Here is a 144,179-nt window from a genome sequence, read left to right as displayed (position 1 = left end):
CCTATTTTCAGACAGGAAACAACATGCAGTGCCAACTCGAAGGTCTACTCTTATTCAGGGGAGGAATTCCACTGCTGCAGCTATGACACCACAGCTGATCTCTTAACACTTCTACTATCACAGCTCATGAACTCTAACACCAGAGAGCTACTTTATGATGCATGGACAATGAGCAGCACCAGGCAGCTGAAAACTACTTTCTTAAAGTGTGGAAGCATCAGTGTTAAAGTCTAACACATTAAGTAAATTCAGGAGTCCATCACAACTGCCATGGTATTAAATGGAGAGTGTGAAGTGAAGCTGGCAGAGTCTAAATTACTTAGGACATTTTTTAGGTCAAAGCCATGATTTTAACATTCACCCTGAAATCAGTTAGCACCCAGCACAGATTGCAGAGGAGAGGAATAAGGCAGTCTACATGTGAAACACTTAATAAGCAAGCAACTGCTCTCTGCATTTACTGAAATTTTTGAATGGTTTTGAAGATTTATCCCCCATCAATCATATTTCAATAACCAATCTTTCTATAATTTCTGTGCACTTTAATAGCTCATACAGAATAGGTCTATGTTAGCCTTACTGTGTATCATCTGAAGAAGCAAGCTTGAATATGCAATTTAGAAAGAGCCCTTGACCTAAACCTCTGAGCCAAACACCTCTGAAATCTGAAACTGACTTTGGATCCAAAGTTTGCAAACAGAAGCTCCCTCTGAAATGGAACAAATGGAAAAGTCAAATTTAAGTATTCCTGAAACTTGAGAGGCTTGAAATGAATTTTGTAATTGGAGCACACAGAAACTGGTAGAATAACTCAACAGAAAATTATAGAAGCAATCAGCAAGGTATTTTCCTCTAGGAATAATGTTTATAATGAGGAATCAAAATACTCTTACATAGGCAAAGAAATAGAAAATAAACATTCTCCAGTTTGGGGTCAATCCCAGTAATATGGTACTACATTTAGCTAGCAGTTTCCCTCTACAAAAGCATTCTACCTACTCTATCTGTCCTTCCTCTCCCATAAATGCAACCAATGAATTGCACTTTTCCTGATCACCTGTGTAAAGTGAAAAAGAAAGCTCAGGTGAGGTTAAGCCCTTATTTACCAGGAACCAGGTAGTAACTATATACCATCTCACTGCCCATCATTAATGGTATCCTACAGCTTACTCTGAAATACCCTTTTTTAACTTTATACAAAATAGAGTTTTTGCACTTTTTAAGTGTGCATATGTATAAGTAGGTGGCTGGAATTTTTGCTAGGTAGGTTTCTGTGGCTTGTCACAGAAGAAGAGGAAAAGGGATATTTATTTTAGAAAATAAGCACAGTTCAAGTCTCTAAACCATTGTCTATTTTTCTCTCTTCAAAACATTTTAAAGCTTTCCTCTGGAACTCAACTTATAAGCACACAGGTGATGTACCAATTAGTAGGAACTGCTCCCAAATTCCTAGGCTCATAGAGAGAACTCACAGAAACTGCCCAATTCCACAATTAGTGCAGAAAGAACTGAAGCCAGTCAGAGCATTTCTGACAAGGTCAGATTTTTACTGCCACTGTAAGAGCAGAACCCCAATGGCAATACACTTTCTTTGTGGGAACCAATTAAAAATAAAAATGCATAAGTGTTTGCAATGCATTCACACATTCCTTTACTTTCCATTTCATTTAACCAAAGCAAATTTTTTTGTTTCTAATTTTCTGCTGTCCTCTCCGCCCCTCCCCTTGTATTGCTTCTAAACTTCATAATTAGAGCCATTAGTGCCAGCTGACCAGCTGCTGTGACTCTGAAGGTCATTAGGAGGTCCCATTTATAGAAGCAGTCTGGTGGAAAAAACACCACTCAGCTGATGTAAGTTCTACTTAGTGGCCAGGTAGTTTCACATTTTCCACCCTGCCCCCAGTCCCAGGTATGCTACTTTCTAAGTTAACAACCTGGCTGTAGAAGCATACTAGGGAGATGGGAATGCCCCACATTGCTCTGCAGTCACTCCCTGATAAGTGGCACAAGAATAATGGGTTATTGTGGTGACTGAGACACTTGAAGGAAGGACCAAAAAGTTAAAAGGGGGTCACTCTCTTTTACCTTAAATGTGTGGTGAAATTCACTCCTATGTAAATAGCCAGCACAGAGCCAATGCACCACTCCAAGTGCTGCTTCCACTTCATTCTGAGGGCTTCAGGAAGACATTCTGGGGCCTAGGCTTTGTAACTGGCCTTCCACACTGAGGTATATTTCACCCACAAATGAAAAAGTAGTAAGAAAATTCTTACTGCCTGAACTATTGATGAAAGAGAGATGAAGTAGGAGGAGCTGATTAATAATAAATCATTGCTATAATTTTTATCCAAACAGTACATATATTTACATTAATCTTGTGTGCCTGACATCCTCTTTTTTACTGCTTATAGAAGGAAATGACTTCAACTTTTTATCTTGAATAAAACATTGGCAGTTAAGACTCCAAACCTGCAGTGACCTCCAAGTAGATGCAGGAGTCTATCTGTTTGGTGCTCATGCAATATCAGGGTCCACATGGGTTTTTCTTTATTACCAGCTGTGGTGGGTACTACACCCTGTAATACAATGGTTTTGAATCAGGCTCTATAATTCAGTGTAAATGAATGGTGCTTGGTTTGTTTTACTGATAACATATGTGAACATTTTCCAAGACCAAGAAAATAGATTAGCTTCTATACTAGATATGGATCTGAGCCACAACTTTTGTATTCAGATATAGATTTTCATGTCCACTCATTCCACCCTCTTTCCCCATCCAAGAGATTGTATTTAGATCCCAGGTTTTGGCCAGCACAATATGCAGATATAAACAGATCTGGAGTCTGAACTCCCTTGTGTCCATTGTCTGGTTATGTTCGGAGCCCATGTTTTAGCCTGGTCTCAGTCTTTGAATATATTATATAATAAATTAGCAGAACTCAAGCATCTGTAGATTTAAACTGGTGTAATGGAAATCAGAACTCAATTCCCAAAGTTGCAAAATGTACTGAATAAACAGGAAAATAGCAGGCAAAAAATGGCCCTTAAATTCTTTTCTGTTGGTTTTTAATATATAGGCTTTGTCAAATGATATTAATCAGCAATTCAATTCAGAAATTGATGTTCGTTTAATAATTTTCTTGAAAATGCTGGCAAGTTAGTTCTCAGGTGAATATCAATTGATAGATCTCCTACACACCTGTGATCTTTGCTGAGAAAAATATCCAAGGGCTTTTCTTTCATCAACATTTGGGGGCATCTATAGTTCAAGTCATCTTGGAACAACAACAATCTGTTATAGTCTCCTTATCTTCTTTCTCAAGTGATGCTGCCTGAACTTTTGGATGAATTATTTCCTTTCCTGAGAATATTCAACTAAGTCTTTAGTTACACACATTCTCTGGATGTTGCAACCAATTGCTTTCATTGATATAATCCATAAAACACATCTGTTCACCTTTTATTGTGGTATTCAGTTTAGTTCCTAAACTTTTATGTTCAATGGTTGGTCTTGGTATAGTGCTATAGTATATAATAAAATATTTAAACCAAGTGTTAGAACCTTCAGCCAGTGTAAATTGAAGACAGTAGAGATATGCTGATTTATACCAACTAATCTGGCCTGAGATATATGAGAACCACTCACATTTGAAGGGGCAAAGAGAAGAAGGAAAATGCCATGCCTGATTTTGATACAAGAACTAAGAATATTTATAACTACTATAGCTAGATGAGTAGATGGTTGGTTAGACAAACCTTGGGTGTTTCTGGATTGTGCTTTTTTTTTCAGCAACCACTTTCCCATATGATGTTATTCTGAGTCAGGAAACTCAGCCAGAAGTGAATTAAAAAGGATGCCTTACACTATTGTTCCTTCTCTGCAGCAGCAGTTACTTGTGGATGAAAGCATTAATGAGCTAAATTTCATCCGGGTGACAGAATAAACCCAACTCATTTCTGGGCCCAAAAATCAAAGGGCCGAGTTGTTAAAATATCCCCTTGCATCAAGAGCTTGTGTAATTAATTGCTTCCATGCAGCAAATGAAAATTTCCTTTTCCTATAGCATCTTTTGCTGTACTCAGCTGCAGAAAATTGCTGCTCATCCAGCTGCAAATATCTGACAAGCAGCCAAGATAGCACCTCCAGGGCTGAAGGTTTTAAAGTAAAGTATAGCTGTGTGCATCAATGTGTGCATGTGAAAATTCACAATGTGCTGACAATTGAGATCTCCTGGTAGCATTACGTAACCCAGTGACAGACAAGGCCCAAAATAAAAGGCACCTGTCTGGGGGATGGCACAAATCTGTTTGAGGCAAGAGAGAAAATATCCCTGGATACAAACCAAGCAGAGTCCAGCAGATAATACCCAATTCAAATGAAAGCAGTAACAGATGAAAGTGTCACTAATTCTCATTGACTCAAGAGGGTTTCATGAACCACAGAGTCAAATGCAACAGGTATATTTTAAATAAAGAAGCAGATAAAAGGTAAAGGGACATTCAAACTGTATTTGAATTCAAACTTTGAGGAATCCAGCATCTATTGAATTTCAGTGAGATTTGTGTGACTAGCACCCTTAGGCTCCTTTGAAATTCATGAATCATGAATTCAGATATCCATAAGAAGTGCCATCATATCCCCAGGGAAGGCGTTCCAGATGAACTGCACCAGTAAATACTGAGACAAATCCTGCTCTCAATGTACACCCTAGAGCACCATTTCCAGCGTATGTTTCAGAACACAAATGACATCAAAAGTGAAGTAATCCAGATATTCCTTCTTCAGAAGCAGTCTAATTCTAGGGCACAGACATTTTGCTTACAGTTTACCAAAATATCCTTTTACCTTTTTCTTTAGCGGCATACACATTCAAAATATAAGTACATCTTTAATTACCTGTTCAGGTAAGGTTGACATCCCAGAATCCTTGGGGCTGATAACTAAGTGTAGAATAAACTATCACTCCTTTTCAAGTGCTATGTGCTAACCAAAATATTAGAAACCAGAGAAAAAACACAAACACTAATATACTTCAGGGCCCCTTTCCAGGCCCCGTCCTCCTTTGAGCTTAAAAGCACTACTGTACGCATCTTTGAGATGATGACAGATTCATTGGGAAGACACTTTTTCTGTCATGTGTTCTGACTGGCTTGTACCTTCATTTATGCTGAACAGTTTGTCTCTCTCACTTGCAATGACAATGCCTGGAATCCATCCACAGGCTGCCAAATTGGTTCTTTCCTCGTTGTCTCTGCAGCTCTGCCCTGTAAAATCATTTTAAACTCTTTCTTAGGCCTCTAGCATGTTTCCCTCCTGTTGCACCTGACAGATCAGCTAGCTGTAACTGGTGGACTCTTACCTGGCATAGAAGCTGACCCCGTTGAGAAGGTAACCTTGGGGACACAGTAGTTCTTTCTTGTGTGCTTCTGATATTCAAAGATTGATGTTTCTTGAACAGCTTTCTTCAGCATTTACCCCCTGGAGAGAACCCTGATCTCCATAAATAAGATGTTGTGCTGCACTTGTTGCTATGTTCAAGTAGTCATAGCCTTGAGTGCTCTGCACATTGATTCTTATTCCCTCTTTCTGTTCCTGCTCAGCAAAGTTTCTTTGTTCCATGGAAGCCTGAGATAAAAGACCCATCAAAAACAAGTTTTTTTCAGATGTATTCTCCTCCTTCCTTCTGGTTTCTCTATTTTTGCTCTGCATTCATAACCTCTGTATCTTATTCCCTTTTTCCTCCTTTTATTTACGTTGGAGGTGTGTCTACAGTAACCCATGCTTGACAACTTGTCGCTCTTCACAGAAAGGTGGACTGTGTTTCCTGTGCTGCTCTTACTAGCCTTAAGTCTCATCACCACCCAACTAAGCTTTATTTATATCAGTTCCCCTCTATATTGTGCAGTAGGAGAGGCATCAGAGCCTCGATTTTAATCCTGGTTTATTCCAATAGGGCCCCTCAGAGTCAGGGACTCAAGGTGTTAGCCAATTCAAGGGATTGTCCTTGAATTTTACCAACTCTGCTTAATATACGCAGCTTTTTCCCAAGCATTTGTATACTCTCAATCTCCTCTCTCTGAGCAGCAGTAAAAAATGATATGTCTGCAACATCGCTGGATGAGGACTCAGAAGGAGTAGCTAGGGCTTATTTCAAGCATTATTAGAATGATAGCTGAGCCTTTGATGTTCAAGAAGATCCCTAGTGTCATTCATGGTGGGAGGACAAACAAAATTGTGAAAGAATCCTGGTAATTCAAGAATCCACATAATTCCTGTAAGAGGAAGTAAAACCCTCTTATTTCTTGTAGATGAACTACCGATCAAGGGTGAAATCCTGGCCCTATTGAAGTCAATGGGAGTTTATTAATCATGATTATTTTGCAGGATGTCCATAATTCCATTATCATCCCTACTTTTCAGCTGGTGTAAACTTACTGGAATATTATCCTTGAGGACAGATTTTCCATGTTTGGAGTCCACCCATAGGTGAATTTCATATGAAATTCATTAAAAAATAATTTTTTCCACTCATTTTGAGATATGGAAGTATCTATATCACATATACATACTGTTACTGGTAAAATAACGAGTGGCCAAATGCCTCTAGAATAAAATGGCACCATTCAGTTGACTTCAGAAGGGCTGCATCAATTTACAACTGTGCAGATCTTAACTGTGAGATTTTTTTGGTATTTTATTTTTCCTACCAATAACACAACTACAAAGAAATAAAGTTGAAACCTGACATGTGACCTGAGTTAGATTGTGCTGGTGAGTGCAGAGATACCGTTTAGACATACAACTATAAGTAATTGGAGAACCGCTTTTGAACATGCTCAGTTGGCAACTGCAAAGATTTTAAGCAAAAATAAATGATGCCCCACCCTCTAAGTAATATCATTAGTAACAGCATAGCTGTATGTTTTTACCAGGGCAGTGGGCTCCTCAGGACTTAAGGCTTATGTTCTCTGGCGACTGCTGGAGCAGTCTGTGTGAGCAAGAATGGAAACATCTCCCCTGAAAATCTCACAGCAAAATCCCCAAAAGGGTAATAAGGTACCTCAGCCTTGACAACACAAAGGCAAAGAATATACTGCTTTCCTTACTCAAACTCCAAATCAGTGCACTGTGGAGATTCATAATCTACAAGATGTAAAAGGGCATAAGGAAGATGAATTTTATTTTGTCTTAAATATGTCAGTAGCAAAGGCAAAGGAATTGAAGGAGTATTTGCATTCAGAGAATTCCTGAAAGGTCTCTAACATTCTAAAACAAGAAAGAGGGAGAATACTGTCAAAAAGCTAAGTGCAGTCCACGCATAATATCTTTTACATTTTGTACTATGCACACAGATATGGCTATTCAGCTGGAAGTATGAAAAACAATTGAAAAATGTTAGAGGATGCTGCAAATGGTTAATAAATTGGTTAACAGTGTGGGGTAGCTAAGGAAGCCATCAGTTTTCCATGTTATCCATTTAGAATTTCAGACATGCTAAGCAGAAGAGGTCACATTAATGAATCAGATCCTCTACTGGTGTCAACCAGCCCCATACTATTGGCTTGGGATAGCATACTTCATGCTAAAGGACTGAATGACTTGATAGGTGTTTTCAACTCTAAAATGCATTAGTTTGAATCCACTTTGACTTTTGGGTGAGGCACAGATGTTAGCATTCTGAAAAATCTTGGTTTTTCTTCATTATTTTTCACTTTCTGATGCCTTTATGCACCTCCCTTATTTCTCATCCCCCTCTTCCTAGTCAAGCTTCCTGTGTTCTTTCCATTCTCCCTCCCAGCCATCTCCCTTTTCTATAGTCCATCACACACACACACACAGGAAGAGAGTACTTGGCAAGTTCTCCAGCACAACATTTCTCAATGGCTTGCCCCATGTTTACTTAGCTCTCTTAAGTACTATTCTTTCCTTCAACTTTCACACCCTACCTGCCTTACTGAGCCAAGTATGTTACAGGTTCAGAGAGGAAGAAAATTACACCCACACAAGGTGAACAAATTTGATCCATTTTGTCAGCAGGTGGTCCCCTGAGATTCTCAATAACTGACCACCACAACTCCAGATGCCCCAAACCATCACCATACTTCATTATATCCCTTCAGCAGGCCACTACCTGAAATCTCATTCATCTACTATTTACAGTCAATCGCTAACATCTCCCACTTGCTTCTAAGAAAGGCCACAACATTAGCCTCACTACCTTCCAATTCCTTACTCCATCCCCACCATCACTGACCTCCTGTCTGCTTATAAAGTCCCAGCAGTTAGTGGACTACGTCCACCCAAATTATCTCCTCAGCTGTATCTCTGCTCAGTGAATTGGCACCCTCTGCTAACAGCCTGTCTTTCAATCAGATCCCAATTAGTGTATATTGGTGGGGAGTTGAGTGATAAGGTGCTGAGTCAACTCCTGACACAGCATATCTTGTTATACAGGCTCACTCCCTCAAGCTATAGCCCCGCTACACACAAACTGGAGGTAGGGAACAGCTACTCTCCCTGGCATGTTCTGTAGCCTAAGCTCTAAATGATAAGATATAGAACAGCCTTATTTGCCCTCTACATACTGTGATATCCACCAAAGTGGGGCAGGGGAATGGCTAAAGTCAGTTGGGTCATTGAGGCCATTCTGCTGTTTTTTTGAAGGGGAAGGGGCTGACTTATGTGGAAAAAGCGGTTCTCAGGATTTGGGCAGAGATCCCTGGAGTCTCCATTTATCCACTTCACTCTCTTTTCCTCCAGATCTGTGTGGGCTGGTGTCCATATGTTCCTGCCGCTTGCCACCAGTCCTATCTGGCCCAGGGGAGTGAACAGCAACAGAAGGGCTCTCTAGCTTTAGAAGTGACTACCTCTTATGCTGATCTTATTCAGAAGGGGAAGGTAGGACTTTCAAACAAGACAAGGGAACAGAGAAGAATAGCTGGGGATTCTTTCATATATTCAGCTAGGGGATGGATTTACTGTGTTATTCAAGAACTACTACAGTGTCTCTGATTGTACAGAGAGGTGAAAAGAGGATTGAGCCTGCATCTTATGGGAAAATACCAAAACACTGCTAAATCCAGTACATTTAAATAAGCCTTGAGCATCCTGTAGTAATGAAGGGAATTGGTTTACAAAGGTATTCCTCTTTCAGGGAACAACATGATTTACTGATGGTTGTAATGCTGCACACTTATCTCAGAGAACAAGTTGCCTAAAGTTTGAGAATTTGTTAGCAAAGTCTACACTGCCATACCAAAAAGGCAAGCAAAAATAGGACTAAGTATGTGGTTGTTTGCATAGCCATCGTATTACCTGTCAAATGCTTCTTGTTGGGTGTCTAAAGAGGGAGAAGTGGAGAAGACACAGAGAATAAAAGAAAGAAAGCCTTTATCAGCAGATTTCCAGCCAGTCAGTATTTGTGGCTTTGAACAGCTGCACCTAAGCTATCAGTGCAACCTTTCTATTTCAATTTTCCATGCTCTCTCGTGTGCATTTTGTATCTTGATGAACTCTCATCTCCCCAGCCCAGCCATATACAAGCTGGAACAGAGTGTTCTCAAAACCTTGTCAAGCTCAAACAAAATGAAAAGTGATGATATCATGAAACAGTCAGCAGTAACAGGCACTGCAGCTCTCCAGCCCCATTCTCACAGGCTCTGCAGGCATTTCCTCATCAACCAAATTCAAATTAAAGAAGTTCCTGTCAACCCTGCTACTGCTGTCCCAGCCAGCTCCACGGAGATAGTGTTTATTGTAAAACCTCTCTTAAGAATAGCTGGTCAGATTCTCAGGGGATCCTGACTAGACAAATCTGAGAAAGCTACTAATAATATTTAATAAAACCAGTAGCATCCTAGCCCTTCTTCCTCCAGTGAACAAACACTCGAGAAAAAACTAAGATAAAGTGCACAGTAAAAGAACTTAATGCTCTCAGTATATGTTCCACATAACAGTGACAGTTTCAACAATAGAAATGGTTCAGTGGCCTACTTGTGCATCCCCCGCATACGCCCAACACCCTAAACTCTTATCCATCTTTAACTGATGGAGACAGTGTTTTCAGTGAAGGAATATGTAGTTAAGAAGACTTGTTCTGTTACAAATTATTGACCCAACAGATAAGACAAATTCTGCTTCCAATTAGAACTGTGCAATTAACAGACTTTTAATCTGAATGAAAAACAGGGTTTTTAGGGAAATTTTCAGTGAATTGAAAAAAATAAAAATAAAAAAAGAGTTTCAGAACGAATGAAAAGTTTCATTTCAATGTTTTCTAAATAACGCATTTGTATTTTGGCCATTTTTAAACCATTTTGATGTTTTAAAAATAAAATTAAACTATATTTTGAAATGAAAAGTCGCTTGTAACTGACTGCCATGCGTTGGATGCTGTTTTGTATTATAGCTACAGAATAGCTGCCACAGTACATCATCTGCAAAGTTCTTAGGGATTGTGTGGAACCAGAGGGACCACATAAATGGAACGTGTTGCTCTTTATTTAGTGTGATGCTGTTGCAACTTCATACAAATTTCACAATTAATTCTTCTTGTAACTATTTGTGGTGGTGGGTTTTTTGAAATATGTTTATGGTAAAAACAATTTAATATGGGCTGATCCTTAGAAGCTCTGGGCAAGCTGCAGTTCCCACTGATCTGCAGCTCAAAGGGACTCATTCCATGGTATGAACCCAAGGAAATCAAAGCCAAAAACAAGGTTTGAATTAACTGCTCACACATACACCACCGCCAGTGCCTTTTTACCATAAATATGCAAGGTTTGCACAACTCTAGCTATATCATCCAAAATATTAGGAGTGTCTAATAAAAATGTTGGCCCAAACCTACCTGTGGATAAATAAATCTTCCCATAAATCCAGTCTATTTTCCTAAGCTTTAAGTTTAGTATTTATACTTATGCTGCCAGTTAGTTAATATTTAAACAGATGTTTTAAATTAAATGTTTTACCAGAGTGCCACCTGGTGGGTGACCAGAAATTATTTCTGACACACAATTCCAAAGTGGGTCGACTACTGAGAATTAAAGGAGATCTCAGAGAAAATAGTAGCACAATTTCTAGGGATCTTTGTGCCTGGAGAGAGAAGAAAGTTTGGAGAGGTTTTGATGCCTTTACCTTTATTGCTAAGCCAGTTTGCAGTCCAACAGTTGGGAAAAGCAAATATATTATGCAAATAGTACAGTGCAACATAATTAAAAAGAATAGCTTAAATACTGTGGAATGGGCATAGGAAAGAAAACAGAAAGGGAGAATACATCTAAGGATCAGGAAAAATTCTTCCAGTGTGATTAAAGAAACTGTCCATCAGTATAGATGCAATGGGATTTAAGTTGTATGGAGCAGGGACAGTTCCTTTGTCCTGTGTTTGTACAGCACCTGACACAATGGGGTCCTGACCCATAACTGGGGCTCCTAGTTGCTGCCACAATACAATAGTAAATGATAATAATAATTGATTAAGACCTGTTTTTATATTTCAGCTTTAAGACATCTGGATCAGATGTTCAGCTGGTTATCCCTTCAGTTCCATTGACTTCCAAGGACAGTCTCTGCTCTCAAAGTCATTCCTACACTCTGTAGAACATTCCCTATTCTTTTTCCTTCTCTCCAGAACTGTCATATCATGAAATTACTATAAAGCTGTTGTTCTTACATATCACAAAAGTGTAATTAAATAACTGAATTTCTCAACATCCCAGCAACATCTCCAGGCTTCTCTCTGCTCATATTTTCCTCGGAGTTGAGCAAAAATCTGCTTGTGCACATATTCAATAAAGGAAACTCCTTGTACCTGATCCAGCCCACATGATGTTTGCTAGCCTCTCATCCTCTCTTTGGAAAATCGTCCATTACAAAGAATTACTCATCAGGTCCTTCTGTGCACCATTGGGTCTCGCAATTAAAAATTCCCTTCATACAGGATTTTTCTATTTGCTACTATTCCTTTCTGTGGCAGCCTCACTGTGGGAAGTTGGTCTAGTGGTTAAGACACTAGCCAATATTCAGGATTTGGGGGGGGGAGGTTTAATTTCCAGCTTTGCCACAGATTTCTCATGTGACTTTACCCAAGTAATTTGGCTTCTCTGTGCCTCAGTTCACTGGAGAGTGGAGATAATAGTTCCCTACCTCATAGGGGCAAGTTTAAATCCACTAATGATTAGGAGATGTTCATATGCTCTGGTGATATTGCCTGTATAAAGTACCTAAGCAGAGGATTTAGAAGCTCATTTTTCACCTCCCCTAGAGGGTCTTTTGAATGAAATCACAAAGTCTTGTACCTGTGTTAAAGTGAAGTGACTTCCTCTTCATTTTTTGGCTTGATATCAATTCTGTTTCATTTCAGTTGAGTTCTTCTGATGTCTGCTCCAGGACTCATCTTCTATTCATAAATATATTTCAAAAACCAACCTAATCATTCAGATACCTCGGAGCGTATCAAAACGCCTGCATAATGTTTTCCTTAATGCCTTTCTCTCAGCAAATAAAATAAGGACCAAATTCTGGTCTTGGATATACATGCTGGGACCCCGTTTATATCAATGGGAGCCACTCATACTGAAAGAAGGAATATATAAACAATGTAGTAAATAGTTGTGGGCCCAATCCTGCAAATCTTTATTTATATGAGGGTTCCTTATTCATGAGAGTAATCCCACAGAGATAGCTTCTGCTCTCAGCATCTGCAGTGTAAATCCAGAGTAACTGCATTGAATCCAATGAAGGCACGCTGGAGTTATACTTCTGTAGCCAAGAGAAGAATCTGGCCCTTTGTAACTACTCATTTGAATTATGGTAAACAGAACCGGAACCTTAGGGCATGTCTATACTGTGGCTAGGAGGTGTGATTCCCAGTCTGGATAGACAGACTAACTCTATCTTGAGCTGAGCTAGTTCACTAAACAGCAGAGGGGCTGTTGTGGCATGGGCGGTGGCTCAGGTTAGCTGACCCAAGTTCATGCCTACCCTACCCCTGGGTCCAAGATCAGCTGGCTAGCCCAAGCCACTGCCTGTGCTGCTATTTTTAGCACACTAGCTCAAGCGGAGTTAACGCAAGTGTCTATCTAGGCTGGGAACAGACGTCCCAGCTGCAGTGTAAACATAAGCACTTTATGGATAATAAAGGTGTCTTCTCTGGATGAAAGGCCGAGACGAATTCCATTTTTGTTACCCCAAAGTAAATCCACTGACATCACTGGAGTGACACCATTATTGAAGTCAGAATCTGACCCGCTGTATTTATGTTCATAAATAGCGTTTTATTAAAAAAAAAAAAAAAAAAAAAAACTTTTTGTGGCGTCTGTTTATATTACCACAACAGCAGCCTTAAAGTCAGCATTTTCCACTTCTTAGTATTTTATTCTTCTTGTCATCAAGATGTCCAGTGAAGCTTACTGTGCCTCTTTCTAGTAGCAAATGCTCTGTAATGAATATATTGTGGTCAGTTAGTGGGGCCTTCGTATATGGTTTACTGTAAGTATGTGACATTGGACACAAAAAGTAGTAAGTGATCATTATAATAAAACACTCCAACTGTGTAAACTATTGCCTCTTTAGAACACATTAAACTCTTCATTCTTGTTTAAGAAAGTAAAATGGCTATTCAAGTGGACTAAATATTTCTCATCCTTCAGAGACATAAATCAACCTCTAAATGACAGGGGTTAAGAAGTAGCTTTAGTGTGGTCAAGTTATTCCACAAGGCTGATTCTGTACCATTCAAGTCAATGGGAGTTTTTCCATTGATTTAAAAGGGAATAGGATCAACCTGTAGTGGCCTACAGCAGGCTTCTTGTATCTGCTGTTGACCACAGCTGGAGATAGGATACGGGACTAAATCAGGGAGCATCATGGAAAAAAGCACAGAAGTGGGACCAGGGAATGGAAACCAATGGTGCATCCAGACAGATGCATTGGAATTGTAGTTTAAATTTATCATAATTTGTGCATATCCTTTACTATTCCTTATTATCATTATCTAGTGTTTGGTGAGACTTGACAACATGCTTAGTGTTGTGCCTATCATGACCTGGACAGGTTACAGTCTAATCAAGTTAGCAATGGGTGATAAATAAAGCACAGTAGGACCAGATTATAATCTCAGTAAAACCAGCATGAAACTGGAGAAAATCATTGAAGTCAATGGAAGTGGAACATCTGTTTCTCCCATGTAAAGGAGTACAGAGTCTGGCTTATTGAGGATTGAATTGTTTTATTTTCCTTTTTGAACAGAACTGTCTGTGTGGTGGATTATGACTGATTGGCTGCCCAGCAGGAGAGGAGAGAGATTTAAAGGTGGAAGGTCAAAGTTCACTAATTAAAAACTTATTTCAGAGCCACTCTTGAGATAAACCTTAGATCATTGGTGGAACTTCAGTGAAACCATTAGCTGAGCAACAGGACAGAGCTAAATCTGAGCGCTCCTCCTCAGCATTTGAAATTTCCTTTTGGACTTTGGTGCATTTGATTTCTCAGTTTTAAAGTTGCATTAACTTGTTTTTTGCATGAAATGTGTGTATGCGCACACATTGACACACCAATGCATGTGTCTGTGTTATGGATACAAATTCACTCACGAAATACATAATTGTGTCAGGTGTAAGGGTTCCCAGAGTAAAGGTCTGATTCTACAGGGTGCTAAGTGCTTACTGCCCCCGTGGGAGATGGGGAACCTCAGCACTTCTGAATCACTGCTCAAGGATTGGGAAGTAATGTTCCTATTCACACCCTGTTTGTTTTTCAGTCATAATGAAGAGGTGTCTTTTCTCAGAATTAATTTAATACAGCGCTTTGCTAAAAGGATGAGAGGAGCCAGATTCAGATATTTCAAACACACCCCTGGATAACATAGCTATATTAATCTGACTGACTCTAAGCATTTCTACTACACTCATCACCGTAATGTCTGAGCGCCCCATTGTATCTTTGTCATTGTATTTTTCACCATATTGCTGTGACATTATCATTTTTGGAAAGCCTTACCCCTCAGACCCACACCAGATTGCCGTATGAAATATCTTCCTTTGCAATCTTGCATTACTTTTGTGAATGAGGACAATCCAAGTTGCAGCTGTTGGGTGCAGGATCCGGCTCTGTTCTAATATAACTCACGTACTGTGTCAGGAACTGATTCTGAATCACTGAGAATTTTGCCATTCACATCAATGGGAGCATGGTCAAGCCCTTGTACTCAGTGCTCTCATGACAGCTGGCCAAGTTAAGCCCTGGTGAAGAGGTCTGAGGCTGCTCCTGTCAGAGTCAATGGGATACCTCGTAATTATGTCAATGCGACAAGATCAAGCTGCAATTACTTAATAATTATTCATTATTATTTGTATTTCAGTAGTGTCTAGCTGCCCCAGCCATGGACCAGGACTCCATTGTGTTAGGCCCTGGACAAATACAGAACAAAAAGATGGTCCCTGCTGAAAATAACTTAAGGCCAGATCCACAAAGATATTTAAATTCAATACAAAGTGTTACTGAATGATGATGCCAGATGAGCCAAACCAGATATTGCAAACTCACCCATGGACAACATAGCAGTAATCTGTCCATCTCTAAGAATTTCTACTGTGCTCAACACCATAGCATCTGAACACCCCATTGTAATTAGGCACGTAAATATCTTTGAGGATTTAGGCCTTACAAACCAACTAATTGGGTTTAGCTCCACTGAAATCAATGGTGGTACACCAGAACTCAAATTTGATCCCCCTTTGGTTTGTAATACCAGGCATTATCACTTGTAATACCTTTGCTTATCTGCCTAACCACTGCTTGTATCTATAACAACTTTTCAAAGGTAAGCCAGAAGAGTTCACAGTTCAAAGCAAAATGCCTAAACGGGGATGAGAGAGATTTTGCAGTCACTGCTTTTTTTTTTGTCATTTTCTGTACAGCGTGTTATGTTATCATTTCCGTTGCTGTTCTGGGAAGCTAATTTTGTTTGCAGAGTGTTTAATTGGCTGATGTTGTTTATGGCATGCAAAATAACATCTCAAGAAAGCAAAAAGAGGAAAGAAAAGAAAGACAAAAGAAAATGACACAAAGAAGCAAACAGCCCTTATAATTAATTTGCAGTTAAAGACCCAAGAAACAACAAAGCCTAAAATGGGCTGGTGCCAAGCAGCAGGCTTTTGCTTTTGTGTGTGATATATAAAAAGTCTAATGTAAATCTGTTTGCATTTCAAAGATCTTTAGTAAAACTGTTTCAATACTAGAATCCTTGCAGAGTTTGTTTGTTTTGGAAAAATGTTTCAAGCTCTAAATTTGCTGAGCAACTAGGAAATGTTCTTTACAAGTGGTGGCTTTAACATTTACAGATGCTTAGAAATCCCACCCCAGAGCTCCAGATCTGAACACATCAATAATTATCATGGCTAGCATCTTTCTCTAAAATGAACTGAACCAACACTTGCAATTGGTGAAAGTTTGGGTTTGCACCTAACTCCAGAACTGATCTTTTGTAGCTCAAGGCTGTTTCTGCCATCCTATATTTAACATTTCCTGGTGTTTTTCAGCTCCTTGGTCTGACATTACCTAGCCTTGTTCACCACTCTCACAGGTTACATGTGGGCAGTGTATTTATACTGGCTTTTTGTATCTTCACACCAATGTATATGTTCTGCATCACTGCAGAACTAAGCTGAGTCTGCAGTTTGAACAAGACTTTATGGGCCCCATGGGTCATTTTTCCAAGGAGAGAACAAAGATTTCAGCTGCACTTATAGCTCTTGCTCACAAGCCAACTTTCTAACAAATCAGCCCCCTGGTATTTCACTCCAATTCCCTCATCCCCAAAATACCATAACCATTCTCTCATAATGGAATTTTTTTTTCTGACAACCTCTCCTTTCTAATTCCAGATAGATTATAACTACCCTCAGCACAGAGCCCCAGAAATGTCATGGTATGACAGAGTTCAATCGGATAATTCTATAACTAGAGCTGGTTGGGAATTTTTCTGTGAAATGTTTTTGCCATCAGAAAAGGCTGATTAATGGAAACTGGAACTTTTTGTGGAAATGTATTAGTTCTGATGAACTTTTCACTGGGAAGGTCTTTCAGGTCCAGTTTCTGAAGAAAGAGGAATTCACTCCAAAATAGCCAAGAGCGCAGAGGTTGGTGCACTTATGTGGGAGAGCCTGCTTCAAGTCCCTGCTCTGGCTGATTTAGAGAAGGGACTTGAGCTTGGGTCTCCCACTCCCAAATGAATGTCAGAAAACCAGGCTGTCTCTCTGTCTCCATGAATAATTATTTAGAAAAAAATTGAACCGTTCTAACAGGAAAAATTGACTCTATAGTCCTGATTCAGAGCGGGGACTCCTATGCCTCCCACATCCCAGCTGAATAGCCTAATCAGTGGGCTATTCGGGGGGGGGGGGGGAGGAGAGGGGAGGGTGTCTCATGTTTTTTTCATGAATAATTTTGTTTTTGTTCTGATGCCAGCTAAAAAATATTGAATCCTCAAAATGTTTCATGAAATGGAATTCTTATTTTCCAGGCAGCCCTAATTATAACCTAATACTATGGGGAAAGAATGGACTTGTGGCAAAGACACTGGAAGCCTTATATTCTATTCCTGTTTCTGCCACAGAAATTGTGATTAAGTAAGTCACTTAATAATTCTGTGCCTCACTTTCCCTATTTGTAAAAAGATGTTGCCAATAGCTACCTCATGTGAGAAGCCAAACATGCTGATGTTAATAAATCAGTTTAATATCATTGGAGAAAGGGCAATATAGAAGAGCAAAATATTATTTCATTAATAGTACAATACATGGTTGAGAAGGCAGTTTTATATTAGGAACAAGTTGTTTAGGTGTTTCTCATTTTCCCTATCATAAAACTAACCTGGGGTTGACATATCTTCTGCTTCATTAAGTCCAAAGGTGAATATTTTTAGGATGTGTGATAAAATTATCTGAAGCAACAGAATTGTGGAAAAAATGTAGGGTATCTTCTTGTGTTCTATAATACAAACATAGCCTCTTTTTTGCTTTTATCCTTGAAAGAGGCCATGGATTTCATCATTAAGAGCATGAGTCATTGACCTATCAAGACACTTCATTTATTGTGTTGACTCTTTAGGAGCAAACCTGGGTTATAGCTAATTATAGTACAGATAGGTTGTGTAAAATGTTGCAAAATTACTGTATTAGCCTCTATAATTAATATTATGTATACATATGTTTGCTGTTGTTAACCCTACTCTCACAGAAGTCAGAGTATTGTTACTCCATTATGTGTGTGAAAGATCAGGGTCTAAGTTTATAGCAATGCACAGAAGTATGATGTTCCAACATATATATCTGGAATACTGAATACTAAAACAACATGTCAGCAGGTTAACAATTGCACTTTGCCCATAATTTTCTTCCCATGATTTCCCTTGTGTATTAAGTTTATAAGGGAGGAAATGGCTTGACTCATGGTGAGTGTCCTATCCAATATCATTCTATGTCACCAGGGCAGGAAAAGTCCTGCTCCCATTCCAGCCAGAAAATGTATTCAGCATGGGTTCTTGGGTGCCCCCAGGAATTAGAGTACTCCTATTAGGAGCAACGTACCACAGCTGAACATTCTTGTTTATCTTTAAAAAACCAAAAATTTAAACTGAGTGCACAAAAAAAATACCAGTAATATAAATGATCTTTTGCATGTCACATAAACACAAGTCATTGTATTCAAGTCACGGTTTCCATAGCCACATTGCTCATACTTATATATATTGTGGGTGTGTGCATGGATGTATAGCATTAAAGGTAAAACTGTAGCATAATGCAAAGTATAAAAGAAAACAAGAGTTCAAGTTAGGTGAAAACAAGAACGTTGAACTTCCCATCATTTGTAGATTGGTAAAATCTCAAATATAGCTCTGTATTCAAGTAATTGCTTATATTTAATAAAAATTTCTAAGCAACCGTAGGGTATTTCTATACTGACGGCGGCAAAGTCGCCGCCGCCAAATCGATCTTTCTGGATCGATTGAGCTGTCAGTGTAGACCTGCTCAATCGATCAGGAAGTCAACTGAGTAAAACCACCCCCTCAAGTTGCGCACCGCAGTGAAGACAGCGTGCAGAAGGGAAGCAGAGCAGTTGACGTGAGTTACGCAAGCTACTCTGCGTAGTTTGCATAACTTCCGTCGACTGCCGCCGAATCTCCAGGTAAGTGTAGACTAGGGCATAGAGTGACTTCTGGAACTCAGGCCATTTCTTAATTCTGATGAACAAGACAAAAATCAGAACAGAAATAGCAGTTTCCATGTTTGCAGCCTGAATATTACAGCAGAGAACATTTCTCACTCTGTCTTATTTTCAAGGGACAGAGATTGTTCTCTAAAGAGAGGACTAGAAATATGCAAGGAGAGGTTTCAGTATTCAGCCAAATGTTGTACAGATTTTCCATCTCCTGAGCCACAACCTTCAACCCTTACTCAGTCAAAATTCCCACTATTTCTCCACTAGGAGTTTTTATTTGAAAAGGACCAAAGGATTTGGCTCATAGAATTATATTTTATGGAGTTTAAAACATGTTTTGAGGAAAAAGCTCTTTGAAGAATGGATTATTATGAGAAAGATATTATTGTTTCATAGGGTTTACCCAAGAAGTAATCTCCTTAGTGCTTGGGACAATCTCATGCTACTTTCAGGATTTAAGTGATTTAAGCAACTAATGAACATCTGATCGTTTTTTGGGTCTCCTGCATTGCCACACATAACTCTGTGATCTTTTCAAAGCTCCTATGGAGTGTTTCCAAAGCTTTCAGTGATGTAGCCACTTTAGATAACTTTATAAGGTTCCCTGTTCACTCTAATACTGAAGTGCCCCTCTAGAAGATTTTTAGCCTTTATAAAGTCTCTGCATATTCTCTGATGCTTTTTGAAACTTACAACAGTATAAACTCCCCCTAAGTTCTCTCTTTTCCAGAAGACTAAGTTCAGTTTGACATCAGTAGAATGAAACAGCTGTGTAAATCTTCAACCTATATATCAGTGCCTGATTATTCTCTTTTACCCTGTGCTTTCTATTTGATAATTTTTGGGCATGCACCCAAAATGTTTACATCAACAGCATCAGGTGTCTGATGATTGCCACTGCATCAACCTGAGTTGGTTGACCATGGCTCAATGCCATTGGGGGATGTGGTGTTACTGTATCACCGTAGCAACCTGAGACAAATTTGAGCGTAAACAAATGTAAAACTAGGTTAGTGGAAGGTGACTTACGTTGGCCTAACTTTCTAGTGCAGACCAGGCCTGAATCAATCATTTGATCAATTTTATTAAGCCAACTTTAGCAGCACAGAGGATTGGACTCTTGTAGAACAGCCCAGTTGCGCACATCTTTGCCCCCAGCATTGAACGACACTCCTGAGGCAGAGCTGAACCCTATATCCTTAATTTAAGTGTCTCTCACACCAAGCATTACAGTATTTCCAGTTATCCAATTAATAACATCTGAGGCAGAGATGTGGTTCACAAGCAGAAGGGACTGTGGTAACTCTATACCACTGTTGCTCTGCCTGGATTCTGCCTGTCCTGAGGCCAATACAGAGCCACTGCTCCAGTTGTCAGGAGCCTACTCTGGTTAAATGGCTGCTCTGTAACCGAGAATCGCTTGTAGCACAGAGCACCAAGGGCATGCCCCCTCCCACGCTCAGACTTGTCCTAGGACGTGCAAGGCAGCCAGCATAGTGCTACTTAGGTCAGCCCTGTGGCTCCTGCACTGGGAGAATTCCTGCAATCCCTTGCAGCTGCTCAATAAACCTCATCAGAACAGCATACAGAGTGAAATTCTGGCCTCCTATGTCAATAGATGTTTTGCCATGGACTTCAATGGGATCAGGATTTCAATTAAGGAGCCTGGAGTGGAATTGGCCTCTTTATATATCCTTTCACTTTTAGATGTGCACACACAGAGAGAGAAATCTAACACAAATAACCATTCCTTTGTTTTTAGAATCCTTAAAGGAAAATCAAACATTTGTTCTCAAGACAGCCATTCAAAATATAATCTAACCTCTTCCTTTGCCCAGTGAAGAGATTATTGATTCAGATTTTGAGTTGAAAAAAAAAATCACAGAAGCAGAACCCACTCATTAATTGACCATTTATTTAATACAGAAAAGTCAACATTTCTGATGGAATAGTTTAAAAAGTCTATGAAGAAAAGTTGCATATAACACCAGAAATAGTTGATTAAAGGTACTCAAAAATAAGATTCTTCATTTGAGACAACATGCAACCTAGAGTTTTACTGGAGGAACAGAAACAACAAGAGGAGAAAAATTAGCAAATGCATTAGCAAGAACTATTTGTTTTATAAAGAACTTGAAAAATTAATGAGGACCTAACTTATGGATAGATATTCATTTGATATAAATAGGAATGGATTCCTTGGCTTTAATGGAGCCATGCCAGTTTAGACTAGCTGAGGATCCAGCTCATACATTTTACAATCCAGAGCACATTATAGTTCATGTGGAAAATGGGTCCAGGAAATATCATTCAAATCATTCATAAAGGTAGGTTGGAATTTAATGCTTAAGTCCAATGAATGGTGTTAGTAACTGTGGAGAGTAATCATCATTCAAATCTTTATAATCTTGCTTTGGCAGGTAAATAACATTACCATTGTATTTGCAGTATTCTCATCTGAAATACCTAGGAATACCACCTATATTCTACTGTTTTATCACTGAACACAATTCCCATCAAAATTGCTCTGGAGCAAGCTCTTTAGTCCAAAAAATGCTTTGACCAGGGTACATAACTATCAATTCATCAAGAAACATTCAGACCTTGATAAATAAATTAGGCTTTTAAATTGTCTTTTTCAAAACGGCACTACATTAAAATGAACTAGGGAATTTTAGGGCACACCAGCAGGAACTGCATGGGCCAGTTAGTGCACAACATGTTGGTGTGCTTTAGAAATCCCTCCAGTGTGCATTGCCGCACTATGTAGAAAAGATCTATGGCATAATCCCTGGAATTGCAACCTTTGGAACGGGTACTTATTGGAGTTACGTTCTGGTGCCCACCCAGCTGGACACCCCTTAAAATACTTCTTCATGTTATCACATTTTATCACACAGAGATTCAAATCTGAAATTGTCTATAGCTAATTTCTGATCCAAGGGAACAACTTTATTAGACAAGTTTAACCTAGTATAGGATCCACTGCACAGAAAAGCCCCAAAGGTGCCTCAGTTTAATCAGAGCTTTAAAAAGTTCCTGAAAACTCTGCTCCTACCATGTTTTATTGCTTAGAAGGAAAATAAGTCATCTACCATTGGCTGAGTTTATAATTAAATCAGGTAATGACTTTTCATTATTACTCAATGGTTGTGAATGGTGTCTCTGTAGAACATTACATTCCTGGAAGGAGTGAAAGAACTAATGCATCCATATATACTTCCTGCTCTCTGTCAATAACTGGAAATAAATCAAATCTCATATTCAAATTCATTTCTCACTAGAGCTGGGCAAAATTTTTCAGACAACACTTTTTTCTTTGAAAAATGCAAGAGTCCTTATCCTGTATTTATGTCCCATGGAACAGTGTTTCTCTACCCTGAGTCATGACCCCCAAAGAGTGGCCACAAAAAGGCCACATCAGGGGCATTGTAAATTGTAAAATGTAAATTGTAAATTTTATTACAATTTAAAACAAAGAAAAACTCACTCCTCTACTTCCACCCTTACCCTTCAATGTCAAGTATTCTCCCTCAACTTCCCAAAACACAAGATGTGTTATATGTGCTTTTCATTGTTAGCATTGATAGATGTTTTTATTCTTACTTCTATAGTAATTGTGATTGTGGGGGGCTTGCTTTTTTTACATAAGGGGTCACCAGCCTGGAGTAGCTGAGAAACACTGTTTTAAGGTAAATGACCAGTGTTGCACTACCACACTGTGGAGGGATTGCCAGCACTCGATTACTCAGGCTTTTTATAATTTTCCAGAAGGATCCTGCAAACAACTCAGAAGATCAGCATTTTCAGACATTTTTTCAGAGCAACAACCCTCAGACAGTATCTCTAGTCTCCAAAGGAATTCCACAATCCAGGGGGCCAAAACCCTGCCAAGGAAGCATATTTAATTAAAATTAATGAAATATGACAGATTGGAATGACCTCATTTGTAAAGATATTCCTTACTCAAATTAGAAAGGAAGCATTTGGGATATTATTAATAAGGGCCGGTCATTACAGCTGCAGGGAAATGAAATGCAAGCATAATTGGTGCAATTTGTTAAGAAGTGACAATTTAATTATTGGCAGCCTTACCCAGCCTGGACAGAGGCAAACTAAGGAAAGTTGCATGCAGTTTAATATCAGATTGCACAAATATTTCCTTGTGCCAAATGGGTCATGCTCCTCATCTGAGTAGAAGTGAAAACTTGAGACTTCTGGATCTGATTCAGTATTGTTTGGAATTGATTTATCCCAAGGGTAAGTCTTGATTCCTCCCATAGAGAAATCTATGGAATTAGATACAACCAGTTGGCTAAAAACCAAAGTAAGATTAAATTTCTAAAACAAAAATTATTGTGGACCATATATTCCACTCTGCACTGGGGCACAGAAGGGAGAAAGTGAGTAACAAGGAGAGGAAATACTTCAGAAGCAGTGGAAACTTCATTGGATGCGCCTTCCTTCATGGGAGACCATGGATCCCTTCATGATAAGTCTGTGACTGAGAGGCTAGGAAGCTGAGAGCATGTTGCAGATGGTTTATAGGACCAGGGAATAACCAATATAAATATTTCCAACAACTGCCCACTTCCTAACTTCTATTCCTAGTAAGCAATGAGCAGCATCATGTGAATTTTGCCAATATTCTGAAGACATCTCTCTTATCAAGATGAACCAAAGGGCTGGAACTTGCTTTATTAATAGATCAAGAAGGTTTGGAGATCATAGCCCTCTTTCCCTTTATTATGATACTGAATATTGCACAGAACACTTAGCATGACTCCACAAAGTGGGTCTTACAGCTTCCTAGATTCTCTTTCTGCATGTTTTATTGCATGGAGATAAGAACTGGGAATATTTTATGACTACAACTGGGAGCATACATCAAAATTTCCTGCAAGTGTTTGATGGACTACAAATGCAATTCACTTCCCCTGAGTTTCAAAAACAGCCTTATTGCTATCACTTCCTGACATGACATTTTTAGAGATGTCTAGGTTGATTTTCAGGATGGCAACAGAAGGAAAAGAAGTGTGGCAGATTGCAAAAGCAAAAGCAACGTCAGATTAAAATAAATTTGTAGAGCCCTGCAAATCTGCAGATATCTGCTTTATATCCACAGTTATCTGCACCCATGGATACAGATATCCCTGGACCATGTTTACGGATCACAGATGGATGCAGATCCAAATTTTATATCTAAAGCCCTGCAAATCTGAGGTTATCCACTTTATATATGCAGATATCTGCATCCGCAGATATTCACGGACTATGTTTGTGGCTCACAAATCAGATGCGGATACGAATTTTGTATCCGTGCAAGGCTCTACAAATTTGGAAAATTAACATTAACAGAAGGCAAACTCTAACGCTATACTTTTCACAGATTCTTTAAGGCCAGAAGGGACCACTATGATCATCTAGTCTGACCTCCTGCATAACAAAGAATTTAATCCAGTAACTCGTGCATCAAACCTATATCTTATGGCTGTGCTGAAAAATATTTGAGACAGACATCCAATTTTGATTTAAAGACATCAAGTGATGAACAATCAAACACATCTTTGAATAAATTGTTCCAAGGGTTGGTTATTACAGCCTGTAGAAAATATTCAGTTGAAACTGTTTTTAAACAGAAAAATGGTTATAGATTAAGCATGTTTTGCAAAAACATGTCTGCTTTCTGCTGACAATTTCAGTTTTTTTCATCAAGAAACTGAATGTGTGAAAAAAATAGAACATTTCTGGGTCTGGACCAAAACTGAAATTTTGTTTCTGAAGTATCACAGTAGTGCCTCATGGGAGCTGAGTTTTGAAAGCCTCAAGCTCCCATTCTCCTCTATGGACTGGACTCCTCAGTTGGACTTCAATGCTGATGACGCACTGCTTTCGTGTGACTGCCATGATGCACTGCCCCCCTCACCAAGAAGGAAGGCTGTGGTGCATCATGGGAGATATAGTCTGATAAGGAAGTACAGCTTGTATAGAAGACTGGGGAAATGAGGCACTACAACATCCCATAAAGCACTATAGCTACATTTCAGAATCTTTTATTTTTTTCATTTTCAGACAAAATATTTCAGATTTTGATTTTGTGCAGCAAGCTCAACATTTTTTGTGAAAAAAAAAAATCCCCATCACCCTAACTAAAGAATTGTGCCTTATCTCTAATCTGAATGTATACAGCTTCAGCCTTCATCCACTGGATCGTGTTATGCCTTTGTCTGCTAACTTAAAGAGCTAGCTACTATCACAGGTTTTCTCACCATGTAGGTGCTTATAGATCTATTTATAGATTGCACTGGGAGATCTATGATTATCTATCATTACAACTAAGTCCTTTTCAGAGTCTCTGCTTTCCAGGATACAGTTCCCATCCTGTCATTATGACCGACATGCTTAGTTCCCAGATGTATGATGCTGCATTACAACACATTCTGTTCAGATGAGCCCATTCCACACACACAGGCCTGATAGAGCTACCCATCTGGCTAGACACGGCGCAGGTTGTTGTGGCTGAAGCCCACCTCCCTGGGCCCCAAGTGTCCTTTACATCTCTTGAGCCTGAGCAAAGGCCAGGCACTGCTCCTAGCTTGGGGTCTCTAGGCCTACGCTCAGGGTGCAGATCCTCTGACTCACACCCCCTCCTGAGAGTCAAGACCCCACTGTCCAACTGCCTAGCCCCTGGGATTAGCATTGACCTTTCAGACATCCCCATAGCTTAAACACACTCTACCTCATAATTCCAATCATGTGGGCACTCTGGGTTTACAATTTAACTCTTCATGGGCACTTCAGAGTACAATTCATTTAGAAAACACCCTCCCCCCCCCCCGAAATGGAATGCTCCTCACTCTAGCTGACCCTTTCCTTGGCCAGCAGTGATATCCATCTGTTCTCAGGTAGGTAGGGTTCCCCCTTTCCTCATCGGGGTCTCACAGCAGCTCCCCTCAGCTTGACATGGTGAAAATAGCTAAAGATCAAGACTAGAACAGCTCCTGACCTTTTATAACTTCCTATCTCATGTGGCCAGCTGATCAACCTCAACAGGTAAGCAAGGACTCTATCAGGTGACTTCATTCCCAAACTAACTTCTTCCATGATAAATCAATATTCTTGTTTAGGAGCCAAACTTATATCTGGGATGTTTCTATACCCTCTATAGTTAGCCTTGTGCCACTCCCCCTTGGAATTCCAGTCCAACAAGGAGGCAAAAGGATAACAGAGAAGGCAAACAAATCCATCATTCAAAGTAGAGTCACAGTCAGACACAAACACACATAAAAATCCCCCAATATCAAATAGAATTCATAAACCGTACATGAACAGATTCCCTAGATCTCCACAGTCCAGTTCACCAAATGATCCAGACTGAATTCTATAACTGACCTTTCCTCATCATTACGTACCACTCCACCAATTTTTGTGTCACTGGCAAACTTTGCCAGCAACTATTTTAAATTTTCTTCCAAATCATTGATAAAAATATTGAATAGCTTTGGTTCAAGAACAGATCCCTGTTGAACTCTTCTAGAAACAGCCCTATGATGAGATTGTTCTTCAGTTTTAATCTATTTAATATGTGCTGCATTGATTTTGTATACTGCTAAATTTTTAATCAGAATTTCATCTGGTACTGAGTGAAATGCCTTACAGAAATCTATTATGTCAGCACAGTTGCCTTTATCAAACTTCAGTCTCATCAAATAGCAATATGAAGTTTGTTTGACAAGACTTATTTTCAGCAACGATTCTGACTGGTATAATTTACGTGATCACAATCCATATCAGACTTTTCATGACTTTGCCTTGGACTGATGTAAGCTAACTGGTCTATATTTACCCAAGTCATCCTGTTAAGGCTTTTAAAATGTTTGTACAACATTAGCTTTTTTCCAAGTCCTCTGAACTTCCCTAGTATCCCAAGAGTTATTAAAAACCAACATCAGTGGATCTAAAAGATCATTGGCCAATTCTTTTAAAACTCCTGGGTGCAAGTTATCTGGTCCTACAGATTTTAAAATGTTTAATTTTAGCACTTATAGTTTAATAGCCTCCCTAGCTACTGCTGGAGTAGAAATTATGTTATTATCACTGTAAACTGTGAATAAATCACCCAACTTTTTTTCAGACCTCTTTCTTTCAGCGTGGGTATTTGTTTTCTGGACAATACTCAAACATGCTCTCACTCTGTCAAAATATCAAACACGAGTCATAGGGCAAATTCCTAGCCCCACTGAAAACATTGGTATTTTTGCCATTGACTTCAAGTGAGCCAGAATTTCATCTGTAGCATTTATGAGAATTACACCGTGAACCGAACTATATAACTCCTTCCTTCATTGTCCAGCTCATAGAATTGCTTTAGGGCTGCATCCACAGGTAGTATTACAATCGCAAGTTTATTCAAACAGCAGAAGGTACAAAGAGCAGCTGTGTCCAAGAGGGTAGAGAGTAATGAGGCATAAACTAAATCAGAATTACTTTTCTGACATCAGATATAAAACTACTGAAAACCCAAAGCAGCATTTAGAAGTGATGTTAGAGAAGTGGCACATGTTGCGTGAATGGCATCTCTGGGAGGAAAAGTGAATCAGTTACAATGAGGTTAAAATGAGTCTGATGGTCACCTCTCAGTAGACAAAAGTGCATTTCTCAGCTGAGTCGCATAATGCTGTGCTGCAGCTCTGTCAGTTTTTGTTCCAGATAGTAGTACAGACACTAGCTAACATGAAAATTAATGGAGCTAATGTGAGCTTGAGTGAGTGAGTGGCATGTCCAGAAGTTATGGTCAGAATACTATTTTTATGGCAGAGTGGAGAAGTTCATTATAAAACCTTAACTGCCTTTGTAGAAAGAGAACTTGGAATTGAATTTCTACTACTCTTCTAATCATCTGAAGCACTGCTACATATTTCAATCTCCTTCCCTCACACTTATATACAGATATAAAGCAATAAAGCATTGGCCAGTGGATATGACCATTTTACTGTCGGTTTGGTGATCTTTTTGTGGTGGGGACTCAGATATATGTATATATATATATGATTGAGGAGGAAGGGAGAAAGAGGAAGTGCTTATGGTATCAGTATTTCCAAAAATAAGAAAATAATATTGTAATGCAAAGTAGGTACCTAATACCTTAGAGATTCTAAGGCCAGAAAGGATCATTGTGATCATCTAGTCTAACCTCCAGTATAACAGTGGTCATAGGACTTCCCTGAATTAATTCCTGTGTGAACTAGACGATATTGTTTTCAGAAAGTCCAGTCTAGATTTTAAAATTTCCAGTGATGGTGAATCCACCACAGCCCTTCGTAAGTTGTGTGTACGAAACAGATATAAAGATATGCACTCAGGATCAGAACACGTTATTAGAGTTGGATATATTATTGATGTCAAAGCTCTTGATGGGATTTGGGAAGTTACATATCACAATCTCTGGGGTGTTGTAGTGCATATTATGAATGAATAGACAAATCAAATCAAACACGATACAATTACAAAATTATTTCATCAAAACCTACTGACCTTGATCACAATCTCTAAGCAAACATATTCCTTTGATGGAGAATTATATTATTTAAAGGGAAACAATGTACACTCTTTAAACCATGGATATGTAAGTGGAAATAAATTTTACTTATCAACATAGCTCCATCAAGGAATGGAAACAGTAACAAAAGATTTCCCTCTGGTTAATTCCAGTGCTTTCTGCCTACAAATATAACCTTGTATCCTTCCTTGGACATCAGAGGCTAAGTACTCTTTGGTGTATTTTTAGTAGAGCAGAGATTACACATTATAAAGGCAAAATACTCACTCCAGGTCTGCAAGGTCTCATCACTGTTAATGTAAGGCTATTCTGCACTGGATGCCAATAAATATCAGTTGGAGTTATATGTAGCCAGTGAATGTCAGAATGGAGACAGACTGTGTGAATTTAAGAGAACTTTGCCTAAGGTGAGTTGGGCCATTTTATGTTTCCTTGCATTTCCCACATGACTCTCTAGGTGGCAGATGCTGCCTTACTTGACACAGGTTTTGTTATGTCTATGATATTTTCTTAGGAGCTTTATGTGCATTTACACTCTGAAGCTGAATAGATACATAGGGCCAGATTTTGCCATCTTCCTCAAGATAAAGAGTACATTATGAACCAAGAAGTTCCATTTACTTCAGTGGGACTAACCTCACAACCCAAAAAAGGATTGAAAAATCAGGCTCATATGCAGTGTCTGAGAACTTGGGCTTTCTAAAGCATTCTTTGTGCAAATTTATATTATTTCTGATCATTAACCTTCCTATTCTGTCTCAGCAATGCATGTGGATTCAGATCTCTAAATTCAGCTATCAGTGGGAGTCCTGCTAAGGAATTATTTCATATCTCTGCAAACAGGGCCTCAGCATAATTTTTTCAGGCCCAGTACAAACTTGTAACACAGGCCCCCTCCCACACACATACCTATGGGGGTTGCAGACTGGGCCGGGCCCACCCAGGGCCTCTGGACCCCGGTAAAGTGTACCCTTTTCCCCCCCATGTGAGGGCCCTGTCTGCAAAATGTACTCCTAGATGCCTATCATTGTCAAATTCATCAAAGCGGGAGGTGGTTTTCATCTTTAAACTGTATGAAAAATAACGGTTAAATAAGTAAAATGAGGAAGAGATCTAGTGATGATTACCAAGGGTCCTGTTCTGTCATCTATATATATGCTTCACAAGTAGCTCCTCTGATTTCAGGGTATGTCTATACTAACGGCGGCAAAGTCGCCGCCATCAGATCGACCTATCTGGATCAATTGAACGATCAGTGAAGACCCGCTCAATCGATCCAGAATTCAACGCTGGTAAACCACCCCCTCAAGTGGTGTAGTGCTGCGTCGGCACAGTGCAGTGAAGACATAGCGCAAAAGGGAAGCCCAGCAGTCTACGGGAGTTACACAAGCTACTCTGCATAGCTTGCGTAACTCCTGTTGACTGCCGCCGAATTGCCAGGTAAGCATAGACCAGGGCTCAGTATTAGTAATTAAGCAGTAAGATAGTACACAGTATGAGTGAGCTTGTCAAATCTGGTCCCAAGTTTCTCAGATTTATAGAAAACTTCATAAATACTGACTTGTTATAGTTTATCTAAAACAACAGAAATCTGTAAACTAGTTCTTTAGTGGACACATGACCATATCACAAAAAGCATTACCACAATTTGCACTAATTCTTGTTGGCAGTCTCAGCAAAAAGGACAAGGGATGAATGAGCCATGTAGGTGTAGTGGATTCTTTCAAACTTAGAGGCGGTCCCTTCAGATCAGAGTGGATGTATATAGATCATGAAGTTTGGAGCTGTCTACAGAGCTGCTGCTGCCCATACTAATTCCAGCTGTCTATCTAAAATTCACTTTGGAAAATAGAGCAGATGCCTAGCTGATGTAAATCAGCAGAACTCCACCAAAGTCAATGGAGCGATGTCGATTTACACAAACTGAAGATTGGGCCCTATAACCAGAAAGAGATTAACAGGCTAGTGACCCCATGCTTATGATTTAGAAAGCATTTTCATTCTAAGCAAACAGAAATATGCACATTTTTGCATGCGTAATAACGTACACTTAACTATGATCCCACGGCTGTTTCTGTAACTGTAAGGATTTGTTGCAATGTCTTTGGCCAAAAATTCCTAGTTTCACCAGCTGCCTCCCTCACAAGATGTGACTGCCCTTCCATGGAGTACTATGTAAAGGAATTGTTTAGTCTTCGGGGCCTTCCAGACGAAATGTGTTGTATAACTATAACATATTATTGATTATTATTATTAATAGAAGTCCATGAGATTCCATATACATGTGAGACAGTCTAAATAGATGCACCCAATTAGTAGCAGTAGTAACAAAATTATACGAGCTCTGCTCCATGAGCTCATAGTTTCTCTAATTCATAATATGTTGGGCTCATTGTTAGTTATATATCACAATAACTAGGTCTGTACAAAAGATCTTCAGGTTCAATTTAAAAAGAGATTAGGACACCAATCCCAGCAGGCTGGTTTACATGACCAGGAAACCAACCAACCCTTGTAGGTCAGATTCAGAGTCAGATCCTCCCCTGGTGCAGATCAACATGACTCTGTTGATTTCAATGGAGCTACACCAGTTTACATTGACTGAGGATTTGATCCTGAATTCAGAACTTCCTGAGGTTGCAGCACTTTCTGCCAGCCCTTTCCCACTCTATGCTGCCAACAAGCCACTCTATCCCCTCCAGGAAGTTGAAGCTCCCCTGAAGATATCTGGGAGAAGGGGGATGTCTGGGACATATTGGAGAAAGGGAGATTGGAGAATTGGAATACTGTGGGCAGCATGAGAAGCCTGCTGAGGTGAGTGGGCGGGGGGGGGGGGGGAACCAACGAGAGTCCTGTAGCACTTTAAAGACTAACAAATTTAATTTCTGAAGACATAAGCTTTCGTGGGCTGCAACCCACTTCGTCAGATGCATGAAATAGAAATTAGATAGGAGGTATATATGTACATCCAAGGGTAAGAACCAACAATGGGGAGGGTAGGTGTAAACAAAGTCCATTCAGTTAAAGTAGATGAGGCCTATTCACAACTGTTGATTAGAAGGTGAGAATGTGTGAACAGTGACAATTACTTCTTGTAATGAGATAACCATTCCAAGTCCCTATTCAGACCCAGTTTGATTGTGTCAAGTTTGCATATGAGTTCCAGCTCTGCAGTTTCTCGCTGAAGTCTGTTTTTGAAGTTTTTTTGTAGAAGTATGGCAACTTTCAAGTCAGCTACAGAGTGTCCTGGGAGATTGAAGTTCTCTTTCTGTTTATTGTTTCTGGCTTCCCAGGTGTGCAAACAAGCACAGCCGACGATCAACAAATGTTTGCAAACAGCATCTGAGATTGGTGAATGAGCAAATCTCAAGCCCATGGTCAAATTCACATGAGTTTGAGGTTCAGTGTGAATATTTTACACAGTTTCAGTTACAACTTATCCTGTCACTTTCTATCAGGATCACAGCACAAGGTATGATTCAGGGGTAACTTCTCTTACCCACCTTCACCTATCAAACATGTGAACAAAAAATATTTAAGATGTAGCTTCACATTACGGACTGTCTTCATATGTATTTCTCAGAATTTATTTAGCAGTAACCCTACCAAAATAAAACTATCCAAGATGTGACTTCTTTGTTTTGTGTCCTATTGTAATATTTGTCCTTGAAATGTCAAAGAGGTAAAGTACCTCAACCAACTGGATGTGAAAATGTGTAGAACATCACTAGGCTGATGATCAGTGCAGACTATGCAGTTGTAATCAATAGGAACTCACAGGTACATTGCCTGACGTGAGCAGCACAACTCTCCCACTTTCAGATTTCAAAACAGACTGGAGGAGCTCCAGTTAGATAACAGAAAACATCTGTAGCCTGAGAATCCCTTATTAGGCCACTGTGTGGTTTCTTGTCTGCGACAGTGCTAGCACTCTGAAGATTTATAGTAAAAAACATGGTCAGTGCATATTTGCTTCCACAGCAAGCACAACTCCTGTGTATTCTGTGAAACAGTAAAACAATTCCACTAATGGCAAAGGGATGTGCCAGTGATAAAATACAACAAAATGACCCTGTAGAAGATCTCCTGTAGGGGGCAGCACTGGTGGCTCTCCCTCTCCGTCAATTTCAGAGGCAGGCCACACCTTTTGGTGCCTACGCCCTTCAGGGAGTCCGAATTAAAGGGCCACCTCCGGCCCTCAGTAGGGCAAGCCTTGGTTCAGGCCGTTCCTTTGGGGGAATAGCCATGGGGCGTGCCAGCAGTCTATGATCTGGCCCTCAGCCAGGGACGGGCCGACAGTGGGAAACAGTCCTTAGCAGGGCGAGGAAGCAGTCTATAGCCTAGCCTCCCTGGAGGGCAGGCCAGCAAACAGTCTTGAGCCCCGGGCAGGACGAGGAAGCAGTCTCTTGCCTAGCCCTTCGGGAGGGCAGGCAGGCAAACACACACAGGCTCGAGCCCTTAGCAGGGTGAGCAATAGTCTATGGCTCAGCCCTTAGGCAGGGCAGGGCAGGCAGTAAGAGAGAGGTTCTGGCGCTAGCCGGCATCCACCCCAGGTCGGGGTGAAGGAAGGGGGGAGGGGGACACAGGCCCACCCATCTCCACTGCGTCCCAGCCCAGGGCCCTGTCAGGGACGGGGTGTCCCGTCACTGGGTCAGCGGGGCTCCAGCCTAAAGGCGCTGACTCACAGCAAGTGTCAGCCCAACCGAACTGTAGTCAGCTTCCCTGAGCTTCTTCCTCCCACCCTCTCCCTAGAGTACCAGGGGCTAGTCGTCTCCCTCTGGGTCGCTGGGGCAGAAGGCGTACGGAAGTCCCACAAGTCCCTGACCGTCAATCAGCAGCAGGTCCAGAAATTGTGCGGGGTCCTCTATGGAGGACAGTTCCTCTAAGTCCTCAGGTACCCAGGCAGTAGGCAGCTCCGGCAGGTCCTCCAGGTCCCAGGCAGTAGGCAGTTTGAGCAGGCCATCCTCCGGGTCGTATGGTTCAGGCAGCTCCTCCGGATCCACAGGGCCCCATGCCGTGGGTAGATCTGGCAGCATCTTCTCTGGGTGGACGTTGGGCGCAGCCCTAGGCTCGAGCACCAAGAGAGAGGCATCCTTCTCCCCCGGCCGCTGGCCCCTGACTGAGCGAGCAGGCCTGGGTTTTAAAGTCCTAGCCCCACCTACCTGCTTCCAGTCAGGTGTTGTCTTTCCGGGTTCCAACCCCCAGGAGGGGTTTGGCTCTCCCTCTGTGTTAATCTCAGAGGGAGGCCACACCCCCTGGATACAGACCTCCAAATACCTATTCTTTACAGGCAACTCAGCCATATTTCACATCACGGGTTTGAAACTTTAATCTATTAAATCCTCCACCAAATGCACTAGAAATGTCAGGTGTATTAGTGGAATTACTCTGAAACACAGTTGAAAGCCTTATAAAATATATTTACCACGGTTGTTGTAATGCACATCGCCATGGGATGGAGGGTTTTAAAATAATAGTTTGTGAATCTCATCTCAGATTGCAGAGAGTATTATGGAGAGAGGGTCAGAACAAGTCAGTTAATAAAGAAGAAAATATTGGACTAGTTTCTTATTCTTTTTTAGTGTTCCAGATGTCACTGAAGAAAATACATTTTGTTACTTTTCTTGATGTAGAGAAGAGAATATTGTCTAGTGGTTCGAGCCAGTGACTGAGAAGCTGGACTCCTGGGTTCTACCTTCTTTTTATATTGAATTGATGTGTGAACTTGGGCAAGTCATTTAAACTCTATACACACATCTGAAAAATTGTTTATTAATACCTACCTATCAGAAGCACTGTACAGCTTAAGAAAGACTAGCAGTGCACTTTGAGATCCTCAAATGACATATAATGTATAACTGCAAAGTACTGTAATTATTACTCAATAAATTTTAAAAGGAATTAAGATAAACTAGAGATGGTCCAACCCAAAACCTTGGATCTCAACACCGCAACTTTGGGGCATGTGAACCTAGATCTGATCCAGACTTTGTATCTAGGCCCTATCTTTATTCAGGGCCAAAAAATAAATCCTCTCATCAGAATACCCTTTAATTTCAGTGTCTACTTCTGAGTCTAAACCTTTCGACTCTTTATCTCTTCAATAGATGCTTAGCTTAACTTTTAGCTTAGCTTTTAGTTTAGCTCAGCTTAGATAGATATACCTAAATAGGACCAGCTTGGTACAGAGCCCACTCCTGCAAATACATCCACATGTGTCTAAGCTTACTCCTAGTGGTCCATTGGGTCCCAAAAGAAAAGTAACTTTCCTGAACAAGAGTTTTCAGGACCAGGTTAGATGGTTTAGCTGAGAATGTTTAGCTGAGAATTTTTGCCAGAAAGCACAAAATCCAAAATAAAATTACTATTTGCTCCTATTTTTCTAAAAGCCTTTTCATCCTCAGATACTAAAAGATAAGCCACAAATGAAAATGAATGAAACAAATATATAAGCTCCTTGTATTCTTTTTTCTAAAACCTTCTCAGGTGGAACCTCCTCAATTTGCGCAGCTCTAACATAGACGCACACGCCACGGTTCATAAAGCTGCTGCTTCAGTCTTGTTGTGCTAGTTGTCAGCAAACAACAGCATTAATATTCCAATGATTTATCTGTTGGCAGAATTAGACTCTCAGTGGATCACTGAATACATCTGGACCAGCCTAATGAGCACATTCTTCACCAGCAGAGAGATTGTGGAGGGCTTGCAAATATTTTAGACGTGATTCACAGAGCCAAAAGGTCTTGTTTACTGATATACTATTTATACCTAGCTCAATTAAACCTCTTTGGAAAAAGAAGGGAAAAAAAAACGCTCAAGGATGCCAACACTGGCACGGCACTTGGAAGTGAATATATCCTCATTAAAAAGGTTAGAAAAACACCATTAATAATTTTGCTAGTTTCTGTCAGGGATATTTATGTCACAGTCTTTGTCTGACTGCATAAAGTGTCATTTATTATATGCTTCTGAGAGTAGGAAAAAAAATCAATGGTTTGAGTTTGACCATTTCCCTTGTACCAACCAATTTTAAAAGGCCCGTCCTTTCAGCTGTCAGCAGTCTGGAGATATGGTTTTTGTTTTGTTGGTTTTTTGTTTTGGTTCTCCCCCAGATTTCTCTGATAAATTAGTAATATTCTGAACTGAGTGGATAATCATTAGATTTCTCTGACCAGTTCAAGGTTAGTCTAAGGAGTTGTGAGGAGCAAGTCAAAAAGGACTAGATTATGGTTGGTCCCTACAAAGAACTTCAAGATGCAGGGTAGCACAAAGGCCCAGAGCCACAAAGGTATTTCATCAATGGAGGTTAGGAACCTAAACATCTTTGTGGATCTGGGCCAATGAGCCGACACAGTTGCACTCTATAGGCACAGCTGAGCCCAAGATTTAGAGATTCAGTCTGGAGACCCATCCAAAAATTAGAAGACATACCTGGAGTATCTCATGGAACCGAAAAATTACACTGAAATTCTCAAGTATATCAAGTTTTGTGATATTTTCTGCTTCATAGAAACATAGAAATAAGAGATGGAAAAAGATCATCCAGCCCATCTCCCTGCCAATGCTGAACTGATTCTGATGCTGAACTGCAGCATATGCATCTCTCAGCTGCTATTTTTGCACTTTTGTTTTCCATCCCTATCAATACCAGGAAATGCAGGGAAAAGCAAACCAATATTTTTAGCTTCATAACAGAACATTTTTGGCAATGATTTGGGTTGAGTTATTTTGTTCAAGCTCAGTTCATTGAGTAACACATCACTAAGATTTTTATATGTTACACTTTTGATGAAAAAAAATTAATTCATTCTGACAAGGAATGACATCAAACCAATATACTGTCTCATACATACATCTCTGTAAGTTCCAAGATCTGGATCTGTAACCCTTATGCTGTGTTGCACATACTAATGCAAAGAATCTCATTGAAGTCAATAGGTCTACTCCCTTAAGTGCTGGAAGTGTTATTCAACATGAGTAGGCACTGTAGAATTGGGCCCAAAGTAATTAAGGTCTCTGGTTTTCTGCATATATTGGGAAATGGTTAAAACTCATTCCCTATCTAATACCTTGTGGATATTGTTTTGTCTTGACCAGATTATTTTTTGTAATGCGTCCCAATTCCTTACTACTAGTTGTCAGCTTCACATTGTTTTGTATCTGTGTCCTACTACTGAGTGGTATTTACTATTACCTTGCTGCTAATCTTAACTGATTCCTAATAGAGAAGAGCTTGATAATCCTAAATGTTCAATAGTTCTCAATGCAAAGCCTAGAGTACAGAGGTGGAGACACAAGACAAGAGTTATACAAATTGGGAAATGTACCAAGAACAGATGAAAAGAAGACATACAATTACTACCAGAAAACTATTGATTCTTTTGGTGCCAGATCAATACCTACAAATCCAAACTTCAAAAATAACCAAAAAGGTAAAATCCACAAAGATAGTGACATCTTCCGATAATCACAGGTATGGGAATGTCTTTCTCTTAAAAGAGAAAGCCAAAAGAACTCCATACCAATATCAGTGCCATTATGACCTCATATAAACTTAGATTCAGCCAGCTTTGTAAATCTGTGCAACTAATCAATGGTCAGAGGATTTTAAGGGTAAACAGCAACTGTAATTTACAAAGACAAACTCCAATAGAAAATATCTGAATAGAGCCGTGAATAACGTAGACATCAACATATAGCAGATTATGATAGAGAATATAGGGCAGAGCCCTAGCCTTTCCTCTGGATAGTCCCCTTCATAGTAGGATAGGTTTCAAGTAACAACTGACAAGGAAGATGATTCTTTTAGATGGTGCTGAACTCTATCCTTCTATGACTTTATAATATCTCCTAGAAGAGGCACAACTGCCACTTTGTATAGGTCACTTTTACAAAGAGTAAATCTAATGAAACACTAATAATGATGTACTCCATGTACTTAGCATATTTAGCCTCTTTCCTGTGGAAGAAACCTAAATCATTTTACTGACTATTATATGTACTGCTTCTCTGAAATGCAGCCAGCAGAGAGTGAAGTGCAGCAGCCAACTGCTTCACAACATGGGAGTGGGACATTTTGGCCAAAGGTAAACCCCAAACTATTATAAAAGCGCCATAGGATCTAGCATGCCTAGTTTTCAAGGTGGTCCTTAAATTTGCACATCCGTGCAAATAGGTTCTTACTTTTGTGTACCAAAGTTTCATACACAGAAACTCCCATCCGTATGTATCAAATGTTTGTTTACAGAAAGCATTCTTAGATGTCTGTGTATACAATATATGGATCTATGTACTTGATTTGCACATGCAAATACTGTTGGTGTGCACAAACCTGAGTTTTAGGTTGTTTCAAATATGTATAATTATAGGGTCAAAGTTTAGGTTTTGATGTCCATGCAGAGGAATTTGGAATTTGGTTTTAAGGTGTTATCTGAATGAACTCCACATGGTAATACACGGAACTCAGTTTACCTACCTCACAAAATGAAGGACTGAATTTTCCCTCCTGGAATCTGAATCCATGTTTCCAAGAAATCTGGTTGTTTTAAACCTGACGCTTACAATTTACAAACTAAGTCGTCCTGTCCAGCAAGAAAGAAAATCACTAATAAGACAAGCTTTAGTGTTCATACTGTGGTAAGAAATGGAAGAATTAATCTTAAAATTTAGGTATGAATTAATGGGGGAAGTATTATAGCATTTGTGTAATATTTAAAATGATGTACATGTTAAATAATTAAGGTTTTGTAGTGTGAATACAATATTAATACATTTCCAAGCATTAGAACTTTTAAAAAATGTATTTATTCAAATGGAAAGCAAACTAATATGGATGTAGAAAACAGGATGAGACAAAGCAAATTATGAATGCCTTTTACTTTATCAGCATTACAGAGTAGTATTCATTTTAAAAATAGCTTTTAAAAACATGCATAGCATACCATAATAGAGATGGCTGTATTTCAATACCTCATCCTTATGACTCTCTCCACAGCAATGAGTTATGCAGACACACAGAGATCTGTTCAGCAGATACGGTATGTTCTATGTCACAGTTGAGGGAAAGAAGCATTTTTGTCTCTTGATTCAGGATTAAGTTGTGTAGCTACTGCAGAACATGAGTAGTTACTGACTTTATCTGCATGTACATCAAAGTCTAGGAAGCTGTCACTTGGATTATATCACTCCAGGAAGTACCATCTCTGAAAAATGTCCAATGTTTATTATAGCCAAAGAGAGTTGGAAGGACCAGACCTTTAATACAGGTTTTCAGTGAAGAAGAACAACAGGGTTAATAGAACATGCAGTGAATTTAACCTCTTATTTTAACCCGAGTACTACTTGGCCTGAGTGTCCTTAGAATTGTGTATTATGTCTCTCTAAGTGATGAAAGGGGTAGTTACCATAGCAAGCACTGTTTTTATTGACTGCTTAGAGCAAATATTCACATAAAACTGCAGATCAGGCCAGAACAAAAGTTAGAAAAATCCCTGGGCAGCTCTAACATACACACCAACTTTTTTCCCCTAGTCTGTATAGTTTTCTAGTTCTCATAAAATACCAATTACAAGCATGACAGTTCTCAATGACCTGTTACAATATTCTACAAGGGTGTTGGGAATGACTGCACCTTTCCATGAGCTACCAAGATCAGGACCAAATCCTGAGATCCTCATGGATCTTGCTTTGTCTTTAACCCTCACTAAAATCTATAAGGACTTTGAATAGGAGTTAGCACCTCAGAATCTAGCCCAATGAAAATAAATGACCTCTCTTTTTTAATACCAGAAAGAAGCATGATCCAATGGATAGAGTACTAGACTAGGTATCAAGAGACTTACGTTTTTTTATTCCCGGATCTGCCGCTGACCATCTATGTGGCTATGGGCATGTCACATCACTTTTTTGTCTTAGTTTGCCCTCTGTAAGGTACTTTAAGATCTAGAGATGAAAAAGCACTATATGAGATCTAGGTGTTATTCTTACTAATTCTTTAAATAGTCTAACAACAGAGCTATGGGAAACTCTGGTTTCCAGGTGCTCAGGCAAATTTTTATTTCAACTGTATATCGGATAAATTTGCACCTCCAGACCTAACATTTCAAAGCTAGTCGGGTTTGGATAGGAGGTTTGAGAGTACTTAGTTAAGTTTGAGGTGGTGTAAACCTCACAAATTGTTTCTGGCTTTCACAGACATAACAAAATTAATTCAGATTTGTAAAATTATTATTCTTGTTATTTAAAATGATTTTTGTTTTAATAAGAGTGAGTCAATAATATGAAGATTTAGAATATTGCTTACTATATGGGTAGTATGATGAAGAATCTTAGAGGTTGTTGTGTCAGAGCAAACCATGCTTTTAAGTATCATTTCTCCCATGGCCTCATACCTAAATCTTTATCTAATGACTCATTACATTTTATTTATTTATTCATATAGTTATGTTAATACAAAGTATCACATCTTCTCTTTTCCCACTACAGACTTCCATATTTGAGCATGCTATAGACTGCCAATAGCCAATTCCATTTTTAGATCTGGCTATATCTTACAGAGCACATATTTTTTGGTTTGAAATGTTGCCCTCTTCCTCATCACATTTTATTTCATTTACCAACCCAAGAATTTCCTGAAGATTAGATATCACTTTCTGGATTTATTTTGCTCATTGGAAGTCTGATCCAAACCCAGTGAGGTCAATGAAAACAACTAGAATGAGCTTGAAGGCAGCATAATTTTTTTATACAATTCCTAGAGTGATAATTATACCATCCATTAGCCTTAAATGCCCAGAAGAATCTGCTCCTAAAATTAAGAATGCTTCAGAATCTTTCTTTCGAACAATGAGCACCTGAATGCAATCGCTTCTCTATATGATGGCATCCCATACGTCACAATGCTTGAGACTGCATCATACGTTTTAATTATACTCCACAGTACAATAAACTGATGTCCCTTTACTTCAGTACATGTCAGTGAATGGTTTACGCTGCTTTAGAGCTGCATGTACTACATATCTGGTAAAGTGAATATTAAACACTAGATACATATCTTTTCCCAATACTTTGTGTATAATTTTGTTTCACCAGTTGTTACAGTGGTTTTGATATCTAATTCACTAAGTGGACAATCAACAAGATTCTTGTAGACTGTAACTGTATGCAGCATATATTTGGTAATAAGTAAAAGGTAATTCCTTTGCCCAGATTTGATTCCCACATGCACTATGTATGACATTCTCTAAGGTACAATCTGGACGGTTGAACATCTGCGTCCTCTCAGTTCTCCAATCTGGGGTGCCTTTTACATTGCTTCAATGGGAGAGCAACTACTCCTGGCCTTACTCACACACAGTCTCTAGCATGTAAATTACTCTCAGCTGAGATATATGAGTGCATTTAGCCAGCCACTCTTGAATTATATTGCAGAATGACACCATGATCTTCCCAGTCCCCGACGTGTGGTCGGAAATGTGCGTCTTTACTGCTCAGCTCTATCCTTCTGGACAACACAAGCTCAGAGAAAGTCTGTCATTTCATTAATAGAAAATGATATGCACAAACCCTGTTATTTCAAATGGAGGTTTCCAAACACTTAAATCCAAAGAAACACTGGTTTAGATAAAACAATAAAACAGATTTATTAACTACAGAGAGAGAGATTTTAAGTGATTACAAGTAATAAGGTATAAAAGTCAGAATTGGTTACAAAGAAATAAAAGGTAAAATGCAAACTAATACATAACTTGACAAGCTACGTGAATTTGAAACGAAAAGGTTTTTCTCACCACATGTTCACAGCAGTCCGACTAGATTCCTTCAACCAGGACCATCCCCTCCCCCTCCCCCCAGTTGAACGTTGATGCTGTGAGTAGAGATGAGGGGAGAGAATTGATTAGTGGCATCTATTCCTCATTTTCCTCCTCTTTGAGAATCATCTCCAGCTGGGGTTCAGGCAACAGCCAGTCTGTTTACATGGGAACCCCCGGCCTTCCATTGGCAAAATGTAAATTTCACACTCCTTCTTCCTGCCAAAGAATGGCCAATTAACCAGGTGATGGTCCATTTGATTTTGTTGACACTTGGGTGAGGCATCAGTTTGCCTTTTGTCTCTGAAGAACTGGTCTGTGCCTGCTTTTCTAAACTTGTTTCAGTAAAGTCATAAAGTAGAATTTTATAACTTTACATACAATGTTGCCACATATATTTTACCAGTACAATAATGTTCAGCAGTTTTCAAATAACGTTCTGAGTTTTCAAATGATACCTCACAAAGCATACTTTGTACACAAGTCTTGTAAAAAGGATGTACATGAGGGTACAGACTGTCACTCTGCACTTGAGAACTATAAATCTGGTTTTGTTTGTGGCTCATATCAACCTCTGCTTTCTGAATTCAGGTTGTATGCAAATCACATCAGGATGAAAAGTACACAAAGAAACATGCATAAAGACCTCTTTATTAGTGGATTTACTTTCCCTCTTTCCCACATATTTCCAGTTCTTCCTATCAGAGACAGAAGGTGGGTGAGGTAATATCTTTTATTTATTGAGGTAATATCTCTTTTGGTGAGAGAGACAGGCTTTGAAGTTTACACAAAGATCTTCAGGTCTGGGAATGTCAATCAAGCACCCAATTTAGTCTTCTCCAGATTAGAAGACTAACAGGTAGACACAACTATTTCCTCAGGATCTTGATGTCTGTAACCAATGTTATCATTCTCTCACTTTCAGGTTATGTTGTGATATAACTGGTATTGTCCACTCTAGGCAGTGCTCGGACCACAGCACCACTCACCAATCCACTGGTTCCACTGAACAAGGGGGCTAGTAGAGCTCTAGCTCACCAAAATCTCTGTCCACAAAGCTCCTAAGTGGGGGAGACTCTGGCCCTCTCAATTGACTCAGACACACTACGTAAGCCAGAAGGCGTCAAAGGAAGTTGTATGAGTAACTAGGTGAGTAAATAGGAAGCCTGGCTGGTCTTCACTTTGGACCCTGTGTACTTGGCTGACTCCTGAACCCTGCCTCCCAGACTGTTCCTGGTTCCTACCTCCTAGTCTGTTCCTGTCCTCCTGTCACAGGGCACCTCCACTGCTACCCACTGTACTTCACTGCCTGGATGGCTCATGAGGGTTTCATGGGCACAAATACACACCAAAGTGGGTGTTTAATTTTTTCTTACAAATTATCATAGTGTAATACAAGCTTATTGCAAGGGGAGGCTTTCCTACAGCCTTCACTCCTCAGCCAAGGCTCATCCTCTGAGCACTCCTTCTGAGATCCCCTTACTTCCTGTTCCTTCCACTTATATCTTGCCAGCTGCATTGTTACCACCAGTGATTACCACCCAGGTGCTCATAAACCCCAACAGAAAATGTTTAATTGCTCATACCTGAGCCTGCAGCCTTCTTCATGCTGCAGCAACATCAATGACCAAGGTGCTATTATTAGTGCCCTGTAATATCGTATTATCCCAGATCCTCCTCTGCTCCCAGATCCTGCTTTCCTGCCTCTCTCCAGGTCCTGCTCCTCCACCCTACCCCTGACTCCAGCTCAATCCTTGGCTTGGCTTCTGACTCTGTCTCCAGCTCTGACCCCTGACTCTGATTTCTGACTCTGACCACTAGGCCTGACCACCCTCACCCTGATCCTCAGATATGTTTGATAATATGACATGGTTGCCATTGATAGCAGAGGATTAGACTTGATCATTCAGGAGGTCCCTCCTAGTCCTATGATCTTATGTTCTTGCTGTAGCCATGTAGATGAGGAGTTCTGCAGGAAGAGGAGCAAAAAATATTTATAAAATCATTTTAAGGTTATTAAAATATATGAATGACTAATACTGGCCCTCTGCCAATTAGACCACAGGTATCAACACACTACATGGCTACTGAGAAATAATTATACAAATAATACAGCATGAGACACTCAGGATGAAGAGAATCACATAGCTGCTAAATAAATGTGCTATTGACGATTAACACTTTCACAGGATCCCTGCATTTAGACTAACTGAGACCATTCCATTTCAGTATAATTTAAAGCATGTGCCAATTCCGCCTTCATTCAAGATTCTTGCCTCTCCTGAGAACAGATTTGAGACAAGGGAGAGAATAATGGAGAAAATCAGATCCTGGTGTTCAGTATTGCAGTAGACTGATAGCTAGATTAAGAACATTAAGGCTTTTGTTAGGAAGTGTCATTTTCAAATATGCCTACCTCTCATTCTGACACTCTGTTGACAGGGCTGTGATCTAATAATCCATCCATACTATGAGCTTCTCCACGCAGAACTGAGCCGGGAGAGGGGCTTATATTCAAGTGACAGGGATAAAGAGTTACAACACTCTAAATCAAGTTAGCAGACCACCTCTGAGTGGGAGCCTCGGTTAGATGAATGAGCTGGAAACAAGTAACAACAAGGTAATAAAAAAGATGAATGTGAAACTAATGGATGAATAGAGATAAATATGCAGAATGTCCATGTAACACCAGAGAAGTTTGTATGGCAGATTTCTGGCAAAGAGTTTGGTACAGGTGACCCATATCTACTAAATCACTAACAAAACTCTAACCTATGTCAAAGGAACATGAAGAATCCACTTTGAAATGACAAAAGCAAGGAAACTCAGCATTACAGATAAAAATGCAGGATGAAACACAGTCCTTAGTGCACTTTTTAATTAAGACCCAGATTTTAAAAGATATATAGATACCTAAAGATGCAAATAGAGCTTTTGAAAATCCCACTAGGAACCTGTATGCATTTTTAGGTGCCTAAATAACTTTACAGATCTAGTGCTAAATAAGTAGGGGAGCGAGAGGGCAAGCTATTATGTTATGAATTAAAGATGTCCATCTGAGTTTTTTTCTCCTTGCTCCTGTATGTTGAAGGTGGATTCTAAATGTTAATTGACTTTTTTGGCCACTTTGTAACAACAACAAAAGCGATTTGTAATTTTATAAAAGCTGGCCAAAAAAACAGGAAAAATCATGAAAAAATTTGAAGTTTTCATAGGAAAATGCCAAAATTTTCAAATAAGTGTATCTATAAATTAACCCTTCCAGTCCCTTAAAATGAGTCAATAGTAAGAATTTTAACTTATCAGTTAACTGTAGGCCTGGGAAAATCTCAGCCTTGAATATAGACACCCTTTTAAATCAGGGTCCTAATCTGATTCCCATGTCAGCAAATAAAAGGAAACTGTTACATTTATAATCTTTTCTGCCACTGGACAGAAATGAGTCTTCTAGTAAGCAGCTGCCTTTCATTTTTAAGTGGTCCATATTTTAAACTTTCAAGATTACTTTATGAGCTAATACTAAACTCTAAGGATACAAATATTTGTTTTAAAATTCATAATTGTTTTCTTGATCTTGAGTGCAAGCCGCTAAGATAGACGGTGTTAGTAAGACCCTGAAGTGTTTGCCTACTGAAATATTACAACACATAAGCAATATTTTTCTCATGTCCATGCAGAGATAAGACAGCTGAAGGTAACACAGAATTTGCTTATACTTCTAACAATGGTACATTTCTTTTTTTAGAAGTTGATCAATATTTATTTCTACAGTAAATGACAATTTAAATAAATGCTGGTGCTTACTCAGTGCATCATTAATTTAAAAAAAAAGCAGGACTATTAACTAACAATAGACCTGAAGAAATGAAGAAATGGGGCAATATGACAACCATTTTAAAGAAAATATTGGAGTCAATTGAAATGTCAATTGAAATTAAACTTCTTTGTCATCAAGAAGGGAAGAATTCCAAACAACATGTATGATTACAATAAAAGAGGGGCCTGAAGTTATTTGCTTTGAGTGGCAACACCAAAATCACTGGGGAAACATTTACATGTTCATTAAAATTAGAATTCTCTCCATAAATAAAAGATAGTGAGATGCATTTCATATTGTGCTTGTATCAGTGGGGGAGTTGTTAAGCTCCTGCCTTTATTTTTTTAATTGTGTGTCCACAGAGTATTTCAAAGCAGGCCTTTTTCTGAGTTCCTCTGTTTTTTCAATTAAGGATGCAGTCTGTGAGTAGAAATTTTGAGGTCAAATACATATTCCTCCAAGATTTTTCACTGGTCTTCAGCTTTGATTTTGGGAAAGTTAAAAAAGAACTATTGATTTCTAAACAGCACATCTTTGAAAAACACGAAGTTAACCAAATGAACACACCTGACATTAGAGGTAGCTGTCAGTTAAGGTTATCCCTAGTATTCTTATAATTTTGTTTTAGTTTTGTAAATTACGATGCTCTGCAAAAGTGTTATTATCTCTGTATCCATGCATTTCTAACATGCACATTTCACATGGTATTTCAGTACCATTTATATAATCTGCAAAAAACTAGATTCTCTATCCCTCTCTCATGTTATCCTGCTTTGTAAGAGGGTCCATTCTAGGAGTTGAATGCCAGGAGTTATGGTGGCAGATTATTCTGCCGGTACCCATTCTCTGCTGAAGGAACACATGAGTAGAGAGATGAGTCTTACACTGCATTAAGAAGGTGACAAGTCAAGACTTGGACTCATCCTGATTTCACGGGGTGGGGAATTTCACAGCAGAACACTGAACACCTTGCTTCTGCCTACTAAGAATTTCTCTTGGGGCTAATCAGACACAGCATATGAGTCAATCATAAGTGTTGCAGAGAGGCAGTCTGTGAGGTATTAGCCTGTTGAAGACTGTAGGATTAGAACCATGACCATGAAGCAGATCCAGAACTGAAGTAGCTAGTGCAGAGAACAGAGCACCAGGATGATGGTTTCTTGGTGATTTCTCTTACCCAGAAGGTGTACTGCTTTGTGCTTTGTACTGCTTTGTACTGCTTTGTGTTGAGCCAACTGAAGCTCAATCTCTGTCCCAGGTAAGAGTGCACTGCAGTAATCTAGTCTGAAGGTCTCGTGAGCAGCATGTGTGGATCCATGTTCAAAGAAAGAGGGCACAATCTGCTGAATGGCTAAAATGGAAAAAAGGGTAATTTTCTTCACAGCTGCTAGGTGGGTCTTTTGAATCCAAAAATAAGTGTTACAAGATCTGGCCATCTAGATAAATAATACATGATTTTGAGGGAAAAAGCCTTGTTCATATGAGTAATGCTTCAGTGAGGCTACTGGTTTGTGTAAGGATCTGGAGGAAAGAGCCCCATATACAAATTAGGAAACTCAGCAACACAATAGCTATGTCCATAACCACATGAATTACTGTTTTATTTTTTAATCCAGATTTCCAGATCTATTTTTGTCCGCAAACTCTATGACTCATTAGATTGTGGCCATTGGAAAAAAAAAGTCAAAATATGCGGCCACAAAATCTCTCTCAGAGAAGCGGCTGCAGTATTTTTCTCTTCTTGTTGCAGTAATATCTCTCTTCACAGATAAATACAGGGAATATTGACAAGTACTGTGGTTTGGTTTTGTTTAACTAGTAATCAATATGAGAGGAGCTGCCTGGTTCATTTGTTTTTCTTGTTTCACATTCTGTTCTTCAAGCCATTTTTCAGGATCATTTTCATCTGATTACTTTGCTCTGATTTGGAGTCTGTGAGATTATAACATTCTCTAAAGTATTTCAGCCAATATCAGAACTTCTTTATATTCTCAATATCATGTTCAGGGAGTAAAGGAGAAAAACTAAGTAAAAACAGCTCTGAAGAGGTATTTTCTACTCCAACGAGTCCTTTGTATTCATACAAAGGAATAAAATTGTCCAAAAATGTAGCAATACGAAATTCTCTTGCTGAAGACACAAGCGTAGTGTGAAGTAAGCCCTTTTGGTGTCATCTAAACAGTGTCATCTAAACAGTGTCTGCTTGATTTGCAGCTCATAACTTTATTTTCATTGGGACAAAGGACTGTACAAGTTATACAGTCAGATCCATATAATTAAAAATGTAACAGAAATTTCACCAGCATGTTATCATGGCACATTTGTAACTTGAGCAATTACATGTGTAGCCTCCATGAATATGTGTAGCCATTGTACATGAAATGCTCTATTATCTCTGGGCGAAATTCTCCCTCATATATTCCAAAGATGCAAAAAAGGGAAAGATTTGTGGAGCAATGCTACACTGCAGTCAAACGTGCACCCATGTTCTGGGATGACAGTTGTACGTGGATGATCAGGCTACCTCTCTAAGCCAGTGGATCAATTCAGTGGCCAGTATATCAAAACACATTCCTAACAGTTTCAAGATTTCAATCCCTTTCTTCAGGGTTACATTTTGTTTCTTCAAATAAAACAGTTCAACATAATTTCACATATCAACCCAGTCCTTTCCCCTGACTCAGGATCTTCTGCAGACCTGACTCCTGCCTGGTCTCACTCCCCAGGCTCTCTGCCTGGATTTCAAGTAGAGTCTTTCTGTTCACCTCTGCTGATGCCTTCCTCCAGCAGACTGGCTTCCAGCCTTCCAAGCCTGCTTGCTGTAGGACCTGCCTGAGGACCTCTTTGTTGCCTTCTTCTCTCCAGCCCGCTCCCTGAACTCCGGCTTCCCTTTACATTGCAGCAAGCCTGACTCTCAGTTACAGTTACAAAACCTCGGGACTTATTCCCTTCACGTGAGAAAATTGGCTGAGCCTAATACAGGGTGCAGCTGAGCCCCGCTCTCTTCCCCACTTCTCTTTCTCTCATCCGATCTACTTGATTTGGGTATGTCTGCACGGCAAAAAAAAAGGTGTTTTATATCGAGATTGCTAACTCAAGATAGTTATCTCAAAGTAAGAGCCAAGTGAAGACAAGGCACTGTGGTTTTTACCAGAATGTAGCTAGTCAAAGTTAACCCCAGGAGAAGGTGTATGGAGTTGAGGGAAGGCACAGTGAAAACATTGCCTTAATTCTTCAGGCGAGAATGCTACATTCAATTCAAAATTCAAAAAAATTGCTACATTCTCTCTCACACCATTTCTGTTTTCCTTTTCACCAGGGTCTGCTAGTTCCATTGCTGCAAGCAGTGGGAATATAAATCATGAAGAAACCCATGAAAGTCACCCTGCGTTACACCCTGCAATACTTGTACAAGAAAGTGACGATCAGGCCCAGGCCATGTGATAGTGAGGAACCTCACGACCCTGGATAATGCTGGGAACTGGCACATGAAGTCACACCTCAAGTCCTCTACAGCAAGGGGGAAGCAGGGAGGGAGCTGTGCCTCCCTGTGCTGCTCCTGGGGTGACACAGCTACATGCCTCCCCATGTGCAAACCATGTGGCAAATTGACAGTCTAGCCCTGACACATTAAAAATGCCCCACCATTTCCTGATCCTGTGGTGGAAGCTCAGTGCATATGGATATGAAAAGTGCCTTAATAAACTAATTTCCATTTCCCAGACTGCCTTTTCTTTTCTGCGTCTGTGTACGTGTGTGGTGGGAAAGGGAAATAATGTCATCCCAATGTCACTCCAAATGCTTCTTCTGGAGGCCAAAATGCCTACTCTTCATCACTTGAGCTTGATAAACAATATCCTTATGCCATTCTCGTCCCAAAATGCCTCTTTGAGGTCAAGGGGGCTTTGGAAGTAATTCCCCCAGTGGGAGTTTTAGGTGTGTCCAGATTTTCTCCCAGACCTTTTCTATTCCAGATTAATTTAAAAATATTCAGATTTATCTAGTGAAAAGTTTAGAAACAGCTACCACAGCATGTCAGGTGGCATGAGCAGGGGCTTCAGGGGCACTGCCACTCCAGATCTGACCTATATGTGTATATAAACTTATATGGAGACCGCTCAGTCCTCAGCAGTTATTTTTCTTGCTGTTGAAAGGTCTGTTTTGATTTCAGAACACAACAAGGTAACTGGATCCTGCTTTTTGCTATTTTGACTGGTCTTCCCATTTTGTCAGTGTTTTTCAGCAGCTTTTGAATCCTGGCACCAATTAGGAAGTGGGAAACAGGAGGGGGAAAGGGTGGAGTGAGGAAGTTAAAAACGCAAGTGTATGCAATCCACTTGGACTTTCATCTGGACAAAGGGGCTTTGTGTTTAAATCTCTCTGCAAAAGAAAGAGCAGAAATAAACTCTTGCTGGGAAGATTCTGCAGTTTCATGTCAAAATGAAGGGCTAATACATGTTTATTCTACTATATTGCACCGGTGTTTTTTCTTTCATCAAAACAATTACAAGGGAATCATGTCTTTAGACCCTTGCCCTATCTAATATAAACTGACCCAGCACACTTCTGCCTTATTCAAGACCTATGAAATCCTGCTCTCCAGCACTTCTCAGTGCTAAAGCTTGTGGCACTGACAGTTCCAAAAAAAAAAAAAAAAAAAGGCTTTATTTCAAGGATGCCTATTCACTGCCAAATATTTTAATGACTCGCTCTTGCACTGTGGTTCTAACAAATCATATATCACCCCACAATCCTTTCAGAGCTCAAAGCCAGCCTCCAGCCCCCTAAACACACCCCATTGGCTTGGAAGATAATAGTCTGGTTTAAATCAACATCTTGGTTATTGCAAAGGGGTGTTGGTGGGCAGTGTGAGATTGGCAGAGGGCAGATCAGGTTTTCTTTTGAGATTTAAAGGACTAAAAATATCCCCGATTCTCTTGTTTAAACATCCACACTCCCTTTTGCTGTGAATGAGTTGGTTTTCCAAGATCATTGCTTTCCCCTCTTCTTCCTTTAAAGGAAAAGGCTAAAGGGGGAGATGTGATTCAGATTCCAGTTTCCCTGCATATGATGTGTGGGAGTGGGACAGATGTGCAGCAAACTCTCAACAGCTGGGCCTGGATGCTTCCTACTCCTCCCCCATCTCAGCAGGGGTTAAAGTGAGAGAAAGAACCTGAGGATCAAGTCTCATTCCGGCATTGGATAGAAAAGTTGGAACCCCACCTCGGATTGGCTGGCAGTATTTTAGAGGGAGTTGTAGCCTCCAATTAAAGGGGCACGGTTCAGGCAGGCTGTGGACAAGGGTTGAACTGCAGTATTGATAGCCACTAGCTCTCTAGCAATTTACAAACATAAGTCACTCATCGGCTGCTGCCTGTAGCAGTCTGCTATAGTGCACTGAGAGAGCTGACACCTTGAAATACAGAAGGGAGAGGAAAAAGACAAGGCTTGTAATGGATCTGAGCCCAGGAATTCAAAAGGTGAGTTGCAACTTTATTTGCGCCTTCTGCTTTGTGCATTCCCCTCCCCTCCACCTTCAGCTCCAACCTCACCACTTACCTGGCATGTTCAGAAGTGGCTAATACGTTTTTGTTTTGTTTTGTTTTTTCCTTCTGTGGCTGTAACTAAGTAAAGCCTCTAAATATATCAATGAAGTTACAGTGTGTGTTCAGGGAGAAGGTGGAGTCACCTTGTCCTTTCCTGTGCTTATTCAAGTGGAGCTGTTTACGTCCCCTTTTGGGTGAGGACACTGTATTGTTTTCCAAGGTGCACAGTTAATCTTCTGGCATCTGTAGGATTTGCTTTCATCAATCTTGTGATTCCGACATCCGTGTACTTCAGAGAGAACAATGAAAAAGGAAGCTATTTTAACAAACTGGTAAACTATTTTAGTAGGTCTTTAATAACAAAATCCCCATTTCCTTTCACCTTTTGTAGCTTCTTTGCCCCACTCTTTAGCCACTAACAAAACGCTCATTGAAAGTACTAGCACCAGTTCAGGGACGAGGTAGCTAACTACTCTCTGCAGGGTCTGAACACTTCACTCCCACAGTGTTGGCCTGCTGCCCACTTGTGTGTGTGCGCACGTGTTTTTTTAAAAAAAAATGCAGGTCAATAAATAAAACTGAGAGTAGTTGTTACTCCCCTAACTTGAAGGCCGATCACTTACCTGCACACAGTATATGGAAAAAAAGCCAGGTTTTGGAAGGAATTTAGTTCCCCGGACAGTGTAGTCATTTATCTAGTAAGGAGATGGAGGAAAAGCCCCACTGACTGCAGTTGAATGGCTCCTTCCAAATCTCTTTTGAAATAGTTATCTAGCAGTGGAAGGTTTGCCTGACAAAACTTGGTTCCTAAATGTATGGTGGGAAAGCAGGGAATGATATGGTCTGAAAGCTGGGATTCTTTATGAACTATTTCACCTCAGGCTGTTTTACAATGCACGCGGAGTTTAATTTAGAACTCACTCTCCTCAGTAGTGGGGAAATCAGCTTAAAATTAGGTTTGGTTTTATTCCTTTCCTTGGTAGAGTTGGATTTTTTTTTCCCTCTCATTGCCACTTCCCTAATTGTCAGTACACTGTACCTGCCTGCCAAGATCTCTTCATTTTTCTCAAAGGCCCCCGTTACATATTTTGAAAAATGTTATCCTCTGGAAGTGGGAGGAGAGACATTTTATACACCTGGGAACTGCAGATATTGGAAGGATTTCAATGCTACATTTTTGCACAATAATATGTGTGTGAGTGTCATATTTGCTCAAAGTCCAGTGTACAGGGTTGTATGTAGTACACTACCCCAAAAGAAGCCTGTGACGGCACGGTGGCTTAGAGTGGCTGGTATGCATACAGGGCTTGATCCTTCAGGCACTGAGCACACGCTTAACTTTAAGCATGCGAGTAGTCTCCGTATCTTCAACTACTCGTGCTTAATTGTAAGTAGGTGTTCTTGGATGCTGTGCTGGTTCAGGGAAAGTGTGATCAGCATTTTTTGGGATCACATCTTAATGATATGTGTTAATGATGGTTTCCACTAACCTTCTGTAATTTATAGAAGTAAATTCTGAGTGTGGGGGTACAAAACTACTTCTGTCCCTTTCTGGATCTGATCCAAAGCACACTGAAGTTGTCTGGGGTGGGGAGAATCCATTGACTTCTATGGGCTGTGGATCAGGGTCAAAAACCGCAGATACAGAGGGAAGGGACATTACAAAAAAAGTGTCTTGTTATGTATGTAATAGAAAACATTGCACTAGGTATATAGAGAGAAAATCCACAGGGAATTTTAAGACAAGAGTTGAGTTATATAAAGCTTTTTGATAGGAAAATGTGTACATCAGGAAAATGTCAGTTGGCTAAAAACCATTACTAGTCCTGATCTAAACTGATAGGTATCAGAACTCTGATCTCCAGCTGCTGCATTTAGATCACCCTAGAGATACCCTTGTGGGTGGGTGGGCCCAGTTTTTGTTTGTGGGGGTTGTTGTTGTCTGAAACTGGGGAATTTCCAGAGCCTTTTTATCTGTGAAAGGTTCTTCCTTACTCACGAAGTGCAGTACCAGGTCACTTCCATTCTCATCTTTGAGTCAGAACAACTGAACGCCATCCCAGGGGGGGGGCGCCTAACTTCAAAATGAATTGAAGAGCTGTTAGTCTCCAGAGAAGATACATGGGATATGTTGCCAGAGAACTGGTGTTTTATAGCCTTATTTTATATCCCTGCGTGGCAGCATAACGAGGGAAGGAAAGTGAGATCAAGCACATCTCTAGGTTTCTGCATTGTCAATATAATGCATTTTGGGTTTCTTTCAGAATAACAGCTTTCTACCTCACTTGTTAATGGCAACAGTCCTGGTAGCATGGTGCCCCCAGGAGCTGGATGAGGGCAGCACCTGCAGGCTGGTGCTGGATCTCAGGGCCTCTGTGCAGAGGGTTGTGGCCACCCTGGGGTCTGCCGTGTTTGGAGATGGGTCTTGGGACCTTTTCTTTGGGGGGAAGGGGAGGAGAATGGGTGGCAACTCATACTATCCCCAGCAAAAACCTCCCAGGAGAGATTCCTCGCCAGATTCCTGCCCAGAAATCCATTTCCTGGCTTTTAATGAAGGAAGGAAGGGAGGATCTATCTCTGTAACTGACACATGGCTACCTCTATCTGGAGCAGCACTAAGCAGCATCACCATTAAGACCAATGGCACAATCCCAAAGAGGCACAATCTCTCACTGGGCTCTCTCAAAAAAGGGACTGTACCGCTTGTCTCCCGCCTACCACCGCCACCGTCCCTTCCCCCTGAGACTGGAACCAGAGCCTTGCTTTCTCATTGCCCTACTTGCTCTCTCTGGTGCAATGTAACCCAAGGGTGGACACCACTGTGCTCTCCTGAGCTATGGACCATGACTGTGAGAGACCCTTGCACTAAGCTCCTGAGGAAAGGAAGCTCTTTTGACTTGCCCTCCATGAACCCATGGAAAGGATGGTCCCAGTCTAGCCCTGAACATCTAACTGATCTGTGCTGTCTCTTCTCCTTCCCATCATCTTCCTCTACCCCTCCAACGCTGCTGTCTGTTCTCTATCTGATCATCAACTCATCCACGAATACATCCTCTGATGTCCTATCCCGATGCCCAGAAGTGAGGCTCTCCTAGGGAAGATCAGAAGAGGACGATCACTCTCTCCTTGGCTGCGTCTACACTACAAGAGGTGTGATTCCCAGCTTGTGTAGACACACTCGCTCTAGCTCTCCTCTGAGCAAGCATGCAGCCAATAGTAGTGCAGCTGTGGTAGCACAGGCAGTGGCAGCAGTGTCCCATGGTAGCAGTCCTGAGTATAGACCCATGGGGCCTGGCGCATTTGTACTCAGGATGACTAGCACAAAAAAGGTTGGGGTGTTTGTTTTTGTTTTTGGGGGGTTTTCTTAAAACCTTTCATTGGGCAGAAAAAAAATCTGTTTTCCAACCAGCTCTAGCTACTCTGAACTCATGCTGCAAGTCATGCTATGGATAGCATGTGCAGGAGAGCAAGAGGACTGCTTGTGTGTGTTTACTGCCCAGTGTGAGCACATACTATGAGCGACAATTGTGCTCCGAGGTAGCAATCTCTCCACTAGGCTGTTCTCTCCCAGACATTCTTCCTCTGAGATTTGTGAAGGAGAAGGGACAATGATGCTGCACAGCTGTGGATCACAGAGGGGATACTTTAAAAAAAAAAAAAAAAAAGCACTGTGAATGCCGAAACCTGTCAAAGCCTTTCCAAAAGATTAAGTTTTACACAGAGCTCTCATTGCTGAACAAAGACTATCATTAGTAACTTTAAACTTCATGTAAATGTGACAAGAATTGCTCAAGCATCTTGCCTACATTGCAGGGATGTGGTATTATCTTGACATGTATCTGCGCAGTTACTTTTGAATGGTCAATATGGTGCTAAAACCCCATGCATCGACTGAAGGAGATAGATCATTGGGCATCTGCTGTAATTGTTCTGACAAGCTGTTGGTCTCCTATCATCTGAATCGGAACCAAGCACAACAGTAAAAGGAAAAAAAGTCCCACCTAATTGGCACTTAAAAAGGGAAATGCAGTTACATAATAAAACCAAGAAAAATATCTCGCCTCAAACTGTCTGAATAATATATGTCCAAAGACATGAGAGCGTCTTTGCAGTAGACAGCTGTTTAATTTCCTGAATTGTGAGAAGGGCATTTTTTCTGGGCACCGGGTGAACTATTGTCAACTTTTAATTTGGCTTGGCAGTGTCACACGATCAATTTGAGCATGTCTGTGAATGTGAGTCTGGAATTCATTAGGAATTGTTCCAGGGCCCTGAAAATCAAATTTTCAATCACTGTTGGGTTTAATTATTGCTGATGTCTTGCCCAGTGTATTATGGAACTCCTCTGAGGAAATTAAAACAAGGTGAGGGAAAAGCATTCTGCTTGGAGAATCGGTTGTGTAGATTAAATTTGAAAGATATTGAACTCAAAACAAAGATCTAGGTTGACGTTTTGCAGTTTATTGGAAACATTTGAACAAGAACAGAGAGACAAGTGGCACAAGGATTCATGGACTGCTCCCCCTACAATCAAACAATAATTTGATTAGGAAAAGAAAATAAAGCTGTGTTCAAAGCCAAGCCAAACAATTTTGTTTCAGGTGATGCAAATGTTGGTTGATGTAGGTTTTTTCTTTTCCTTTTAATTCTTTTTAGCAGAGGATGTAGATACCTAAATAAAATCTGTGCTGCCCAAAGTAGGCAAGCTATAGAAATGCAGGAGCATAAATATTTGCCATAGTGGATCTGATCATTGGTCTGTCAGGTCTGGAATTTTGAGTGAACAAACTAATGCTTCAGAAAGTGGCAAAAAAAACTCCATAATAAATCAGCAGCAGCTCTGCAGTCGTCAGCATATGCCTTGGAGCCAGGAATTTGATTTATATCTGACTATGTCTAATGAGATAGAAGTGAACGAAAGCTTTGCGTGATTCAGTACTGCAGAATTTGGCCCACTGTTATAAGCCATGAAATTATCCAGTATCTTTTTAAAACCTGCAGTTTTAACGCAGTATTGAGAACTTTAAATTGCTGTATCACTTAAAATAGTCCAGAAGATTTTAATCTAAATCCTCTCTGCCCTAAGACTCTCTGGTTATAGAGCCATGTGTGACACTTAGCTGCAGACTGTCTAATTAGCCATTTGTAACCCTGTGTATGAGGAGTTAGGGGGAGAGAGGTTACTGCTTAAAGCAGGATGAGCAGATGAACATTGCCTGAACCACTACTTGGCCAAAAACAGCAGTTTTCCAGCTGTTTGGGCATGAAATGATATGCTGTGACTCTGCCTTGGGGTATCCTGGACTGTGGGTCTCCCTATTATCCCCCTGCCTCAGAAGAGACTTGCTTGTGCTTAACTGGTTGTCTGCTCCCTGACACCATCAGTCTCTTTAGGGCTATGCCAGCACTTACTCTGCTTAACAGGTTAACAATAGGTGCACGCCAATCTCTGAGCTCCTCTGAAAGTGTCCCCTTATAGTATCCAGTCCCTGTCATGGGACCCACCCAGTAATTACCAGGCTTGCTGTTCCCAAGGGTGCTGTATACATACAGCTTGATGGGCACAACTCAGGCTTACGTCCGTTATAACATCACCACATGAAGATACATTTATAATGAAACAATCACAAGCTTATGACCAAAGACTGAGATTGAGTAAGGATAAGGTAAAGAAATGGTTACATAAAAAGTATAACTCGCCTCTTAAAGTTAAATTTAACTTTAACAGACTCAAATCCTGGTCTAAAGTAGTTTCTCAGCTAAAGCAATCTCCCAGCATCACCAATCCCCAATGACTGGCTGGGATCCACATGGATGCAAAAAGCTCTGTTCCTTTTGCTCTCTCTTTATTGGACTCTATAACTAGACACCAGCTCTCTTCTTCCTGTTAACTTCCTATCCCTTTGACTCATGTAAATCGGACTTTCTGGTTTTTTTGGCTTACAATGCTTAATCTACATATGACCCTAGACAGACTGGTGAATATGCATTTCTTTGTCTATCAAAACCACTTTTTCACCCGTGCTGGGTGGTAATGCCTTGATCCTAACTGTAAGGCCATATATTCAGTGCTGTATATAGACATAACTTGTGAAATATATGTATGGAAGATAGTTAAAAACAATATTAACAAAGAGCAAGATCCTGGCTTGTATTTAAGATCTCCTATGGCATTCATTCTTTATAGCTAAATACTCTGACAGCAATGTGTTGGATGTAGTGATTTTTGTCAGGCCTGCCAGATGATACTGTTACAGAACAGTGAATCCGTTGCCATTTGTCACTGAGAAGTTCTTAGAGTGACATCTGCATAGTTACTAGGATTGCACATGTAAGCTATAGTGACTGTAGTGCTTTCATATGCAAATAACTAATGAAATGCTTTTGTGTCCAATTTGTGTGGACAATATCAGTAACTGTACAACCAATTGAATGTCAATGCTGTCAGAAAATCTGACCAAAATATTTTATATACTTAACCTGCAAGGGAAAAAAGTACTACTGTCTTGTTCTCAGTATTCAGAATTGCGGGTTTGGGGCCACCTTAGCAAAAGTTCAGAGTTCCACGTTGGAAACTCTTTAGGGTCTGCATTGGTAGAACCATATAAATAGTTAATCTTAATTGGAAAGACAAAGGTGTTTCTTCTCCTTGTAGCTCCAGTAGATATGAATGATTGTATGTAACTTACTACCCAAGAAAACTGAAGACACATTCCCACCTGTCTTCATATTTAAAAGATTGTCATGATAGCTGTATGACTTGAATAAGCATGTACCCTAATGAGACCAATAGTAATCCCATTGGAGTGGGATGACTAATAGCAATGCTGCGGCCATTAGTCAGCAAAGGGAAACATTGTGTAGACACTTACTGTAAACCCTTGTTTGTCTCTTCTCACAAAAATGTCTATGTACTGAATCATCAAGTTTGCAATACAGTCTGAATTCAGTGGAGGAGGATTGGGAGTTCTGCCCACACTTGTGCCTTTCCTTCGCTTAGAACTAGACTGTTAAGGCACTGATGCTGTCATGCTGTTAACGGTCATGTGCAGTGGAACCTATTTTTGCTTTTCCCTCATCCTGACTAAAACAGTCTTGAATGAGACCAAACACACTATACTGCACCTTCAGCCAGTAGTGCACTTTACAGAACATATGGGTGAAGAGCTTGTGTCTTTGGGCTCTATCTAGACTTTGGGGCCAGGTCTAGCTCACCAGAGTTCACAGTTCAGGCACTTTCAGACTCCTCCCCTCCTGCAGGAAGAATGTGTCTGGAGTAAGAAGGGAGAAGACTTCAGTGGAGCTTTTCTGGGACTATTTAGCCAATACAGTCAATATTTTAAGGGATGCCTCCTTCCAGACTCCCAGTACATTCTTACCACACCTCAATCTGGCTACAAATTCTCTACCTCTGTCAGTCCAGTTTTAGATTCTCTGCTGAGTAGTTTCCCTCATCCTCATTCTAATTGTAGACCCTCTCATCACCACCGCACACCTTTTTCAGTGTCCTACTCTTTCCCCTCTCCACTCTTAGGCACAACAAGTTCAGAGTCTCCAACCCCTCTCACTCCACTGTGTGGTGGGCCAAGGACAGAAAAGATCTGCACTGGTTTTTTTTGTTTTTTTTTTAAAATGCTGTTGAGACAACTGAAATTAGTAGCAAGAGTCTACATTCCATTGAAAGTTGATTATGTTTAGACTCTGAACTACCTAAATTCCTCTTGAAAATGAGATTTAGATTCCTAAGTCAGTTAGATGCTGCAATGCTGATTGCAGCAGTGTCTAAAATTGGGCCTTACTGCTTAGCAGCTCCTTAAGGAAGAGTATTTTAAAGCTAGCTAAGAACTGAATCCTCCTAATAAGTTGAAGAGGAAAAACCCCTTGTCCCCAATACGGGTGTGGAATACCCATGTAATATTGCTCACACTACTGTACATATCTACTTTCTAGAACTAAGACTCCATCCAATGTTCGGACAGTGTGTCTAATGGCTCATCAGTTCCAAGGTGATATAAACACAGATAATTAGGACCATGGGACTTCGAATACAGATCACAAATGAGCCTTTCCAAAAAAGTGAGGATTTAATTATTAGGATCAAGAATTTAATGTTGGCATAAAATCCATATGTAATTGAGAAAATCCAGGCTGTAGCAGTTGTTAGTCACTCAGAGCGGCCCAGGTACACTCCCTCTTACCTTTCCACTCTTAGCTGGTATGTTCCATGGAAGCTTTTTTTAACAGCCTTGCTGAGATGTTGGCCAAACTCTATTGGATGCACAACATTGAGCCGAGGTCACCCTGACCTTCTGAAAGCTTCAGAAAAAAGGGAACGGGAAGAGTGAACATAAATAAAAAGCCGATAGGGAGCTACTTTTGTTACCAGATAGACCTAGCACAAGTGTGTTTATATGTGTACAGGCACTAGCCAGAACAGAAGCAGAATAATAATAATAACCCAACACAGCAGAAGCAACATAGTCCAAATTAGATTTTGAGCCCCATGGGGTCTCCAGGGACTTGATCTTTCACTTACTAAAAGGAATGGCAAAACTCCCATTGATTTCAATGGAAGCAGGATCCAGCCCTATATTACTCCTTTCAAAAATTCACTAGTGCTTGCTACAATCCACTAAAGCTATGGGCTAAATTCTCCATGCTAAAGCCCTGACAAAGTGTTCCTTATATCGAAAATCTTTGGCAAAGGGGTGGGGGGGGGGAGAGGGAGATGAAAAGAGTTCATGATAGCAGAGAATCTCTTCCTATCATCCGGCGTGTATGGAGCTAGCCAAATAATTCACACTAGTGGCCAAGATGATGATGCTACAACCAGGGCAATGTTTGATGCAGTGCATCCATTCTACAGACTCTGCTGATGGAATATCTATGGAATGCCAGCCATAAACTGAACTAAAGCTGCTGCTCTTACTTCAGGAGGAACCCTGAGGAAGGATAGGTGGTAGAGATTACCTCCCCAACAAACTGCCCTTCTTCTAGGTAGAGGGGAGCATCTGTAGATGACTTTTTGCCTGGGGCTCTATGGGGGTGGGGATTGTGTCCCCTACAGGAAAAGGGGCCTGGCTGATGTAGGGAAGTGTAACTTAAAGAAGCCTGTGCCAGTTTCATTAATTCTAGCCTTGAATTATATAAAATGTATTAATTTATGGAACAAATCATTTGACTTAATGTTATCTCATTAAAAGCCAAAAATTACATACTGTAGTCCTGAGATACTTGATTATGACAATAAAATATTAATGACCCTGAACTATGGTTAGCAGACTTGCAAAAGTATTCGCTTTTCTCCTCTGGAGTCACTTTGCTTAGGTTACAATTAGACACAGGTCTAATGTTCACATCCTTTGGACCCAGCTCATCAAAGCGTTTAGGTGCCTAACTCCCAATGGAATCAATACAATTTAGGTGCCTAAAAACCTTTGAGTATTTGGGGCTTTATCCTTTTCAGATGCAATATCCACATCTGCAATTGTCATTTTCACAATACAGGCCCAAGACTAAAATGGAGTCCTGGGGTGGTGCAGGTTTGGCATGAGATCCACTGGCAAAGCTACAAAGAGAAGCTATGATCACAGTTAGCTAATGATGGGTTGGTTCCTTTGAGATGATGAGCACTCTCAACTCTTATGGACTCTAACGGACTGAGGATCAGACAAGTGTGTTACATAACTCTCTCTGGTCTGGTATGCACTGAGTCCACTGTAGTGACTCTTCAACATAAGACACACAATACATGTCTACACTGGGATTAAAAAAACCTGCGACTGGACTGAGTCTGCTGGCTTGGGCTACGGATCTAAACATTTGCTGTTTCAATTATCTTGGCTTTAGCTGTAGACACTCTGAGGACCTTTCCCAGACTTAAAGAAGAGCTCTGTGTAGATCAAAATGTTATCTCTCTCACCAACATCTATTATTGGACCATCTTCTATTGCCTCACCCACCTTGTCTCTCTCTAATATCCTGGGACCAACATAGCTACAACACCACATACATTGATTGAATAAGCCTGCAGTTCTGTGCAGGAACACTCGTTTGAAATCAGTGGGAATTGTGGATATTCACCACCTGTCAAAACCAAGCCACTTAGTAGGTAGCTAACTTCAGGTACCTAAGTGTCATTATTTTTGCCTCGAGTATTTAAATACATGCTCCAGTAATTTCTTCTCAAACCTGAGGGGCGGGGAGAAGGGGGCTTTTCATTTAAGGTTTTGAGGTTTGGTTTCTTTGTGATACCCAAAGTTTTAACACCTATTTGGAATTCTTGGATCTGTGCAGGTGAGTTTATAATACCTGTGGACAGGCTTTCTCCATGTGAGATTTCTGATAGAGCCTACTTCCATTTGTGCTGTTAATACTGTGAGGACGGGGGGTAGGGGGCTGATCTATTACTACGCTCGAGCCTATAGGAGTCTGACTATCTGTTACAGTTTCCTATGTGTCCTTAGGCAAGCCATTTAACTTCCCCATAGCTCAATTTTCCCCATCTGTCATATGAGGATAATGGTGCTCGGAGGGGGTCTAGGAGATTTTAATCAGTGATGTTTGTGAGGAACTTTGAGAAACTTGGATAGATGGTGCTACAGAAGTGAAAAATATTAGTCGATTATGACCATAATATGTTCCTGTGATAGTTCAACACGTCTGATTCCAATTGAAAAAGGAAAGCACAGAGGAGACACACTTATCGGAATGTTCAAATTTGGGGCAGATTCACACCCCCTGCTCTCTCCCCACACACACCTATTTACTACTGCTTGCTTTGTTTTTATAATTCAAACCAAGTTTTCAAAGCTCCAGTTTCATGCTAGTGGAAAAATCTGTTCACCATATTTTTAAAAAGCTTGTCCTGTCTTTATCATGAATTCACACACTGTTGTTGGAGAAAGGAATGCTGGCTCCCAAGTATGTGCTCTTGGAAGAGGAAGATATTTGCAGAGGCTCTAGCTCTATTATATCTTTGTTGTACTGGAGGTTTGAAATGTTGGCAGCTCTGTTGAAATAGTTTCCTTGATATCAGTGCCTTTCCCTGTGCTTTATATAGTGCCAAAACAAAAGGCATTGTTTCTAGGGTAAACTTCCCACACTTCAGAAGTATAATGTCAATTAGCGCTTCCAAAATTCCAGATGGCACTAATTAATTCCCCAACTTCTTACATCCACAGCCTCTTTATTGGATTAGTTTAATTCCGACCATTTAAAAGTGACCTTGGGCTTGTCTACATTACCACTTTGGTTAGTATTACTTATTTCACTCTGCGGTGGGGGGGGGAAACACACCTCTGAGTGACATAAGTTATACCAGAAGTGCTGTCATTTGTGGAGGTGGTTTTATTATGGCGACAGGAGTTCTCTCCCATTGGCACAAAGCGGCTACACGAGCAATCTTAGAGCAGCACAGCTGCATCGGTACAGCTGTGCTGCTGTAAACTCTCTAGTTAGACACATCCTAAGTGTAGTAACCTGAATATCTGCACCAAGACTTGTAGTGCTGTAGTAACAAATTAGTTTGAGATAACGTTAATTCATGTGACGGACCCTGCACCCCTGCAAGTTATAACAAAGGACTATTGTGATTCCCTCTTTTATCCCTAGACAAAGAAATGCTGGTATTGATAAATCTCACACCTGACAACTTTTTTATTTAGAATTTTTTACTGAATTTAATGCTGGGGAGAGGTGTTAGATTGACAGCCCTAGATTATGAGGTTGTCTTTTTTTCTCCAGGACTTCCCACCAATATCACATTAATACGTTTCAATACAAACCTCAAGCTACAGTCTCTAAGCGGAAGAGGATTGTTCAGTTGCCATTTTAGCCTCTCTGCTGAGACTGACCACAACAGGACCATTGGCATGATGGTTTTTGAGGTGAGTAATGGCCATATTTGCATACTAAAAGGCATAGTTAAGGAGCTCCTTCCACATGTCACCAAAGATTCTTCTCTATAGCACACTAATATAATGTGAATTGTGCATTCTGAAAGCCATCTCCTCTATGGGACGAGGCATCTCAAAGTTGTGTTTAGAACAACTGCCTTGTGTGACAAGACATTGGGTTGCCTGTCAAAGCACCAATTCTCTCCTCACCTGGAGTATACTTGACAGGATATTGGCACTGCAAAGTTCTGGAGTTAATGATTGTAAGGAGAAAACAAGCGTACACTACTACTTAATCAGGAAAAATTGCTATGCAAGGTTAATATTCATATGCCTCAACTTCTGTAAGACCCTTGATGTGTTACATCATTTCTTCTGAACTTCGTTAACACAAGCTTCCTTGCCAAAAACAAAATGGTAAGAACACAGAAACTGCAGCATAACAGTAAGCAACTCTGGAGCCAATGAACAGGTTTCATCTTGTGAACTGGTCCAACAGGCTTCATCTTTGAACTTCGATTCCAGTAACCTATAACTTGAAGGTTATGTATGTTTTTCTCTACGCAACTGCAGCAGCATGAAGACACACGACCAAATGCTTGAACCCATTAAAGTCAACAGGGAGTTTTGGCATTTACTTGAATACAGAATATAGCCTACATACTATGTACAACACATACCTTATAATCATCCAAGCCCAACATCGTTTCTCCACTCTGCTTGTTGAATACAAGAAGCAAACATTTTGCTTAATTGCAAAACAGTAAAACCAGAGGGAGCTTTTGCATACAAGACATGGTGAGCATCAATTCCAAAGCACAAAGTGAACCAAAACAAATTCAGAGCCAACTTGAGTTAAAATGTTCTACTCTCAGTATAACAGTAACTTATACCACCCAAGATTTGTTTGTTACAGGGCTAAATTAAATCGGGGAGGAAGGGGGGGGGGAATTTGATGTATATTTACAGTTTAGTTAAAATATAAATATGGGGAGGGAGGAATAAAGTTTATATCTTGAGTCCACATGACTATGCTTCTGAACAATAGGCTAGATTCTCAGCTGGTGTAGATTGATGTAACTGAATATTGACCATATAAGTTTTGTTTTTAAAAAAACAAATGTGCCGAAGTTTCTTCCAAGAAATTTTATCTTTCTCCCGCTGTCACTTCTATCAAAGTTTTTCATGTCAGATCAGGTAATCCCATTTCCCTAGGAAAACATAGGGGATTGGTGCATATAAAGCATTGTGCTCTCTGAAGAGGAAATCTACAGGAGTGATTAGAAAGTCTCAGATTTAGAATGCGGAATTTTTTTAATTATTCTCTTCTGTCTTTGAGAGAGAGACTTGATCAAAGGCAGGTAGCCTTTTCGCAGGGAGTTTGTCAAAAGGTTTTAGAAGACAGGCAGACAACCTAGGAAGATGCTGTGTGAGGTGAATCCCTAAACCAAACTATGAATTCATGATACTCCAGGCCAGGTTCCTACTGCCCATGGGTGGGCTGATGCAGATTTTTGTTCTGCATATTATTATAGGCCGTTAAGACATAAGGTTGCACAACACTTTCCATTATAAGATCCTGTGTTCAGCTGTTTATAACTTTTTGTAAACTTCAACCATTTGGGCTGAAATTTTCCATGCTGGGTGTCTGCCTGAGGCTAACTTCTGTTTTTCTTTTGTTTTTTGAATGAATGAGGCATGGCTCCTGTATTGAACAATGTGATCATATAATTAGCGATCACAATGCCCAAAGGAACACAGCCAATCTTAATGTTATCATTTCCTAAATCTTGACTGCTTGACATTGCAACCTTAACAGTCCTTTAACACCAGTTTTCTGTGTAATTTAATGGAATTCCTCAGAATTATATTAAATGTTTTAGCATTCGCCAAAAGATGTCCCTTGTCCTGAACTGGGTGCTGTGTCCACTTGTTACAAATGTAGGTCTTGATATATCAAACACTCCACTCACATCATTAATATTATACCCCCGAGTAATCCTATTGACTTAATTTGGGCCACTCAGAACGCATAAAGCTAAGCATGCATGTAAGTCTCTGTAGGATCATGGCTCCAACTTGTACAGAAACTTACTGCAATTCCATGTACAAATGGAGCTATGCATCACAATGGCAAGTTTAGCCACAACATCCAGTTTTTATGTATAATTACCGAATGAGAAATGCAATTGCAATGTACTGTATTGCTAATATTCACATGCAATCAAACACACTTCTCAAAATTGTATTTCTTGGTGAGCACATTGCTTGGTGCTTAAATAATTAATTAAATTTACTGTAAGGGATTGAGTGTCTGATTTTAAGAACCATTGCTAGGATAAAATGCACTGAAACTGAGAACATCTGATGTTACTATTTTTTTTTTTAATCCCACCGTGCAAGATCCCCCACCTATGCTCAGTGCAGCGCACACTTAATGAGTAATAGTGTAATGAGTATCCTCCTTCTCTTGGGCTTCACCCTTAATCTTCATTTACACAGCAGGTAATGATTGCTCTGTAAATGTCCAGCACATGCATGTACTAAGGTATTAATCAGCCTATATGCTCTCTAAAGTTATTTGAGTAAGTCTACTGTCATCTTCAGTAAAGATATGCTTTCTTCGGATAGGCACGGAATTCTTTTGTTTTCTTAAATGAGGAGGGAAAACAAAACTACCCTCCATTTTAAATAGGAAACGTGCATATATAATTGTAGTGCATTAACTGTAGGTTTATGCTTAAGTGTACAGTCCCAACAACTGGGGACAGATTTTTCAAGAGCTCAGTTCACATTCAGTTTAGGCACCGAATTAAGAGCTAGATTCTCAAATGCTCAGCACCCAGCATCTTCCATTGTGACTGATGACCATACTTTCAATACCCACTGTGTGGAGCCTTTCTGAAATTATGGCCACGTTTAGGTAGAATCTTAGGACGAGAAAGAACCCCTCAAGATCATCTTGTCCAGTCCCTTGCACCTATGGCAGGACTAAGTAATAGCTAGACCATCCCTGGCAGGTGTTTGTCTAACCTGCTCTTAAAAATCTTCAATGATGGAGATTCCACAACCTCCCTAGGCAATTTATTCCAGTGCTTAACTACCCTGACAGTTAGGAAGGTTTTACTGTCCAACCTAAACTGCCCTTGTTGCAATTTAAGCCCATTTTCTCTTGTCCTATCCTCAGAGAATGAGAACAATCTTTCTCCCTCCTCCTTGTAACAACCTTTTATGTACTCGAAAACTGTTATCATGTCTCTCTCCCCCTTCCCCCCCCCCTTCCCCCAGTCTTCTATTCTCCAGAGTGAACAAATCCTTCTTTTTTTTTTTCCCCTCTATCTTCCATCATAGGTCATGTTTTCTAGACCTTTAATCATTTTTGTTGCTCTTCTCTGGACTTTCTCCAATTTGTCCATCTTTCCTGAAATGTGGTTCCCAGAACAGGACACAATACTCCCGTTGAGGCCTAATCAGTGCAGAGTAGAGTGGAAGAATTACTACTTGTGTCTTACAACACTCCTGCTAATTTATCCTTGAACCACATTTTTTTTTCAACAGTTAGTGTTGACTCCTATTTAGCCTGTGATCCACTAAGACCCCCAGATCCCTTTCTACAGTACTCCTTCCTAGGCACTTATTTCCCATTTTGTATGTGTGCAACTGATTGTTCCTTCCTAAGTGGAGAACTTTGCATTTGTCCATATTGAATTTCATCCTATTTACTTCAGACCATTTCTCCAGTTTGTCCAGATCATTTTGAATTTTAATCCTAGCCTCCAGAGCACTTCCAACCCCTCCCAGCTCGGTATGATCTGCAAACTTTATAAGTGTACTCTCTATGCCATTACCTAAATCATTGATGAAGATATCCTACAGAACCAGACTCAGAACTGATCCCTGAGGGACCCCGCTCGATATGCCCTTCTAGCTTGACTGAATGACTGATAACTACTCTCTGGTACCTAAATAGGAGAGGAGATCTTCTGAAAATCTGGCCTCAGCTATGAGTGCTGAGTGAATTCCATATCTCTAAAGTATGGTTAATGATGCTTCTCTACCTCCAAGTGGTTTTGGGGATAAATTGATGTACTCAGAGGCACAGAAAAGCCAAACAATGCATGTTCAAAGATTATCCTTTGTAGTTTCCATGTAGCCACAAATTTAGATGCTTATCAGAAGAATCATATGGGCTCTTCAACACTGACCTGGAAGTCTCCATGGAGGGGAAAGGAGTGTGTGTGGGGTAGTCTGAGTTCTGGTACTTAGTCTCATTTTGGCAAAAAAATGACTGATCTTTCTCACAGTAAATCATAGAATCATAGAATATTAGAGTTGGAAGGGACCTCAGGAATCTGAATTTTTGCCCAGAATGGGAGAATGCAGAAGTGAAAGGGTGTGTGTGGGTGGGTGGGTGTGAGAGAGAGAGAGCGAGCCTCACAAAAAATTTTTCTTTGGGTTTGTTTCTAATTTGGGGTGAAATTTTTGAGATGACTCTTATCCACAGTGGATCACCCATTCCCATGTGAAACACCAAGGATACATCTGCTACCTTTCATTTTAAATTCAAAAGAAGGCATATAAGAGTATATTCTGATAATTCATATGTTCTCAAAAGTTTTAATTCGAGTAAGAACAATTAGCTGAAACACAAATCCTTTGTTGCTGTTGCAAAGCTCCTACAAAGGCAGATCCAGCTGGTACCACAGTGTCCTGACTTGCACTGAATTTAGGACAGGTCTCATTAGGTATACATAAGTCTCTCAATTTATCCTGCCAGTTCCTCATGCACTTATGAATATAACTGAATGAATGTGATGTACTTTTGCTTTGTTCAAAAGTGAACCAGTTTCAAACGATGAGAACATAATTGTAAAGTCCAATCATTTTTAGTCTAGTATGATCTGTTCACACAGGGCTTCTGCAGCTGCTTTTGATACAGCTGCATGTAAACACTGGCTATCTAGCACAAAAGGCAGACGTTTCCTTTTCTCTACAGTCATAATCATCACTGCTTGAGCTGAACTATAAACAAGAGTGAACACATTTATAAGCTTTGCCCTAGACTGTCTCATAAAGATTTTGAGATAAGAAGGTGGGTGGGAGTGATGATCCTTATTTCTAGAATTCCTACACATTGATCATTTTCACCAAAACTGGATATGAAACACAGGAGAGGAATGATAAGAATCCTGAGGCTGGAGGAACTGAATTCCCCGCCAATAAAAACCCCATCCTATTTTAGGAGCTGTGGAACCTTCATTCTTTTGGGTAGATGTAAGTTTTCATTCAGACTCCAGCATGAATGGAGCTGCAGACTTGTCAGACCTTAACTTCATTCTCCTAACAGAGCTTTTTTTTTTTTTTCTGGAAGCCTCTAATAGCTGATGCTATATACAGGGACCTTGGCAGAGAAGAGAGGTTGCTGCAGTCTCTGGCCTTGGTTGAATGTTCACTCTTTAGGGTTTGACTTTTTTTTTTTAAATTTATTTGAAACGATTGTAAATGAAGAAGAATGTAATTTACTTTTTAAGCTTCCCTGGAGATGTGGGTGCAGTGCACAGTTTTCATATCTAGAAAGGTCACAAAGGTCAATAAATAATGAATATAACAAACCGAAGGAAACACTGAAAATTCATACCACTGGGCCTGCCAAATGCAATGGAGAAAGGCCTTTCTGCATATGCTGTGCATTATTTAATTCTCCCATCCTCCAACACAGTGCCTCTTGGATGTATTATTTTTTCACTATTGGGCTTGTCTTGGCTTTGTTTCCCTCCCGCAGCCCCTCTAATATTTCTTTGTTAATTTCTCATCTTATCATCCTTCTTCAGATCATGCAGCAACATTATCCATATTATACTGCAAAGACCTGATCTCTTGTACTTAAAACACCTCCCCCCCGCCATGACTTGAAACCCTTTAAGGAGACTTGATGAGTTAGGCATCCCTTTCCTACCAGTCCTAATTCTTTAATGCATGCAAATAAGCATTCATCTAGGGAATGCAACCTAGTTAAGCAATTGCAATAAGTAATTACACTCACAGTTGTATTGCATTACAGAACATCCCAAAATATCTAAAGATCATATGCATGAATTCTTGAAGCTTTTCTTGCCCAAGGGAATCTTTTAAAGCTTGAATTGTTAATGTCTGAAATTCTTTGCAGCTGGAGAAGCCCCATCCATAACATTCATGCTCTGCCTTAATTGCATGTACCCCAGGTTTCTGGCGGAGCTGGTAAGTGCTCAAAACATTCTTCATTGCAGGAGTTCTTTGACTATACCAAAGAGCCAAGCAAACTTTAGTTCATTGCTTTGGGACAGTTTTCAGTTCCTCAGCAATCTTCCCATAAGGTAAAATAAAAGTTTGACTTCGGAAACCTAATACCAAAGGGATAGGCTCTATCCTTACATTTGAGTGAACTCAAATCAACTCTTTGGAAGTCAACTTAAGTGATACAAGTCTTTATCTTTAAAGAAAACAACAACAAAACCTTTATTGAAAAAATAATACCTCGAAGTGGTTATGTGGGTGCTTTAGAGACTAAAAATTCAATATACTCCTTACCTAGTGGAGGCCCTGCATTCTTAAGTGGAATGAATGGTTAGGATAAGTGTTTCAGGAGCTAATTCTTTTGGGTAGCTATAGGTGACACTTTCAAAAGCACCTTAGTGACTTAAGAACAGATGTTTCATTGATTTCTTGTTGCATTCTTCTGCCTGGTGCATTTATACATACAAGATGGCATTTTCAAAAGTGCCTAAATAACTAGAGTATTGACTTTCAATAGGCTGTATGTATGGCCTGGCAGATAAGGCACAGGATGGGCATCCAGGAGAGCTGAGTTCTATTTTCAGCTCTGTCACTGATGCTGTGGGACTTTGGGAAACTCATAGGTTTTTAGGCCAGAGGGACTGTTGTGATCATCTGACCTCCTGCATATCACAGGATTTGTCCGAATTAATTCCTGCTTCAAGTTGAATAGCTGTGCTTGAACTAGACCATATCTCTTATTTAAAAAAAAAAAAAAAAATCCAATCTTGATTTGAAAACCTCCAGCGATGGAGAATCCCCTGTTACCCTGGGTATAAGTTGTTTCATTTGGCTACTTATCCTCACTGTTTAAAACCGTGTGCTTTATTTCTAGTCTGAATTTGTTTAGCTTCAGCTTCTTTTTTAGATTGAAAAGCCTTCTATTATAAAACTTCTGTTTCCTATTTAGGTACTTATGGTTATGGGTCCTTTTATTTTTGAAACACTTAAAAGAACTCCTTTATCTATTGCCAGCAAAATTAAGGACCATTTCTCCTTGTGTTCTCTTGGGTCATATATCAGTTTTCTGCAGTGCTTAGCAATTAATAGAATTAGAAGCTATCAATTTCCCCTATTTTCCATGTGTGTGAGATGTATATAAAAATAAATAAAACTTTCACTTTGGTTTTTTTGAGCACCTTGTAGTTTCTTTCACCTCTTTGTACCTCTTACACTCCCATCCTTTCTTTAGCCTTTAAGAGCTCCAGGACAGGAAATGTCTCTTGCTATGTGTCTTTACAACACCTACCAATCTTGGTGCAAATTTGGGTTGAAGTGTCTAGTCTAGGCAACTTGTAATGCGAGTAATCCAAATACATCCTTCAGCACAGGTTTTCAGATAAAGTTTTGTGCTTGGCTGTATCAGTGTTTTTAAAAAGAAAGTGCTCTAACCATTTGGAAGCCTAGGACATATATTAGGTGACTTGCTTTTAAAGGAGATCTCAAAGTTCTGTTTTCTATAGAGTTGTTCCTCTATTAATCATCTTCCTCAGAAATCTTCGGCCAAATTCAGCCCTGTTTATAAGCAGGCCCAACTAGAATTGGGTAGTGCCTGCTGACACCATAACTAAAATCTGCCTCAAGTCTAGGTCTGAACTGTATTTCTTACACTCTTGATAAAGACTAGAACAGAGCTAGGTTTACACGGTCTCTCATAGATGGCTCCAATATGTGAATAAAGCTACATCTGAGATAAAATACCAGAGGTGTAGTTTCTTCACTTGAAACCGCAAACAGTGTGGGACTACTGGTAAAATATACCCATTAGCTAGATTAGTCTGGTGCAAGTCATCATAACTTGTGATCAATTTCAGGAGTTCCTTTAAACTAGAAAACATGTACACATGTGAGAGGAGGGCTAAGCCTGGCAAGGTTGTCTTGAAGAGTGTTTGTTTCAGAAGTCACTTGGATACCTAATAGTACCTAGGTGTAAATGTTGTATCCTATTACTAAATCTGTAAATGCCTACCATCCCCTTCACTTATTAAAGGGAGAATGAAGGAAAAAGGGGGGAAACAGCCTTATCTGCCTCTTGAAAACAATTCCAAGTGTCCATCTGTTTGGTTTGGGGATTTTTTTATATCTGATGAGGGAGGGGGGCTAGATTCTTTCAGCCTACATTTTCAAAAAGGCAGTTTCTCTGGAAGGAGAAAAGTAGTGCCTATTACCAAAATAGATTTCAATGGCTTTAATCATGTAGGAAACTCTTTTTTGTCTAGACCCAACCGGTTGTGATCTAAATTTGATCTATCTATCAGGCTGTGACATTGGTCTCTAGTGAAGCCATGCTGAGATGGCTTAAACAGGGCAAAACTGCAAAGAATGAAGCAGGCATGCCCTTAAATAATGGTGGTTTTTCTTCTATAAGATATATCAAGCTAGCAACAAACAGCTTCTGATCTCCTCACTGGCCATTGAGAAGTCAAAAACAGTGTTTGCTTTAAGCAGTCAAGCTCTCTGGCTTTTACCCAGACAGCCAAATCAAATATGATAGAGAAGATTTTCCTTAATCTCTATCATAAGTTTAGAATTGGCAGAACTTTTTTTTTTTTTTTTTAAAGGCTGGACACATTATCAACCAGGCCAAGGCTTATTAGCTAAGCTAATATTTATTTATTTTTAAAGGAAAGGGGTAATGGTTCAAAGGTCCTTATACATACACGGATGAAAATAAAGTTCTTAGGTCAGTTTCAAAGTAGAGATAACGGAGTTGTAAATTCTTAATTTGCAAAGTCTCTGGAAATTACCCAAACAGCTTGGGTGTCATCAGTCCTTGTTTAAAGCTTCTTTGTTAGAAATCCAGTTCAGAGAGATGAAGCCGGAATGAAGACCAAATAATCCACATACAGAATTTGTTCAAATTCACTCATGAGATTTAGGAGGGCAATTCCAGGCTGTTGCTGGGATCCCAATCTTGCGATCCAAATTTTCCCTGACAAAGGTTGCTCGGATTTGAGATCAACAGGATCATGACCTTTAGTCTTTTATAGATCCATGAAGGCTTATTGATATCTTCTTGACAGCAGATATCACCAGCAGATAATTCTTGAGTGCATAATACGTAATTGCTTGTAGCTATGAAGTAACATCTCCTATTTTTTACACACACTAGCTGCATTAGCATAAGGCAAATGGCAATTTACAACATTCACAGGTATTTACTATTTAAACTTCAAAGAGAAATAAAAACAATAGTATTATTATATTCAAGTTCATCTAAACGTTAATATCTTCCTTTGATTTTTGACTTGAAGAATATAGAGACAGACAGGAACTATTTGGTTACATTGATAATCACTAGCAAGATTACAGGTAATTACAGACTCATCTACTTCCAAACTCTTAATAATGCAAGATATAACCTTAGAGTTTTAAAGTCATTCATTATAAATAGCTAATTCCCATTTTAATACCTTTATACATGTTCTCAAAGGTTGATTTTTTGGGGGTTATTTCAGCCTGCTAGGCTCAACCCTTCCGGACCCACTGTCACACAGATATTTATATAATGTCATAAAATCCAGAGTGAATAGCACTTGCATTCTTTCCACAAAACTAGGAGATCAGTTTGAAAGTCTAAATGAATGTGGTATATTTACCATTTTAAAAAGTGACTTGGCATGTTCTTCAAATTAAATTGATCTATGATAGACAGACAAATACAACTAAATTGTGCTTCCGTGTTTAGGCCTCTACCTTCCCAAAAACATTTTTGAAGAGAAACCTTACCATACCTTATTACAGCATCAATCTCATTATGTAATTCCTTTGATGTGGATACCACCTATTACTGAAGACCTTGAATAGCTTGGTCCTCAAGTGGAATGGCTAGTTATGGCCCCTCTTTAGATGTAATTTCTAATAATTCTGTGGATCAATTTAGCACCTGTAAATGTGAGGGAGAAATTGCCAGAAAGAGCTAAATATATTCTAAGCAAGTGCTGTTCAAGCTTCCCCACTCATCTTGGCCTGGGACAAAAGAGATGGGACAGGACCATTCTGCCCTGGGGCCCGGAATTGCTGTTGGTGGGCCTGTGCACAAATGGGTCACTAACCTTCCTTTCACCCATGACTTTTAAACCACAAGGCCTCAAAATGATATGCTTAACCAGTACCTACCACAAGTGGGTCCTGGTCCATGACTAGGTCTCCTAGGTGCTACAGTAATACAATACATGCAACCTCTATCCCTGCTGCTATTATCCTTCTCTCCCGCCAAAACTTAAATGGGGTGGGGGAGAAGGTTCTGTTCAGCTCCTAGCATAATCTGGCTCCAATTCTTATTGGGGTCTTTGAACACTATTGTGATACAAATAACTGGGAGAGTCCTAAACACTGCCCTTGCTCCTTCATGCAATCTGGCTAGCAAATCCTCCATCAGGGATGGAGGGAGGTGGATCTGTAGGGCCCTTCTCCACGTTTTCTGCATCAACCCATGGAACTGGCTGGCCATAGAGAGAGGGGAATAGTCTGCATCATCCTAAATTTATGACGCAGTCTGCACAGTCCCACTCTGAACTTCCTGAGGCACAATACGTCTGACCTCCCATTAGCTGAAGCAGCTCTGTACTGCCCCTAATATTGGCCATGCTAAAACTTACACTGTTTGGCCATTAATGTTTTAAAGCCCTTGAAGGTCATTAGGCAGAAGGTGCTAAACGAAGCAAAATATTACTACACTGTGGCTTCACAATTGCAATTGGCAAATAAATGAGTGTACCAAAGGTAAGTATAATGAGCTTCAAGAATAAACTGTAATATTCTATTCTCTCTGAGCTAGTGTTAATTATACACTAAAGCACACAGGAGTGCAGCCGATTGACTTAGTGGGACTTATTGGCCTTCTCTTTGGGCTTGTTTTTTCAAAAACACTACATTCTGTGTTGTGATTGTATCTCTCCTACTCATGCTACTTCTCGAGCACCTCTTACAAGAGGAAAATACTTTGACCTCCATACTCCTGTGGCAATTTTTAGTCATGATCGTGTTTGTTCCATTATGATACTGTAGTAGATATAGGAAAACAAACTTTAGACTGAACATAAACTTGTCTTGCTTACAAGACAAACGTTCAGTCCACATTTTAATTCATGTCCGGCTGTGACAGGTGATGTTGTAAAATAAATCTTATAACTTCCAAGTATTTGCTTATATAAATACTCCAGTTATGGTTAAGCAAAGTAAATAAGTTAAAGTTTGAGTACTTTGCTTGTTTTTACTAGCTTATCAGGACAGCTGACCGGGAATGAATAAGGGAATATAATAAACAATTGAGCCGCTAAGCTAGTCTGGTGCTGGACTGTTTAGTGTGATTTCATTCTATCATATTTTCAGTAACAGTACTATATATTTATTAATCCTTACTTAATATACACACATTGCCTATCAGGTTTGTTATAATACAAGCAATGAATTCTTGATATGCTGCTTATTTTTCCACACTATTGTTAAATCGAGCAAAGGCATTTAAAAAAAATTCATCAGGCTACTGATGAGAGAGGCCACTGGACTAAGTCCCTTGCTGAAAATGTAATTCCAGTGGGAGGTTGAGCCTGATCAGCACTTTGGTTTTGGTGCATGAATATGAATTAGGTGCCGAATTAGGCACCAAAGTTTGACAACTTTAGCCTTGCTGAACAACTGCTGCATATGTCTTTGGAGTCTGTGGAGGAAACTTTTATTGGTGTGTCTGCCTTCATTGTGGGAAAGGAGCATATAAAAGGTCTGATTAGTATCAACAATGTTTCTTTGTACAGCAAATGTTGGACACCAGCCTGGTATGCCAAAAGGAATCAGAATGATGATCATGGGCCTGCCCCTGAGAAATGCGGCATGCCCTCAACTCCCATTGAGCTCAATGAGAGTCATGGGTGTCCATTATGCTTTATGTCAGTACCTCACCAGGGGGTCAGAGCAATACCTCTCCTGGTACTCCCAGGGAAGTAAATGGGAATCTTTGTGGTAACTTCAACAGGAACAAGATCAAGCCCCCATGAACAATATGCAGTTTATGACGGATTATAGCCAAGTCCATGATTGCCTTGTCAGGGAAAATAAGGCTAAGCCCCATCCCCTTTGGTACCATTAGATCTGACTGGATGACCACTCTGGTGCAGGGGGGAAACAGTGGCTAGGCAAGTTATGCTACCCCCTTGCCTGTGAGAGTAAATAAAGCACATGAAGCCATGGCTCCATACTGGCCAGTAGAGGTAACTGGGCGCAAAGGGGAGCGGAAAGCCCTTTGTGCAAAAGTGAAGACTGAAGAAATCCATTCTCAAAGGGATATGCCTGAGGCACAGTGCCTGTAGTGCTGTATACCTGTGGTAGTCCTGTTGCTCAGAGGTGGTGCATAAATGCACTGTCCAGCCCTTGACTTTAAACATCTTAAAATAATGGTTACAACTTGTACTTAATAGACTTGTTATGTACTTGGCTATTGTTCTATGCTACTTGAGTGGCAGGGCCGTGCCAATATTTCTTGCGGCTATAATAGGGACTGTTGAAAAAACAACACAACAGGGTAAGCTTTCTTATCATGTAATACATCAACCTGAAGAGTCATTGTCTGCATGATAAATTTGCCTTGAGGATCTTAGCAGTGAACAAAACTAGTGCTGTTTCTGGCAGTACCTTCAAGCCCTTTATCACTAGAGTTTTAGATTGGATTTGTTCCGACCACAAGATCATGACTACTAACAGGGTTTGAATCCATTCTGAGCCAATTGAATAGTACTGGAAAGTACTTGGATGGTGACTTGGGCGTTAACTCCAGTAAGGGTGGAGTAATTGCTCTCTGAGGAGTCTGTGCTGGCTATCGTCCTTACATCTGTTCAGCACTGGGAGGTTTCAGAGTTTAGCCTGTTCCAGTGAGCCGTACTTAGTCTAATTCACCACCGCTTACTGTAAGTATGCTTGTCCCAAGTTTAAGTAATGGTGTTTCCCATGATCTCTCTCCTTCTTTGGCGTGCTAAACTGTCTGTCACTGAAAACCACTGTGATGGTGTGGTTTTTATGGCCCTATTTAGAAGAGCTTTGAGGGAGAGTGTGAGCACATGCTATGACAAGAGAAAAGAGCTGTCACATCCCTCATCACATGTTAAGCGTAAGTGAAATTAATAGTGAAAAGTAAAACTAACGTCAGTGGAAATTTTGCCTAAGGATTCTGCCAGCTGTGCTCATGCTCAGATTAAGACTTTACCCTGTAAGCAGTTAGATTTTGGTGGAATTACTTCTAGAGTAAGGCTGCCAGAAGTGGGCCCTGACTAAGGATTTCATCCCTGGAGCAACAGTTAGGTGGCTTGAACAATTGTCATCCCTATAGTGAGTGGATATAGAAAACCTAGAGGATTTCTGTACTGCCAAATTTACTCTGCGGGATTTACCTTCTCACATAGACCTTCCCCTTCATCAACTACAATGACAAGAACTAACACTAGAAGACATAATAAAGAAATGATAGACAATGATTTCCCTCTACATCTTAGCACTATACAGACTGAGACAAAGTTCTATCTTCAGGGGATAGTTTAACAATATTGCCTCTAAATGGGATGGTCCAGATTCTCTGCTGGCATAATGACCTCATTGGCGCTATACTGATTTCTATCAGCTGAGTATCTGACCCATCACTGATATTTCTCTAAAGTGTTTTCTTGGATGGAAAAATGAGCTCATTCTACCACTAACTCTCTCTATGAATCTAAGAATTTCCTTTGCACTTGTTAAATGTTTGGTATTTAAAAAGACAACATAAGCGGTCAAGATAAGAAAAAAGCCAAAATAGAAACCCTAAAATACACTGTATCTGACAAGTAGCTTGTTTTCCTTCCATGCAATTTGTAGACATGCTGACAGTTTATTTTTAAAGGGGTGATGAATTTCTGCAAACATTCTTTGCTTCAGATCTCTTAAATTGTACCTCCTCTCTCACTGTCAGACCGTTCATGAGCATTTGTTTTACATTATCTTGCTGTTAGTCTTTGCCATGTCTGTTTATAGGGGGAGGTTTTTTGTATTCCCGACACTTAAAATATATATTGGTCAGGATGTGGGCCCTAAGAAGCTCCATTTCTGGGCAGGAAGTACTTCTAATACAGACAAAGGCTCGTATTCTGACCAGCCCTTCACAGGGATGCAAATGAGGAGTGACTGAAACTTTCCTCCACTCTCATGAAGGAGAAGAGCACGCATGCTCTCTTCTGAATGTAGAGGGTCCTCTGTATCACTAGCCAGCCGAAGTAGAAGAGGTGGAGCCAATGGCCAGAAGATGACTTGCTGTGCTGTATTTTCCCCTGTACAACACTGAAGTAGTGCATCAGGCTGGCACTCTACCTGCTAAGCATCTGGAAGCTTTGGGGTGTATTATGCTTCCCCAATGCACAATGTCTCCTGATGCTCTGACTGGGATAGTGCAGCTGCCCAGGACTGTGCCTGAAAGGCACCACAGAAACCAAGTGTAAGTGCTTGTGTAAGGCCTTTGTACTTCTAGGAATCTTGCAGTGCAGAAATCCCTCTGCACGACCTCCTGGGTTGACCCAGTCTCCCATTCTGGTCATGGTGCTAGAGGAGCTACAAACTGTCAAAGATACCATAAAGGGTGTCTTAAGAGGATGCTCTAGCTAACATTGAGCTCCCTAAGGGTCAAGCCCAGCCCTGCACAGTATCCTGACATTGTTTTTCTCTTTTTCTCCCTGTGCCGCTGTAGGTCTAGATTTACACAAGGCTGTCTTTGAGCTGGTATATATGCCTAATACCATGAAGAGCAGTTCTGTCATACTGTTGAAAGTTATGAAACAAAAGTACCCTAAGAAAGTTTAGATATATGTTGTTCCTTATCTCTGAGCCAGGGAATTAGTTCTTAGCTATGGCAATTAAACAAGTGGGGGAGGAGAGCCATGTGGGAGATATTTTCTACTGTTTAACTGATAACCTGAATCTACATTTACCTAAGAATGACTTTGTTTTCCTTCAGGAAATGACCAGCTGTGTTACACATTTCTAAATCAAAGTAAAATGGTCACGTGGAAAGGCTGAACTGATTAATCCAAGAAGTGCACCAGTAGTTGATATTGACAGCTCAAGATAAGAGTTAATTGAATTTCCAATACGCTAAATCTGATCTGCTTGATTATATCCGCTGGGGCGAAGTAGATGCGTACCCTGATGCACAATATGGGAGTTTTAAAAGGTTGCAGTGCAAATGTGGCTGGTGTTGACCAAGGGGTTGTGTTGCCTAGAAAGCAAGTGAGAAGGTGAAACCTATTTTATCTCCGCTATGCTGATGATAAGCAAACTTCGCTTGCTTTTGTTACAAGTGCCTATTTATCTTCCATATGAGGAATGGATTGCCATAGTAGGGTCACTTTGCAGCCTCCCCTGATGCAGCAGAAAAGTGCACATTGGGGGTGCTGCTGAATGTTTAACCCATGAGTGAAAACCTTGGTGTAACACAGAGGTCCCCACAGGGCTGTGTTCCAGCTGGCTGCCCTTTGGGTCTCAGCACTGTCTGGAATCTCCAGAGCAATGTGGCCCATGCCTGGTACACAGCCCTATCCCTTTACCTCAAGGATAAAAGGGGCCAGACCAGGCCCCTCCAGCTCTGGAGCTCAGGGCTCTCCAGCTTTTTACATGTGACTTAGTCAATCAAGTCTGTTTCAATACACAGTAGAGCAGAAAAGGTGTCACAAACTGTAGGAAGTTTTAATAAAAAGATAATAGGGAGACTAAAGCTGGCAGAGTTCATAGTCAACTGTCTCTGACTGACTGGTGATATGGAGTAGCTGCATTTACTTTTTTAAAGCCACTTTCTAAATCAACATTCCATAAAGCCTGTAAATACCTGATCTAGATTCCAATGAAGTCAATGGAGGCTGATCTCCGTGAGCTTTTGATCAGGCCCATAAAGCAGTCCTTATATTTGGAGGAGTCTTCTGTGCCGTAAATACTCTAAAACAGAACAAGGTTAAAAGTGAAATAGCAAATGTAAGCTCAAACATGTATCTCAGAACTTCTTTCAGCTGTCCCTGGATATCCTCTGACTCTCTCAGTGAATGTCTTGACAGGGTACTTACATTTAGACCTTGAAGTGTCTGACATTGAAGCCATGGATTTGATTTGATTTATTTATTTTGTCCAATGGCTGCCTTTATTTTTTTCTTTGGTCTGCATAACATAACCCTTCTAAATGGCTTTATTTAATCCAGATGTTTGCCTTTTAAATAAACATAAGCATAGACTTTTGTATAGACTTGAATTCTGTCAAATTTTTTAATCTTTCTAGTTGCAAACCTTATATAAAAACCCCTAGTCCCTGTTCTGTATTAAAGCACTGTTCCAAAACCGATAATGTCCTCATTTGGCGTATCAGGGTGGCCTGGCTGACCCAGAATATTTGAGATCCCAAAGATTATTGGCTTGTGGTGGCTTTTGAAGTGTGTGGAGCAGGGCCAGTGAACATTTCAAGGCATATCTTGTGAATCCTCAGGACTGAGGGATCTAGCTCTTCAATGACTTCTAGCAATTTTTTTTTCCTAGCTGTGGTGGGTCATGAGTTATGATGCATAGATTTACAGTCTCATTCAGCTGTATCCTCTGCTTGTAGCACGGCACCAGCTTGCCCCATTTTACCACACTGCCAGTTATTTTAGCAGTACTGTTTTTTGTCTAGTTCACATCCTGACATTAACAAGACAGTAAACTAATATTTGGGACAATATCTGGTTGGGCAAGTGAGATAAAAAGTGTTTATAGAAATGCTGGGTCTTAGAGGTCAGACCAAAACCATTGCTTTAAACGTCTCTGAACTTCAGTGTGTTAGGAATCTGGAACTGGATCCAATCTGAACTTTGCAGCTCAGACTTAGACAAGGGCCATGAATTATTATAAAGGATGTATTAAAGAATTTAGATGACACTTGGTCCAAGTAGCTATGTTTGTGGCTGTGATTAATTCACTTAGCCCCTTACATTTGCTCTCCGAGCACTCTGCAAACCCAGACCTCCTTGAACAGAAGAGGAAACTGACATAACTTAAGTGACTTGGCAAGAGTCTTTGGAGAAGCTGAGGACTAGAGAAGGAATGGAGTGCTAGCTTCTAACTTTTTTAATAAATGAAAGAAGTGTTTATTTGGGTGCTCAAGGATAAGTACACTTCAGTGCAGACTGTAAAACCTAACTAATACTAACAATAACCGAGCCTTTATAATAAGATAGTTCAAAAATCTGTAGCTCTTACTCTTCCCGTTTTTAAAGTAGGCAACACCTAAAAGTCATGATGAAACTATTCATGCAAAACTCTGGGAATTTTATATATGGCCTGGTTTTTAAGTAAACTAAAAGATTTTTACCTAATTGAATTTCATTAAATAGCCTTTAAAATCCTACAGCTTTCAAACTGGTTGGACACAGCTCTTAAGAGCAAAAACGAGAGTCCTATAGCACTTTAAAGACTAACCAATTTCTGCAGGCATAAGCTTTCGTGGGCTGCAATCCACTTCATCAGATGCATGAAATAGAAATCAGGTAGATAGGAGGTGTGTATATAATATATCCATCCAAGCTTATGCCTGCAGAAATTGGTTAGTCTTTAAAGTGCTACAGGACTCGCGTTGTTTTTGCTGTATACAGACTAACACGGTTACCCCTCTGGAGCTTTCAAGAGAGAGAACCTTTGAGGAAGTCTCTGCTAGTATTAAGACTAGTCCTATCAATGATTTTGTCACCATGCAGCATGCAAAAACATTAATGCCAGGAAAGGAATGTGGGGTGGGTTCAGTGAATGAAGAGACTGGGCTGAAGGTCCTTTATGTAACTACTTCCCTGCATCTGAATACAGCTGCTGTGTCCAATCTGCCCAGTTCAGCACACATGAGAGCTGAGTAAACATCAGCAAAAAGCTGAAGCTGAGATGAGTAAAACTGCAAAATTCCATCGTTGTCTAGACTAGAACATTCTCCAGAAACAATATACGTACGGCCCGATGTGGGCAGCATACTTTGATTAGAGTTGCCAAATTTCAGTGCAGTGCAGTTTTGAACCTTGCTGCAGCAGTTTTTGAAGCACAAAGTTTGGCTGTTGCATGGCTCTGGAGAGATGATGGCAGTGGGGGGACTAGAAGAGTTAGCAAGGAAGAATCCATCTCAGAGAGGTTCTTTGTAGCCTAGTAGAAGGTGCACTGAGCTGAGTGCTCTTCTATTAACTTCTGTGCCCTTTCCCAATCTTCGAGTCCAAAGTTTCTTATCCGGAATGGAGAGAATACAGTGGCTGACTTAGAAGAAAGCTGAGGGTTTTAAGAACTTTAAGCATTAACTTAGCTGCCTTGCCTAGACTATAAGCACATAGCACTGCCTCTGAAGGTTGCTCAACACTTCCCACTGTAAGATCTTGTTCTGAGTTACTTTAAACATTTGGGCTCCATTTTTCCCATGTTGAGTGTCTGCCTTGGGCAGATTTTCTTCTTTAGCAAAAACAGTTCAGCTATTTCCAAGAATGAGATTAGGGAGGAAAAGATGTCATTTTGCCCCCTTTTTTTTTTAATTGTCCATTCATTTGAAAAGCTGTAATGTCACCATGCTTTGGAGAAGGGACTTGAAATTTGTCAGGGATGGGACTTTCCCATTCTTATGAAAATTTGCCTTAACTTTGCCGAGTTATAAGCCTGGGGAGCCGGGGGGAGGATTGCCACTTGCACATGGCTCAGTGGAGACTTGCTAGAACTTCTAACTAAAGTCCCTGAAGACTTCGTGCACAATGGGCATGCTCCAGCCTGGGGCTGAGCAGGACTTCTCCTGCAACTGAAGTCATGGGCTGCAGTTCTGGCCTGGGCCACAGCGATGCCCCTGAGGCTTGTGGGGGAGGAGGAGGGAAAGGAGAGGGCGGGGGGGATGAAGAAAGGAACCTGAGATTGGGAATTTGGAATGAGGGAGACTGAGACTGGCTGGACAAGAACTGGGAGCCGTGGAAGGAAATGGCGGAGGGGAAATGGGGACTGGGAGCTAGTGAGGGGGAGAGGCTGGATGCGGAAGAGGATGCAAATTTTGACAAGGAACTGGGGGTGAGGGATCTGAGATTAGATGAGGAGAGAGTGGGAAGGGGAGCCAGTGGGTTTGGAGAACATGAGCAGGTGGGGTGGGAACTAGAGGCCACTGTGGGAGAACCGATCAGATGAGAAGCTGTGGTGAGGACTGGGATGAGAAGCCAGCGAAGAAACAGGAATGGGATGAGGCAGAAAAGGTCACATGTGAGAGGTATAGGTAGAGGAGTCTGTGCCCATTACTGCATGCTCCCCTCCAGGGCCTGCAATGGAATCAGAGATTCCTGAGTCTCCTGGTTCTGCTGTTGGCAAACATCTGTTAAACCCAGCTCCAAAATGCATGTCTCATTTCCCTGTAGTGCTGTTCCACATAAAGGATGACAGCCTACTACTGCTATCAGTTACTGTTAGTTCAAGTGGAAGAGTTCTGTGCAGTGTATCTAAATGTTTTGACCCTGATGACCCATGGGGGAGGAGGAGCGATGCCAATGTGGTCCCACATGATGGAATATAAGTTTACTTCCTTTAAAAAAAAAAAAAAAAACTAGGAAACTGCACACGAAAAACTGTTAAAATATTATGGTTGCAAAGTTAAATACTCAAAAGTTATGAAATGCCAGAATTAAGGTTTCTTGGGTAACCTTAATTTGGCCCCCTTGTGCATATGCAATATGATACAATCTTTTTCCCTGTCCCCCTCCTGCGGGACCCCTCTGTCATTCAGTACACAAGGTGGACATGCTCTGCGGACAAATCAGGGTGGTGAAGGAGTCTGTCTGTAGAACCCTGCTTTATATACTGCACAAGTTTAAGGGTATGTAATGATGAAGAAGAGGATTGCAGAAGGAGAAAGGGAGCATCTCCTAGTTAAGGCAGCTGAATGTTCCCCTGGAGAACTGAATTGTATCCCTGCCTCTGCCACAGAGTTCCTTTGGGATGCTAAACTAGAGACTTAAAAGAAGACTTTTCACTTCTCCACAAGAAGCTTTAGTGCATGGCAAGCCAGGCAGAGTTGATGAGTGCTCACGGCTGCAGCTGAAGTCATTGGAAACGATATGTTGAACATATGAAGTGCTGTATATTGCTAAGGACAACACACACTCACATAAACACACACTATCAGGTTTAAGGTTTCTCAAATTGGGCACCCAAAATAAGTGGAAACTTCTGACTTTATTCTCTCTGTGCCACAGTTCCCAGTCTGTAAAATGGGGATAACAGTTCCTTCATCTTTCAGGGGAATTATGAAAATTCATTCCGTTAATGTTTGTAGCGTGCAGATACCAGAGCTATGAACTCTACAGGAAAGGATAATTCTGTCTTCAGAGCAGGGTTTTTATAACATGTAGTAAATAAAGCCTGGATCACACATTAAACAATGAGAAGGAAACAATACTGAATACTTGCTCACCAAGTGAACTCAAATCATCCAGTGCACTGAATGAGGAAGGGGTCCTGTAGGGGGAAAACCAGCATGTGGTCATGTAATTAAAGACTGCATCACGATGCATATATACACAAGGGAGACAAATGATAGTTATAGACACAATCTTAATTCTGGCGGTGTTTAACTTTTGAGTGCTTTCTTTTTGCAGCCTAAATGTTCTTCTAATATTTCGTGTGTTTGTGTAAAAATGGATCCTGGAGTAGTTGTTGAAATGACTTGTTGTTTAGAAGGGAATATGGATGTTGAGCTCATAATGGGAGCTGTCTCTCTTTAAGAACAGACAATGTATGTATTTAATACTGAGAGCAATGTGTGAGATGCTTCCTCTGTCTAGAAGATGAAAGACTGAGTCTGTAAACTTCAGAAAGGTTAGACCTTGATTTAGTATACCTCTTTCCAGAAAGCCCAGCAATGCTAGCACTTAAAAGGGACTGGATGTATTGGGGGTACTGCTAATAAGGAGGTATAAACGTTTTCACTTGTCAGTCACTAACCTAAATCCTTTCCTACTCAGCAGGGTTTAAATACTGCCATCATCTAAAAGAAGTTTGGACCCTATGATATTAGTTCAAGCCCCAATTTCAATTCCCATGTCATAACCTCACCACCATGCTTTGCACTAGAGTGTAAGCTCTTTGGGATGGGACAGTCTCTTATGTTTGTACAGTGTCCATGGATCCCTGATCTCAGTTGTGTTCTACAGTGAGAAATCCTGTATCAGGGGCCAAAACCGCTTTACTCACTTTATATTTGAGTTAGCAACATCCTAATTTTTCACACCCGCACTGAGAATGGGTGGGGGAGGGATTAAAATCCCATCTAAGGTTAGATAATGTTTTGGGATCGGTCTTATTATAATTCTCATGAATTTTTGGTGGGGGGAATCAACTCATAACTTTTGAACTCTATCAGTTGGCAAAACTGATTTTAGACTTGTTTCCGGTGCAGGTGAACTGTCTTTCCGAGATGGGAGTCTGAGAAAGTTTCTAGTGCTATTAAAGGGGATAGGAAGCGCGGGGGGAAGGGAGGGGGATGACAGGCTGACATAAATTCAGAATTCCACAGTTTCTCCATAATATTTCCTTTACACTTATTCATTCTTTGCTCTTGTCATACATTTCACATTCTTTAAATTCAGAAAGTCACATTTGATAAATATGCAATTCAAAGACACACACACAGTTGTATTTTTAAACATTATTGGCTTCTTTTGCTCAACAAATGAGCACATACTTGTCCCCTTCTTCCCATTTTGAGACTAGCATTTTGTCACTGCCTTCCCTGCATGACCATGGACTCCCCTATATAAACTCAGTCTGTCATCTGTCTTGAATGAACAACATAAAGCGTAGCATGATCACAGCACTATATTTTTTTCTCTTATTTTTCTCCCTTGAGCATTTATCTATTTCCCACCATGTTTCCCCTTCACCATGGAAACCATCTGCAAATCATAATGTGAGATGTGGAAATATGCCATGCTCTCAAAATACATTTGAGTCTCTGTAGAGGGAACAAGGAAATCTATGCAATATACTCCCAATTATCTGAACAGCATGGGAGCCATGGATTTTGTTCAGATAATCTAGGGCAGGAGCCCATCAGCAACAAGGTGGCCTCCCCTGTGCCTGGGGGTTTGTGGTCCTCCTCCTCCTCCTCCTTTTCCTCTCATTCCTAGCCAGGAATCTCTGTTTGGTTATCCAAACCTCCTCATTATCCAAATCCCTTCCTTGCCCCCCAGGATGAAACACGTAGGGTACGTCTACACTGCAGTTAGACACTTACAGCTGGTCCATGCCAGCTGACTCAGGCTGCTGGGCTGTTTAATTGTGGTGTAGAGTTCAGGCTCAGACTGCAACCTGAGCTCTGGGATCCTCTCACTTCACAGGGTTCTAGCGCTCCGGCTCCAGCCCAAGCCTGAAGCTCTACATTGTGATTAAATAACCCCTTAGCCCAAGCCTTGCGAGTCAGTCACCAGTCGCAGGCCAGCCTTGGATTTAATTGCAGTATATATAGACCCATAGGGGGTGACAAAGAGGTTCTGGTAATGCAGAGGTTAGGATAATAAGATTTTGGATCAACAGGAGTGTATTGTATATCATTGAAATGAGCATTAATAGCAAGTGAGCACAATGTATCTTTTTCCCTGTTTAATGGTGTTTTCTCTCTTATAGGAGTAAATGGGAACTGAGGGTCATCAACTCTTGCAGGACTACTCTCACTTTGTGTAGTCTTAAAGACTTGTCTTCCTGGGAGCTAGTCCTGATTTATGTCCATGTGTGGGCACCCTTATTCCAGAATAAACATGCTTTATTCTGGATTAGTTTATTCCAAATTATCTTTATCCACTTCTGGATTAAACTAATCCAGAATAAGGTACTTGGATTCTGGAATAAGTGTCCTCACATGGAGATAATCAGAAATGTCTCCCCAGAGAGACAAGTCCTTAAAATAAAATGAGACTAGTCTAGCAAGTAGCGATGACCCTCAACTCCCATTTCCTTCTATTGCTTTAAGAGATGTTCTATGTGACTATGACTATATAACAAATACAAAAACTTGCCTTCCATTTATTTGGTAACTTCAATAAACTAAAATCTATTTCTCTAGACTTGTACGGGAGGTAGGTGAGGAGTGTGTGGTTCCTTTTTTGCAACTTCTTTTGAACAACCAGAATGGTGAATCCTCACCAGGGGAGAAGCAAATGGAGGATGAGGGTGCAAATAAGATATTGGATCTTTCTTAAAATCTGGTCTTTTTCTGTTTATAGCAGGTATTAGTTTTGAACCTCTGATGATTAAGATTCATTTTTATTTTATTTTTAAATGCTGTGGTGTCTGTGGCCTATTTGAATAATAAACTTCCAGGAAAAAATGGTGGATGGGAGGTATCTCTAATGGCTAAGGCTATTATCTTAGATTAACTAATTTAACTAAAATAATCTTAGTTCAGCTGTTTTGCATCCCATGAAACTCAGATTCATGGACTCAAAGGCCAGAAGGGACCATTGTGATCATTCCAGGCCATAGAAATTTCCCAGAATTATTTACAGAACAGATCTCTTATGAAAACCATCCAATCTTGATTTTAAAATAGTCAGTGATGGAGAGTCCACCATGCCCCTTAATAAATTGTTCCAATGATTAATTACACTGTTCTTAAAAAAAATTGCCTTATTTCTAATCTAAATTTGTCAAGCTCAACTCAGCCACTGGATCATGTTATACCTTTCTCTGCTACATTGAGGAGCCCATTATTAAATGTATTTCCCTCTTAGATACATTACTCTGTAATCAAATCACCCCTTAGCCTTCTCTTTGTTAAGGTAAATATGACTGAGCTCTTTCAGTCTAACTCCAGTCTTGAGTTGGTCTGTACATGGTATTTAAATTGTACGTGATAAGTTTGGTGAAATTTAGCTCATTAATAACCTCTCAGCGGGACTCAATATGAGATCTATGCATGTTGGGGTTACCCAGCTCTCTTCTCACAGTCACAGATGTATCTCAAACAGCCTCCAAACTGGCAAATTTCAGTGGTATTTCAATAGCCTGTGCTAAAACTAAATGTAAAACACGCCTTCAACCACAATCTCTCGAAACATCTGTTTAGACTGTGCTGCAATTTAATCACATGTCCATTAAATAAATGGCCTGAAAGGGAAGGGGTCTGAAGTTTGGCTTTGATAAGGAATTTTCAGTTGAACTGATTGGTGGGGCCAATTTATTGGCCACCAGAGGTTTTATTTCAATGTTGTCTCAAATGTTTTTTAAAGGATAATGGAGGTAATGGGAGCTAGCACCCAGACAGCCCATAAGAGAGGTCTCTCTCTCTCTCTTTTTTTCATCTACATTCAAGACCAGAACTCTTTCAGCTGGTTTGCTGAACCATGAGTAGACAGTTGCTCAATGATTTATTGATCTGAAGCCCTCAAATCACACAAGGCATAGTTGTAAAGGTGTCAACATGCTTGAGAAACGATACACAATGGAAGAACTCTAGGCCAAGATATATATTTTTAATAAGAAAAAAATCCCCACACTTTTCTCTTTTTCAGATGTCTGTAAGCCAGCCACAGTCAGGAAGAGGTGTGTCTTGTCTGCGATGCAGAGGGATGTGTACGGGCTTTGAGCCACATTCTTGGAGGTAATTTATCTACTGCTGGATGGGCTCTCTTAAAATGACTCTCCTGGGGTCTTGTCTATATTCAGACTTCACTGATTCTCAACGTTAGATGCAAACTGATAAATGACTGTGTCGTAGGAAGGAAAATGCATAGTCTGTGCAAACTCTGAGTTGGAGGGGCCACTAGGGGGCTGGAGTCTTGATGTTCTTCAACTCTTCAAAGTTCTCATGTGCACCGGACAGGCTGATGGTGTCCGTGTTTATCCCTTTATGCCTACAATTATAATGGCTAGAGACTCTTTCCACCAGAAAAGCCAGTCTAGTATTTTTTGTGTTCATGACACTTGCTCCCACTTCAGCTGGGTGGCAGGAGGCAATTTCAGCAGGTTGTTATTGACCAGTGATCATAGGGTGGTCATGTCATGTCATGATTCAGAAACATCTCAAATCTGCTCCACTGCAGCTGTATAGTTAACAAAAGTAACATTTTTGCACAATTTAAATTCTACTAATTTAGAATAAAAATATTCAGGACTGGACTTCACTTCAGCCAGCCATCATGCAAACTGTCAGTAGTCCAGTGTATTTAGTTATCCTTGATTCCGTCACGAAAACAGCTTTGACAAATAGCCCAAGACAAGGAATTGCATAGTCACTTCTTTACTCTTTCTCTAACTATTTTCACAGTCCTAGTCAAAATGTCTCCTCCCCCTGCCACCCAACCTTCTACTGGACACAAGAAAAGTGTCGGGGGGAACATCCCAAGCTTTTCAATTTTCAAAAGACTTTCAGACTCTCCAATGAAAAACCCTTAATTTTTCTTTAACATTTCCATGTAAATCTCTTGTCCTGGCAAGCATTTGCTGAGAAAAGATTCACATTTATTAGTCAGCTCTAGGCTCTGCTGCTGTCCCCATATCACACACAGCTCCAGATGTGGGGTGTGGGATCTGGACATCCCTCTGATTTGGCAATTGTCACATGGCAGAATGCCCCCTTGAGGTCGTGGGCAGTTGGCATAATTTACCTCACCCTTGAGACTTCTGAAAGTTGTGGGAAACCGTGATCAAGGGAGAACTAAAAAGACTCTCTAAGCCACTCTTGCTCAGGTATGCATCCAGAGCAGCACGGGAAGGTGATTGGCTGTGTAGACCAAAGAAACAGATCCAAACCTAAAGTGTGTGCATTTTATCATACAAATGATATCTTCACTGTGAGGAACTGACTTTCCTCTTTAAAAGACACTTCTGTACAGTGTGATTCTAAAATAAGCAGTTTCATTCCATATCTATAATGTGCTGATGTGGTTCTACCTAGAACTTTTTTTAAAGATATTTGGATCAAGGTTACAGAGATGCTGAAACCATATTAGTGATACATCATCTCTTACAAATAAAAACACATGTTCAGCTTCACTTACATTATATGTTCTTTAGAGCCAAGAAACGCTTCTAACAGCTGTGATGTGATTGCCTGCTGTTAATAGAATGGGCTGTAATATAACATGTGTAAGAATATACTGGCTGGCTAGAGACCTACACAACAAAGGAAAATAGACTTTTAGCAGGCTAGCTTTGGATCTGGATTTCCCAAACTGCACCAAATGCTCTGCCAACATGCTGTAGGCAACATATTGAGGTGTGAGGCTTATTTTTTTGATCTCTTAATATATTAATCGAGATTGCACCTCTGCCTATATTAATCATTTCTTTCCCTTTCTCTAGCAACCCTCATCCAAGGGTCCCAGTGCATCACAACAAGGAGAAACAATAATGCACTTGGTATCTGCAATAATCCATACACACTAACCTAAATTGGAGGGGCATTTTGCCATGTGTTTTAACAGGAATTAAAATATAGTCCCTCTTTGCATAGATTAAATGTCTTTAGTGCACTTCACCTAAGCTCTTTAGATCCAAACTGTACATCTAATGCCCCTAGAAAAGGGAGAGGAAAAAGAGGGAAAACAAAATGCAGAAAACTTGAAAAAATCTGAAATCTTCTCACAAAGAGCACAAATTCCTATTTTTTCAACCAACTTCACCTATGAGTGTGGGGGGAGTGTGTTTGTTTTCACAGGGGCAGAGACTATGGAACTCACTCCTGCAAAGATCACCAGCACAGATCTTGCAGCAGGCGGAACTGAATGTGAAACTCACACATGCAAAAATAAAATCCTGATAACTAATCATGCTATTTCCTTTACAAGCTGGGAAGGAGGAGAGAAGTCTCCATGTAATATACTTGGGAGGCACTGTAATGGCAGTGGGGATGTTTATTTGTTAGACTGGTGCCATTTTCGCAATTCTATCTGCTCTGTGTGCCCTTGATGTAACTGCAGCTGTACAATTTAGTATATTTCACCACCAGTGAGCCCGACAATTTACAAACTCAAATATCCCTCCCCTCAATAGGAAAAGGTGAGCTAAGGGTAGTGAAATAGCAATGTCTGAACTATTCAAACTCTAGAACCCACAATGTAAGTGCAGATTCAAATGCAAGCAAAATGAGTTTGTGCCTTCATTTTATCTGCAAAGCATATCACTCGTTTTTCTTTGTTTTAAATGTTTATTTATTTATTTATTTATTTATTTTTAAATTGCACTGTGTAGTAGAATTTCTGGGTAGGGACTTGAACAGGTTCTAAATCCTACATTATAACCGACTGCAGTCTGTATAATTCTGAGAATTTAGGTGAATGTTCAGTTTCATTTATTATGTTTTGACATAACTTTTGGGAGGGAACTCGGTAATACTAAACGGGGGGACGACTCTTTGTTCTACTGTTGCAGAATTATTGCTGCCTTCTACCTTGGTGAACCCAGCTAAGAGCCAATTTTTTTTTTTCTTTGGCATCAGCCAGTTGCAAAACAGCAGACATGTACTTGATGCTATTCAATGGCACAGCAGGAACAGGGCTCAATGCCAAAGTAATTATACTCTGTTCAGACTTTAGCCACCTGATGCACTGCATATGGGTTTATCTACTGTAATGCAAATCCTGTGAGTTACACAGACTCAGAACCCAGTGTACAACTATTTGAAAAATGTTTTTTAAACAAAACCCATGCTGTCTGTCCTTGCTCGCTTTTAAGTCTGAGAGGCATGAGCCAACAAGATAATGTCAAATGTCCATAGTAAACATTCCACACGCTGCCTCGCTGCTGTCAAGGACAAAAGTGACACGTGTGGCTGGGGAAGGTGAAAATAAAAAGCTTTTGTTTCCCAGATATTAATGTCACTTTCATCGCCCTCACCAACTGGTTAAAATATCTACCTTAACAATGGCTATTTTTGACTGAGCTGAAGTTTTATCTCAACAGGATGCTTAGTTCCAGAGCCCTATCTTGTTTCTAGTTATCCCATTTTCAGTATTTTTCTAAAAAAAACAAACTTCAGGCACATCTAACCAAGAGGTCTACCAGTAAAACACCCTCCTGTTGGAGGATAGCATGAGCAGCACAGACGTTAAACTACTGAACATCTATACCTCTTCTTATCCTGAATAATACCAAAGTGTTGTATAGTTGCAAACCAAAAAGAAACCATGACTAAAAATTATAAGGGAAACTTCTATCCAGCAGATGAACAAGAATTATGATTTGAGATTCTATATTGTGCTTGCAAAATACATTCCGAGATCCTGAACAGTTCTGTAATGCCCCATTGTTTGGTCAGTGAATTTTGTATTTGCTAATTTGATTTTATAATTATGTATTGAAGTACCGCACAGTTCCCTATTGGTTGTACATATGGAACCTGTATTACTTAAGTACTGTTACAGAATTCCAGAATGTGGTATTTAATTTCACTTTTTACAACCTTGGGTTCCTGATTTCCACACCTAAGCTGCATGAAAATGTCAGCCTTCGATATTCAGATCAGTTACTACTTGTTTTAAATTGCCTTGCCAACTACAGAGAACAACGGTAAATCAAATTAACCGTTGCTATGGAATTCCACTGCAGTCATTAACATTATATTAGGAATGAGTTTGGCCCTTTGCTTTTAAAACAATATAACTTATTTTGGCTGCCAAGAAACAGTGGTATGGATTTACAATCTTTCTATTTTGTAATTATAACCAAAGAACTTGCAATGAAGTATAAACATCAATAATCATGGAGGCTGGCGCTTTAATATGGGGAACTGCAGTACTGCAGTGAGACTAATAATCTCTTTGAGCATCCCTTATAAGTTCATGGAAACTGGCTGCTCAGTCACAGCAGGTTAGAAGGAATAGTTGATCAGTGTGCGTTGCTGCTGTTCACACCAGGGACAACAGTATGGCTTTTAAAGTTTTTTTTTTTTTTATATTCCATACCACTTCAAATTCCTTTAGGGCATATCATGCTGCCTTCCCAAAAATAGTTTGCATCACAAAGGACTTTTGTCTTATGTTACGAGCCAATTCAGTAACTTTAAAGATTAAATATCAAAGTTCAGTGCTGAGCCTTCAAAAGAGCACATGCCTACCAAGTTCCAGCTCCTATCAAAAGGATTGTCCATTGTACCCCACAGGAAAATATGCAAGTCATGCAAATGTAGCCAGGAGGATCACTGCCTGAGCTCTGATGCAGAAGATGATCGGAAAATTGGCCGCTTGTTGTCTGACTCCAAGTATTCTACGCTCACTGCCAGGGTGAAAGGTGGTGATGGAGCTCGCATCTACAAAAGGAACCGCATGATCATCACCAATCCTATTGTGTCTCGGAAAGATCCAACATTTGACACGATCACTTATGAGTGGGCTCCACCAGGACTGACCCAGAAACTGGTAAGGATTTGCCAGTTGAGTAATATATTACTCAATGGAGAACACAGTCCCTTTTGCAAACCTTACCGTTAAAAAGTATTAAAATACGTAGTTGCTCTTCGAGTAAGAAAATCCATGCAATTTTTGTATTTTGTGGAAACTACACAAGTGTAGAAATAACTTAAGTAGGTACAGGCAGCAACAATAATTGGTGGCTTGTGGTAGAGTTTGTTTTTCTTCTTTTATTTGGTTGTGATGGGTAGGTAGTTAAGTTCACTTATACTAATGATTCTCCTAGAAATGTATTTTATTATTAGAAAGTCTACCACATTCGTATAATTTAATGCCCAGTAAATACAGCAGAGATAGGTTATCCACTCAGTAATGTAATGTAGTTCTGGTTATGCTAAATCTATGCAGCCCACACAAGTGTTCTTAAGCTCAAAAAACAGACTGCATAAACGTTTCTCAGCTTTCTTCAGGATGGTCTTAAGGAAGATGGCATGCTACAGTTTTGTTCCATGGTCTAAACAATTGGGATGCTCATACCCCAAGAATAGAAGCCTTGGGTGCTTGCTGCATTGGTCTGACTCTCCTGCAAATCTAAATGTAAGACATTCTGGACCTTTTCAGGGCACTGGGTTTGTTTCAGCTAACCTTTAAATTGTTCTTGACTCCATTTTTCAAAAACAAGGCCGCTATATTAATGCTGTAAGGACCAATGCAGCATCTACATCTGATACCGTATTTTCAAACTTCCTATCAGTCTTACGAAAATGAGCCATTATTTCATGTCTATTATTGAGACTCTCTCCTTTTAAACAGCAATTTATGAATGGCCTCAGAGTCAAGAAAAAATAATGTGGACTTAATTTGAAGTGTAGTATCTGTCTTCATTAACCAGAAGCAGAATCATTACTTATTTTCTGACATATAAATCACAAACTGGCCCTAAATCTCTAGAGGATGCAGTATTACTTCTTCTTTAATTCTATATTGTATAGGCCTCAGGATTTACTTTCCTAAGCTAATTCTGCACAGAGCCAAACTGCAACAGCCATTGTAAAAATGGTGTTTACTTTGTGGTTTAAGCTGAAATAGCTTTTGTAGTTTACTTTACTACTTAAAGTAAGACACTGATGTGATAACTGGCTACTAAGAAATAGGCATGCAAATGCTACATTTTTGCCACTCGCAAATGCACAGAAAGACAAGTGCCTTTAAGGAACAGTTAAGATTTCAAAGTTGGGGAACATGATGATTTATAGTATCAGTAGAACACTAGTTACTATGCAAATAAGAAAAAAGACCAGGTCCCTGCCCTGAAGTCTACAGATTCAGGCTCCAAGACCATAATAAACACTTGCTCAGACTAAATTCCTTGTTTGCTTACCCATGTGAATAATCCTATTGAATGCAATGTTCTTGCTTGTGTAAAGACTAGCACTCAATACTGCCAACCCATGCTCATGACAATAAATGATGACTTACATCTGTTCAACACTTGGCCTCTCTAGCCATAGTTGCCTTTGCCCCTCTGCAAATGACTGGAAGTGCAATCATCCCTGTCCCATTGAAATCAACTGCATCTCCCAGAATGATCAAGCCGTAGGTGCTACTCTCACAGAAAAACTTTCTTCTCCTTTCTTTCTTTGATTGTCTTGAATCTCTTGGGTCCAGAAATCTTGTCAGAACAGGCTTTTTCACAGAATTCCAGTATCTCCTACTTCCAGCTGGCTTGGAATATTGAGAGAATAGGCCTCTTGATACTTTGATACTTCCAGAGACTGGAAGCAAGTGATGATGCATGAAAATAGGAGTGGTGGGCTGGAGTTACATGAGGGACAAGTTAAGTAGTTTGGTTAAGAGAGACATCACTTATGCTGGCAAATATACTGTGGCTCTGCATGACCTTCTAATGTTACAGGGTAGAGTGTCTGACTTAATCCTTATGTTTAAAGGTTCATTGTCACTTGAAATGGATGAGAATGGGATTGTCTGAGCACCTGTTTTAGAAATGAAATAGAACACAAAATCTTAATCCTCCATAGATTCTCTCAGCTCAGAAGTGGAGATAGAGACTAGGACAACTAACAATTGTCTGAAATAAGACTTCTAAATTTCACTGAATATTGCAGGGTTCAGAATAAAAACTGGGTGAAATCCTGGCCTCACTGGGTAAGTCTACACAGGAATAAAAGACCCACGGCAAGGCTATGGCTGGCCTGAGTCAGCTGACTCAGGCTCACAGGGCTGGGGCTGTAATACTGCTGTGTAGACATTTGGGCTTGTTCTGGAGCCTGAGCTCTTGGACCTTTTGACAGTGAAGGGCTCAGAATCCAGGTTCCAGGGGAGCCCAAACCTCTACACAGCAGTATTACAGGCCAAGTCATTGAGCCCAAATCAGCTGAACCATCCCAGCTGCAGGTATTTGCTGTGTAGACACTTCCATTGTAGCCAATGGGAGTTTTGCCATTGAGTTAGGTGAAATCCTAGCCTCTCATGTCTCCCACTTTCTAGAGCAGATAGTTTCCTATTTCCTGCAAGCAAGTTTTAAACATACATAAGTAGCTAGCAACACAACTAGGTTGCTGCTCTGTCCATGCCTACACAGTACGCTATAAACTGTTTACTCTAAGCTATTAAGGATGCTATGTAACTATTCTGTTGTACTTCTTAAGTAGCACACTCAAGATGTGTAATGTGATTTGAGATCCATGTGCACCATGGGGTGGGAATGAGTCGAAATGCAGGAGTTGGCATAAATTAAGGAGAAATAAGGCGAGGGGGGGGGGGGCGGTATAGGCATCCAGTAGCATACAGATCATTACTGCTTGTTAAAGTTCTTGTGTGCGTCAGTTCTAAAAATGTTTCCTCTGTTTGGTTCTTTGGCTTGGAATCTTTGCATATGGGCTTTATTGCATATGGAACTTAAATGGTTTTCATATCCACCATACATAAACATAATAACTTCATATATTCTGAAGCACAAAGGCCCTCCATCAATAACATGGTCATCTTTTTGCAAACGTAACAGTTTCAAAAATTATGAAGACAATAAATACCTGCTGTGTCTGGTGCTTGGAGGGGCCTCACTGAGATTGCTCAAACAGGGCATACTGCAAAGAATGAGGCAGATGATCCCCAAAACTGGTGGTTTATTCTAATAAGATTCAGCAGCCAGCAACAAAGCAGCTTCTACAATATCTTACTGGTTACCAAAGTCCAAAAATGCAGCAGTCCAGCCCTGGGCTCCCACCCAGACAGCCAAGTCAAATAGGGTAAGGATTACTTAAATTCTCTTTCATCATATATAAAGTTCTACCAATCCCAAGAGATCAGACACGTTACCCACCAGGTCCATGAATATTTCAGATATTACACAAACGCTTACAGCCAATTAATTTATTAACTAATCTAAGATTTATTTAACAAGAAAAGAATTATTGTGGTTCATTATACATACAGATGAGTAAAGTTCTTTGGTCAGTTTCATGGTAGAGATGGTGAGCTGCTGATTTGTAGAAAGTTCTTCCAGAATCAATTCCATGGGTTATAGTCCAATAAGCAGACCAGGGGCAGAGTTTAAATTCTTCCCTGAGAGATTGAAGGGTTAATCCATAATGGACCTGGAGACCTCAGTCTTGCGATTTGAACTTCCCCTGACAAAGCTTAAGCAGATCTGAGATGACCAGATCGGGCCGTAGGTTTGTTATATATTTTAATAGATATCTGGTAGGCTAGATAACACATGAGGGGACCTTCCTGAATGAAGAATAGGCAGTATATAACATTGCTTTGAAATTCAACTTCTATTTTCTATGTATACACAGGAAAACTAATAGTATTAATTAACATAAGGCAATGATCTATTCAAACTGTCAAGGCATTCCATTATGGCACAGACAATTTAAGCTGAAGACAATGGAAGTAATATTTCCTGCAATATCTTAACCTTAAGAGCAAAGGCATAACTGACCCATCTCCAAGCATAATATAATGTAATTAAGACATGAAAGGGAGAGCTAATCTGATTGCTTGCAAACATTTAACAAGATATAGGTAAATACAGACAAATACAATTGGTATTTACCTCTGCAGTGTTAGGAATAGAAGTGCCATATTCCTCTTACACCCTTCCTTCCTAAAAGGAAATATAAAGAGAAACATCTGGAGACAGGTACCATAAAGAAAATACAAGAGACTGGATGGCTGGTCTGTAACTTATTTTTCCTTAAATTAATAAGTTGGTAGCTAGGAGCCCCACTATTATCTAGTGTTCAGTTCTATTTATTGCATAGGGACAGTGCTGAAATGATCCCCTGCCATATTCAGCACTGAAGCAGAGACATTTCTTACAGCTAAACACAGTCTAGACCAAATAAGCTGTTGATCTTAATTTTGTGTTTTGAGTTTTGTAATGAGAATGAGCCAAAAATGGGGTGCTACATCATCAGAATGGATTTTAAAACAAACAGTCCACCAAATCAGGTCACCTTCTTTTCCATGCCCACTCTTTGGACTTGGCTAATATATAATGCAATTATGGGAACAAATGAGAGAAAATTTTTAGATATTTGGAAGTAAGATAGCCAATAGAAAGACTTTTAGGGGAATTTGAGTACTCAAATTGCTTTGAGCTATGTGCTCTGGCATTTAAACATCATATAACCACACGCACCCATTTCTGAGGTTGTGTTTTTCCCCTTCAAATTAAGCTAGGATAATTTTTAGGCTGCTCCAAAATTTCTCTTCTACGCAAGAATTTAGAAGTAAGTGTAAAATTGCTGGATTCATCATATCAGGGAAGCATTCACGGTATTTATTCCTTAACTAAATTGTATTCCCTATTTGGGGGAAAAACAGAGAGGTTATTGTTCACTAGAATTTTGCAACTATGTAACAACATTTTTCAATTGAAAATTGAGCACTGTGTTGTAATAGGGAAGCAAGAATCCATCTTCTTTGACTGTCTGGCTACTTAATCAAGGAGCTACTGCTGGTGTGTGTGTTGGGTTTTTAAAAAAACAAATACAGCTGGAATGTTTTATTTAACCAATGTTTGTCTTTCACAGGTCCCAGGGGGAGATAGGAAGCTTGCTGGGAGATCCAGAGAACAATAATGGCAGTTCGCCAAAGTAACATGATTGATTTATTAAGCATACGGCCCAGTTCAGATTACCAGAAATCCAATTTTCACCATGATGAAAGCTGGCTATTGGATACTGCTGCCTGGACTAGGAAGCATGGAGGGAGGGTTATTTCATATTCATTGAATTAAAATGACAGTCATTCAGTTTGGGCCTTTACTTACCTATTAATTCATAGCCATATTGCCCTTTATGGTTATGGGTCTACCACATGCCTACTGGTAATCATGTGTCTATACCAATGCAGTGTAATAATCCTGTTCAGAGGGGAGAATATTTGGAGAGCTTCGTAGTAGTTGGGTGAGTTGTCTGCCCCCAAAGTTCAGACTAACTAAAGAGCTATGAATTAGATTCTTACAGAGGTGGCAGGATGGGGTGTTCAAAGGGGATATCTCTTTTCCATGAAAGATGCTGAAACCTTTATCTTAAATCAAAATCACATTGGAAATTATGAGTTGCTTTTTGTTGTAAAACCACACTTCCATTAAACAAATTTTCATGAACTTTGAACACAACTTTTGATAAGCATGACATTTTCATGAAAAATTCTGAACAATTTTTGTGAAAAGCTTGGGGAAAAAAGGCCTTTTTGGTCAGAAAAAACCTCTGATTAACCAGCAATAACTTTATTTTTTTCCCTTCTGAATACGAAGTGGAAATTTGAGGATTTTTCTTAATGTTCTGAAGTGGCTGGATCAAGAATAGAAGGAAGTTCAGGGCTGTTTCCAATGAGCTGTGTCAGTATAAGTTATGAAATGAATACCCAAAATCCCAGTGGAAAATGAAGAGAACATTTTGTGAAATAACTATCCTGAAGAAAATAGAAAGGGAGTGAAAAGCGAAAATAGTCTGGTTCCAAATTATCCACGGGGAGGCAACATAATAAAGCATTTGACTATACATAATAGTAGCAAAAGAAAGATCTGACACTCTTTTATTACCACTGAATCCAGTCTTCAGTGACAAGTTGGACTTCTCTGACCTGTTCTGCAGTCATGTAGGCAACTCCTTCATCTGAGAGGGAGAAAAAACACTGTATCTGGCCTTGTCTTGAAGATGGCAAAGATGACCAATACCTTTCTGAGCCTCAGAAGGGCCTGTGAATTTTGTTCTCATTTTTCATTTTCTGTGTTAACATGTTAGTTTAAAAAAAAAAATGTAACATCTGGCCCTGGCGTAAAATAAGATGCCTTTAGATAGGTATGTTGACAATTATACTGGTCTCATTGCCCTACTTTAGGAGCACACTAGTCTTGCCAAATTCTTATTAAATTCTTTCATTAAGGTGTGCCTTTTTCCCCCCCTTTTGCCTTTCGTGCGGCAGCTAAACTAGGTCAGCAAATTTTGAGCTGTCTAAATGTCTATTCTGTTATCTCAATATTTTTGGATAAACTTCCTCGACTCCTTTCCCACTCAATAAGTGCTTACAGCAGTATATTTGCACATATTTATTTCATTTTGTGGAGGCTGTGTCTATGTGATACAATTAACTGCACTTAAAGTAGCTGCAGTGTTTCTGTTGTTTGCTTTAGGTTTGTGACAGATGCATATGCATAAAGGTTGGGCAAATGTTTTCCCTTATATGGTCTTCTATGGTAACCCTTCTTCATAAAAAAATCAACATTTTTAGGGGAGCCTCAACATGATCTTGAGTTCAGTACCCATAGTTGTTTGTGTAGGACGTTTTTGGGGGGTGGAGGTTGTCAATTGTCAGGAACCAAAATAACACTTTAAGATATTGGTCTATTTAACTTATGGAGGGACAGATACAGTTTGTCTAAATGTCATTGCATCCAATCACATTTATTTACACTGGCAAAAATGTGGGGTGAAAACCTGGTCCTTGTGGAATTGAATGGGATTTTAACCATTGATTTCCGTGAGGCCAAAATTTCTCCCATTAGTCTGGAATCCGGTGGAAATTTTGTGATATTTCTGAAATATCTTCATTCTGCTAAAAATAGTTGAGGAGAAAATTTTGCATTAGAGTTTTACTAATCTTATTGACTGTTTTGCTCTTCTGTGTAAACAACATACACTAAACAGTTAAGTCTCCATTCCTTTACTGTTCCATTTGCAAATGCTGACAGAGTAGGACGCTAACCTAATGCAGCTGGATGCTGGGCTTAAAAGTGAATAACAGGCAGCCAACTGGCTGCTTATTAGCTCTTCACACTAAAGTAGAGGAAAAAAGGTCTCCATTGGGAAACTCCCTTTCCTTTAAAATCCATGCCAGAAATCATTTAAATGTACAGACAATATCCTGCTGCAAATGTTAATTCAGCATGGGACAGGAATTGTCATAGGACCAAAAAAAGCTATAGCCAACTGGCCACCAAGGGACTCTTCCATCAGATTAACTTTAGGCTATGTCTACACTGATCAACTTTTCCAGTTCAATTGAGCGGCAGTGAAGACCCGCTCAATTGATCCGGAAGTCAATTTAATAAAATTACCTACCCAAAAAATGCAGTGCTGCGTCGACGGGTACGCATTTCCTGTCGGCACAGCATAGTGGGGATGGTGCACTAAACGGAAGTTACGAAGTCAACGGGAATTATGCAAGCTATGCAGAGTAGCTTGTGTAATTCCTGTCAACTGCTGCTGAATTTCGCTGGCAGTTTGGACCAGACCCTATTTAGAGAGCTGTTTCTTAATTGCCCTCTTTCAAATTCTGTCCCCACAGTAATGAGTATGAAGTTGCTGACCATCATCCATATGTGACAAAATCAGTAGCACGGTAATGTTGGAGACCATCTATTTTAAAGCTGTAGGTTCATGAGTCACCCAACTGCTTATTGGCTTATAGGTTTATCAATTGTATAAAGGAGAGAAATGAAGGATCATCTGCCCATGTATAATTTGCAGTACTTTTCTTGTAACATCTTTCTTAACTAACCAAAACTCATTAACCCAAGTGCTGTGTGCAATTCCTGAGGCTTATAAACTGTAGCCTTTGGTTATACAAGGCTATAGACTCGCCTCTGACTCTCCCAGTTGTAATGGCTAGTAGCCACCTGAGATCTTCCCATAAATGTCCAGATTCCTTTTGCTGGCTCTGAGCTGAGCCAGAATGGACTCCTCGCCCCACAGCCCGATGCGATCTAAGACCTCTGGTCGACTCCATGCTGGAGCGCGTTTCGGCTTTGCAGTAGCCATGAGAAATACAGCGACAAAGCTCTCTCCACGCTGGCAGCACAGGAAATGAAAATTCAAATGTTCCCAGGGCTTGAGGGGAGGGGACATTTCCAGGTAGCGTGACCACAGTACATCACAGCGTGACTGTCCAGAGCAATCACAACAGGACATTGTGGGATACCTCCCGGAGGCCAATAAAGTCTATTTAAGTGAAGTTGTGTCTACACTGACACCAAATCGAACCAATAAATTCAAATTAGGCACTTCGCCACTTGCAGAGGTGGTCTTATTAAGTCGACTTTTGCCACGACTTAAATCGACTTAACTGTAGTGCCAGTGAAGACGCAGGTGTTCGGAGATTGACGTAAGTGACTTTACATCGACCTCCGTCGCCAGTGTAGACCAGGCCTTAGTTCTTGTTGTAGCCTTTAACTTGAAAGTGCCTCCTGTGGCCATATTTTAACCTAGAACATTTGGGACCTTCTGTACTCAAGTAAGAAAAAAACATTATTTTAAAAAACTAGACAAGCCAGCTTTCCACAAGGTGGGAGAATACCCAGGTTCAATAATGTCTTCAAGTAAATCATGTTCTTGTTAGCAAATACTATCTTTTTAAATCTAAAAGGTAGAAACTGGCTGCAAACAGAGGTAAGCCTTTTGACATACAAAATCCTAGCATGGTGCAGATAGAAAACTGTTTTTTCTAGGGTTTGTTTTTTTTTTCTATACGTGCTTAACAAGCCATTAGATGATGAGTGAAAGGGGCATGCACTTGGGATTTTGGTGATGTTATAATTATGCTGCATGTAGCTATCAATGCTATGTAAGGTCCTGATCCAACTCACAACTAAGTCATCTGGAGTTGGATGGGAGACATAAGTGGATAGTGCAGAAAGCAACTATCAGAGGCTTTCAATAGTAGCCCTTGATGGAGCATAATGTAGTGATATGATGTGGCATGGGCTAATGGTGTTGCAAGTTCTGAATCAAAGAGGAACGATTTGTCATCCTAACCAAATGTGGATTGGATAAAGCTCTTCTGGTGAACAATTTTTTCCCCCCAATATCTAGGAAGAGCCCAAAAGCCAGCATCAGTGAAAATGATGTGAATAAAGCCATAAACCCATGGCACATATCACCCCTGCTAGATGCTGCCCTCCCCCATACCCGCAGTTCGTCCCCTCCATTTTAGAAGAGAAAACTGACTTTTTTAATACAACACTCATTAATATTAAGCCAGATAGAGCAGTAAACACTGGTGTAGTTGTGTACAAAGGTGTACCAACTAGTCTGTTGCCTTCTGGTTGCTTAGACACAACTGAGCTGATTGCACACTTCAAACTTTTTCTAATAGCTCATCTGAAGCTAAAGATTAAGGGCTGGTTCTCAACTTGAGTGAATTTTGATGTTTTAGTTGCCAGATATGCTTCTATTAGACAAAAAATCTGTCTTGGCAACCAAAGACATTCATTAGAATGGCTTGTTTACGTAGACTTGAACTCTTTTTAATGCTCAGAAGGGACTTCTGAAGGAAGTCTATTTAAAATAGAAGAAGTTATGTAAGGGCTCAAATAATTATACAGGCTTATCCAAACCTATTGGAATTGGACATCTCAAATGAACAGGTTAAGTTCCCCTTTTCCCCTCACCTTCCACTATTTAGATGACTGCCAGATGTATTGGGATGGGCACAAGAATGTGGCCTAAAGGCTATGGCACTGGACTGCAACACAGAAGAGCTGTGTTCAAGTTCTACCACTGCCACTAACCAGCCTGGTTGACCTTGCAAAGGGGGATAATGGTACTTTTGTGAAGTGTTTTGACACCTATAGATGAAATCTGTTATAGGAGCTAGATATAATGCTATATATGTTACAAGACAGTATTTCCACTCCTGGTCACAAAGAGGCTGTGTGACTTGAGATAAAATAACAGGTTGGCTGATCTCTCTATGTATTAATAGAGCTGGATGGAAAAACAAGAAGGAAAAAAAATCAAACATTTGACACTTTCCTGTCTTTTATCCAAATTTTATTTGAAATTGAAAATTTTTGACCAACTCTGCCTTTGAAATCTCCAAAATTAGCTTCCAAAATTTGAGCTTAGCTCTTACTTTCCTCTGAACATGTTTATCCATTTTAGTTCTAAACTTATGAAGCATGCACACAGAGAGCTAGTAGTCTTGTGTAGGAACCACTTTGAGAATAATCTCTTCTTTCTCCCTCCATCAGGCTATACAGTACATGGAGCTGATTCCAAAGGATATGCAACCAGTAGCAGGCACGGAAGGGGCCTACTATCGTCGTAGGCAATTGATGAGGCAGCTCCCTGTTCATGACCAGGACTCTTCCCACTGTCGTGGCCTTGCTGAAAGTGAGATAAAGCTTATGGAAGATTTTGTAAAGAGATATAAAAGTGATGCTCTGGGAGTGGGTGAAGTTGCACTTCCTGGCCAAGGTGGCAGCACCAAGGTGGAAGGGAAGCAGCATGACAAAAATGCAGCTGCAAGTAAACTGCCTGTTTCAACCAATGGAGCCCTGAGTGATTCACCAACGGGAGTGGAGTATGTAAGTGTCCATATTTCTGTGAAGTTCTTCTTCTGGAGGTGGATGTTACTGCATGGTGACGAGTTCCCATTGCCCAAGCAACTTTCAAAAGCATTCAGTGTTGGCCCAACCCTGCTCTTATTGAAAGTAGTGTTTGCCCAACATTGATCGCTTCTTAAAATCCCACCCTAACTCAAAAGCTGACTGCCTAAATTTAAGCACATGGGAAAAGCAGCCTTTTTTTCATTTCCTGCAGCTCCCATTGACTTCAGTGACGAGTTATGGGTTCTCAGCGCCTTCAAAAATCAGGCACAAGTTGTCTTACGTGGGGCATGAGAAAATGAGGCACACAGTCAGTGGTTGTATTTTACTACAAATTACTGAATAGTTCAAATAAGTCTTCAACCCAAATAAAAGGAAAAAACCTTAAATAATAGCAGGCAGTATTTTTATCTGAACGTAACACTTTGAACATGTAATGGTGGAGGTGCTCTGCACTGAACTTACATAAGCAGTTATATTTCAAGGGTTTATCACTTAATAAATCTAGACTCCATCATTTTATAGATGTGCACAGCTGGGACTGAAAAATGCATTTCCGAAAGGATCCAGAATCTTTTGTGCATAGAGAATATAAATCTAACAACGTAAAGTTTTAAAAGAGGGTCTTCAGTGATCAGAATGATGATTCCAAGAAATGCCTGTCATAAAATATATTCATTGAGTTGGAAACTTATTTCATACTGACACTTGCCAAGATAACTTCAATGATTGATTTAAAACTGAAAAACTGTGTGATTTTTATTTTTATTTATTTATTTTTTTAAGGCCTTGTTTTCTTGTAAATATTATACAGGGATTGTAGTATGTCAAGTGCAGTCACTTTTCATTCCATATCAAGTAAAGACTTCTTATTAATAACTTTCTCTATGTCCATGTCCATTAGTATGTAACTAACTATTTTTTTAGAGTCTGGGAATACAGTAGAGGTTTTTTGAATATTGCAGCAAAACCTCAAGCTGGGGGAAGATTCACAAACAAACTAAAAAATTTGCTATCCGAAAAAGGAAGGCTTCCATTAAACTCATTTATAAAAGCCATCTTGGCATGGAGCGTTTATTTAGACTGGAAGCTTGTTCTTCCAAGTAAATACATAACTGTGGTGTTATTCTTCTAAGAACTTAAAGCTTTATTTTTCTTCAGGCACCAGCTGAAAATTGAAATTGCTTCAAAAACAGCACAAATGTATCTTTTGTAATTAACGTATCACATAGCTGAACTTTGAGGCAGCACTGTAAAATTCCACAGCAGGTTTTGCCATACCAAAGAGTAACTTCACATTTCCTAGTCTAACACATTCAACTTCTTGAGATCCCCATCCACTCAGGCCAGTTCAGCTGTGTTAATTGCTACATCAAATCATACTAAAATGGATGCTGTTGTTAATGTCCTAATTTATATTGGCTTTCATAGAACTGCAGAGGAATGAATCCTGAAAAAGTAATCCTATTATAGAAAAACTGACGGGGGAAGTGTCTGATTCTGTAGTCTTTCTGTAATCACAACGGTGAAAACTGATAACATTTTACTTCCACTTCATATAATTGTAAATGGCCAAGGAAAATAGAATTAGGCTAGATAAAGATCAGGGCTGGCTCAGCCAATGCTGAGATTCCTGCAACACCAATGCTAATGTGACTATTACTCTTCATGCTCCAGTACTGCTTGATGTGCAGAACAAGATGCTTCATACTAAGAGCTGTGTGGTGACATTAACTTGAGTTTCCTGGTACTCTGTCACTGCCTTTTGTTGGAACATATCTAGAGCTCTACACGGATACAACATTTTGTGTGTCCGCATCCGATCCGCAAAGGTAGTCTGAGGCTATAAAGCAGATATCCGCAGATTTGCAGGGCTCTAAACATTTATTAGATTCCTCCCTCTTCCTTTTCACACTAGCTCACATTTCCTCTTCCTCTCAACACAGACACACGCACATCAAATACTGGGCACACTCTGTATTCTCCTAGTCTCTAAAAGTGGCATGGGCTGAGGAGAGGTGGTTCTGCAATAAGGGCATCATTGTGCACTTTGATTCAATGGTTTTATACCAGCAAGCCCCTCATCCTCCAGTGACAGTACACTTGTAACAGAGTTAAGAATTGGTCCCTGAAACTTAGGAATTGCAGTTAAGGAGCCAAACAAGCCTCAGGCTTTTCCGTCATTCCCAAATTTACTTGAAATAGCTCAGGACAAATCTTCGTCTTTGTGTCAGACTCCCATTCGGTCATGCACAATTCCCTGATCTGTCTTAAACACTAGAAAAGGATGGCAGCTATGCACTGGGCTGCAATTTCAAATCCTTTCCCATTTGTCAGGCAAAGATGTATATTGGTATTTTATTCCTTGAAGAGGCAGGCCAAGAGTGCAGCAAATAGTATTGTAATACAGCAACTACCTTGCAATTAGTGTGAGGCCAAAACCATAGGGAAGAACTGAACAAAATAGAATATCCAGAAAGAGATGACTGGGAATGAATTTAACGTCACTTTAATACAGGTAGAGAATAAAGTAGAAAGGGATGGAAAGACACCTACAATCCTAAAATTTAGAGCAATGTTTTAGTTGCCATGTAGACCATTATGGCTCTAGATCCAAGTACCAGTAATATCTAATGCCACCATCTTCTGTGCATCTCCCAAAATCCTAAAGTATTAAACCTAAATATTCCAACACCTTCACTGCATGGACTTGATTGATTTTTTGCCTGTGGGATCTCTCTCTTCTCCCCTCCCCCTGCTTCTGCTAGGAGATTTCAGTCAAATCTGTGTCATAATCTCCATGCCATCTAAAGCTGCCCTCAGAGGGGGGAGCATTTCATCTGTGGTCTTGGGAATTATCAGGAAAGTAGACTATGGTTGCCAGTTTCCTGACTTCCAAGACCATGGGTAAAGGATAATGTCAAAGAGCTTCCAGCCATTGAAGATACGAAAGCCAAGGTTGAGGGAGGAAGTCAGTCTTGGGGCCTAGTAGGCATGTGAAATGGTAGGGTGAACTGTCAGGGTTTTTTTCCAAAATTCAGTTTTGCTTGTTCTCTGTTATAACTCGAATTCACAGGGTATGGACTCAGGTGTTCCCAAAAGAGAGGTTTGTATGAATCCCAGCAGCTGAGTTTCACCCTGCCCTAATTCAAACTGACTTTGCTGTCAAGAGATCATATTGAAGTACGGAACTAAAACCTTGTGTAATATGCTCCCAGCTTTGCATAGTGACAACACTAACTCCACGTGAGACTATTCCAGTTCATTTTTCTGTGAAGTAATTGGTATCCCCTTGGTAAGTCCCCTTCAAGGTTCTTGCACATATCAAGTGGAGAATACCTATCTTGAAACTACTGTTGCACGCTCAGGCAGCTGTTTCCTCCTGGAATCAGTGTATAAAGTAAACCTTATTGTACCAGTGTAATTCTCTCCCTAAGAAAGAGAGCTGTAATTGCACTTTTTTCTGTTTTGGGGTGGGGGGGGGGTGGGGAGAGAAGAGTTCTATAGCTATAGCAGGACTGTGTTCCTACTATGTATCTCTTGTTAGCCAAACTAATTTTCTGTCAGGCAGAAAACAGAATCTTTCTGACCCACCCAGTCTCAAGAAATGTTCCAGTCTTGCAGCCAGCATGTTGGAATCAAACAAACCAAACAGTTAAGCAGTCAATCAAAACTAGCCACAGTTCCAAATAGTTTGAGGTCAGCAGAGTCTAATAAATATTCAGTGGAAGCACAGCCATATTAAAAAGAAAAAGTAGCTTCAGCTGTGGAAACGTCAGTTGTAAAAGAGCTTTGAGCAGTCCAGTTTGAAACAACTCCAATTGGGGGAAAAGGGGGAATCCATTTTACTGGCATTCAGTTAGCCCTGGTGGTAGCCAGCAAATGCAGTATTTGCTCATCCCCAAAGAAATGAAGCTTTAAGATAAGAGTGCCTTATTGGGATCCCTGCTAAATATGCAAAACAATGCCATTTACCACAAAGCATAATAAGTGAAAATATTGCTGTATAATAATTTTTGATGCTTTGTGGAGACTGAATAATCGCCATAAGCGGGAACAGAGAAGCAAGTTCTGAGTGTTTTTATTGGCAAGAAACATAAGCTTGAACCCAGGGAGAATATGTGCTTGTTAATGTTGTGGTTTAATAGTCAGTCACAAGATTAGCAGAGTTGGGATGGGTCAGTTCTTGGAGGTCTCCTCTATGAGAGGGCAAGCATTCTTCAGGTTGCTGCTGGGCATGATGGTGATTCACTAGGTGTCCCTCTCCTCCCTGAGCCAAGACAAAACCAGGGCCCCAGACTGATGTTAGAGGATGCCACTGAAGTTGTCTGTGTTCAGATGGTACGTAAAACCAATGCTTTGGTCCTATGGTATCGTTTAAAGAGCCTATCTTACTTTTTGTAACTGTAGGGATGTTAACTCTGAAGTTCTGGCCAAAATCCAAGTTAAATGATGATTCTCCAGGGAATTTTCAAGCTATTTTCCTCTCTGGAGATGGATGAGTGAGCCCTACTAATGTTTGTGTTCATATTTAGTGTTTTGGAACCCTTCAGGATGAAAGGGATTGTAGAGATGTGACAAACATCCTTCCATTCCGGTGTAAAAATGGATGGGATGCCAAATCAGGCCTTATCTGTTAAAGCCAAGATACCAGCATGGGAGGGGTTAGGATTAAAATTTCAAAATGATCTGGAGAAATGGTCTGAAGTAAATAGGATGAAATTCAACAATAAGGACAAATGCGAAGTACTCCACTTAGGAAGGAACAATCAGTTGCACACATACAAAATTGGAAATAAGTGCCTAGGAAAAAGGACTAGCGAAAGCGAACCAGGGGTTATAGTGGATCACAAGCTAAATTTGAGACAGCAATGTAACACTGTTGCAGGAAAAAAAAAAAAGCAAAGATCATTCTGGAATGTACTAGCCGGAGTGTTGTGAGACACAAGAAGTAATTCTTCCGCTCTACTCCGTGCTGATTAGGCCTCAGCTGGAGTATTGTGTCCAGCCCTGGGTGCCACATTTCAGGAAAGATGCGGACAAATGAGAGAGAGCCCAGAGAAGAGCAATTATTAAAGGTCTAGAAAACATGATTTATGAGGGAAGACTGAAAAAAATGGGGTTTGTTTAGTCTGGAGAAGACTGAGGAGGGACATAAGTTTCAAGTACATAAAAGGTTGTTACAAAGATGGAGAAAACATGTTCTCTTTAACCTCTGAGGCTAGGACAAGAAGCAATGAGCTTAAATTGCAGCAAGGGCGCTTTAGGGTGAACGTTAGGAAAAACTTCCTAACTGTTCGAATAGTTAAGCACTGGAATAAATTGACTAGGGAGGTTGTGGAATCTCCATCATTGTCTAACCTGCTCTTAAAAATCTCCAAACACTTGTTAGGGATGGTCTAGATAATACTTAGTCCTGCCTTGAGTGCATGGGACTAGACTAGATGACCCCTTGAGGTTCCTTCTAGTCCTGTGATTCTATGAATTTGTGTGGCCTTGCGTTTCCAAAATTCTGCTATGTCTTCTCACTGGCTAAGATGGGGCAGAGCAGAATATTTGAACTCTGCAACACCATGGCAATGTTCCCAGCAGTGCTGCCCATGCAGACTTTCCTCCCTGGTGTCTTAAAGCTGCCAAGGAGCAGTTACCATCATTCAGATCAGCAGTAATTGGTATGTAGTGCACTGCAACACAGCATACGGGGTTTTGGATGTGTTTTGCTTTGAGATCTTTTTGGTCTGCTGGAGCATGAAACAGGGAGTAAACCCATGTAAACTGAAACTTTAGGAGGAGTAAAGTTTGTACAAACCCTTGGAGAAAAAAATTTGCAGAGCTCTGTTTTTGTTACAACAGCATCACCACCTCTCCCTATATGACTTCATTCTTAATGACTCCCTGATGCACTGGGACACTTCAGAAGTCTGTCAAAAAGAATTCAAGCCTGCCATGGTTCACTCCCAATCTGGTGGGTTCCCTTCCATCGGGAATGAATTGAGAGAGAGGAGATGAATATCCAGATAGGTGATGACTATTGCTCCAACTTTCCAGTTGGTTTGGTGGTGGAATTCTTAGCAAGGCACTCCAATGAGCCCTCTCCCACCCCCCCCCCCCCACCTCTTCAGTTTATAGACCTGCACTGGGTTTATCTAGAGCTGTGGAAATAAAGTCAAACGTTATACAACTTTTAATATTCTTTTTTTATTTAAAATATATAATTGCATAGTCTATAAGGCTGCCACTCTGAGCCTGGAACACGACCAAACCATGAGCCCTGCCCATCTGCCCACACCCCTTCTCCACCCACAGGATCTTGTCAGAGCGCCCAGAAACTCACTATATACACACTGCTGGGAAATGTTTTGTGTCTTTTTCTCTGTCTCCTGGTGCCCCTCACCTAGAGACACATATAAACAAAATTGCTGTTTGTTCTAAACGTGGGTTAGAGAAAGCTTGAATTTAAATTCCTAACTTCTGATCATCCACAACTCTCCCCATGCTCTTAAATGCTGTGAGATAGTTAGTCAGAGATTTACTTGGCGAAACAATTAATCAGGCAGAGCAATTTTAAATGGCAACATGTGTGAGACAAGTTGCTTAAGCAGTACATCTTGTTTCGATGAAACTTTAACCAGTGCTTCAAAGACTGCTGGTAGAATATTGCTTTACAGCCAAAGGCTGTGTTGGAAGAAACTCCAGCTGCCACTTAAAAAGCACTTCATTTGATGACTGAGAAACTAAAATGCTGATCAGTGCAGACTCAGCAGCTACCAGTCAGACTCTGCCCATTCAAAATTGTAAAATGGGAACGTAAAGGGCAACCTGTCAGCCATAATAAAGTCTCTCTGGTTTTTGGCTATAGAGAAGAGACTTTTTTTAAAAAAAAGAAGTATTTTAAAATGGTGGCAGGATTTCCCATTGTGGACTATAACAAATAAACCCAACTGATCCTATATGTCTCCCCAAGTACCTGCAGGTAGTTTTCACTTCCCATCCTCTGTAGACATGTGGAGTCTGATTCTTTTACCACTGAAGTTCTTGGAGCTACTGGTTTTAAACCAGCCTATGTGAAAGGAGAACCAGGCTTCTAATCTCTCAACACCTGACAAAATTACACCTGTTAAGACAGGCTGAATTTTTGGTTTTGAGTTACAAGATGTTATGTAAATGTAAAATTAAAACTGGTCAAGTTTGTAGAGGACATGCAGATTGAGGGAGTTGTAAATCCTGAAGAGGACAGGTCACTGATACAGGGAGATCCAGATAACTTGGTAAACTGAGTGCAAGCAAACAATGTGTTTCACTAGGGCCGAGAGCTAGGTCAGGTTCTTAAGAACAAAAACTGCAGACTGCATTTAATTTAACAAAGAGAAGAATAAGGAATGACTTGATCAATCTATAAGTACCTGCATGAGGAACAGAAACTTGATAATAGAGGGTTCTTCAATCTAACAAAGTATATATATATATATATATATATATATATATATATATATATATATATATATATATATATATATATATATATGACCCCATAGCTAGAAGTTGAAGCTAGACTAATTCAGACTGAAAATAAGGTGCAAATCTTTAACAGTGAGGGTAACTTTATTATTGGAAAGATTTATCAAGGACTGTGGTGGATTATCCATCACTGATATTTTTAAATAAGGATTGCATGTCTTTCTATAAAATTCACTGTAGTTCAAGCAGGAATTAATTCAGGGAAGTCCTGTGGCCCTGTTATGTGGTTGTCAGACTAGATGATTGCAGTGATGCCTTACAACCTGTGAAAATTTTTCTCATCAGAAAGTTACCGGGCCAGATCCTTAGTTGATGGGAAATTTGTATTGTTCCACTGACTTCAGACGAGCTGTGTCAACTTACCCCAGCTGAGGTGCTGGCCCTTAATTCTAGCAAGTCTTTAATACCATCTGTTGCACAACTTTGTAGCAATGCTTGCAGGGGCTCCTTAAGACTGGTCTCTGCTTTCACTTAGTCACTTCCTCCTTCAAAGAGATATACAGTATCACAGTAAAAATTGACAGTTGCTCCTTTGCTCAGCTCTTCCCTCTACTTTTGAAGAGAGCAAAGGGGATGTGAATAACTTAAGCCTAAATTATGCAGCTAAAGAAATACCTAAATTGGACATTTTATACAAGAATTCACGCTTCTGCTGTTAGGCCACGGATGGTTTAAAAACAAGAGATCTTAATCCTCCTGCTTTAGGACATAAGATGATTATCTGGCTGAGACTCAGACCAGAAATCATGGCAGTTATCCTTCAATACTTACCAACTGCATAAGAATAAAAGATCCAAAAAATGCCATAAATCAGGAATTCCTTTTTAAAAAGCTACCAAAATATGCAAAATTCTTAATCATGAATATGCCTTGTATTTTTAGCAGGTTTGATTGCCATATGAATCAGAAAGTATTCTTGTCCGGCAGAGGTTACCTCTTTGGTTATGAACTAGCCGGATATTCATCCCCTCTTCTCCCCTCCCACATGCAGTTAATAATCTATTCTCTATTCTAGTGCTGCGAGATCTGCAAACAGGTGGTGCCTATGGACTGCCCTGTGGTGTATGTGGACAGAGCAGGCTACAGTCGCCAGTGGCACCCAGCGTGTTTTGTGTGCTACAAGTGCTCTGAACCTCTGGTTGATCTGATCTACTTCTGGAAGAATGGTGCGGTTTGGTGTGGGCGCCATTACTGTGAGAGCATAAGGCCACGCTGTGCAGCTTGTGATGAGGTAGGGCTGATTCCCCTCTGCAATTCTGCTACCCCTAGACGAACTGGCTTTCTGGAACCCTGCGTAAAGAGACCTGTAAGGCCAGCTCCTGCCTGACTGTATTCCTCCCTCTGTATACCCAGGAAACTCTCTTCTATCTGCATCCTGCTTATTTGTGGGGTTTCCTCCCTCCCAGTATGTACATGTTTTGGGGGAGGGGCATATACACTCACACTCGCACTCCTGTTTGAGGCTCTGTAGACCTGGTGATCTTCCTGACTGAACCAAGAGGCTCAAATACCAAATGCAGAAGGTAGTTAGAGAATTTGTTCTCTGATGCTTCCCACTGGTGCTAGACAAGTGTCAAGGACAAGAAATCTGGCTGGTGAGTTGGGGATGTGCAGTATAGGGCTACTGGAAGAGCAAGCCTTCCATGCAAATAGATTGCAGTAAAGGAATCAGAATGAATTGGAATCAGAATTGGCTTCATATGCTGTTGCTTTTGTTGAAACAGGCACTTGTGGTTTAAAAACCTTTACATTTTTAGAGGTACTGAGGAGCCAGCATTTGAATCAGGATTAGATTTAACATGAGGTTCCTTGTATAGGACTGGGTTTCAGGTATGGAATTGACAGTGGAGAAAATGTTGAGATCTGGTTGTATCATATTTCTTGCCAACAAAGGCATAATATTGCAAATTTTTCCATAATCTCATGCCAAAATCTCCTCACAAGGGCAACCATTCTTGTGAGATTTTGCTCGTATTAAACGAGAAATAGCTAATATTTCTCCTCTGGTTTTTGGATCTGACCTAGAATCAAAATCACTGGATAGACGCAGACTCTGATCCAGAGATTTAGTCTCAAATTTGAAGTGGTACAGGTCTGAGATCCTAGTTTGGGGCCACTTAACTATTAAGAAGCTTTGTCAAAGAATAGCTAATTGATATTGCCACTATTCAATGTGATCTGTCCTAAAATACCTTGGATACTGGTCTCAAATGTAATCCAGTATGTTGAAGGTAGACTATGTAGTTGGTTGCTCATAGGACCCTATATCTCATTAAGAGAAAGAAGTGATGAAAAGGTTTTAGAGAAATGCCACGCACATGATACAGTTCTGCGGTGACCTAGAAGCCTACTTTCGCCGTCTCTGACTCAAGGAATATTTCCACCACACCACTGAACAGCACACTAACCCTCAGATACCTTCCCACCAATGCTACAAGAAAAAGAACTCTACATGGACTCCTCCTGATGGTAAAAACAGCCTCAAAAACAACTCTGACATTATAATCAAAGAGGCTGACAAAGGAGGTGCAACAGTCATCATGAATAAGTCAGATTACAAACAGAAAGCCACTACACAACTCTCCAACACCACATTCTACAGGCCACTGTCCTCTGATCCCACTGAGGAATACCAAAAGAAACTACACCATCTGCTCATGAAACTCCCTAAGAAGCATAGGAACATAAACACAGCACCTTATACAAAAAACTCACCGACCGCTATACGTACCTACATGCCTCCAGCTTCCACCCAGGACACATCACACAATCCATTGTCTACAGCCAAGTCCTAAGATACAACCGCGTTTGCTCCAATCCCTTAAACAGAGACAAACACTTACAGGATCCCTATCAAGTATTCTTAAAACTACAATACCCACCTAGGAAAGTGAAGAAACAGATTGACAGTGCCTGATGGGTACCTAGAAGTCACCTACTACAGGACAGACCCAACAAGGAAAACAACAGAACGCCACTGACCATCACCTATAGCCCCCCGCTAAAACCTCTCCAACATATCATCAAGGATATACAACCTATCCTGGAAGACAAACCCTCACTCTCACAAACTTTGTGGGGCAGGCCAGTCTTACAGACAGACAGCTCCCCAAACCTGAAGCAAATACTCACCAGCAACTGCACACCATACAACCCAGGAACGTATCCTTGCAACAAACCCCTTTGCCAACTCTGCCTGCATATCTACTCAAGTGACACCATCATAGGTCCTAACCACATCAGCCACACCATCAGAAACTCATTCACCTGCACATTCACTAATGTGATATACACCATCATGTGCCAACAATGCCCCTCTGCCATGTACATTGGCCAAACTGGACTGTCTCTATGCAAAAAAATAAATGGACACAAATCAGACATCAAGAATGGTAACATTCAAAATCCAGTAGGAGAGCACTTCAGGCTCCCTGGACACTTTGGTAACAGACTTGAAAGTTGCCATACTTCAACAACAACAAAAACTTCAAAAACAAACTCCAGCATAAAACTGCAGAGCTGGAACTCATATGCAAACTTGACGCTATCAGACTAGGTCTGAATAGAGACAGGGAGTGGCTAACCCACTACAAAAAATAATGTTCCCTCTTGGTATTCACACCTTCTCATCAACTGTTGTGAGTGGTCCTCATCCACCCGGATTGAATTAACCTCGTTAATACTTGCCCTCCTCACTGTGATGTAACTCACCCATCCTTGCATGTGTATATATACCTACCTAATTGAAGTTTCCACTTCATGCATCTGACGAAGTGGGTTTCTGCCCACGAAACTTATGCCCAAATACATTTGTTAGTCTTTAAGGTACCACAGGACTCTTGTTGTTTTGCTCTGACATAAGTTGTGCATGTTTTCTACAAACATCCTTAAAAGATGTTGAAGCCATTAATATTTGCATTAAAGCATTGCAGTCTTGCAGGAGAAAAGCATTGAAGCATGGTCTAGAGCTGGCATTTTTCCCTATTAGGAAAAAGAAATATGAGTAATCAGATCACTTCATGTTCATCCATACTGTTTTGGGGGGCCAGGCTCATCTTCTAACTCTGTCATAAATCTAGAGTAACTTAATTTTACTCAGTATAGATACACTGATGTACATCCACTGTAACAGCAGAATCTCCACCCTTTATTTGCATTTAAAATATTTGGGCTGTGGGGGTAATTTTTTTTTTTTTAAATGAAGCTACATGTAATTGTGGTCTGTGGCTTTGGTTTAACCATCAAGAATGATCCCATACTCTGTTTTTACAAGTTATCTTAAGAACAACCTCAGTATCTAATGGAGATCAGTAAATGTGTTTGTTTTGTTTTGTTTTTTGGTGGGGGGGTTATGTACTCCAACTTGGCAAATGTTCTTTTTCTTTGCTCATATAATGAAAGGTGACAATCTATCTGTATGAGGGAAACTATGGCAATGAACAGAATTATTTGTTTACATCCACAGATAATCTTCTCAGAGGACTACCAGAAAGCTGAAGGGCTGACCTGGCACAAGAAACACTTTACCTGCCTGGAGTGCGAGACACTGCTGACTGGCAAATCCTTCAGCCTGGATAAAGCCAAGCTTCTATGTACAACCTGCAGTAAAAGCAAACATCCCTAAACACCAAATAGCTTGAGAATCCAAAGTCTGCTCTCATAAATCCAAGCTGGAATTGGTGTAAATTGACAAATATGTGGAAAGAGATGGGGAGGGAGGGAATTACTTCAAGTTTGGCTCAAACTAGTCTGGCTGTTCACTGGCAGACAACTAGATCCCCCTTCAACTGAACTGATTTTGGAGGAAAATAACCCTTTGGGGAGGAAACAAAAAAGGAAATTCACATGCTGGGGGATGGGAAGCAGATCTCTGGTCTCTTACTAAGAAAGAATTGCACTAACTCACTGGTATAAGTAGTTTCTGGGAGATCAAATCCACTGGGCTAAACTTTATAATTAGCATGTGACTAATCTGAACCCAAGAAATCCAGAAACATGCAGACTTTTGGTTCAACTGTAAGATCTTGCGGTATCCTTTTTCTAATGACGCATTTCAAAAGCCCTTTTTTGGCATACTAAACCTATGGTCAATAACGAGTTTTATGAAGTACATGTATTCATAGAAAACTAGCAATTTGTAATAAATCAATGGCTTCCTAGAATTAGATTAACCCAAGAAATTACATTGTGGGCAGGAAAATTATATGCACTGTGGAAATAAGCAGGCTTCTCCTTGTTGGTGTATAACGTCCCACCTTTTCACTGTAATTTGGCATATTGTCTGCAAGAATTTGCATATCTAGGCTTAATGGAAGAGTGGAATGATTGAGGGCAATTGACTAATAAGGTATGATAATTTCCTGGAAATTCTTAGACTTGTAGCACCAACACTACAGGCTTTAACGTCATACTTGTCCCTCTGCCTTTTACAGTTGGTGAATTTCTGGGAAGAGGCATGCTGTTCTTTTGAAATAATAATGGGATGGCCTCAAAGGTGGGATTTCTTTGGATTTTTATTCCATCATTTTGGTCTAGAAGTCTCATGGAAACCACCACTTTCATCAGAAGAGTCTTTGTTCTTGCTGTGCCTGATATACTGTGATAGCATTTTAATGCTCCTATCCAAGAAACTGAAAAGGGATTCTTAACTTCCAGACCCTCCCAATGCTATTATCAATTCCCTATCCCCATCTGATTCTATTAGACAAAAAGAATATCCAAATGGGTGTAAGCCTGGCCTTCTATATTATATATCCAATTTACTCACTAAAGAGAACTGGAATATAGCTTGCAACAACATTTCAAAGCTATATATGTAATATGCTTGGGATTGCTGGCTAAACTTCCATTGAACTATAGCGGATGACTCTTACTTTCAGACAGATTAGGTATAACTGCATGCTGAATGTGTGAACAATTATGTAATAATACTAGAAAATGAAAATATGGTGAAGTTGAACATGCAGTGAACACATTGGTACATGCACTTGAAAGCTGGATGCACAAATCAGATTTCCAGTTCTGCACACCTTAGTACAGGCACAATTGCACACCCAGTCTCAGCAAGGGTATATAGTACATATGATCAAACTGAAACCCAACTTCACACCTGACAAGGAGAACATCTGCCAATACAAATGAATCAATATAATTCTACATGTGGGAATGGATATATCCCCCTATAAACATCTGTAAAAATATAGTGGGGACTCTTTTGACGTACAGAATGAGAGCTCTGTTATGAATGCCACTGACAATGATGACATATTTATAATTGGTATTCCTGGACATGCTAGGACATTACAAATAAAATGCTACCTCCAGAACTCATGTAATAGCAACAAAAGTTCTGAAGTGATACGATTGTAATAGTCATGAGAACAATGAAAATGCATCATTTGTGGAGTAGCTACCATATGCATATTTGTGGGGTTGCCTATAGCCATTTTGTAAATCTGACTCATCTCTGATTCAGTTACTTCTGTGAACTCAGTAGGACATTATAAATCAACTTAAAATGTGTAGACTCCAAGTTATACTAGGGATTATTAAGCTTTGTTTGAACAGCTTTGAATGCAAGTAGTCAATGATCATTGAATGTTAGTAAAGTGTGAATGGAAAATAAATCCCCATTGCTTAGTTTTAGTGCACCTTCTTGATGTCCTTTATAGTATCCTGAATTATTGCTCCTAATGTATGTGAACTTTCTAAAATCCATCTCTTTGGGGGTTTTTGTTGTTTTGTTGTTTTTTTTTTAAATGTACCTTAAAAAATTAAGAAGAGCAAAAAGCGCACACTGCATACAATCAGTGATAAAAATAGCCTGAATCATGTAATGCTCTTTCGATAAATAAATTAGCATCCAGACCACCTTTAATGACAGGAATTCACTTTCCATGTGCGCACAAAGAATGCCATATTATAGTCACATCATTTCATAAAAGGTAAATATTTTTAAAAATGCATTTAAGAAACCTATACATCCCCTGCCACAAATCAATAAAACATTGAGTTCTTTTTTAATGTAGTAAGTATCACTGTAGCAGTGAATACAGTACATCTTTGTGGTCTACCTCCTACAGAGTAATTGGTTTCTTATTTTGCTTTAAGTAACCTGGTTGTTTATTCCTTGCAGTATATTTGCTTTGAAATGGACACAAAGGCAATAGCAGTCCAAAGCCAAAGATATGCACGATAAGTTCAGCTTCCATCTAAAAACTGTTCTGCTACAGCAGTTTGTAAAGAAATACATATGTAAGGTGATTTTCCTCTTTAAACAAAAAAACACAGGCTCAGATCAGAGTGAACAGGAGGTGGAACAAATTGTTCTTGTTTTGTTTTTATTTCAAAAGAATTTTCACAGTAGTAATACGTGTAAATGTCAGAGCAGATGAATGCAGAACACTCATGCCTTCAGGTAGGAGGACTTTGGAATCTTAGTTAAACTATGGAAAGGAAAACTATTTTCAGATATTTTGTTGGCACAATTTTCTCTTGTGCGCACTTTGTCCTGTTCAGGGCCTGATGACCCTGCTTACAATGATTTTGTACCTGTGCAACTTCACTGACCTCTGGCCTGATTTTTCCATTGTGCCACCATCCCCTTGAGCCAGTACAGAGAGGCAGTAAAGTTAGGGGATCCAGCCACTCAACAGTCCCTGTGTGGCATAAAACCAGCCCAATGAGTCTAGATAATATCTCTGCCCACCCACACTCTAGCCCCTCTGCATCCCCTGGCATCTCATGGTATAATCTTGCAAAGCAGGAGAATGGCTATAGCACAGCTTCACTCTGGCTATTCCTGGATGCCAGAATGACATTTGGAGCTATAGGCAGACAGATCATAAGTGTCTCTGATGGGATGTGAAGGGCTGAAGCTGCCCCCAAAATAGGGGAGGTATGTAGGGGGCATAACGCATATTAGAGAATTTGGCTTTTGAATAGCTATTCCTAATTTAAACTGGTATAACAGATCAGATTTGGCATGAGATTAACTAGTGCAAGAAGCTTTCTATTTCTGTATTAATATTCTACCCAGCTTTTCTGTGAGAATCTGGTCCTGCACATCCTTGATATGTGAGTATTCCTACATAAGTAGTCCTAATGAATGAGACCATTCCCATAAGGAAGGGTTGGCAGAATCAGGTTCTTAATTTCCATTCTGAAACCTTCTTGTGTTTTTTCTTATGGGCCAAAATATTTTGTATTATGTGGGTGTAAATCTGGTATAATTGAATTAACTAGAGCCCTGATGGATTTTCATCTGTACTATTAAGAGCAGAATTTGGCCTAGTGTTTGAATTACTGGAATAAAATGATAGGTTTATGCTTCTAGTACGAAAAATAAACTTATTTGGGAAAAAACCAAAATAATATAATAAACTCCTATTTTGGCCATTCTCAACACCAGTGTGTCTGCTCTTCTTTAGTTATCAAAAAATTTTTCAAAACCTTGTTCTTACTCTCAAAGTAGTGCTGGGGCAAGTCAAGCCAATTAAATCCTGTTTTATTTACTTAATCTGTCCGGATAAAATAGTAATTAAACTGTTTGCACCTCAATATATTTGGGACATAAGGTTCTGATTATGTAATAAGTGTCACTAATGATAATGTCTTCTACATATGTTTATCCTAACAGATAAAGATCATAGGCCACAGATTATAATACAATTATTTTAACATACTGTACCAACTGTATTAACTTGTATGTAGCCTATGTGTCTCCATTAGTGGTGAGATAAGACGGGTGAGGTAATATCTTTTTTTATTGGACCATCTTCTGTTGGTGAAAGAGATTATCTTTCTTAGTCTCTGAGGCATTCATACCAGTGTGTAAAGCCACTCTGCTCAAAACTTCTATGACATTAAAAAGATCAATTTTTTTCCATCTCAGGTGTCAGTATCGGGTTCACAAGAATTATATGAACAGCTCAAAATATGCTTGGCTCTTGAATCTCACTTATCATGTCAAAACAAATGCAAACATAAAGCCATACACCAATCAATAGCAAATAAAAGAAATACAGGGGCCTATATTCTTTTATGGCTCATCATCTTGAACAAAGAAGATTATCATAACTTCTTACACAATGTGACATAGTATGTCCTCTGCAAGATAACTATACCTACAGTGGCATGATAACCTATCCAGTGCAAAAGCATAAATGGAAGAAGGCACACTATCTGTAGGATTCTTTTACAGAAGAAAGAAAAATAAGAGAGGAATGTAGTATGATGATGCGCACTATACCTTAAGTTCTCTGATGCCAGAGCCATCTTTATGTGTTTGTACAACAACTAGCCCCAGGGCAACTTGCACCATGACTGCATCTCCTAGGTGCTACGGCGATGTGAATAATATCCCAAAAAAGGATGGTACATAACACAAACGCTAAATGTTGTGGTTGCTCTAATAAATAAATACTTAGCTGTTATAAAGTGCTTTGAGATCGGTGGATAAAAGGTGCCTTCTCTACCATGCAGAATATTAGCTGACCGCTGCAGGATGGCATCCATTGTGTATACAGTTGATACTGTTCTCGTCCCGAGACCAGCCAAATGGTCTAACGTGAGAATTACTTTAGTAATCCCCTGTTGCTTAACTGAGTTTTGAATCCTTGACATTGGCTGTGTTCTGCTTCCCCTAGATCTTCTACCAAATCTAAGTACATTCCCATGGTTAAGCCCTTTAATGCACCTGTAGCTCAATGGCAACGTTATCATGACCTTGTGGAAAAGGTCATTCACACTTCGGATTCATAACTGCCTCATCTTCAGAGGTGTAAACAAATAGAATGAAATAAACAGTCATGAGGAATAAGCACATAAGAATCAGTTTAGGCATGACAGACGAAGAAATTGGCTGTCGATGGGGAACATACAAGAACTCAAGTCTTCTAGGTGCATTTGCAGCTACTAACACATGCTATGTGTGATTTGAAGAAAGCAGCTTTAATAGGGAGTGCTGAGTGAACTATTACGATGAAAAAAAATCCTGTCTGGATTTGGTAGTACCTAAGAAGTCTTTAAAATATCTGTCTCTGTCTCCATGTTAAGCTACTAAAAGATGCTGAGCAAAGAGTAAGAATTCAGGGCTGCCTTGATCAAAAGAATAACACCAATCATTTTGTGTGTGTGTTATTTGCAAGGGGAATTGTCAAATGATTTTTCCCCTTAGCTCAGTTTCTTTTAACTGGAAAAGTCAGGAGTTTGGATGCCTAAAACTGTTCATCCAGACTGTGTAAAATTTCTCTAACCACTCTAAATGGATTAGCCAGGGCAAGTGCAGTTTAATAACAGCTACAAACTGGAATGAGCTTCCTTGCTATGCAACGTCAATGAAACACTGCATTGAACTGAGAATTCAGCCTCAGTCTGTTCTCAGCTTTCTCTCCAATGTAAGGATCCAGGCTAGCGGGGATAATTCATAATCTGGGTTTTGTGATTTGTCCATACCACTAAAACCCCAGACACCTCGCATACACCTTTCCAATATTGTCCCTGTATTTCTTCAAGGATCTAGATGGAATTTATTTTTAAGCACATCCCTGTGCTGCTATAACACTGCCAACCCTCAGGACAGCTGTGTGAGACAGTTGGTTTCGCACAAGAATGAGTTGTTGCAAGTAAATGCAAGTGTAAGTTTTATCTATGGCTTTCAGTTGATTAACAAATTGCACAATATTTAGGGGTTAAATGATCTTTTAACTTGATGGTTGTGTTTATAATAATGTAGTTCTTCCATGAAAGGTTAGGAATAATTTGTCTCAGTGCAATTTAATATCTCCTCTTCTAATAACCAATGCCAGATTTATAACTTGAGTCCATAAAGTGAGTAAGCCTTCTATTTACTTCCTACATATATTCTCAAAATGGTGATACATGGTTTGTATATAAATATAGGTTAATACTTTGTGTCTGCTTAACTTTAAAATAAAATATTCTGCCTCTTTTTTCCTCTAAGTATAGGTCTGAGAAGACATGGAAATGTTTCAAAATGTTTAAATAAAAGAGTGCTCAAAAGAAAAATCTTCTGAGCCCCTCCACCACCACCCCCTTATTGCTTTTAAAACCTTCTCAAAATGTTCTACCCTGTCTGTCTGGAAAGCGTTATGTGAAGCATACACCTGTATGATTTTTAAAGGCAGCTCCTATTTATTTTAAAGGAAATGGATTCAAACTGGTAACAAGTCAAGCAGTTTTGTAGTCTACTGGACCCAGAGGTGTTATAAGGATAAAATCCACTGACCGAGGTGCTCTGATATGAAGGCCATATAAGAGAAGAAAATAATTCATTAGGGAGACCCTGTTTATTACTGAATCTCCTATTTTCAATAACATCAAGGAAAAGGTATCAATTCAACTGTCTTGAACATTTGATCACAGCAGCAAAATGTAAAGCATGACATAGCACCGGATGACAGAGACAAACTGCAAATTGAGCTGGAGAGATTAAAACAGTGGCCTGCAGGTCATAAATTGTATTGAGACAAATAAATGTGAAATCACATTGTTACAGAGAAGAAATACACAGCAAAAAATGACAATTCTGCATGTAACTACTGTGAAGTTAATATAAAAGGTGAATGGATTACTCATAAACAATTTCATCTAATACCAATGACTTATCCTGTAAAATCATGATGTTTAAAGATTTATGTCCGTGTAAAATAATAGCTCAGAGCTATAGCCTATTACTTTTGATTGAGTGTCCTGCAATGATGCTTAAGGGGAAAATAAGAATTATATTATCCTCCAATCCCTGGTGAAAAGGGGGATTTGCTATTCAAGCCAGGGAAATGTTTTTGAAACATAAAATAACTGATGAAATTCAGATTAGGCTGTTCAACATGTGTATTAAATGAGTGGACAAAATAAAGGAGCAATCTGTTTGTAATCAGGGTGGGTAGCTTTGGATCATGTTGGAAAGCCTCCAAAAGCATGTCTTTGAACTGTATGAAGGGTGGAAGGAAATAATCCTATGCCAACAGAATATAGCTCCTGTTTCGGTTACGTTAACAATGATGTGTAAACTCAGTTTGGAATAAGTGCCTGATAGAAGGGTGGAAACGGCACTTGGACAGTCTTTGGCCTCTCAGCATGGACTGAGGTACAAAATAGCTCCTCCACTGAGGTAAAAGCCACTTTTCAATTAATGCAGTTTTACTTATTTGTTTATTTGAAAAGCTTAAAGAACTATTTGCAGTGCTGTGCTATTGGTGTATAGTAAAAGGCAGCCACCTTCTCAAGATTTAAGGTGAGTTTCTATCTGCAGTAAGACACAGATAATTTACTGTCTCTCTATTTATAATAAATTTAGACTTGTTCCAGAAAAAAATGCAAAGGCCTTTTAAGCGGGACCAGGAGATTGCAGGGCACTTGTTCTGATATCTACTCCCGGACTCCTGCCATAACTCAAGCTCAGCTTGTTGTGTCACCCGACTCCCCCTTGATGCCAGCATCTTTCCTGTCCTCATCCTTGCTCTTGTGACCATGCCCGCTTCCATACTGGAGTTAAGGATGACAGAAAATAAAATAAAACAAAACTAATAATTTTGGAAGTTTTTGCCTAGCTGTAGTTATGATTATCTCCTTTAAGAATGGGGCAGAACATGGAGGAACACGTTACACCTTCAGGTAGCAGATTGCCTACTTGCTTCAGCACCTCTGGGAAGCTTTTGTTTTGAGATAACTCTCAAAGATCCTCATACCTTAATACAGAGAATGACCATGTAAATATCTATAGATTTCTAGAGAGACAGGGCGGGTCAGGTAATATCTCTTATGGGATTAATTTCTTTTGGTGAAAAGTATAAGCTTTTGAACTACACAAGAGATCTTCTTCAGATCTGGGGAAGGAAGCAAAGCACCTGAATTTAGGGGGTGGGGAACAACCTTGCAAACAACTGTAGATTTCTATTCATTTAAAATATTATGGGTCAGATACTCAGCTGCCCTAAGCCAGCAGAATTTCATCGATGGCAATGTAACTAAGCTGTTTTACACCATCTGAGGATCTTTTCTAGAACATCAGTCAAGTTCAGATTTCTATTCACTATGTGGCCAGGATGACTCTATGAGATTTTTTTAAATGAGGCTGATTATTTTTATTATTTATTTTTTAAATCCTGAACAAATCTTGAGCCTTGTAACTCAGATATTTACCATCCATGGGAAATCAGAGCCTTTTGATCAGCTTTATTAGTCATGTCAATAGTATTTATTTTTTATATTGTACAAGGGAATATGTTTTGGCAGGATCTGCATGCACAAGTCATACCAGTACAGCCCTTATAAGGGGAGGAAGAATGACAGCCTATTACATTTCTCCCCACTGAGGTAGGAATGCCATTTAAAGATGAGATTAACTGTATTGTGTTTCTTTGATGGCCATGTAAAATAGCATTGCATGAAATGTATAGCAATGTAAAAACAATCTGAGAGCCCAGTGTTACCAATGAAAGAGGTGATAAAAACACAGTCACATGAGAATAAGCATCATCTTTCTACTCAGCATGGGCTCAATAGCTTTCATCTGGATGGATGATGAAAATGTCAAGCTTGCATTCTCTCTTTCGTTGATAAGACTGATCGTCTAAGGTGGTGAGTGCTGTCAGTGCCCATTGACGAAAGCAGGTGCTGAGAATGGTCATCACGTGCCAGGCACCGGTGCTTGAGGCTAGATTCTCTAGGGGGACGCAGGCATTGCAATGCCTAACTTTTAGGTGCCCTGCTACCTGATGCAATCCACAGCCCCAAGTTAGGTGCCCCGGCTCCCAATAAAATATGTGGGTAGACATGGGCCCCTAAAAAAGGGATTTACAGAAGACGGCATGCTAAGTGAGGAGCCACCTAAAGAGAATCAGCAGGAAATGCGGAGGAGGACAAAAGCCCCACCCCTCTCAGGGAGTTAAGTGTCTAACTTCAGGCCTGAAGGAGGCACCTCCCTCCATTTGGGATTCACAGCCCTGAATGATCTCCGGGAGTTAGGTGCCTCAATCAGGTGAGCCCTTTCTTGTGAGGAAAAATAAGAAGGAGCTGCTAGTTACACCCTTTTACACCCTAACCCACCCAGCTGAGACAGAGGAGGAGCACTCACTTGGGAGGTGGGATGTTCAGCATCAGATCCTCATCTTGCCTGATTGGAGGCAGAGGTCTGTACCTCTGCAGTGCGTGTCCTAACCCCTGGGCTATGGGGTTCTTTCAATGTCTCCTGCTGAAGCTGTTCCATTGTGTATAACTACTTCAGTATTCATTGGTGTAGAGAATAGCCTGCAGATTAGCTGTCCAAGAGGGGTACACTAGATTCAAGTCCACTAGAGCAAGGACGTGGTTCAAATCTAGCAGATCAAGGATCTGAACCTAGGTATCCCTTATCCTAGCAGAGTATCCAACCAGCTGGACACAGAATGTGGACCATGAGGGGGAAACTGAGGCATGGCTCCATCCTGATCTGGGTTCTAGATAAGAATGTCCTATTATTCACCCCTTTATTACATCATAGGCCAAATCCTGTTGACCCTTTGCTGAAACCAATAGAAATACTCATCTGCAATAGCAGGCCTAATCCTGCTCTATTAAAGTTAATGGGACTTCTGCCATTCATGTCAGTGGTTACACCAAAATCAGGCCTAAAGAAGCCACTGATCTGTAAGTTGGTAATGATCATCTTGCTTTGGCCCAAGGAGAAATGTGCTAAAAAATCAAAGAAAGAAATTGTCAGGAGTCTTAATTTTGGTAGACAACTTTGAAACTAAATGTATTTACAGAAATTTAATGTATTTATTTAACTAATAAAAAATCATATCTCAGTAACATTAGGTGAGAAAAACATGAACCAAAGACAGGCTAAGGTAACTGTTTTAAACACAATTATCAAGCTTTCTTAAAAACCCTAGAGAGAGAAAATCAGAGCAGTGAAAACAACAGGCATTCATTTTGAATTATGAAGTGCTTTTGTGTTTCAGAAAATTCATATTTCACGGCTAGTGGCCTGAAACAGCTATTGCTTTCCTAAAATAAGGTTGATATGGATACATGTTGTCTTATAAAAAGTGATGTCAAGTATTCCTATTTAAAATTCACTTGGTAAATTTTAAAAATATTCTAACTTTTCCAGTAAAAACTACCAAAAAAAAGTAAATCTCTACATTTAGTTTTTTCTGTTATGTTTTGCTGTTTCTGACGTTCATTCACATAGGCATCATATATCCTGCAGAAGCTTTATGGTACTGTACTTATCTAATTTAGCCTGCTTTTACTCTGACTTCCACTGTTTGCAAAATATACTTTATTTATTACTTTAAATAAACCACATGCCATGTAACAAAAACAAAACACAAAAATGGGAGGGAAAAATCCCTAACAAAAACCAGTTTCTGTTTTCCAGGTAAAAAAACAAGAGTGCCTGTTTAAAATATCATAGCAATACCGATAAAATATTAGCCACAGCTATTTGTTGCAGAGAAAAATAAATCTTTGTTCCAGTAATTATCAGATGTCAACTGAAGCAAAACAGTTTTATAAACTATTTAGTGATTCTAAACTTATTGTCTAAGTCCTGGAGATTTCTAGGGCCATCCTGTTGTAACGTCACTGATTTCAGAACTTATACTGCAGATAAATTTGGCTTCTAATGCACAGAAAAGTGATGTTGTTCCCTCCTAACCCAGTTGATTATTTACAGACAACAAAACTGTTTTACCTTAAGTTTTCTTAAGCATCAATTGCTGATCTGTTGAAATATTTTCCATGCCACTCTGTTGGTAAGTGTAATTCTCCGTATATTTTTTACTTGCATACTTAGAAGTTTACCATATTGAACTAGCTTGGTTCTTTTTTGGCCTTTCTTTGCCAAGGTGAGCAGAAGGGAACCTATGAATTCAGAAGCTTGCACATAGTCCAGCTGTGGATGAAATCGGGCTTAAAGATGAATGGGTTTTGTGGGCATCCAGGCCTGCCGTTCCTTAGGGATATTTTTCTATGCTAATCTCCAGCCTTCCATCAGCCATGACAAAGCCAGTAGCCGGCTTCTTGGGTCTGCATAATTGGGTTCAAAATCTCAAAAGAACATACTTTCTTGTATGACTTTTGGCATTTCCCGTTTCAGATTATCCAACAAATACTGCGAGTATTATCTCTTCCTGTGGTATTTGGTCAGTTCAAGTCCTAGCCCCATCTAGACCCTCAGAAATTAAAGCTCCTTTTTAAAAAATTAACCACGCTTATTCAGAACTGTTAAAAAGGCTGCTTCTTCAGCTGTGAATTCTGGAGATGAGTGAATGACTGGGAAAAAGGGAGGAGGTCTCTTTCTTTCCAAAGTGGATCATTGTTCCCTGATATTTTGCTGTCAAACTGTAAGTACAATTTAAAAATATAATAGGAATAAGTGAGCAGAACATCGTACAACTCTATAGAAACTGGACATTTGTTCAACTCTGAATATGGAGAATTGTTTTCACTTTACTTGCATGCTATTACTGCACTAGCTACCTCAGTAACTGCAAGCATAAATGGCATTTAAATGTATAACTGAACTCTTGAGTTCAATAAGTTGCAATAAGTGTGCAGGCAGTCCCAGTAAGACTGAGCTAAACTTTCTGAAAACTTAGTATAGAAGTTGTTACATCTGTCTAAGGCAATGCGTACTATGGATTGGCAGCTCAAAATGTCCTGACTTAGTAAACTTGTATCTGCCTTTCCATCCGGACAGGATCCCTATTGTATCCAGAGTGCCATGTGTTCAAAATGCACATGGGTGTTTCAGTTTGCAGGGTACAACAACTTGTTCATTACACTCAGGTAGTATATGCACCACCAGAGTTTGTGGAGAGAGCGATCTTTGAGAAGTGACTATTAGAATATTTATCTCTGCCACTTCGTGTCAAAATAAAAAACACCAGTGTACAAATGTATTATTGTTGGACCAGCTGTTTTATTTATTGGGCTAATAAATTCCTTTGGAGACTCACAATCGGAGCTGAAGCATGGAGGCCTTTAAAAACAGACATTTTGTGTGTATTTTAACTTAAAAGCCATCGCAGGCTTAGGCCAAGTTACAGCTCAGTGAGTAAAGGTCTCCTTATAAAAGAGACCTATTGATATACTGCCAAGGTCTTCCCCCGAGATCACCTGAATACATTTCCTTCAACTGACAAGCCTGGAAAAGGCACCCTTTGAACAGAACAGGATTCAAAAGCTATTTAACTAGGAGGCACCAGCCTTGTCTTTTTGCAGAAGTGAATTTACTCAGAAATGAAAGGCCATTTTTCAAACACAAGGAAAACTTGTCATGGTAATTTTTCTTTCCTGGTGACATTACAAGGTCTGGGCAATTAGGTATTCAAAGAATCCTAAAATCAATAACAAGTGGTCTTTAATTGACTACTCCGGATGAAATTACTGATTCTGTGCTTTTTATAAATAATTCATTTTCCTTTGCAATGGAATCCTTCCAGTGGTTTAGAAGTGGACATAGAAAATACAGCCAGAGAAAATCTAAGGATAAACAAGCCGAAATACATAATGCCAGTATAACTCAAGATTAAGAGGCAAGTATCTTTTCCTGGGTTGGGGAAGAGAGCAAGAGAATGGGAAAAATCTTCCCCTCCCTCCCTGAAGAGTCAGTGGGACAAATTCCTACCTGACGGAAGTAGGTGGAACTCTATTTATTTCAATGAAGGTCTGAATTGGGTGCTATATCCTTAGTAAGGTTTTGTCTGAATTAATCTATGGAGAAAATTAAGAAGAAATTTGGGGTGCTTATCTATTTTTATTATTCTTATAATTCTTTTATTATTTTGTATTATAGTAGGGCCTAGAGACCCCAATCAGGGATCAGGATTCCATTGTGTTAGACACTGTACTGACATAATAAAAATATACTCCTTGCCCCAAAGATCTTGCAAGTTAAACATATGATTAGACAGCAGGAGAAAAACAGGGCGGTTCAGGTAAATATGGGAGGACCGTATTTGCTATAGTAAGTGACAGTCACAGCATTCCCACTGTCTAGACATTAATCTAACATAGCAAAATCTACATAACTGGGCTAGAAACTTTGTGAGAAGATATTTTAAAATGGTTGCTGAACATTAGTATTTCCATACACAATGACATCTGTAACCAGCAGAGCTGCTGAAATAATAACAAATAAACTATTAGACATCTCTGTTTTGTTAGTCCCCCAGCTGTGTGGATGGTTGAATGATATTGCTCAAATACATTTTTCACAATTTTTCCCATCAAATGTCAAATTACTTGCAAATAACTTTTGTCACTAATTGATCTGCTCTTGTCAAAACTCAACCCATGCTTGGAAATGGAAAATAATGTGTTTACCAAAATAAAATAAAAAAGGGTGTTTGAGCTGCTTGAGCCGCCAAAAGAGATTGAGAGTTTGTTTAAGTTCATCTTTCCAGACGAAGGTTTGGTTTGGCTCTTGCTTCATCCAAACTGTTTGGCCCTTCCTATACAGTGTTCATAACTTAATTTATCCTGGCAGCCCTTTGCTTCTCTCTTTCATCCCAAGTCACTTTTTCAAAATATTTGCTGTCACATGGGTTCTTTCATCACTTTTCCCTCTGTAAGCCTTCAAAGCACAAGAAGCATGGAGGGATGGATCCTTGCCCCTGCTCAGATCCCTACATAAAAGGCCTGGAGCCACATAAAGATTCCCTAAAAGTCCTAGTCTGGCTGGGGGAGAAAGTTCCCTTGATACAAGTCCCGTGGAAGCTCACTGTAAGGTTGTCTTCTGAAGACCTCCTGGAGTAGGTGGGAGGAGCTGGGGGGCAAGAGTGTGTTGGATGAGGCAATAGCATGCTGTGTGGTGGCCTATAGGACAGCTCAGGGAGGCTGTATTTCTTAGGCCTCCCCATCACTGTCTTTAAGTAGTGGTGGGGGCCTCTTCAGTACATAGAATAGCTCTGGATTGGGAAGTCACAAAAGTGGCTTAAAGCTGCCTTAGTGCCTATCTTCCCTGGGTTGTGAATTCTGTGCTTTGCCTCTCACACAGGTTGGGTTTTTTGTTTTGTTTTTTACCATTATTAAAATTCAAAAAAACTCTTTCTGCAGTTTCTGATACTGTATGTCTTACACTATCATACAGAGCTACATAGGTATTAGTTTTTCTAACTGCACTGATATGAATGCATATGCAAGCCCAGTTGTCTTTGATGGTAGCAAATGCTATAGAATCTTTACAGTCCTAATGATTATCTACTGGTAACGTTACACCACCTGATTAATGTTTATTTTGGGTCAGATAGAGGAGTGGTACAAAGAAGCCATCTGCAACTGCTTCACTCCTGTGGCCCGTTCAGTATTATCTCATGCCCTAGAATAATTTGGAGCAGCACGTTAGCCATTCCTCTTTTTCTTGGCCGTGCCTTCTATGCCAGCAAGAGGAAGCTTACAGGGAGGAAACCTCCACATGGATTTCATTAGAGTCTTCTTCAAATTTTATTCTCATTCTTCATGGAACAAAGCAGACCCAGCAAATTCTGAAACCAGAATGTACCCTCCATGAGATCCCAGGAAGGAGGGATGGTACCTCAACAAGCATTCACTTTCCTCCACCTCTGTCTACAGGAGGTAGTGCTGAGCCAGCATTGAGATACTCTTTCATCCATTGATCCTGGGGTAATTCTCTGGTCCCAGTCAGCATATGCACACCATTAAATCTGGTAAAGAGTCCATTCAGATCACTGCTTGTAGTATGGACTCTTCACATCAGACATTTGCATGAGACTATTCATAAATAACCACTTTGTTTACAGTTATATTTTGTTTTATTAGTCCTTTTGTTAAACTCAGCACACAGATAAGTTCTGTTCAACTTCTTTCAAAGGCAAGCGCTGAATAAATACTTCTTCCAAAGGATTGGTTCAGCGATTTGGTAGCCTCCAGGTTTGAAAAATGGGCTCTGAACTGTGCTCTGAGGCAAAAAAATTAATGAGCTTGAAAATCTGTAGTAATCAAAGAAGGAAATGTAAAGCCCTCTTCTGTTTTATGTTGCCATTGTGGCTCAGAATGACAATCAATTCCTTGTGCTGTAATTTTATCTGAAAGGGAGAAATTCATTGCACAGGGAGAAGAATCAACTGTTTTAGAAAATCTGATCTCAGTCAGACGTGCAGGTTTGGTAATTAAAACAGAAGGGCATTAAAGAGACAAACTGTTTATTTTTATTTTTTTAATAATCAGTAGCAGCAGTGGGAAAGCTTTTTACAGATGGTTTTACAAGGAGTGATTTATTACATTGAACTTTGATTAATGATGCACCTCAGAGACCTGATGTACATAATGGATACTTCATGGACTTTCAGTCACACAAAAGCCCTATAAACATATTTGCTGTGTGAAATCTGAGCAATGTAACCCAACTTCTTAAATTGTCAGCCTTGACCATAAATGAGAGGAATGCTAGAAACATGAAGAAACGAAGGGAAGATATAAAACGGGAAAGTATAATTTGGAAAGCAGCAATTTATTTATATATTTATAAATATTTATAAAATATTTTATTTTATATTTATTTATATTTTTCACTGATTCAGGAAAAGACCAGCGTGAATGGATTAGAGTTTATGATAAACTAGATATGAGCTCGTAATGCAATTATATTTTGTAGAGAAAGAAATGCTATCCTAGGGTGCATATAAAGAGATCTATCTATCCATAGAAAATAAGATGTTCTCTCTAAACGTTGAGCTATAAAGTAGGATCATGGCCAATGATTTGTGTAGTGAGGGGGCGTGGCTTCCTCTGAGATGGACAAAGAGACACCTGCACCTGCCCCCTAGTGGGCGGAGCCAGGACATCCACACCTGCCCTGCCAGAAACAGAGGGGTGGGGCGAGAAGGGGAAATACAAAGGGTGGGCAAAGTACAAAGGGGGGAAGCTGTCAGAGGCGAATGTCTCTCTCCCACTGCCAGAGCTCGAACCTGAGCTGCCTGGGATGCTGAGGAGCTGCCAGAGCTGTCTGCCACCTGGGACACCGAGGAACTGCTGGGGCTGCCACGAGCCATTTACCCCAGGGAGACTAATGACCCTGAATCTTACCCCTCACTGTATACCTGAACCATAGACTGTATTTGGTGCTCAACCCTGCCTGTGATCCCCTAGACTGTGTTTGGTACTCACCCCTGTCCTGCCTGAGGGCCTGGGGCCATGGGCTGCTTAGTTGCCCTGCCGTGCCTGAGGGCCTGGGCCATAGACTGCTCAGTCACCTGGCTCTGTCTGGACTTGGCACCAGAGAGAGCTAATTCTCTGCTTTGAGCCTGCCTGCACAGCTGTGACAGTGCAGGGGTGTGGCCTCTATCATGGACTGAGAAGGAGGGATGGCCTCACACCTATACAGTTTGAAATATGGAAATCCTGGGATCTTCATGCCTTTCTTATGGGGAATTTACATTGTGATGAGGACATGAGATGCATCTGGACTGTTCTTCAAATAAGAGACTATCCTGGGAATACACAATGCACAGCCCTATGTATCCCAGTACAGGACTGAATCCAACGTTATCAGCAAAAATCTGATGCTGCATTCCTTTGGCACAGGAAGCGTCCATTGAAATCAATAGAAGTCTTGGATATGTACGGTCTGAAGAACAGGACAGTCAATGACTACATGTGATGTAGAAGGATACATCTTGTATTTTCCCCCGGAACAGGGCACATATGCACTTCCACTGAGCGAACACCCATTGAGGAAATAGCTATGCCTCTAAACACACACAGGCCTCATGTCCTGCATATCCAGGTACATGGCACATTAGTGGTTGAATGGGGTACTCCATATGACATAGGCCCAAACTAATTGTTTCATTATTTTGTCCCCAATCCAAACCAACTCCTACTGAAGTCACTCAGACACACTGCACCAAGCACTGAAGTGTATATGCACTTCTGGTGTTGCCACATCCCAGAAACCAGCTGAGTTTGGGAAACTCATTTTGAAAATGTATCCCACCATGACCATGTGTCCAACTTGTTTCTCTGATTGGGTGTTCATTTCCCCAGTCTTTGCTGGCCATTTTTTATAGATTTGTAAAGCTGATAATGTAGCTTCAGCATCTGCTGATTAGTACCATCGATGTCATTGGTGAATAAGTAAAGGAAACCTTGTATTTTCTATTTTATAAACAGAGGTGTAATTCCATGCTCCTTGTTCCAGCCTAGTGCTACAGGCCAAACAACTAGACTCCCATACAGTGCTTAGTGATTTATTTTAGTTAAACTAGATGGTGTTCAAGAACTTGATACACCTCACAGATCATTTAACATGTCTGACATGATGCTGGAATAGTATCTTCCATTTAAATAACTAAGGGTACACGTACACTGCAAAAAAAAAAAAAAACCCAAAAAAACAACCACAGCAGAAAGTCTCAGAGCCTCTGTCAACTGCCTTGGGCTTTCAGCACCACTGGGCTAAAGCAGTGTACATGTTCCCACTCAGGCTGAAGCTTGGGTTCTGAAACCCAGCAATGCAGGAAAGCCTCAAAGCCCAGGCTCCAACCCCAATGGGAACATCTAGACTGCTAATTTAGCCCTCTAGTGTGAGCCCTGCAAACCAAAGTCAGTTGACCTGGGCTCTGAGATTTCCTGCCATGTGACAGGGTGGGGGGATTATAACGTAGACGTACCAAAAAAATCCAATTCCTGCTGCTGTAAAATACGCACACAAATCAAAATGAAACTTTTTGTTCCTCAGCTGTTTTATTTACCAGTGTTTTCTCCAGACACAGAAACCAGAAGACAGATGGCTGCTATGCAAGTTGGTCCACATAGGACATAAAACAGCACTGCTTTACAGAATTGCTTTTTCCATGGTTATTTCCACACCCCACAAATCCAAAATCACATATCTTGAGTGGGTGCCAACAGCAAAAATTATAGAGCTTAAACATCCAAACTAGGGAGGGTGAGCTTGACTAACATTAACAAATTAAAATCAAAAGTCTAGCGTTTAAATGTGCCAGCTTGCCTTCCACTCCAAACCAGCTCTAACACACTGAGGAAAGGTTTCTTTTTACCAGCTTGGATCCAGGCTTCTAACCTTAGGGCAAACAAAAATATTAGTTAATCTTGATTTTATGGAGCAGTAACCAGTACAAATAGGCCTGTGTCTTAACTTTTGTCCCCAAGGTATGAGGGAAAAGGCACTAAACTGCAAAGGTCAACAGTTGGTGGCCTCACATTTCTTATTAATGCATGTTAACAATGTCTCAGGACCAATAATATCCTCATGAATGTGTACCAGTCTCTCTCTGCTGAAGTGCAAAGTCATTCTTTACCTTTTAGAGGAAAAAAGAATTATAATATTCCTTTTGTAAATATCTTGGTTGGTCAGTTGTACTTTTTCCCCCCACAGTTTGTAATCCAGGACTCTGTCCTACAGTCCTTCTGCAGGCAAATGGGCAAAATAGTCATTGACTTTAATGGGTGTTTTGCCTACATAAAAAGTGTTATGGGGCCAGTGTTGGGTCCTAAGTTCATGCACAGCTGCACGGCTTAACAAAGAGCCTGCTGAAATCCAAATAGCACCTTGTGCTTTTACAAGTATCAGTAAACTACCGTGATGTTTATTTAAACTACAAAATACTGATCCTATATAAATGAAGCCTAAATATTATAAATGGTGCCCAGGTGATTCCATGACATGTTATCATACAGAATGTCACTTTCGGCACCCAGATGTTATATGGGACTGTCCTCTGGAAAAGCAAAATCTGTCTAGGGAATAACACAGTTATGGAAGAAGATTTGCTCAGAAATGTTTATTTAAACTACAAAATACTGATCCTATATAAATGAAGTCTAAATATTATAAATGGTGTCCAGGTGATTCCATAATGCACTTACAACATAACCTCTTTTTCTTTAGCATCTCTCATACAAACTATATTGTAAGTGCTTTACAGAATTAGGCTCTGATTCTTCAAGCACTTGTGTACATGCTTACCTTTACTACATTAAGAAGACCTACTGAAATCAATAAATAACATAAGAAAGTTACACACGTGTGTAAGTATTTGCAGGATCAGGGCATTAAATTATAACTAAAGACCTAATTCAGTCAAACTTGAATTCCCCTCACTCCCTATTGGCTTAAACAGGAATCATGTTGTTTCTTCTAGATAAATAAGAGGTGGGGGACAAGGAAGATTTGGAGAAGAGGGAGAGCTGATGAGGCAGGAGGATTTGAGAGAGCTGTTCCAGATGAAATAAATGTAGTTAACCCATGATTGTCCAAGCTGTGGAACTGAAATTCTAGGTTAACAGAAAGTTGGTTATATTCCTCAGGGCTGCACTCACCTCCTGTACAGTTCTTAGGAGAAGGGAAGCGTCAGTCATCAGACCTGTGGCGTTCGAAACTCTGGGTGAAAACTAAATTCTTGTCCCAGCTCTTCTCCACTCCTGCAGATCTTTGCTTCAGCCCTGTAGAACTGAGGATCATAACACAACTGCAGCTTCCAATTATGTGATTATTTTTCCTGCCATATCCTGTACATATGTTCAGACACAATTATCTGACAGTCCCTCTGTACTTTAGGAAAATCAGGGATTATCTTTAATTGGGGAAGAAAGAGAGAGGAAGCCTGTGCTAGAGTATCAGACACTGGATAGAGCAGTAGAAAGGCACAAAGTCCAAGAGACTTATTAACGTGAATGGGCCATAATATCTGCTAATATAAATTGGTGCAGCTCTGTTGAAGTCAATGGGGATGCACTAATTTGCACCAGCAGAGGATGTGTAAATTACGGACATTAATTCTATGGAATTATGTATTTATATTTTCTATCATCATTAATTATTTAGTCTTAGCTACACTTCCATCTTTGGGTGCCCAAAGTCAAATGCCTCCAGGTACCTTAATAAAAACAACAAATATTAATTTATGACAGTTAAAATGACCCACTTTCCAACCCCTTTTGTGCTGAGACCAAGTAACATTGACTAACGGGGCATGTTGCTCCTTCATGTATGACTGCCTTATGATAGGAGAGAGACAAGGTGGATGAAGTAATAGCTTATATTGGACCAACTTCTAATTGTTTCTTGCATTTGCTCAGAAATTAGATGTCACTGTTAAGTTGAGCTTCCTTCATCTTCATGTTGTGAAGTTTCCATTTCATATGGCAAAATTTGATATCTTACGTTGTTGTTTGCAGTTTTGTTGTAGTTGTGTTGGTCCCTGGATATGCGAGAGACAAGGTGGATGAATAAAAGATATTATCCATCCACCTTGCCTCTCGCATATCCTGGGACTGACACAGTGCAAATATGTCTTACTACATGGACTTCAATAGATTTTAAGTAATAAGAGCAATATTAACATTGAGTACCAGCAAAACAAGACTCTAGTGTGCTTTGAAGAATGAACTGCATAATATGTTGGCTTCTCCACCCTGGTCTGCATGCTTATTACTCCACTGGGGCAAATATCAGAATGCACACTTGTCTATCCAATTAACAGCAGTGACCACATGAGGAAACCTCCTGGGGTGCTGCAGCATTTTCTTAATGTACTTAGTCTAAGCCAAATGTTGTATATGTGAACAAAACTAACCACAAATTGGAATGAATTGCAGACAATTCAGATTGTTCACTTTAGACACATACCTTCCTTATGAAACACAGCTGGTGAGAAAAGAGGAGAAAAAGAATTCACAAAAAGTTTTTTCCCTTTTTTTCATCAGTTTCATTCTCTTCAAAATTTTCTAAACAGCTCTGTTGTTAAAGTCCTTCCAAACCACAAAGGTTACATAATAGTTTTCCAACTCCAGCTGCAAGAAACGTGCACAATGATCCATAGTAAAGCTATGACAAATCCTTCTTATTCCAGTTTTGCTAGACATCAGACACTGGGGCCCAATCCCTAAATCTTTGCTCCAGTTCTTCCTTCCCTCTGCAATACTACTGATGTCAGTAAGGTGTAATTCAGGACAGAATTCATCCCACTGATTTTCACGGGGATTTTTTCTGACAGAGAATTTCTGGTTGGACCAGCTAGCTATTGTTTTCTGTTGAATAGCAAGAGCAGAGCTCATTAGTCAGTCTCACAATGTTCTCTTATTACAGAACCTAATGCTAGTTCACGCAAACATGTTGCTTACATCGATATATGAAGGACACTAGTGCAGAGCATGGCAGGCAATTCATCAGTCCAGCAAAGGTCTGCAAGGATTTAATTGATTTCTGAATGGGCAACTTATTTATGTCCTGGTTTTCTGTGGGAACGTCTTCTAAGCAAGTAAAAGCTCTTCCTTTCTTAAATGCTGAATCTCCAAAAGGGCCAGATTATGCCTGGCTCTTGCCTGAAGTGTGCAAAGAAAGGAGCAGGGTGTGTGGTGTTCTGTGGTACTAAGTGCTAAGGAGTTTACAAGAGATCTGTTTTTCTCTGTATCTGGTTCCAATTGAGTATGCATAACCACAAGAGATTCACAGTCTCTTCACAGATTCTTTGTCTGGGAAGCTCAGTCCTTAAAGGCATATTCCCAATAACACAGACTGGAGGTAGGTAGGATCAAGGCAGATGGAGTAGGGAGAGGCATGGTTGGGATGGAATTTCACCCTAATATTTCTGTGCACCTGTAGTGGCCAATAGGGATTATTGCACCAGGGACACAAATTTGGGCAGTCCTCAGTGCTAACACATCTTGTGTCAGGAAAACAAAGTGGTCCCTGGCAACCCCTGACTAGGGGAGGCACAGACCTGTTCCTGTGCCAATGCAGAGATGTATCTGGTCCCTTGTGCTTAAACAACACAATAACGCTATAGGGACAGTACGGCTAGCAGGGTCTGCGGAGAAGGCAAGACTTGGGCCTGACCACATTTCACACTCACTGGCAGAACTGGCTAGCCGCAGAATCACATATGTGAGGCGCCATCTTTAAGTATGCTGGAGGATGTGTATTCTCCAGCAGCCGTGGGAGGCCCCACTATAGTGCTGTGTCCAGGTTCTACAATTTAGCCCCAGTTATAGGCCTGATCCTACAAGGTGCCAGGCACCTCCTGCAAAATTCTGAGAGCTCAGGGGGTTGAGTGGGTGCTCACTGCCTCATAGGAGGTGCTTGTTACTGTGAGCATGGGACCCTAGAGCACTACATTAAGGCATAAGCACACCTAAGGGAAATCCACATCCCTGAGTGACTTAGTTATACCAGCATAAGTTTGTAGTGTAGAGCAGGGCTGAAGCTACTCATTCTTGTCTGCTATTTTAGATGGAAGGCCTTGCTTGCATGATGTTGTTTGTATTGTACTGGAGTAAGCTAGAGGAACCGTGTATGCTTTCTGGGCCTGAGCCAAAAACAAAATGTGCATGAATCATTAGGCTAGCCCAAGGAGGCAAATTTTAGCTTATTAAATTAAATCTAATTTAATTAAAGCTGAAACTCAAAAAAAAAGAAACCTAGAGCCAGACCCACCCTGGGTTGAGAGTTTCTTGCAAGTTAGAAGTTACTTATGAGCTTAAAAGATTCAATCTTCTTCATCCTCTGTGACCATTTCTGAATTCATGATCTGTTTGGGTGTGTGTGTCCAAAATCTATTCACCATGGGAAACTGGCATGGTAGTCAGAGACAAAACCTCTTGTTCTTAATTGAAACAAAATAACACAAAAAGATATTTCTAATTCTTTAAAGCCTTTTTTTCAGGACAAAAAGTTTACACAAGTCAAACCCTAATGTTTACACTTGAAAACAACCATCCAGGAGACAACATATTCAGATTTGTTTGGAATACACTGGCTTTTCCTTAAATGTCAGGGCTCAACATTAAATCTTAAAAGCTAAACATATGTTGCATGTTTTCCACCTTCTGCGTAGAATGCAATATGTGCTGGCATCAAACAATGGGCATAGGAAAAGATGGTTTTTTGTAATCAGATATTTTTGGATGTTTTTTGTGGGGTTTTTAAAATTTAAATACTTTCAAGTTAATTTTACTCTGTTTTGGGAGGAGAGGTTTGTTATTTGACTGGGGTTTTTTTAATAAATTTTTTGCCATTATTGAAATTTTTGGTTTCATGTTGTTTGTATGCTCGGAATATGCATTTCATAACCATGTGGCATCCAGGGTAAGGTGACAAGTAAGGTTCTTCTGAACGAAATAAACAGCAAACATTTTGCTTTCCACCTTGTTTGTACATACTGAAATGAAACCAGAAACTTTATGTTCATCAGGGATCTTAGACTTCAGTTCAAATATTTTATTTTAAATGACAAAGATGGTCCATTTTGTTACCTTTTCCACATACAGCATCCTTTTGCCTTTGATACTCCATGGATAGTTTGAATATAATTGATTTATCTGCAAAGCCTGATGTGCTCCCTGGGAGTAGCATACTCTTAAATCTTCCAGGCAAATTTTTATTTCATTTTATATTATCATTAGTTTTTGTCTGACTTTATATATTTCAGCAATGCACGACATTTAGCTAGTGCAACTGATTCTTGGTCATCTTATCTTAGTCAGACATCTCTCCTGCTCACATCTAAACTTTGAAATTTTTGATTCTTTGATTAAAATCCCTGGGTCAAATTCATCCCAGGCGTAAACTAGTTGAAGTCAATGGGGAAAGCAGCAGGAACAAGTTTGTCCTAGTCTGTCTAGACTTAAAAGAGCTAGCATCAGTTTTAGGAGACTGAACATCTATTTGAAGAAAGAATTAGACCGGTTGCAGAGTAAATATCTTGGTGTAAGAGTCAAGAATGTTCAGGAAAGATAGTAGTCAAAGAGACAAATTCTTTGCTGGTATCAATGAAGTCAATGGAGTTTCACCCATTTACAGCAGCAGAGAATTTGCCACAGAATCTTTCATTCAATGAATACTACAGCTTATCAAAAATTTTCTGATGAAACATTTTTCTGTCAGAAAATATTATTTTGTCAAAATAGAAACATTCTGCAGAAATGTGTCAATTTTCATTTAGGAAAAAAATTGAAACCATGTTGATAAGGTCAAAATGTTCCATTTCTGACCATATGGGAACAGAATGTTTCAATTTTTTATTTCAAAACTACTTTTTGTTTATAAATTTAAAATTTTATAAATTATAATATAAAAAGTTGAAATCAGAATGAAAATATTTGATTTTATCTAAACAATGTATTTCAATTGGAGTATTTCTTTAAATTTGTTGTCTGAATATTTCAGAAATGTTTTCTGTTCATTCCAATTTGGAACAAAAAGGTGTTTAGAAATGTCAGAGTTTCTCATGGAATGACAATTCAGAGTTTCAACCTGTTTTAATGAATATGTCATCTTAGAAGACATGTATTTTAACAATTAAGCTAGCTGCCTTTCATTGCTTCTTACCCAACAAAAGTGTGACTTAGTGAACAGGACAGTAGATACCTATCTCGTTCAGAAAATGTAACAGTTTTTTACCAGATCATAATTCTTAGCAGCATTTTTTACCTTTAATTTAACTTAGTTTAGACTATTTAGGAATAGCTATAGAACTATTTGTATGGGTCCTTGAGTGTGTAACTATTATATTTGTTACCAGGATTATTTTACAAATTCAAAAACCAAAAACAGATTTCAGAAAGGGAGGAGATAAAACTTTGTATTAGCAGAGTTGCTTATCCCAGTAGTCCAGCTCAGATATCACTGTGAGAAGTATCCCTCAAAAAATCTAGATAGAAACATAGGTAGTTTACTATAGAAGCTGTGTGAAGGTAAAAAGAGCAGCATGTCAGAAAATAATTTATTAAACAAAGCAGGAAGGGGCCTTTGAGAGGCTGAGAAATCCCAGTAGACAAAAGCAGGTGTGGGTGGCAAATATGATAGGCAAATTTTGTGAGCTTCTAGTAGATGATGACTGAGCTAACTAGGACTCAATTCAAGAAAAGGCAGGAGGGGACTGTTGTGACTTTCAGGGCCTCCTGCTATGTGTCTGCATTGGCCACAAATTCTCTTCCTCCTCTAGTTTTGCTAAAGGAGAGGTTGGTAGGGGGTTGTCTGCCTGCTGAAATGCAAGGTAAGTAAACTGGTCAAAATAGACTCAAGAAGTCACTTCTATACCCAGCTCTGAGGGAAGAATCCTTTAACTAAACTGCAGTATAATAGGGCCAGTGAACTAACTGAACAGGGGAGCTGAAAAATGCACCTATAATAAGAAGGTTGACATTAACACGTAGGGTTGAATGTGAGTGTTTTTTTGGGCCCACTCCATCTGTTTCCAAATGCAGGACAATGGGATGGCAGAACATCAGCCCATTATGGTAGAGATCAAGGAAATAAATCAGAAATCCTTAAACTGATCATTTTGTTGTAACAAGAAACACTTGCCCCCCAGTTGGGCCTACAATAAGGTGAACATCCAGACATTTCCAAGGAGCTGAACAGGGTTTTGGACAATAAGACTCATGCTGTTAAATCATAATCCTAGATGTCATAGAGGAAAAAGTACAAAGACACCTAGTCCGTTCCAGACCATCAGAAGACTGTCCCTGGGCCTTTTTTTTTACTGCTGTATCCCAATGTTCCAATGAAGGAGTTTGTTAGTCTTCCTGCTGGGTTGGCCCCATTTAGAAAACATAGATGTTTGATAGATGTAAAACAATTTAATTCCAGCAACAGAATTCTGTCCACATCACAGAAACCAGAACCATAATTGGCACCCCTTTGGTGTTGGGCTCAGAAAAGGTAATAAGGACTGAATCCTCTCTCATTCCTAAAGATGGCTTCTCCAACTCAGGATTAAGGCTTATGGAGTGGAAGGGATAGAGTTATGTGCAGTATGAGAAGCCTGCAATACTGCTGTCTGCACTGGACTTGTTCTTTGGATAAAAGGACTTTACAGTCTTCAGGGCTGCCAGTCTGCACTTTTCTTGAGCACTCATAGCTTGATCCAAAACCCACTGAAGTTAGTGGAAAGTCTTTGGATCATATCTTCAATCCACACCAAATAAGTATTATAAAAAAGAGAAGATTTGCGGTTAATGACTTTTCCTAGATGCTTGTCCCTCTTCTTCCAAAGACTCTTTTTTCTCAGTAGCCAATGAGCAGTGTTTCACAGAGGATCAGTAATTTCAATGCTAAAAGTAATCTTCCTCTAAACAAGATTGTTAAAGAAGATATGTATAATCACAAATGTAATGCCTCCTCGGTTGCAGAGTATCCTCTTTACTGAGAAAGAAAAAAAAATGAGTGCAAGTTTTGAGCTATAGTTCAGAATATTACTTTGTCGTTAGAGCTGATAGAAAATGGAATTTCTGTCCAGGGGCAAGTTCCACTATTTTTAAATTTATTTTAATTCCAAATCAGGGCAAAACTCTAAAATATCTTTTTCTTTCTTTCTTTCTTTCTTTCTTTCTTTCTTTCTTTCTTGTAATGGAACATTTAGAAAAATTTCTATTTGAAATGTTGGAACTTTTCATTTTGCCACTTCTGAATTAAAATCTTCCATTTCAACTTGGTGAACATTAATCTGTCTATCCCTTTGCTGCAACAGTGCCTCATGGGAGTTGTAGTTTGTACCTCATGACCTCATTATCTGTGGGCTCCTTCGCCAGACTACATCTTCCACAATGCACCATGATGGTTCAACCAGAGGATGACAGAGGTGCATGATGGAAGCTCTAGTCCAGCCAGGGAGCCTAGGTGGCCCATAAAAGGGAATGGGGTTGTGAGACACAAACTACAAGTTCCAGGAGACATCATGGGCTCATGTGGACACAAATTAATGTTGAACTGACCCAAAAAGAAGCATTTTGATTAGGTTTAACAAACTAAAATATTTTAATTAGAGTCCATATGAACTAACCTGAATCAAAATATTATGTTTCAATTATCCTAATAGAAAATTTTAAAAAAACATAGCAAAATTGAAATAATCCTGCAGGACATTTTGCTATTGTGGAAGATGCATTTTCTGTCCAAAACATTTAGACAGAAGATTATCGATCAGCTCTAACAGTCACATTTTTGTAGACTCTTCTTTCTATTCTGACTGTTGCATGAATTATATGTAAGGAACAATGTTTCTGATCAATGTAGTCTCTCTCCCCCTTTTTTTGATTGTTTGTTTAATGAATTATCTGCAAAGGAGGCCTTGCTTTTTACAAATTTGTACCTATATTGTAATTGTTATAGAAATCCAATGGTCCATATTCACTACCAGTGTTCAGGGTGTTTTGCACTGCACTGATGGTTCAAAGAGACCCTGAAGTTGGGATAGCCAGCCACAGAAGAATCAGCCCTGTGTAAGGAGATTCTTCAGTGACGTAGAGCTAGTCTGTCCACTCCTGCGGCACACCCTTTACTGTCAGCTGTGTCAAGGGAATGACTGTAGCTTTTCCTGACCTCTCTTGCGGACCCCAGCTCTCAGGATGCCCCCTTGGGTTCTTGGCGACTGACACAGATTTACAGCCCTGTGTTCCTGAGTTGTGCTCCTTGGCCATAGTTGAGGGTCAGGCCATTATTTGAATATATTTCAACTCTTGGAGGTTTACAAACTGTTTGCTTTGATGACTGTGTGTTTTTCACTATTTGCCTAAGAGTTACAGCTGGATTGGCACTTTCGGGTCCAGCCTGCACAAGAGGCAGAATGTAGCTGCACTGCGCCAGGAGCAGTGCAGGGATTCTTGAGTCACAGTTTGGCCCCTGGTTAACCATTGCTCCATAGAAGTCAAGCACCAGCCCCTTTCTTGGTACAGCTTATTCATCACCCCTCAGCATCACCTCACCTTACACTGTTGTCATGTTGGGGGCTGGAGGGGAGGTGTCTAGTGATGCTGGGAGCCCCACAAGAAGTAAGGAGGCTCCTTAAAACCCCAACTCACCTATGGAGGCACAGTATGGTTTGTCATAGATTTTTAGGCCAGAAGGGAACACTGGATCATTTAGTCTGACCTCCTGTAAGGCAGGAGAGAGAATTTCACCGTTAATCATGCACTGAGCCCAGTAACTTCTTTGACTAAAGCATGCCTTCCTGAAAGCTCACCTTGATTTGAAGACCTCAAGAGATGGAAAATCCACCACTTCCATTGCTAGTTTGTCTCATTAGTTATTCACCCTCCCTATTAAAAGCGTGCATCTTATTTCTAATTGGAATGTATCTGGCTTCAGCTTCCAGCTATTGGTTCTTTTTATGCCTTTCTCCATTAAGTTAAAGAGGCCTTTAATACCTGGTATTTTCTCCCTGTGAAGATATTTATACACCGTAATCAAGTCAGATCTCAGTTGAACTGAATAGCTGTTAGGAATTCTAATGAGTGTTTATGAATACTGCCTGCATTTTTCAGCCTAC

At 40.0% G+C, this 144,179-nt stretch overlaps 1 protein-coding gene across 2 annotated transcripts; it reads left to right on the top strand.

Moving 5' to 3' along the window:
- Positions 1 to 50,682: 50,682 nt before the first annotated feature.
- Positions 50,683 to 119,800, top strand: LMCD1 (LIM and cysteine rich domains 1). Of its 2 annotated transcripts, none has more exons than XM_067544396.1 (6): positions 50,683 to 50,887; positions 87,696 to 87,784; positions 92,285 to 92,540; positions 103,039 to 103,374; positions 111,929 to 112,144; positions 115,379 to 119,800. In XM_067544396.1, the coding sequence occupies exons 1-6, from the start codon at positions 50,861 to 50,863 to the stop codon at positions 115,535 to 115,537; spliced, it is 1,083 nt and encodes a 360-aa protein (XP_067400497.1). In that variant the 5' UTR covers positions 50,683 to 50,860; the 3' UTR covers positions 115,538 to 119,800. The 2 variants fall into 2 exon arrangements, with proteins under 2 accessions (XP_067400497.1, XP_067400498.1); XM_067544397.1 differs by lacking the exon at positions 50,683 to 50,887 and adding an exon at positions 62,668 to 62,841.
- Positions 119,801 to 144,179: the final 24,379 nt, after the last annotated feature.

The sequence above is a fragment of the Emydura macquarii genome, unplaced genomic scaffold, assembly GCF_026122565.2.
Source record: "Emydura macquarii macquarii isolate MOO-44397 ecotype Brisbane River unplaced genomic scaffold, CSIRO-AGI_Emac_v2 contig_968, whole genome shotgun sequence".
NCBI classification, from domain to species: domain Eukaryota; kingdom Metazoa; phylum Chordata; order Testudines; family Chelidae; genus Emydura; species Emydura macquarii.
The sequence above is the reverse complement of the archived record's forward strand: the minus strand, read 5'-3'. Positions and strand labels throughout refer to the sequence as shown.

Coding starts and splice junctions, on each gene's coding strand:
- LMCD1 (XM_067544396.1), top strand. CDS start 50,861: ATGGATCTGAGCCCAGGAATTCAAAAG. Junction 50,888..87,695: donor TGAGCCCAGGAATTCAAAAG/GTGAGTTGCAAC, acceptor TCTCTTTTTCAG/ATGTCTGTAAGCCAGCCACA. Junction 112,145..115,378: donor GCTGTGCAGCTTGTGATGAG/GTAGGGCTGATT, acceptor TTACATCCACAG/ATAATCTTCTCAGAGGACTA.